The sequence below is a fragment of the Antechinus flavipes genome, chromosome 2 (genome assembly GCF_016432865.1).
Source record: "Antechinus flavipes isolate AdamAnt ecotype Samford, QLD, Australia chromosome 2, AdamAnt_v2, whole genome shotgun sequence".
In the NCBI taxonomy this organism is placed as follows: Eukaryota; Metazoa; Chordata; class Mammalia; order Dasyuromorphia; family Dasyuridae; genus Antechinus; species Antechinus flavipes.
Genome location: NC_067399.1, coordinates 43,854,436 through 43,992,809, shown reverse-complemented (window position 1 = coordinate 43,992,809; position 138,374 = coordinate 43,854,436). Strand labels below are relative to the sequence as shown.

The 138,374-nt window shown below is 47.6% G+C and overlaps 1 protein-coding gene across 2 annotated transcripts; it reads left to right on the top strand.

Moving 5' to 3' along the window:
* The first annotated feature begins 28,766 nt into the window (after positions 1 to 28,766).
* On the top strand, positions 28,767 to 123,648 carry BCAR1 (BCAR1 scaffold protein, Cas family member). 2 transcript variants are annotated; one of them, XM_051974662.1, is made up of 7 exons: positions 28,767 to 29,045; positions 107,777 to 108,442; positions 120,289 to 120,450; positions 120,540 to 120,656; positions 120,748 to 121,947; positions 122,221 to 122,310; positions 122,809 to 123,648. In XM_051974662.1, exons 1-7 carry the CDS (start codon positions 29,034 to 29,036, stop codon positions 123,319 to 123,321), a joined length of 2,760 nt encoding a protein of 919 aa, XP_051830622.1. In that variant the 5' UTR covers positions 28,767 to 29,033; the 3' UTR covers positions 123,322 to 123,648. The 2 variants fall into 2 exon arrangements, with proteins under 2 accessions (XP_051830622.1, XP_051830621.1); XM_051974661.1 differs by lacking the exon at positions 28,767 to 29,045 and adding an exon at positions 95,618 to 96,315.
* The last annotated feature ends 14,726 nt before the right edge of the window (positions 123,649 to 138,374 follow it).

The following is a 138,374-nucleotide window of genomic DNA, read 5'->3' as shown; positions in this document are numbered from 1 at the left end:
CCTATTCTCCCTTTTACTTCTTCCCTTCCTCTTCCTCAAGAGAGTTTACACTCATTGTGGTATATGAACGTTATGGAATATTATTGTTCTGTAAGGAATGACCAGCAGGATGAATACAAAGAGGACTGGCGAGACTTACATGAACTGATGCTAAGTGAAATGAGCAGAACCAGGAGATCATTATATACTTCAACAATGATACTGTTTGAGGATGTATTCTGATGGAAGTGGATCTCTTCGATAAAGAGAGCTAACTCAGTTTCAATTGATCAAGGATGGACAGAAGCAGCTACACCCAAAGAAAGAACACTGGGAAACGAATGTGAACCATCTGCATTTTTGTTTTTCTTCCCGGGTTATTTCTACCTTCTGAATCCAATTCTCCCTGTGCAACCAAAGAACTGTTCAGTTCTGCACACATATATTGTATCTAGGATATACTGTAACCTATTCAACATGTAAAGGACTGCTTGCCATCTGGAGGAGGGGGTGGAGGGAGGGAGGGGAAAAATCGGAACAGAAGTGAGTGCAAGGGATAATGTTGTAAAAAATTACCCTGGCATGGGTTCTGTCAATAAAAAATTATTTAAAAAAAATAAAGGATATACTCAAAAAAGAGAGAGAGAGAGAGGGAGTTAGTTTACACTCCTTGGGAGCAAATAATGGTTTTCCTTTTGTCTTTGTATGTCTGGTACTTAGCATAAAGTCTTGCACTCATGAAATTTAAATAAATGCCTGTTAGATTGGATTTGGATCCTGTTAACCTCAGACGTTGTATATTCCGAAATCTTTGTGTTCCAAGAGGAAAAGTGGTGAATGACAACACTGGACTTGGAGTCAGAGAACCTGCATATCAGTTCTGTAATCATCAGCTATGTGATTGTGTGCAAGTCATTTAACCTTCTAAGCCTCAGTTTCCTCATCTGTAAAATGGAAATAATAATATTTCAACTACAGGCCTCATAGGGTTATTAGAGTAAACCACGTTAAACAATACAAAAATGTGACATATCATTAATGATAACAGCAAGACACAATTGATAAAAATAGAAAAAAAGAAAAAATGTTTTTACATATAATCGGGGAAAAGTAAAACATATAAACACACGTGTATATATTATATATATGTATGCACATGTATATGAGTGTGTCTGTGTATGTGAAAACTGGTCTAGAAACCAGAAAAATCTGGGTTCTAGTCTCATCTCTTGACACATACTGATTGTGTGACTGTGCTTCAGTCACCTTCTTGATGCCTTAGACTGGAAAACCCCCTAATACTCATAAGTTTTAGAAAAGGTATTGACCTATATTGGTAAGGATGTTTTCCTTATCCAAAGAGTTTCCTATAACAATGAAATTCACCTATTAACAATAAGAACAATGAAGAAACTTCCCCATGACTGTGACTTGTACATTATCTAATTTTTTAAAAACAGACTTCTATTTTCACCTTGTATATACTATTTCTAGAGATGGTAGATTCTCTTTCTCTTTCTTTCTTTCTTTCCTTCTTGACCTCATATGGGCTTCCATAACTGAATGGGGGAGGTCACAAAAAATTTGGCAACAGCAAAAGATACCAAATATTTCACCAAGACTTAATTTTTTATGTAAAAATAAATAATGATATCCATCTCATTAGTATGCATAATGTTCTCTGTTCGGTTTTTCTGGAGGTCTCTGGGAGCAGTCTTCTTTCAGTTCAGTAATCACCACAGGAACAGCCGGTGTAAAAGTCCAAATCCTTTGTTATCTCTTTCAAAGTCCTATCTCCTTCACTTGGGGATCAACTAGTTTTCTTAAAGACCTTCCGAAGTCTTGGTCTCAGTGGAGAAACTAAAGAAGAGAGCCTGCCACCAACGTAGTGTGATATGGGATGAATGAATCTGAGTCCAAAGGTTCGCCTCCAGTTCTCTTGTCTTCTCTGCCTCTGAATCTGATTCTAGCTGAGACTTCTAGCTTATATGCTCTACACCGAGTATAAACCAATCATTATATCATTAGGAAACCATTATTTGTTGTAAGATTAAATCAATTATACTGAATTTAGAGAACTATTAAGCACCATGCTCTTGTTGTCTCCTTAATTCCACTTAGTACTTTGTAAGCATCCTTGTTTCAAGTTCAGAATTCTGGCCCATAACAAGTATGCAAATTTGTTTTCGTCTTTAATAAATAGTAAAATTATATGTAAACCAAAGAATTGTCTTAAAATAATTTGATTTGATTTATTATTGGTAAATGTTTGATTTGTATACCTATTTTATATACCTATATATCCAGGGTCACATAAAAATTTCTCGGGATGACTAGTGGAAAAAGTTTAAGAAACCTTGCTCCATTCAGTAGAGTTGCCCAAAGTCATATAGCAAATATGAGTGTGTATTAGACCACTGATTATACCAACAATGAAAAACCCAAATACAAACAAATAGAACCATAACGATTCCTGCTATTTATAGAAAACCACTTCTTTATGTTATCTGTATTCTATTGTAATTTTATTTATTGTTACTTATTTATATATTGTTACATATTTCCCAATTACATTTTAATCTTGTTCAGTTTGCTCTTGGGAGCAGACTGGTAATATAGCTGCTAAGAAGTTGACACTGTTGCACAATTACTACCTTGCCTCTCCTTTATCATGTCATTTATTCATCTTCCCTTTATCCTTCCAGACTTTAGAATCCTAACTTTTTAGCCATATATGACTACCACATTGGTCCCCATTTTGCCTTTCTCTTTGTTTGCTTTAGGTTCTTGAGTGATCAGAATTCCCTACAGTGAAGATCTCACAGCTCAGAAATCTAATGATAATTCTACCACTATTGCTGTTTGAGTATTGTTCCATTCATACTGCATCACCGTATGTGAAGTGGGGATAGCCGGCTGAGCTGCTTCACAGAGTGGAAACATAGGAGCCATTGTTACCACATTATCTTAGCATTTGGGAACTAGAGAGAGTGGTAGATAAATAGTCTGGTCCTCTCCCTTTACAGGAGCCTGAAGCTTGGGAAATTGATTTGTCCCAAATTACCTAACTTGTATGACAGGGCTGGGATTAAACTCTGGGATTCTTGACTAATTTGAGGATCTTTCTACTATAGATAGATATAGTGATCTCTTTCTACTGCCCCCTGATAAATAGGAATCCTCATCAATAATGATAGACTAAGAATAGCTGTTGTTTGGAGATTGGCTGGATTTCTAAGCAGTAACAAACCCATGCTTATAAAAGAAAAGCCATTTGGATGCTTCTGGTAACTCAGGAGGTATAGATTTCCCAGGAGAATCTGAGCTTCAGACTCTTGGAGACTTTTCATTCCCCAAAGGTGTTGAGGGGATTATCTGTGAGAGAAAATATCAATATCCACTGTCACACTCATTGAAAGATGCTGAGACTAAAGCAGTTTACAGCGGCATCTAGGAATCACATAACACCTCTTCTACCCTCCAGCATCTGCCTGCCTGCCTTGGCCCATTTCCAATGTAGGTAATTGCATTTTGTCTTCACTGGGCTTCCTGTTGTCTATGTTGGATGCTCTGCTGCTCACTTCCCAACTGACTGGAGAACCTCCATCATTCTGCAACTAACAATCTCTCTCTTCTCTCTTCATGCCTTAGTTTCCTCACCTATAAAAAAGTGAGGTAGGACACAAGATTCTCAAGATCCCTTCTAGCTTTAAAATACTTATAATACTAACACTAGCTAGCTTTTACATAGTACTTTAATGTTAGCTCTTCCCAAATATCTCATTTTATCCTCACAACAATCCTGGGAGGTGGGTACTATTAGTATCCTGTTTTACAGATAAGTAAACTGAGGCAAGAAAGTTTAAGTGATTTGCCCACTTTGAGACCGAATTGGAACTTAGGTCTTCAGGATTCCCAAGTTCTTTTTTTTTTTTTTTAATGTACTTCTGAGTTATAATTACCTAATTACCTGCTATCTCCAGTACCCCTTATCATCTAATTTTTAATTTTTCCCCATCACCTCATTGAAACAGTTTTTTCACCGATTTGTTTGCCAATCCTCTTTTTTTTTTAATTTTTTATTTAATAATTACATTATATTGACACTCATTTCTGTTCCGATTTTTTTTTCCCCTCCCTCCCTCCACCCCCTCCCCTAGATGGCAAGCAGTCCTTTATATGTTGGATATGTTGCAGTATATCCTAGATGCAATATATGTTTGCAGAACCGAACAGTTCTCTTGTTGCGTAGGGAGAATTGGATTCAGAAGGTATAAATAATCCGGGAAGAAAAACAAAAATGCAGATAGTTCACATTCGTTTCCCAGTGTTCTTTCTTTGGGTGTAGCTGCTTTTGTCCGTCATTTATCAATTGAAACTCAGGTCTCTTTGTCAAAGAAATCCACTTCCATCAAAATATGTCCTCATACAATATCGTTGTCGAAGTGTATAATGATCTCCTGGTTCTGCTCATTTCACTTAGCATCAGTTCATGTAGGTCTCTCCAAGCCTCTCTGTATTCATCCTGCTGGTCATTTCTTACAGAACAATAATATTCCATAACATTCATATACCACAATTTACCCAGCCATTCTCCAATTGATGGGCATCCATTCATTTTCCAGTTTCTAGCCACTACAAACAGGGCTGCTACAAACATTTTGCCAATCCTCTTTAACATCACTATGAGTTTTAATAAGAATAATTACCTCTACCCATGGAGGGATCACGCCTCTCTTGGAGAGATATCTCCTTTCCTTGGACAGGGAACTGTCCTTGTCTCTATTTTTTTTTTCTTATTCTATATCCATTCCTAAATCAATGTCATTCATCACAATAGTCAGTTTTCAAATTGACTGAAGCTTACTCCCTTACTAATAAATCTCTGTCTGGGATCACCCTTTCTAGAGGATCCCCAGCCATGCTTCTCATTTCATTCCAGACTGTTGCAGCTCCCCAACAGAAGACACCCAGGCAGGAACACTCATTTCCTCTGGTTTGCAGCCCCGTTTCAAGGAAGTAGATGATATAGTATATACAGTCAGAGAGATTCACATTCAAATCTGAGCTCTGCTATGTATTAGCTGTGTGACCCTGGAAGAGTCATTTAACCCCTCTGTGCTTCAGTTTCCTTATTTGTAAAATAAAAATAAATAAAAGCACCTACCTCCCAGGGTTATTGTGAGGACGAGATAATATTTGTAAAGTGCTTATCACAGTGCCTGGCACTATATAAATGCTAGCTATCATTATTAAAAGCAAAATGACATAATATTTGGAAGGTGTTTTGTAAACCTTAAAGTGCTACAAAAATATTTGCTATTAATATTATTATTATGTTTTGGTTTAACTTATTAGAATGTGGGCTCTCTGAAAGTAAAGACCATTTTATTTTCTGCAGTTTTCTTAGGATTTAGCACAGTGGCTAGCACACAGCAAGTACTTAATAAATGCTCTATCTACTGACTTTGACTTGTGCCTTTTTAATTCTAGATCCTCATTGCTGGCTTCTAGAGGATGCTACCCTTGGCACCTCAAAGTGAATGTGTACAAAATTTAGCTCATTATGTCTCTCTAAAACCTGTTCTTCCTGACCACTAATTTTTTTTTCATTTTGGGGGGCAACTGGGGGTAAGTGATTTGCCCAGAGTCACACAGCTAATAATTGTCTGAGGTCACATTTGAATTCATAGTCTCCAAACTTCAGGTACAGTTCTCTATCCATTGCACCATCTAGCTACTCCCACTATTTCTATTTTTGACATCCCCCTTCATCCAGACTTTCAAGTTCAAAACTTTAGATTTATCTTTGGCTCTTTCCATCACCTGTAATATGCAATAAAAGTCTTCAACCAATTCAAACTCGGTCCAGTACACAAGTCCCTTTGATTTCATTTCCAGAACATGTCTCATTCTCATCCCCTCATCTGTATTCCTACCATCATTACTCTAGAACTGATTCTCATTCTACCACTATCACAACAACACCCTTTCCCTAAGAGTTCTTTGAGTTTTCAGTCAATTAACAAGCATTTGTTAACAAGCACCTACTGTGTGCCAAGTACAGGGACTAGAAAGGCAAAAATTGCCTTTGATCCCGAGGAGCTCACATTCTAATGGGAGAGGCCTACTTGAAAACAACCAGGTATATGCAAGACAGGATCATTGTAAGATTATTCTAGAGTGGGAGGTATTGGGGGCTAAAGAGAACAAGAAAAATATCTTGTAGCAGGTGATTTAAGCTGAGTCTTGGAGGCAGCTAGGAAAGCTAAGAGGAAAAGGTAAAAGGAAGAATTACAGGAATAAGAATGACAGAAGATGGAGTGTTGATGCAAGGAATAGCAAGTAGATGGGTATCACCTGTGATGACCGCATTAGCACCCTGGATACTTTAGAATCAGCCAGAGTCAGGATAAGCAAAAGTTCTTGGTATTTATTCTTGGTCTTTAGAGGTAGGATTGAATTGGATGGACGCAGGATCTCCTCAACCTTCCTTCTTTGTCTCCCACCCAGAAGTGACCCTGGCTAGTCTTACTCCATCCCCTAGTCCCTCCTACAATTCTCTGTATATACCAATTATCGAGTCAGCACAGAATAGTGGGAAGGGCCATTTTCCAAGCATATGCTTATGGAGTCTTGTCCAATCGGTAATTAGTCTTAAGTGCTCAGTTGTCTGACCTCAGTGCATCGACTCAAGAGTTTCAACCCTTTACGATCACCAATCACATGATAAGGTCATAGTCCATGATTTAGTGTTTAAAAAAACCAAACTGGAAAGCTAGGAAAGGATCAGATTGCTTTAAAAGTCAAATGGAAGCTTTGTATATGGCCCAGGCAATAAAAGGCACCACTGGAACTCAGTGAATAGTGGGGAGAGGGTTGACATGGTCAGACCTAAGTTTTGAAAGAATGACTTGGGCAACTGAGTGGTGAAAGGAATGGAGGAGATTGAAGTAAAAAGCAAGGAGATGAATTAGAAAGTTATTGTAATAATATGATTGAGAGGTGAAGAGCCAAGGTAGTAATGACATGAATGGAGAGGAGATACTACCAGAGATGTGAATGTAGAAATGACAAGATTTGGCAGCAGAGTAGATAAAAGGGAAGAATGGAGAATCGATGATGGTGTTGGTAAAATGATGAGTTTGATTTAGACTTATTATAGAGTTAGATTTATCTATGGGATAGCCAGTTCAGGATATTTGAAATGGAGTTGGTGGTGTGGGACTAGAATTTGGGAAAGAAGTTAGAGCTAGATCTGAGAATCAGCTGCATAAAGATGATAATTGAACCCATGGGAGCTGATGAGATCACCAAGGGAGCTACTAGAAAAGAAAGGAAGAAAGTAAAGAAAGAAGGAAGAGAAGGGAGGAGAAAAGAGACAAGGAGGGAGGGAGGAAAGGAGGGGAAAAAGGGAAGAAGGAAGAAAGAGAAGGAGGGAGGGAGGAAGAAGACAAGCAGAGAGGGAGTAAAGGAGGAAGGAAAAAAGCAAGGAAGGAGGGAAGAAAGGAAGGAAGGAAAAGTGGGAGAGAGATAGGAGATAAGAAAGGATAGAGGAAGGAAGGAAAAAGGAAGGAAGAAATAAAAAAAAGGAGGGAGGGAGGAAAGAGACATAGAGGAAGGGAGGGAAGAAGGAAGGAAGGAAACTTGCCTTTATTAAGCACCAACTATGTGTCAGCTACTATATCTAAGAGGTAGATGCTATTACCCCATTATCCAGTTGAGGCAGACAGAGATTGTTCCGGGTCACACTGAGACCAGATTTGACCACAGGTGTTCCTGACTCCAGACCCAGCATTCCATCTACTATGCTCCCTAGCTAGAAGAGGGCCCAGAACTGAACCTTGGGAGACACCTACAGTGAGTGGGCATGACATGAATGAAGAAAATAAATAAAGATAAGGAGGAGGAGAAGCTGGAAAGAGCAATGTCATGAAAACCCAAAGAAGAAAGAATATCAAGGATAAACTAGTCAGAGTCTCCAGTGTTTTCCTGAGGCCAAGAAGGATTGGGATTAAGAAAAGGCCATTAGACCCAACCGTTATAAGATCCCCTGTGACTTTGGAGAGAGAGTTTCAGTTGAATTGTGAGGTGAGAATCCAGATTACAGAAGAATGGAAGGAGAAGTGGAGGCACCTAGTGTAGACAGATTTCTTAAGGAATTTAGCTAAGAAAAATAAAAGAGGTTCCCTTCTACTCCCAGTCATCATTCTACTGTCAAAATAATCTTTCTTATGCATAGATATTATCATGTAAATCTGCAAAAAAATTTTTTTTTCAGTGGCTCCCTATTGCTTTTCAGCTTCCTTTGCCTGACATTCAAGGACCCTTGGTGTCCCTCTATCTTTTCAGCTTTAAGCCTTATTACTCCTCTAGTCACTTAAACATTCAAGACTTGCACTAAATTCAATTATTCTCATCCTTCCCCTCAAATATGCCCTGTGCTTTTTCTCCCTTCTCCCTTTGTTCTGTTCCCTGTGCCTTTCTTTACTTCTTAAACTCCTACCTGTCCTTCAAAGCACAACTAAAATGCCACCGTCATCCTGTGAGTAATTACCTTTCTGCTCAGATCTCCTTTCCACACGACTTGTATTTTTCATTTCTTTTATGCCCTTAATGGATAGATTATCTTATACTCACCGCTTCTGTTCAGCTTCCTTTATAATTCTGTTCTCTGAACTTTGTATCTTTCCCAATACTGAGGAGGGACTTAATAAATGCTTATGGCTTTGATTAAACGCTCATCGAATGCATGTGTGGCCTCCTAAAGACCATGAAAGGCTGAATCATGAGATCGCAGATGTGGTTAGGAGGCCTTCAAAGGACAGATGAGCCGAGATGTAGAGTTGGAAGAGACCTTTCATGCCATCTGGTGCAATTCCCTGATTTTACAGATGAGAAAACTGCCTTTAAAAGGTCAAGTTATTTGCCTCAAGTCAAATGAATATAAATGGCCCACCTAGGACGTTGCCCCAGGCCTCCAGGTGCTAAGGTCTGATCTTTGCTCTGTCCATGGTACTACTCCCCAGGTCTGTAGGCTATTATATACTTGGATTTCCTTCTACCTCTCTGACTGCTCCTTCTCGGTCTCCTTTGGGCTCACCACTCTTCTCCTTAATTGGGAGTATGGTTCAGGGCTCTGGACTGGATCCTCTTATCTTCCCTCTTTACCTTTTCATAAAGAGTTTAATGCAAATAACTCCCATATCTATTTATCCAGCAGCCTTTGCCCTTAATAACACCAATTTTCTCTGGACCATTTCCATCTGAATTCCCCATGGGCATCTCAAACTCTGTGTCCAAAAGAAAATTCTTCATCTTTTTCTTTTCTTTTTTTTCTTTTGCTGAGGCAATTGGGATTAAGTGACTTGCCCAGGGTCACACAGTCAGGAAGTATTAAGTGCCTGAGACCATATTTGAACTCAGGTCCTCCTCACTTCAGGGCTGGTGCTCTAACCACTACATCACCTAGCTATCCCTTCCATCATCTTTTCTACCAAACCCAGACCTCTTCCTATATTTCTTGTTTCTATCATGGTCACCACCATCCTTCCAGTAGCCTGGGTTCAAAATCCCAGAGTCATCCTCTAATCCTCACTCTTGTTTACTCCCCACATTCAATCAACTGTTAACTCTCCACCCACAACGTCCCTCATGTTTGTCCCCTAATCTTTGCTCACATTACCACCAACTGATTTGAGGCCCTCATCACTTTGTACTATTTCATTGCTATCCCTGCTTTAATTCTTTCCCTTCTCCTATATGTGGCTGATTGGTTGATTGATTACTACACTGCCTTCAGGTGAGATGTTGGCTCCTTGAGGACAGGGTCCTAATCGTGTATGTCTGTGTTTCTTAATGCTGTAGGTATAGTAGGTCCTCAGTAAATAATTTTTACTTACATCATTTACTTAAAACATCCCTGTTGAATGAATGAGTAAATGAATACATTTCTCCTTTTTTTGAGGTAAACCAAAGCACAAGTATCACAGAGACATGGAAAAGAAGAAACCAAAACTCAGGTTTTTCCATTAGCAGTTGCAGGGACCCACCTTATTAAGAACCCACCTGTGTTCCTAGCTCAGCTATGTCTCATTTATTCCTAAATAAACGGTGAGATGATCCTGCCTCTGAGGAAGGTCTCCAGCTCATAATCCCCATGATTGGCAGATCCCCAGAGTGCCTCAGAGAGCAAGTATTCCAACGTGAGAAGGAGTTCCTGAGGCATCAGGAAACCGAGAAGCTACATTAGGGGAATATGGAACAAACAAGTAAGAGATAACGTTAGACAAAGGACCAGGGCCAGAGCATGAAAGGCCTTGAATGCCAGGCTAAGGAGCCCATAATCAATTGCTAGGAAATGGGGCACCACACCGATCAGACGGAAATCTTTCTCCTGGCTGGCCAATGCATTTTCCCCCCAGGATGGATGGAAATCTACTTAGGAAAGTGAATTAGATTGCCAGGTTGTTTGAAGAATCCAGCATAAGGAAAGTGGACACCCTCGGAGCTATCTCATTAAATCGGTAGCGTAATGTGAGCTAATCTCCTCCTGCAGGAGGGCGTTACCTTGGCAGGGGAAGATGCCCGGATCATTGAAAGCTTGGCCAGCCAAGGACAGCTCTGCAGTTCCTGAGGAGGGTTCGTCCCTGAGCTCTCATGTTTTGGTATTCTAAACCAACCTTCCAAGTTGGTCTGCTTTTCTCTTTCCTTCCCATGCCTCCAGTCTTCCTTTTTTCACACATATTCCCGACACCTCAGTGCTGACAAAATGTTCCTTTTACAGCTCTCGCATTTCAAAGAGCAGACCCAGTTTCCTTTCAGTAAATGTTCCCCTTAAGAAGCTGTTAAAGCCTTCCATCTCCAGTTGAATAGGGTGTCCCTACTCTGACTTCAGCCAGCCTATTTTCCTTTGGACATTTAGGAGATCTTCCAAGTCCTGGATGGGGGGGAACCTTTGAGGGAATTGCAGAGACACAGCTCTCCCTCCCTCCAAAAGGGAAGCAGCAGCCTCAGGGTAATTTCTCAGGCCTTTTCCAATCTCGACTCATCTGGTTACGAGTTATAGTTGTTGTTGTTTGTTGTTGTGAAGAGCTTCACTGGGAAAAACCAAGCTTGGCAGGTAAACTCTTGGGAGGATGGAGAAAGAAACTGTTTCAAAAGAGAGAAAGGGAAGGGGTTGCCTTGTGTGGATTCCAATGGGCCGGGAATCTGGTCCTGTTTACATGAAGCATCTTCCATCACACACATACACACACACACACACACACACTCTCTTTCTTTTCCCTTTTATGATGTGAGGACCCAGACAGTTTCTCAATGTCTGCTTCCTGACCAAAAAAAAAGTGCTCTGGAGAGCCAGGGGAAAGCAGCCGATTTCATTTTGGGGTGTTCCAGAAGGGCCAATTCCCTTCCAAGATTCCTGAGCTCCGTGTTTGCTTGGGGAGTCATTAACAGCACTTGAAAAAGTGGAAAGGAATTTATGGAAAATAAATGCAGAACTAACATAGAAACCCTTACTCTTTTTTTTTTTTTTTTTTTGGATGTTGGCTTTTTGTGAAAATGGGCTATTTTAAAGGAGAAGAAGAATTTTCAAAAATTAGTCTGTTGTCCAGCCAAATAGCCAAGAGTGAGAACAGGACCCAAGCCATTTGAGTCTCAGAAATGTGCCAGATCACTGACTAATCTATGGCCCTAAAATAAAAGGCAGATCTCAGCTCCTAGGAAAAGGGATATGAATAAATTCTTCCTCTGGACTGGGCACAAAAAGTCCCTTCTCCTTGGTCCCGGCAGCTTGCTTGGAAGTTTCCCATTTGGAGGGCTAGCTATTCCAGATTTCTGTGCCTCAGGGGTGCTAGGTTCAGTCCCAGTAATACCAGGGGCTCCGACAATCAACAATATTAAATAAGTAAGCCACCATAGTATTAAATCATAAGAGTAATGGTAAATTCCCGGAAATCAAGGACCTTGCCTTATTCATCTTTGAGACTTTCCAGTACCCCAAAGCACAGAGTACATAGCAGGGGCTGAATGAATGTTTATTGAATTCCTTGAAACCTTGGCACATTCACAACTAGCCAAGGACATCCTTCCCCAAAACAAAGTATGTTTATCCAGGAGGGTAGCCTTGAATTGGAGAAAGGAGTCATAATGTGGAAAGTGGGGGGGGAGAAGGCTGGAAAGGTCACCTTGTACTTTGATGACGACAGGAAATTCCCGGATAACTATATGAGACACTCAGGTCTTTTTTTTTTTTTTTTTTTTAAACATCATCAGGTGGAAGTCCTTCTTCCATCCCTCTCCCTCCTCCTCCCTCCCCCCCCCCCCCATCATCTACCTCCCAGTCCTTAATGGAGAAGTTAGAGAAGTACTAGATCTGTGCCCCAGGGAAATCCTGGAATCAGACAGCTGTGACTGGGAGCCGGGTTGCATCCTCTGTGCCTGAAATAGTCTTCCTCCTCAGCTTTGCTTTTCAGAATCTTTATTGTTCTTCAAGGCTCTGCTCTAAGTAACCTCTTCTTACTCCCCTCTTTCTCCTAGTAGCTCTTTCTCGTCAAATATCCCTAGTATTTGTCCCTCTTCATTTTCCATTTTGTGAAGTAAAAATGCCCAGGAATGCCTTAGGAGGAGTTTCTCCCCCCTCTCAGGTCTCCTCTCTACCCAACTGAAAAGACCTTTGTTCAGGTGGAGACTCAAGTTCAGAACTAGTTCACATACCTGAGCAACATCTTTGCAGAGAAGAGGGGGGTTCAACTACCCAAAAATATGCACTTGGTTCCCTGGAGAGATGTTTGCACAACTATCGCAGCTCCTCCAGGGAGCTACACAGAAATTTTAGTAAATAAAGGGAGCAGCAAACTGGAGAAGAATTCACAAGCCTCATCAAAGACATGGGGCAAGGCAGGAAGTTTGGGAATCAGAATGGAAAGTGAATGAGGAGGGGAAGTCATGTTGTTAAGATGCAAACCCGGATTTGACCCTTTACTGGTAAGGTGAGTCCTGTGAGCTCTACAGGTCCAGAGAATTGAGAAGCGAGAAGGGGATCTGGTCTGTTAGCCCAAAGTTACACCCATAGTACATGTTTATTTTATCCTGTACCCCTGTTAGAATATAAATTCCTAGATGTCAGAGAATGTTTCTAGTTTGGATTTTGTATTTCTAGCGCCTAGTAGTAGGGAAGGAAAAGGAAAGGACTAAATGCGTTAAGCTGTTAGTTCACTGGATCCTTACAAAAACTCTGGGGGGTAAGTGCTATTATGATACTCAATTTACAATTGAGAAATTTGAGGCAGATTGAGGTTGAGAGACTTGTACAGTATCACACAGCAAGTTAAGTGTCCGAGACTGAATTTGAACTCAGATCCTGCTGATTTCAGGCCTGTGCCCTATCCATCACACCACCTAGCTACCTCTACACCATAGAATACTTTATACTTACTCTCTGTGGCTCTACTGGGGGTTTTCTTGGCAAAGATACTGCAGTAGCCTGCCATTTTCTTCTCCAGCTCATTTTACAGATGAGGAAACTGAGGCAATTAGGATTAACGGTTGCCCGGGATTGAACAGCTAGTGTTTGGATTTGAACTCAGGACTTCCAGACTCCAGTCCCACTCTATCCACTATACCAACCAGCTGCCAATTTTACACATAGTAGTTGCTTTTTTTAAAAAGCTTAAATTAAATTAAATGGAGGCTTTATTTGTAATAGTAAGGAGCTAGAAACAAACCATATGCCCTACAATTTGGAATGGCTGAAGAAATTATTGTATAAGAATGTAATGTAATATTATTGTGTCTAACCATTAACCAAAAAAAGATGTATGTTCAAGAAAAAGCAGTGTTTGAAGCCTCCCTACAAAGAAAACCAGATCTGAACAAATTATTTGCTTTTCAGACACCCCAGACAACAGAAATACAAAAAAATGTAAATAGATACAGCAACCAAGGACAGCAGCCACAAAAACACGGAGAAACCACTCAGAGATTTCTTTTTAAAGTATACAAGGAGACAAGGGTGAACGCAAAAGGCAAAGAGAAAGGATGGTAGAGAAAGAGACCTGAGTCATGGACTGAGTCTCCTAAGTTTCCAGCTAGGGGGGAGTGATGTTTTTCATGGGATTATTCAGAATGAAAGATTATGTATTAGGGGAGAGGGAAGGAAAAGATGGAGGGGAATGTGGGATATGTTTCAATCGAGTCAAAGGTGAGCAAAAAGGGGGAAATAGTTCCTGGGTCTACTGAAGCTTGAGCAAAGAGGCAAAGGGAGAAATTGAAAAAAGGAGCAGGGAAAGGAGGGAATCTTGTCTCAGTGATAGGAGAAATTCCCACTGGAAAAAAATGCTACCAGAGGTTCTATAAAGGAGATGGGAATTTGATGCTTTTGAGATATTATTCATCCTGTCTTAGGAGAAAGGGAAAGAGCTGACCTCCAGAACAGTGGGAAGACGTGGACCTAGAAAGATTTCATGGCAAAGGAGAGTGGGGAGGGCAAAAGTTAAATGCATGATTAGGAACATAGGATGAATCCTACCATGGAGCAATACTTTTTTTCTTTTACCACCTGCAGGAGTTGGTATTTCTAAGAGTGAAGCACAACAGGAAAAGAGTAGCAGGGGGCAAGATATACAAGGCAATAACATAGAAACTGTTTAAAAGAAGGAATCCAAAATGTAAGCTTTAATTCTTCAGGAATACAGAGACAAAATAACTGTAAGGACTAAGGGTCAAGAACCAAATAATTATAAAGAATTAAATAAATAAAAGACCATGAATCAAAAAAATAAGAAGTATAAAATGGGCAAAAAAGGAAGGAAAAAATGAACAAAATAAGGGAAAGACTCACTTGTGGCTCCTTGATGGTTTTTTTTTTTTTTTTTTTAAGAAAAAGGCACAGAAAATAAAATTTTAAAAACTAACAAATTAGTTGAGAAGGAGGAAAGGTAAGTGTATTTTACTCACTACTTAACTGAAAGAGAAAAAAGAGGGGAAGAATTAGATAGCTAGACCAAAGGAGGAAAGAAAAGGAACTAATAAGTTAATTAAATCTAGGGAAAGAGTAACAACCAGGAAGTCCTGCAGGGTGAAAATGGAGTTGCCTTAAAGTAGATTAAGCGAAATCACTGAAAAGAAAAAAAAATATTATGTTTACAAAGGAAGAGGGGGAAAACCTAATTTGGAAAAACACCAATGTTAGAAACAAATCCAAAAAAACCATGAACCTAACTCTTAATTCTGAAACTGAATGGATTACACAACCCCATAAAACAAAAAAGAGTGACAGATTGGATTAAAAAAACAAAAGCAAAAATTCCATAATCTGTTGCTTACAAGAAACACACCTAAAAACAAAGACATTTATAGGATAAAAATGAAAGGCTGGAACAAAATTTACTATGCAGCAGGTGAATTTAAAAGAAGAGAATCTAGGTGTTAAAATTCAAAGGCCATCTGAAGAGCTCCCAAATTACAAAGACTCCTGTATTGGAATCATAATGCACTGAGAAGAGTTTGCTCATTTTTCATGAAAAGGTACTTTATCTCTAGATAGCTCATAAACAACCAATTCATTGAAAACTCTTCTGAAATGAAAAAAAAAAAAAACCCACAGGAAAACAACTAAATAACAAAAGAAACCATTTGAGTTAGTGTTGCTATGAGAAAGTGAACTTCTGATCTTGTAGGTTTAAATTTGTGACCTGAATGTGGCAATGACTGAGTTTGAGCTATTTAATAATTCAGAGAATGTATACTATTTGACCCAGCTGTTTCATTCCCCAAATACAGTATTTATAAATTCAATCACAATCCCCTGGAGATTATTTCCAGTGAAGAGTGATGTTCCATTTGTTAGCATGGAAGAGGATGAAAGCCCTTTGCTGGAACAAACCTTGTGTCATTAGTTATTTACAAACATCTAACTTACCCTTTAAGGCAGCTGACAATCTACAGAGAGGAGCAAAACTCACTGCAGATCCATATTTATGGGCAAAATCCAGGACTGGAGAGCAGGTCCTGGGCAGAATAGTAAAGTCAAAAGAGTTTCCTTTATCACTCATCAAACAGTCAAAAACCATTTAAAACTACTTGTTATGTACCAGGCACTAAATTGCTAAATACTGGGGATACAAAGAAAGACAAAGAGTATGGTTCATGCTTTTGGGGAATTCACACTCTAAGGGAAGCTGGGAATATACAAATAACTAAATACATTTAAGGTATCTGCAGAGTAGATGAAAGTAGATGGAAGGTAACCTCAGCGGGAAAATCCTGGAGCTTTTATGAGTGGAAAATATTTTTGGAGTGGGGATAGACCAACCAAAAGACTTACTAGATTTGAGGTGTGGAGAGCTTGAATCAAGATGGTGGCTGTATTAGGAAAGATAAAAAGACAAAAAAGAATGATGTGAAAGTAAGGATTACAAAATTTGGCAACAGATTAGACATGTGAAATGAATCAATAGTCAATCAACATTTCTTAAGTGCCTACTGTGTGCCCGACACTGGGAAAGAGAAAGAAGGGAAGGAAACAACCATTTATGAAGTGCCTACTATGTTAAGTACTACTGCTTTACAAACGTGATCACATTTGAGTTATGGTATATGAATGGAATATTATTGTTCTATAATAAATGATGAACAGCCTGATTTCGGAAGAGTCTGGAAAAACTTATATGAACTGATACTGAGTAAAGTGAGTAGAACCAAGAGAACATTGTGTGTAGCAACGAAAAGATTATGTGATGATCAACTGTGATGGATTTGGCTCTTTTCAACAGTGAGATGATTCAAGACAATTCCTATATACTTGGGATGGAGAGAGCCATCTGCATCCAGAGAAAGAACTGTGGAGACTGAATTGGATAATATTCTTACCTTTTTTGTTTTTGTTATTATTTGTTTTTTTCTTGTGTTTTTTCTCCTTTTGATCTAATTTTTCTTCTACAGCATGACAAATATGGAAATAGATTTAGAGAAAATCACACATGTTTAACTTATATTGGATTACTTGATGTCTAGGGGAAGAGGCAGGAAGGGGAGAAGGGAGAAAAATTTGGAACACAAGGTTTTGCAAAGGTGAATGTTGAAAACTATCTTTGCATGTATTTGGAAAAATAAAAAATATTATTATAAAAGCAACAAACAAATATGATCACATCTGACTCTCCTATCAAGTCTAGGAGGTAGTTTCTATTATTACCCTCATTTTACAGATGAGGACACTGAGATACAGAGAAGTTACCCAAGTAGTGTCCGATGTTGGATTTGACTTGGGGCCTCCTGACTCAAGCCCAACAATTAGAACTAATACTTATTGCTCTTGGCTGGACTTTCAGGATGTCCAGGAGTTAGGATGTTAGATCGAAGAGATTTAGAAGCATGTTGAAATTTGGTATCTAGAGAGTTGGGAAGAACTCCACTGGGAAAAGATCCTTTCCATCACTGACAAAGAAAGGCTACAAGAGGTGGGTGGAAAGGCTGGAGGCATTAGCAGCCTACACCATAGGAAACAGCTGCCTGCCCACCCCTTCGATCTTTTTTGTCTGCCTTTGACTCCCTTGGGTCCTGGCACCAGCTTATTCAATAGTGGGAGCAGAAGGGATCAGAATACAGTAGCCCTGAGCATGAAGGGATAATTCTTCTCCCCTCCCCACCCCACCCCACCCCCAGCTTGTTCCTTCCTAAGGGCCCATTGTCTGCGGCTGCCACTGGGCAAGGCAAACAATCCTTTCCCTCTGCCCTCAAGCAACCTCTGCCATTTAAGCAGCCCTTTATCCACAGGGCTGAGGCAGGAGGGCTCTGCAAAGACTGGCAGCTAGCTCTAGGTGGGAGAGCGTCTTAGACAGAGCCTGGCCTTGGGCAACTTATAAAATGGGTGAAATTTATCCTCAGTGTCCCACCGTCCTGCTTTGATGCCTTTTCCCTGCTGGACACTCCCACTCCTCCCCTCTAGCCTCCTTTCCTTTGCCTCCAACACAACCTGGACTGGGAAGGATTTAGGAGACTCATTTTCAGATGTTAATAACTGAACTGGGGCAAATCCTTGAGAAGGAAAGGTAGGGTTTAAGGCAGCTGGGGAAGGGGATGTCACCATCTCTTTATGAATCCATAAGGCTGTCACTAATTTACTTGTCAAGTCGTTTCCACTCACTTTCTTCCCCTGTACAAGAAAGGGGTTGAAATAAGGTCTCTTGCAGTTCTAATGTTCCGTGATCCAAAGCTGATTACATCTGTAAGTGACATGTAGAGAGTCACCAGAAGAAGGGCAGATTTCCCACATTCCAATGCAATGAGGAAGGATACAGTGATAGGAAAAGAATCCCTGGAGAAGGAGGAGGATAAAAATAGATTTCCAGAAGACCTCACTTAAATTCATTGAGCAATTCCTGGAGGTTCACTTCTTGGAGGGCAATTTCCCAACTCCTAGGATGTCCCCTGACAACTTTTCTCATGAGTATGTACCATTATAACCCAAGACATCTACTGCCAGCTCTCAAGGCCATTTCTATTGATCTGCATTGTTGATTTAGAGGTACCAATTGCTGTGTACTTTATGGGAAATGAAGCAATTTGTGTTTCTAAGTTTTTCAAATTCTTGGGGTCATCCTCTCAAAAATCTATGTATTCCCTATAGATTTAGATATAGATATATATCTATCTATAGCTATCCATATTCTCTCTATATAAATTTAATATTCTATAATGAAATATGTAATCTAATTAGGATTCCCTAATATATTGACTCTGCCCTAACAAAAAAATTATGTTTCACCTCCATCTGTAAGGGAGAAAGAAACAGAATTAAGGAAACTGAATAAATTTGGGCCGTGGGATTAGTTTGCCCTTCTGCTTTATTTAAACTTTATAAACACATTGTGGGGTGAGGAACATGACCATTATCACATTGGCTTAGAGAGGAGACTAGCTCTGAAATCTACATTCCTGTTGCCATTCCATAACCCTAAGATCACAGATTTAGAGCTCAAAGGAACCTTAGAGACCAACCCTCTCATTTTACCACTCAGATAACTGAGGCCCCAAAGAGTGAAATGATTTCCTTAGGATTATATAGCTAGAAAGTGTCTGAGGTAGGATTTGAAAGATGGGTCTTCCTCCTCCAAGACCAGTATACTGTCCACTACACCATGGAATTAGGAAAACAGAACAAAATCATTCTTTCCTAAGAATTCCAGAGGCAAAAAAGATTTAGATAACGCCATGCTTCCTCTCAGATCCTAGTAGCAGAATATAAACACTTATATTTTCCCTTTGCAGGGAGAAAGAAACCTTAGCCACTCATAGTATCACAGTTGTCAAGCATTTCTGGGTCTTCACTAGCTCCTAATACATCACTGATTTTTCTCTTATATCTCTCTCCTATCAAGTTTGGTAGATGCTGGAAACCATATACCATGAGCAGCCTAGGAAGGGACCTTATTCAGTGGCCAAGGGGAATCATGTACAGATGCCCCAACACTATTACTCTTTATACAATATCCTCCATCTTTCTTTCCCCAAGGTTGCATATTGCCCCCAGTCTCTGTCATTTCTACTTTGGACTCCTCCACGTATTAGCTTTCTGTCCTCCATAGGCAGTCAATGCTTGATAAGATACATCCATCTTTGCTTTTTCTAAACTTTTATAGGCAGGGCCAACCAAAGACTCGGGAGCAGCAGCTGTCAGCTGAGGGCATGGATACAGTTCTTATACATAAGTGAATTCATAGACGTTGTCTGTGTTGTCAGGGTTTGCTGAGGTTGTAAGTCCTGAGAGAGCCTTCTTAACTCTTTCAACAACTCCCAACACAGTACTGGGCTCTCTGGACCATGAATAAATGCTTTTTGATGAAAGTAGAAGTGATAGCGATAGAGGTGGTAGCAGTAGCTAGACTATAGCCCCAGGCCAGAAGAGTATGCTCCTGGATTCCTCCAAGAGAGAGAACACAACAAGCTGCAACTGGGAGGAGACTGTTTGGAGATTAGAGTAGGGGAGGAATTGTTTACAGATCCCAGCTGCAGGAATCCCCTTCTTTTAGCTGGTTTCAGATTGCCTGCTCTAGGAAGGATCCCTTGTCTCTCCCAAACCTGGATGAGTGATACCTCTCTAGCTCCTGGGCTAGAGTTTCAGGAGCACCACAAGAGGAAGGGAAAAGGAAGAAGACTCAGAAAATCAGGAGACACTGAGGGAGCAAAGAAGAGAGAGACAGACTGAGCAAGTGCAGAGCAGGCGCCAAGTGGACTTAGTGGAGCCAGCCCAGAGGGCCACAACGGAGGTTCCACAGAGACCTTCTCACGCCAGCTGGACAGAAGCATGGGGGGAGTACAGGCAGGGCCATGTGCCAGGAGCGGACAGAGATTCCTTTGAGGAGAGGACAGATGTCAAAATATATTAATACTCACACCACTGTGGCTCTTTCACTCTCTAAACCCTTGGTGAGTACTAAGGCAAACTTGGCAGTTGAGGAAACTGAGGCATAAAGAAGTGAGTCAGCTTCCAGGTTTAGAAGCCTTGCTCAGACCTCCAGTTTCTAATTAAACTGACATGTCTTTAGCCTTTTAAGGTTTGCTATTTATATATTTTATATATAATATACATATGTTTAATTTTGTGTGGTATGTATATATATATACATATACCATCTAAGCACATACATATTTTACATGTATGCACATATACATACACATACATACATACATATATTTAAAATTTTTCATTTTCAGAACAACCTGGTAAGATAAATGCTATTCATTTGTTCATCTATTCAAAAAGCATTTATTAAATATTTAATAAGGCTCTGTCCTAGGTCCTGAGGATACAAAGACAAAATGAAAATCTGAAGTGCTTGCCCGCAGGGAGCTTTTATTCTACATGCAGGAAAATATCAAAAAGGAAAAAAAAAAGCTCAGAGGAGTTGCTCAGTTAATTAGATTTCACATCTATTAAATGTTTGAAATAGACTTTGAATCCAGATTTTTCTGAATCAAAGTCCAGTGTGCTATCCTCTACAAAGTCTATATTATATTTGCTTACATTCGATTTGAGGGCAACAACTATCTTTTACTTCTCTTTGTATCTCCAAGACTTAGCATAGTTCTTGGTATATAATTGGTGCTTAATAAATGTTCTTTGGGGGCAGCTGAATGGTGCAATGGATAGAGCACCAGCTCTGGAGTCGGGAGGACCTGAGTTCAAATGCAGCCTTAGACACAACATATGGGGGGGAAATGTTCATTGACTGACTATTGCAGGAACTGCCCTGAGTAAGAGTAACTGTGCACCCAGAATTCTCTGGGGCAACTCTAGTTTCAAGGACAGAAAATGCACTTTCTTTTTTTTTAAGCTTTTTATTTTCAAAACATATGCATGGATGATTTTTCAACATTGACCCTTGCATAGCCTTGTGTTTCAGATTTTCTCCTCCTTTCCCCCACCTCCTCTTCTAGATGGCAAGCAATCTAATATATGTTAGACATGTTAAAATATATGTTAAATCTAACATGTGTATACATATTTATACAATTCTCTTGCTACACAAGAAAAATCAGATCAAAAAGAAAAGTAAATGAGTAAGAGAACCAAATGCAAGCGAACAACAACAAAAAGAGTTGAGAATGCTATGTTGTGGTCCTCACTTAGTTCCCATAGTTCTCTCTCTAGATGTAGATGACTCTCTTTATCACAAGACCATTGGAACTGCCTGAATCATCTCATTGTTGGAAAGAGTCACGTCCATCAGAATTGATCACTATATAATATTGATATTGCCGTGTACAATGAGCTCCTGCTTCTGCTCATTTCACTTGGCTTCAGTTCATGTTAGTCTAGGTCTCTCTAAAATTATCCTCCTGATTGATTGTTTCTTGTAGAACAATAATATTCCATAACATTCATATACCACAATTTATCCAGCCATTCCCCAATTGATGGGCATCCACTCAGTTTCCAGTTTTTTGCCACTACAAAAAGGGCTGCCACAAACATTTTTGCATATGTGGGTCCCTTTCTTTGGGATATAATAGAGTAGTAACACTGCTGGATCAAAGGGCATGCACAGTTTGATAACTTTTTGAGCAAAGTTCCAAACTGCTCTCCAGAATGGCTGGATCCGTTCACAGTTCCCCCAACAATGCATCAGTGTCGCAGTTTTCCCACATCCCCACCAACATTCCACATTATCTTTCCCTGTCATTCTAGCCAATCTGAGAGGTGTGTAATGGTATCTCTTGTCTTAATTTGCTTTTCTCTGACCAACAGTGATTCAGGGCATCTTTTCATGATTAGAGATGTTTTTAATTTCTTCATCTGAAAATTGTCTCTTTATATCTTTTGATCAGAGAAAATGCACTTTCAACAAGACTTAGAAAATGGAAGAGCCTTTCTCAGCCCATGTATCCGATTTCTGGTGCAGAGATTATGGTCATCACACTACTATGGCCAGGGGCTTTGCGTGCAAAAGTAAAATTCTAAGGCAGAATTATCTGCTCTCCTTTGGTCCTTTGCTGCCTTTCTTTCAGCTTTTCTCTCTCTCCTTATGCTAGCTGTTAACTAATCCTCCCTGAAGTGTTAAGATAACTAAGGTGTTTTCCCTACCACAGTATTGGCATTTGCTCTGCTTTTCTGGGATGAGGGATGCATTTTAATGGGAAACTCACTTAGACAGGAAGCCCTTCAAAATTCAATATATGTGTGTGGGAAACATTTATATGTGCCTACTATGCATCAGACATTTTGCTTTTTTACAAATGTTATCTCATTTGATCCACTGTAAAAGTAGGTGCTATTATTATTCCCACTTTACAGTTGAGGAAACCAGAAGTTAATAATTTTAAAATAATAATAGCTAATGTTATATGTATGCTATATAAATGTATGCTATGTATTATAGCATTTATACTATAATAATAGCATTATATGTCAGTTACTTTTATATCTCATTATCTCTTTTTATCATCACAGAAGCTCTGGGGGGTAGGTATTACTATGATCCTCATTTTACAGGCAAGGAAACTGAGGCAGATAACACTTACATTGCTTGGACTTGGTGACCTAAGTAGTAAGTATCTGAGGCAGGAGTTGAATTCAGGTCCACATGACTCCAGGCTTAGCACTTAAGGCTTAAGATTTATGGGGTATTTTCTTTTCTTTTTCAATTTTTAATAGCATTTTGTTTTTCCAAATACATGCAAAGACAGTTTTCAACATTCACTGTAAAACCTGGTGCTTCAATTTTTTCCCTCTCTCCTTCCCATCTCCAAGACAGCAAGCAATTGGATATAAGTTTAAACGTGTGCAATTCTTCTAAACATAATTCAATATTTGCCAGCTGCACAAAAATATCAGATCAAAAGGGGGGAAAAACAAGAAAAAAAAAAGCCAAGCGAACAAACAACAACAGGAAAAAAATGGTAAAAGTGCTATGTTGTGATCCACACTCACTCCCCCTGGTCCTCTCTCTGGGTGCAGATGGCTCTCTCCATCACAAGACCATTGGAATTGGCCTGAATCATCGCATTGTGGAAAGAGTCACATCCATCAGAATTGATCATCATATAATTGTATAAACATATATACATACATTGTATTTAACATATACTTTAACATATTTAACATGTATTGGTCTACCTGCCATCTGGGGGAATAGGTGGAGGGAAGGAGGGAAAAAGTCAGAACAGAAGTTTTTGCAAGAGTCAATGTTGAAAAATTACCCATGCATATGTTTTGTATATAAAAAGCTATAATAATAATAATAATAAAGAGAATTGATCATCATATAATCTTGCTGTTGCCGTGTACAATGATCTCCTGGTTCTGTTCATTTCACTCAACATCAGTTCATGTAAGTCTCTCCAGGACTTTCTGAAACCATCCTGCTGGTTGTTTCTTTTTCCCTTCTTTTTTAAAAAAAATTATAACTTTTTATTTACAAGACATATGCATGGGTAATTTTTCAACATTGACCCTTGCAAAAACTTCTGTTCCAAATTTCTCCTCCTTCCCCCACCTTCTCCCCCAGATGGCAGGTAGACCAATACATGTTAAATATGTTAAAGTATATATTAAATACAATATATGGATACATGTCCATACAGTTATTTTGCTGCACAAGAAGAATTGGACTTTGAAATATTGTACGATTAGTCTGTGAAGGAAATCAAAAATGTAGGCGGACAAGAATAGAGGGATTGGAAATTCTATGTAGTGGTTCACACTCATTTCTCAAAGTTCTTTCTCTGTGTGTAGCTGGTTCTATTCATTATTGAACAAATGGAATTGATTTGGATCCTCTCATTGTCGAAGAAAGCCCCGTCCATCAGAATTGATCCTCATACAGTATTGTTGTTGCTGTGTATAATGATCTCCTGGTTCTGCTCATTTCACTCAGCATCAGTTCATGTAAGTCTCTCCAGGTCTCTCTGAAATCCTCCTGCTGGTCATTTCTTACAGAACAATAATATTCCATAATATTCATATACCACAACTTATTCAGCCATTCTCCAATTGATGGGCATCTACTCAGTTTCCAGTTCCTTGTCACCACAAAAAGAACTGCTACAGACATTTCTTGGGACCTTTTCCCTTTTTTATGATCTCTTTGGAATACAGATCCAGTAGTGACATTGCTAGATCAGAGTATGCATAGTTTGATAGCCCTTTGGGCATAAATATAAGGAAAAAAATTTTTTTTTGCAACTGGGGTTCAATGACTTGCCCACGGTCACACAACTAGTAAGTGTTAAGTGTCTGAAGTTGGATTTGAACTCTAATTCTCCTCATTTTACATCTGTTGCTCTATCTTCTGCACCATCCAATTGCCCCAGGACAAGATAGCTCCAGCAGGGAAGGGAAGGGAAGTGTTTGGTGGTTTTGACTTTCAATCCAACTGCTTACTGTTTTCTTGGGAGGGTCTCTGTTATTCCTCAAATGAGAGGTGCTCTTAGCTATACCCATTTGGGAAGGGAGAGAAGGGGAGAGACAGACAGAAACAGAGGTGGAGAGACAGACAGACAGACACAAGAAAGAGAGGGAGGAAGGGAGGAAAGGAAGAAGAGAGGGAGGAAGGGAGGGAGAGAGACAGAGAGGGAGGGACAGAGAGAGAGAGACAGAGACACCGAGACACTGAGACACAGAGAGAAAGAGAGAAAGAAAGCGAAAGGGAGGAAGGGAGATAAAGACAGAGACAGAGAAAGAGAGAGAGAGACAAAGAGTGTGTGTGAACGAGGGGAGAGAGACAGAGACAGAGAGAGACAGAGAGAGACAGAGAGAGACAGAGAGGGAGAGAGTGCCAACCAGTGCCTGTAGTGAGAGGTCAGAGAACAAGCTTAGTTGAGTCAGTCCATATTATAATAATTGAAATTCTCTCTAGGGGGTAACTTCTTTGCAGTTTGCCCGAGGGTAAAGGACATAGTGAGTCAGAGTAGGACCAGAGTTCCCAAGCAATTTGAAACGTGCAGTTTGTAATCAATCTTGGCCCCAGCTGCATCCAGAGTCCTAATTCCCTAAAGCTTTGCCCATTCTCTTCAAAATAATTTCTCCTTTTCTCCTTCCTCCCAGCACCCAGCAGGGTTCCCAGAAGCTTTTAGCAGCTTTCCTGAGCCCTTGCTCTGAAATAAACACGACCAATTTCAAGCTGATTCTCTGCAGATTTCTCACTTAGCCAGGGGGTACCGTCCTGGACCTGGAGAAGAGGAAGAGGAGCTGAAAATCGGTTGTTATGTCTCCGGTCTAGCAGTTTAAAGCATCCTTCTCAGACTTCTAGAATTGGAGGGAAAAGATCTTGTAAACTCCTGAAATCCATCCCGGCACCTCTAGGCAGTGGGGTACTTGATTCCTGACAAACAGGTACCTAGCCTATTAAAACCAGGGCCCAGTGCATTGTGGGGGCTCAGTGACTCTTCACATTAATTGATGATAGTGCAATGACGGTTTTTTTCAGGGAGAAATTCTCAAATTTCCTTTCCCCGGGAAAGTATGTGGGACTAGCAGAGAGGAGGTTTGGAAACGGGAGAAATGGCTATTACTCACAGCCCCAGTGACATCAGAACATTTCAAAGGGCTCTTAGGCCTCAGGAGGGGATGATCAGCAGCTGTGGCCAGGAAGGCAATTTCCCCTCTGGGACTGTGGAGTACAATTAGGGGCAGGGCTCTGCCTCTCCCATTGGCCGAGACTCGGGCCATAATTATTGGACCAGGTGAAGCAGGACGTCCTGCCTGCAAATGGTGGTTAACAACACACAGTGGCTACATTTCATTTCTCCTAATCCTCTCTGAAGAAAAACAGAAAGGCAGCGCTTCCTTTTCTCTCCTTCCCCATTAAATGGGACATTAGAAGGATTTGGACACCGGGGTGGGCTCCCAGCAATTACTGGAGCCCCCCACGGGGTCTCCTGCTCAGTTTTCTGAAGATAAATATAGGAACACAAGAGCTTCCGGGTGGCCCAGGTAATGTCTCTCCCCAGGAACCAGCCCTGTGATGTGCCCCATCACCTGGGAGGAGCGATTTTACAATTCAATGACTCTACAAAATAAAGGCTGAAAGGGGCTGGATTAAGAGATCAGAGAAGACTTCCCGGCTTGCAAGAGACAGCAGGTCAAAAATGATAATACCTTCCTCCATTGCATATGTAGAGAGCTGATTAAAAATTTATCTCTGAAGCAGGAGGAGGATTGTGGCCAAGAAAGAACATTGGCTTTGGAACCAAGTGACCTGGGCTTAATTATTTTGTTTTATTTTGGGTCAGTCATCTCGACTGCCTCAGTTTCTCTACCTATAAAATGAGCAGTTCCACTATAATTTCTCTGATTTCTGTCCACGAATTCTGTGTCCACCTTTCTGTCCTGTATCACGCAGGGATACACAGAGAAAATCCTAGAAGCTGCTGTTGGCATAATGGATGGATGACGGACTGAATTAGAACCTAGAATTAGAAATACCTACGTTCAAATCTGTCCTGTTACTGCTGTGTGACCTTGGGCAAGTCCCTTAGTCTGCCTCCCGGTCCTCCTATGAGTCCCATTTTACAGATGAAGAAACTGAGGCAGACAGAGTGAAGAGATTTGCCCAGGGATTACAGAGGTAGTAATCGTTGAAGGTCTCCAAGTCTAGTCACTGTCCATTATGCCATGATTACGGTTCCCAGAGCAAGAAGGAGGAAAGAGGATAGTTGGGTGAGGGAGGGAGCTGCAGGATGGGCGGCCAGATCTTTTTTTCTCAACAGCTCATAAATCCTGTCTATCAAGCTAGGGAGCAATTGAGATCTCCAGGTGTGGAAGGAGTTCTCGAAAAGGGGAAATCGGAATGCTCGATGTATTTGACAAAACGGAACCTCAGAGAGGTTAAGATGAGCTTGACGCAGTGGAAAGAGCGTTGACTGTGTGGCCAGATGATTTATGTTTAAATCCTCCTTCCTTTCCCACAAATGTCCCGGATGATTCTTCCCTCTCCCTCTCCATGATCTGGTAACAACCAATGCAACTTTTGCATTTTGGATCTACTGTCCAGTGGAACCTAGTAACATTCTGGACCAAAATGGCCCTCCCAGAGACCCTCACTCTTCTAGGGGGTTGTTTACTCTATTATAACGTAAACTCCTTGAGGACAGGGACTATTTTTGTATTTGTAATTCAATTTTTAGCTCAGTTCTGGGCAAATGGAAAAACAATGCTCTCTTCAATACTGGCTCTACTTACTCCTGTGACTTTGGTCCTCCCCGGGCCTATTCTTCCGGATGGGTGAAATGAGGCAGTGGGACCAAGTGGTCTCCTTTAGCTATAGCCCAGGACTCCCCGATCTGATGTAGCCTGAGCATAGACTACCGGAGCAATCTTAGGTCTTCCCAGTTTTCCACACTTGCCTCTCCAGCGTGTCTTTAATCTCAAAAAAATGTATTAAGAATTTACTCTGTCACCAGCCCTGAAGTCAGGAGAACCTGAGTTCAAATATGACCTCAGACACTTAATACTTCCTAGCTGTGTGACCCTGGGCGTAACCCCACTTAACCCCAATTGCTTCAGCCAAAATTAATAATATTAATGTTTTAAAAAAATGTTTACCAGATAGGATGGTAAGCGTTGGGGGTACAAAAAAAGCCCCTCTCCCCCCTTCTCTCTCTTGTGTTGAGAATGGTATAGGACTATCAGCATTGATAAAATCTCTGGGGTGTATTATTCAAGACTTACCAGGCCTTTAAACCGGTCTGAGAACAAAAATATAAAGAAAAGCCCAAGCACAGCCCCTGCCCTCAAGGAGCTTACGTTCTAACAGAGAGACATGCTAATAATTGGCACATACAGGATACGTGCAAGACACTAAGCGGGAGGTAATACCAGAGCTTAGGGCAGCTGCTCCGAGAGCCCCACAGTGTCAGAAAAGCTAGTGGGGGCGGGGGTGTGAAGCAGCCCCCTTGGAACTACGCCTTAGGCCGACAGAAAAAAGAAATGGGGCCGGGGTCCTTCCCTTTAACGCAGCCCTGAGCTCTAAGGAGAGAGGAGGGGAGGGAAAAAGAAGAGAAGGAGGAGGAGAAGAAGGAGGAGGAGGAGGAGGAGGAAAAAAGGAGGAGGAGGCCGAGCAGGAGCGCCTGCGCACGGGGGTAGCGAGAGCCGAGTTGCACTGACCGGCTTGGGCTGCATGCGCCCCCGGCCACCCCGATCTAGCGGCCCGGACCCGAGCTCGGGCTACTCTGCCCTCGCCGCACCCCGAAGTCCCGGCCCCCCCGCGGGACGGGGTGGGGCGGGTGGCCCCGGCCCCCGAAGGAGTGAAGGGGGCGGGTGGAGAGCGCGCGCACCCTAGCCCCAGCCCCCGCCTCCGGGGAGGAGAGCCTGGGGATGCGCCCCTGTGCCGCCGCGGGGCTCTAAGCGCGGGGGCCCGCCCGGGGTGCCCCGAGCCGAGAGGCCACCGCCGCCCCCGCCCGCAGCCTCCGCGGCAGCCCCGCCACGCGCCCCGCTGCTTCCCCGGGCGGGAGCCGCGCCTGGACCGGGGAGCCGGGCCCCCGCCGCGCGCCCCCCAGAGCCGGCGGGAGGAGTGGAGGAGCATCCCCAGCCCCCGGCGACGGCCGCCAAGATGTCTGTGCCGGTGAGTACCGCGCCCGCCGCCGCCGCCGCCGCCTTTGTGCCAGGCTCGCCAGAGGGGCGGAGCGGGGAGCTAGGGGACCCCAGGAGTCGGGCTGCCGGCGCGTGCCGCTCCCTGGGGACCTGGCAGCTGGCCTGGGAGGAGTGCGCGGGGCCCACCGGCGCGAGCCGGGGAGTAGGGCTGCACCACACCGGCCTCATTCGTGCGCAACGACTTTGGGGGGTGCTGCTGGGGAGGGGGGAGCAGGGAGCAATGTCCCTGGGCCGGCCTCTCACCCCTACCGAGACGATCGGAGGAGGGGGACTTCCCCCGTTTCCTCTCCCAGTCAGGGCTTTGCTTTTTTGGCTCCCGAGACTGCAAGGATGGAGAGGTGGGGAGAGATCTCCGAGTCACCTATTTTGTGCCGTCGCTTGACAGCAAAATGGACAGCTCAGAGAGGCAGGGAAAACTCTCCCGGCCGTGCCAGATGGCTCTCCTTTCAAACTTTTCCTCCTGCTGGATAAAATCCCCCGGAAACTTTTGTTAAACTTCTCCGAACTCCTTACCATTTTCCCCTGCTCTCTCGGGCCCTCCCTCCCTCCTTCCTCTGCTCTCCTCCTTCCAGCTGCACGGCCCCTTCTGGGTTTCCAGCTCTAGGCCGGGGTCTGGTTTGGCTAATGTCTGGGGTGTCTGCCCAGTCGGTGCTGATGGTGCCAGCCGCTCTGGGCCATGAGCAACTCTCTCTTCCAAGGCTGGGCCCCAGCAGGGGAGTACTAGGGAGACACCAGCTCAGCAGGTTCCTGGCCTGAGCGCTTCCCCCCACTCTTGGCTTCTGTTTACTACAATGAGTGATTCTTCCCACCTTTGCCACCTGGGACCCAGGCTGAGTGAGCTGAAGGAGGGGGGAGGGAGGTGCCTACTTCAGAATAATCTGGAAAGGAAAATCTTGGCAAGGTGGGAATCTCTGCGTGAGTTAGAGCTTTATGGTGGGGAGGTTGCTGGGGAAGGTTTTAATCCCAGCCAAGGTTGAGGTTTTTATTTCCCTCCTCCCCCAGGGGAGGATTGGGGTGGGGAAGGAGTTTTCTCCATGGAAAGAGATCGACATCATCAGAGGCAGATATTGAAAATGAAGCGTTTGGGGAAAAAGAAATGGGGAGGGAAAAAAGAAACAAATCAAGTGAAAAGTGATTACATCTATTTCACAGTTCAAGGCACATCACCAAGGGACTTTAGTATTGTGTTTCTTTCCACCAGCAGGTAGGAAACACATTTCTCTGTTGGCCCAGGGCTCTTTGACCGACTCCTGTGACAAACTTAGCTTCTCTGTAGTCTTACTTATGGAAAATCGACGCTCAGTTTCCCCTAATCCATGATCCTTTTTGTCCCCCTGCCTTGGGAACATGGCTACTGTTATTAGGCCTCATCACTAGTTTGGGGAATAATTTCTCTCTCCAAGATCCAAATCCTGCCATGTTAGATTGTTTTTGTGTGGCTTCTTCCAAGGCTCAGGTCATAGGACCTTAAAGATACTGTTGTGGTGCCTTGGGCCATGTTATTAGTTGCCCTGTGAGGCTTCCCATTGCCAGACAGCATCCCGTTTTGCAGATAGATAAACTGATAAGGGAAATTCTCACAATATTGCTTTCGGAGGAGGGGTTGTCCTGTGTGTTAGAGTGGAAAGGACACTGAAATCTAGACCTGAAGCATCCTTCCTATGTGATCTTGAACAAAATCTCTTTACCTTAATGGGGCCTCAGTTTCCTCATCCTTACCTTCATGACTGAGCTCAGGTACTGATACCTCTAGGAAGCTTTCCCTTTTCCCTCCAATTGTTAATGCTTTCTCTTTCTTTTCTTTCTTCTTTCCCTTTTTTTTTTCTATTTCTTCCTTCCTTCTTTCTTCCCCCCTCTCCTTTCCTTTCTTCCTTCTTTCCTTTCTTTTTTGTTGTATATTACCCTAAGAGAATGTAAGCCCCTTGAAGACAAGGATTTATTTTTCCTATTCTCAGTATCTAGCAAGAAATAGGCTCTTAATTAAAGTTTGTTGACTTCAATCCATGGAATAGAGGGAAGAAGGAAAGAAAGAGATAAGGATTGGACTAAGTCATCTCTTTAATATTTCTGAGTCCCTAGACTCTCTTGTCCCATATTTAGTCAAGAAGCACATGGACCTCCAGTTTTACCAACTGATTTCTGGGTCCTTGATTTCCCCATCTTGACCACTGTTCCCTCCCCTCCCTCCCCCGCCATTTTCTTATCTCTTTGCTATGAAGCAATCGTATTGTATCTTCTTCACGGGGGGTAGATTGAGTCTTAATTAATTACTGTAAAGTGTTTGGAGATTATTGGATGAAAGATGCTATGTAAGTACTGTGCCTTGTTATTATGGAATTAGAGGCTGGCTCCCGCCCACAGTAGAAGCAGGGTAATTCAGAGTTACAGAAGAAAAAATTAGGGCTTTCATTGGGTGTTGTGATTCTCTTCCCCCTTGCTTCACAATTCTGTTTAAAAGTGTTTCCAGCCTAGTTATTATAGAATCATCTAATCTTTAAAACAGAAACAAACAATTCTTGCCAATTCCCATCTCTCTGCCCTTTTCTTGAAGAAGCTGCCCAGGGTCCCAGTGTTTTCACGCCCAGTTTTAGGGAACTTGGTTAAGTTAGAAAGAACGCTGTTCTGCCCCGGGAATACCAGAAATTCAGCTAGGTTGGCTGTCATATTCCTGAGTGAGACACTGCTACTATTCAAAGAGGTTTCCATATGCAGCAAGCGAGGATGAAAGTTGCATAAAACTGCAATGTGCATGACCCGCTGCAGAAGATTTGGAAGATAGGGACATCATTTTAAAAGATCATTTGGTTCAGCCAATACTTAAGAGCCTATTAAAGACTAGACACTAAGGCACCTGGTCAGGAATCAGGAGGATCTGAATTCAAATCCAGCTTCAGACACTTATTAGCTGTGAGATCCTGGGCAAGCCACTTCACCTTGCTTGCCTCAGTTTTCTTGTCTGTCAAATGAGCTGGAGAAGGAAATGGCAAACCATTCCAGTCTCTGCCAAGAAAACCCCAAAGGGGGTCATCAAGAGTGACATGAGTGAAATGACTGAATGACGACATAAGTACCAGAAACTGGGGATATAAAGAATAATAAAGAATATAGAAGAATAATATAAAGAATAAAGAAAAAATAAAGAGCATTTATTAAGCTCTTTAATGCCATCTTACTTGATTCTTGCAACAACTAAGTTAGATAGGTGCTAGTATTATCTCCATTTTACAGATGAGAAAACTGAGGCTGAGACAAGCTAAGTGACTTGCCTAGGGTCACACAGTGTTTGAGGCTCATTTGCCACTCTGGCTCTTCTTGATTTTCCAAGCCCAGCACGCTACAAAGAAATCATAGCAGTCCCTATCCTTGAGGGGATTTTATTCTACTGATGTAAACCAGAAAGCAGTTAAAGGCTGAGGAAGAGTTAATTTGGGAGAATTAGGAAAGCCTCTTGCAGAGGGCTGAATCTCCAGCGGAGCCTTGCCCAGAGCTGGAGGTAGAAGCGGGGAAGAATCGGTTGGATCATGTCTTGATTGCCCCCTGGGTCCCTGATTGTACTCGGGGGCAGAGGGCTGGGCAGGGAGGTGCTGGGCTTGGGACAATGAGGATGCTGTATATTAATCAGCTTGGTGAGTTCCCCAAGTGACCTCATTTCCCCCCTCTGTGGGCACTGTTATTGTTACCAGGTGGCTGGGCCTCCATCTGGCTCGGCCTCCCTGTCACATTTGGTGAGATCAGCCTGTGAGCCTCCCTGGGAGCAGCCAAGGGGGTGGGGCAGATGGGGGATCGGGAGAAGGTGAAGGAGGGACACCCTGATGGGCTGGCTGGCCATCATCTCATCAGGCGCCCTTCCATCAGCAACCAAATGTGGACAAAACAGGGAAGCCCATTTAACGGCTGACTTCTAATTAGCTGGAAACCTTCTGGCAGAGACAGCTAAGCATGGATTTGTTTTGGGGTGGAAACGTGGCTATTTTATAAATTTGTCTTCCAAGAAGCTTTATTCCTCACATCAGAGCAGTGATATCCTGGGCCCTCGGGCAAGAGCTGTGGGTGGGTGGTTACGGGGGAGAGTTGGAGTGGGTTTTCCCCCCCCTTTCATTTTTGGACTGGAAGAGAAAGTCTGAAATTGCTTTCATGTGCTGAGGGATGGCCACAGGGAAGTTTCCAGGCAGAGCTGTCTGTCTTTTTTACTGCCTGAAACACACTGAGCTCAAAATAGCTGTGGATCATGTCTGTGCCCACGGCCACGTTTGGATTTTCGGCTCAAGCATTCATTGCGGCTCTCGTTATCCAAAATAATGCTGAGACAGGACATTTAGCCCCAAAGAAATGACAAGATGCTCTGGGAACCGAAGCTAGCGCTGAGCTCCTCAGGAGGGAAAGAGTAAGAGGAGGCGACGTTGGGTCCGCTTCTTTATTGGTGGATTTTGGGGCATTGGGGTGAATGTAGACGGGCCTGGGTTGAGTGACCGATTGAATGGTTGATTTTCCCAGACATCTAGGTGAAGAAAAACATGGCTTTGAAGGGTCACGTAGAGGCCTGCTGAATTTTAGGCAGAATTCCAGAAGGGTGGGCAGCGGGATCCATCTATTGTACTGAAGAGCTGGGGCAGCTGGGTCCTTTCACTCAGCCTCTCTCCCTTTACCTCGGGATTGAGTTCAGTAGGGAGGAGGAACTTCGGTCCCTAGACATTTTGTAGACAGTCTCCCTATTGATGCTTCCTGCGGTGACGTCCCTGGGGCTGGAAATGTGTTTGCAGATAAGGTGGGAAGAAGCTTTGAAGGCCTATCAAATTTGGACAGCGGAAAGATGGGGTCGAGGATGGGGGAAAGTCTTCCCTCAGCAAATAGATGCATCATAAAGTCACTCCTGCTCTGTGGAGGATTCGGCAGAGTCCAGGGGACTCCACTTTGCTCTGGGCCTTGGTTTCTCAGTGTGAATGTCTGGGTGGCCCAGCGGAGCTTGCCTTGGCGTTTATTATCTATGTGACCTTGAAAAAGTCATGACCTCTTAAATTTAGTTTCCTCATCTGTAAGATGGGGCTAAAGAGAGAACCCAAGTAATAGAGTTGTTGTGAAGATCAAAGGTGTAAAGCATTAAAAGAATCTTCAAATACTTTAGAAATGTTAGTTACATTTATTTCTACCTTGTTTAACATATATTGGATTACATGCCATCTAGGGGAAGGAATGAAGAGAAGGGGGAGGTAATTGGACCACAAAGTTTTTCAAGGGTCAGTGTTGAAAAAATTATCCTTGCATATGTTTTGAAAATAAAAAACTTAAATAAATTTTTTTTCAAAAAAAAAAAAGAAATGTTGGTTATTATTATCATAGTATCTGAAATGGGCAGCTCAACCTTTTTCAGAGTAAAAGGGAAGAATGGCAGTCTTTAGAGGCAACTTTGCTATCAGGGATAGAGGCGCTAAGCAAATATGGCATGTCACTGGAAGCCAGTGTTTTCTTAGCTTTTCCCATCCCCATTGGTCATTGTGCTGCATCCTGGGATGCTGAACTTTCCAGTGTGAGTCCAGCCTGCCCTTCCACCCTACCTCCCACCACTCTCCCACATGCATCTGTGCTCCAGCCGAACTCCCTGTTTGTGGGACTCATCTGGCCCTTTCCTTCCCTTGCTCATGGAATGTCTCTTCTTCTCTGCCCTCTCTTGTCACTCTTGAACCCTCAAAATCTTCCTGAATTCCAAGGATGAGCCGCCATCTCTTCCTTAAAATTGTCTCTCATCCTTTCTGACTGGAAGTAACCTTTCCCCACTCTGCAGATCTCCCAGAATTGATTGATCATGCTTTTCTTTTAAACTTTTTATTTTAACCTAGTGTCTATCTCATCCTTCTCTCTTAGCTGGGAAAGCTTCCTGAGGGAAAGGGGGGTGACATATTTTGCTTTTTGTATTATCTGAGAGGTACTGAGCTATCATGGATAAAGAGGTACTGAGGTATCACAGAGAGAAAGGTACTGGGGTATCATGCGTACAGAGGAACTGGGGTATCATGGATAAAGAGGTACTGAAGTATCACAGAGAGAAAGGTACTGGGGTATCATGGGTACAGAGGAACTGGGGTATCATGGATAAAGAGGTAGAGAAGTACTGGGGTATCACAGATAGAGAAGTATTGGGGTATCATGGATAGAGAAGTTCTGGGGTATCATGGATAGAGAAGTTCTGGGGTATCACGGATAGAGAAGTTCTGGGGTATCACGGATAGAGAAATTCTGGGGTATCAGATAGAGAAGTATTGGGGTATCATGGATAGAGAAGTTCTGGGGTATCATGGATAGAGAGCTCATCAAACCAGGAAGGCCTGAGTTCCAGGGCTTCCTCTGACCCTGGCTGGGTGGCCTCCAACAAGTCTCTCCCTGCTGCAGTCAACTCTCCTACTTAGAGGCTGCCCCCCTGAATCACTAATGAAGTCTCAGCCCTTTCCTGACCTGTCTAGTTTGGAGTAGAATTCCTGTACACAATGACTTATTCAGTTGTTCGTCTCACTCTTTGTGACGGGTCCATCCTGGCAAAGATACTGGCGTGTCTGCTATTTCCTTCTCCAGCTCCTTTAACAGATGAGGAAACTGAGGCAAGCAGAATGAAGTGTCTTACCCAAGATCACAAGCTAGTAAGTTGTCTGAGGCTGCATTTTAACTCAGATCTTCCCACTCTAAGCCCAATTCACTGTACCACTAACTCCCCTATAGCTGGGGTTAGTAAAACTGAATTAGTTAGGCTTTTTTTTTTTTTTTTATAAGTCTTGCTTCTCTGTGCATTTTCTTCTGTCCTTTTAGGAATATCCAGGCAGAACGGGAACATTAACATCATCATGGCTGAATCTCAGTTTCCCCTTAATGACCCTATAGCAGGTCTGAGCTGCTCCTAGCAAATCCCTTTTTTTGAGGGGGGAGTTCTTATTCTGACCTAGGGTGATGCCGGGGCCCCTGTGTAAATTAGCGGCAGAGGCCTCCAGAGTTACTCATGTTAATGCCCTGGCTGCTAAAAACTAGTGTAATCTTAATTAAGAGCTCGTGCTTTTGTGAGCACAGACATGCTAAGAAGTGGCTACGACCGACCGAGGGATGTGAGGGAGCCCGAGGGCTGGGGATGGACAGAGAAGCAGGATATCAAACGTGTGTGTAGGGGATGATAGCACTGGCACCAGTGGGATTTCAATCAAGGAGACTTATTAACTTTTTATTATTATTATAATAGGATTTTATTATTTATAGGATTTGGGGCTGTCTGAGAGAAGGGCTAACATGGAAGAAAAGAGCGTAAAAAATTGGGGGAACCGCATTGGACGCGAGAGAGGGGACTATGATTTTATAGTTCTGGCTCTGCTGTGAATTCACTTCATCACCTTGATTTTCCATTTTTCCTCTTAGATCTCAGTTTTTCCATCTGTTCAATGAGGGAATTTGAAATAAGATCACAGATCCTACAGCTGAAAGGAGCTTCCTATTTCAAAGGCAGTTGATTCCAGATTTTAGAAACGGAATCACGAAGGGTCAGACATGTGGGAAGAACAAAATCTTGATCATTCCTAAGGTTTCCACCTTCTTAGATAAAGCATCCATTACTTTATGTCACACTCAGTCACCTCAGTCAAATCAGAAAGACCCAAGTTCAAATATTATCTCAATTAGCTGTGTGACCTTAATGTATTCTGCCTCAGTTTCCTCATCTGTAAAAATAGGGATAATAATAGCTATGAGTATCAAATGGGCTGACGTAGGTGAAGAGCTCTGCAGACCTCAAAGCACAATAACGTATGCATTCTAGTTGTCTTTTTTTCAGTCACAGCCAGGTGTTGTTTTCTGAGTTTTTCTTCCGATGAAACATTTATTTTAATCTCCATCTACTGGTTTGGCAATACGGTGAAAGTTCTAAAATTTTAAATAGCACTGCACTAAGTCTGATGGGTTAAAACTCACAATCAGGTAAACACACCCAACTGGGACAGCTCGGTGACTCCACTGGCATTCTGAAAAGAGGAAAAGATAAAAGTATCACGATCTGTTATAAAACAGGTTTTTCCCTGGGCGGACATATCCCAGGATTCATTTATTATGTAGGATAAACCATCCAGAATTGTTGCTTGGCTAAGAAGGTATCTCCAGAGGGTCCCCAACAGGGGCAAGGAACTCATTTTGTTCCAGAGAGTGGAAACCAAGCAGAGCAGCAGCTGCTGCAAGTTCAGTTTCTGCCTTCTATAAAGGAAGGCATTGGGAAGAGTTTGGTACTCCACTGTCCAGCCCTCCAATCAGAGGGGAAAGGAGATGGTGACAATCAGAGGAGCGTGGAGGTGATGAAATAATCTCGTTCTATGGAGCTGAAACCAGGGAGAGCAGCAGATACACAGTTCTCTTTAATACGGTGATCCTGGCTACTTTGGTCTCGCACAAGCAAGACGCTCCATCTCTGGGCATTTTCTCTGGGTCTTCCTCATGCTTGGAGTGTTCTATCTCCTCCTCCTCTGGCTCCTGGCTTCCTTCAGATCCCAACTAAAATCCTGTCTTCTGCCAGAAAGCTTTTCCCACCTATTTTTAATTCTGTTTTCTTCCCTCCATTAATTTCCCACGTATCTAGTTTGTTTGTGGGCAATTTTTGTTTGTAATTTCCTACTTTAGATTGTGAGCTTTTTGTGACTCCCTGTGTGTGTTTGTGTGTGTATCTGTGTGTATATATCCCCAGTGCTTAACATAGTGCCTGGTAAGCACTTAATAAATTTTTATTGACTAACTGCTATCTCTACGTCAAAGGGAATTTTATTTGCATAATTTGAAATTACTTTCCAGAATAATTATACCAACGGTTTGAGGCATTTTTAATATGATTATTCATAGTTTGCAATTTAAAATTTGTTAAATTTTTTCCTTAATTACATACAATGATAATTTTTACTATTCATTTAAACATTTTTTAAAGTTATTTTCTCTCTTTTTCTTTTCCTTCCTTTTCCACCCCAAGACAGTAAGTAATTTAATATAGATTATACATGTTGCAGTATTTTTTCATATCTTTTGACCACTTATCTATTGGTGAGAAATGCCTTTTGGTGTAAGGTTTCTATTAACTGTCTATATATTTTGGAAATCAAACTCTTTGTTAAAGATATTTGATACAAAGGTTTTTTTTTTCCTTCCATGGTCCGTCTAGACTCTCCTTTTTTCTCCCACGTGTTAATTTTGTTTGTGAACAAGCTTTTCAGGTTTATCTCATCAGCTAAGGAAGCTTTCATAACTGACTGTGGTGGTTTATTATGATATTATGGTATGCTGTTAGTGATGGGAGCTGGCAGGAGCTGGGGAGGGGGGAGTGTCTGAGGGATAAGCCAGATGCCAGTACCGTATAGGTACAGGATTGCTTGCTGTACCAGTGCTTCTGTTTGGCATTCAAAACCCTTAGTCAGACTTAAATATTTCTCCTTTTCTTGTTTTCTATTATCCAGTTTTCCTGGATTTCTTATTATTTCTCTGTCTCCTGAGCACTTCTATTGGCTGTTCCAGATGCATGGAATGTGTTCCATCCTTCTGATTGCCTGCTTTTCTTCAAAGCTCAGCTCAGAAATCATTCCCTATAGGGAAATGGAAAAAGGAAAAGCCTTTCCCCACTAGGGCTTCCTCACCAAATTACCTTGTGTTTATTTTGTATATAACATGTCTGTACTTTTATGTGATCCCCTCTAGAATGTAAGCTTCTTGAGGGTAGGGACGGTCTCTCCAGGTGCCCAAGCAGAGTGCCCAGAAATATCATCCCTTCTCTCTTAAACCTATCCCAGTCCTATGTCTTTAAAACTTAGTTGGAATTCTTTCTCTTCCAGGAAACCTTCCTCTTTTCTCAGCTCTCCCTTTTTAAAACTCTGAGGGTCCCTGATTTCTACCCCATGGTCACATAGATACAGCAAGGGCCATGTTTTACATCCGTTGTCTTCCCCATAGCTTGGACCAGTGTTTGGAGAGTCTGAACTGGAAGAGATCTTCGTAGAAGCTGTCTGGTCCCAACTGCACAAGAATACCCACCTTGGTATCCCCAGCGGGACCTGTTCAGAAAGTGCTTCCTTGCAATTCCCACCCACTGCTTCTAGATCATCCTCTTGGGGTCCCAAAGAATAAGCCTCATTCCTCTTCTGTTCAACCAAAAATAGCAAGAAATTATATTTCTCCAGCCTAAGACCCTTTCCAGACTTTTCCCTTTAGGAAAGGACATATAAAGCCAAGAATAAACAATAATAACAAACCAAAGTCTCTAAATGAATTAAGTGCAGAGATCTCATTCTTTTCCCCAATTCTTGAAGTGATTATCATTGTGGCTCATCTCCAGACAGGACCTTCTTCTTGATTATAGGAAGGCTTCTCAATCCATTGGGGGATTGGTATAGGAAAGACCTAAATAGTTCTTGACACCCCTCCCCCAACCAAAAAGTTATATTTTAACTTTTTTGATCTTTTTTTACTTCAGGATTCTTTTACATGTTGCTTCAGAGTGTCTTGGAGTAGAGAGATGTTTTGGAGTATCAGTATAGCTTCTGCCAGTTTTGACATTTCTCTTTTTAGGCTAGAAATGCTTGGATTTAAGATGTTAAATGATTTTTAAAAAATCATTTCTGGCAGACTTGGGCCTACCACACAAAGTGGTCATATATATTTTTTTTTTGGACACCATCCTGGCGGGTCTTTATCTTTCACGTCTGCCTCCTCTGGACAATCTTGATTTACTCAACATCCCTTTAAAGGGGGGTGTCCAGAACTGAGTCCAGGACTCCAGATATGGACCAACACAAGTCTGCCAACCAAAGCTAATAGCATTCTGTGATTGTCTGAACCCACTGGGGACCTGTTTCAGAAGTTCACATTGCCCCCTCCTCAGCTTTTCGGTGGTAGCTTCCTTCTCAATGAATCACCCTCCCACCGTCTACCATCCCTGAAAATTTGGATTAAGCTTTATCAGGTTTGAGAGGCTTTTCTTTGCTGCTGTTTTCCCTTTATTATTCAATATGTCAAGGTGAAATAGGTTGCTTATTAAAGCTTCTGCGGGTTGGTGTATTTATCTCTGCCCAGCCTGTTCACTCCACCCAGAAGTGGGATGTGGCAAGTGCTTTGATAAAAGGGTTGAGACTTTGACTCTGGTCATCAGATAAATTTTATTCCCAGTTCGTCACTGGGAGGAGCATCTGTTTCCTCTTACGGACATCCTCTTTGGCCCAACATAGGCCCCTGGCATCAGTCCCACAAAAGGCTAACACGGTATCTTCTCTTCTTGCTTTGAATAGACTAGGGTACCTTCTCTCTGTTGATAACCCACAATTTAGCCTGTCCATATTTTGCTCCAGCTTAATTGTTTACATGTTCTCTACCCTATTAGGACTGTGAGTTTCTTGAAATGGGGGACTTTTTTTTGTTTGTTGTTGACTTTATTATTAATTTTTTTTTTTGCCTTTCTTTGCATCCCCAGCTTTAGCATAGTGTCTAGCCTTAGTGAATACTTATTGACTTTTGGGGCGTTAGTAACAGTAGGGGAGGAAAGAGTTTATTCATAGTTCCACCTAGTCATCCCTTTACTAACATATGTTGGTGGTCAAGTACTTCCCTTTCCATCCTGCTTTCTTATTTCCTTAGGCCTTGCTGCTGCTGATCCATGGCTAAAACCAGCATAGTAGTAGTAGTAATAATAATAATAATAAAACAACTGGCAGTCATATCGTGCTTTCCAGTTAGCAAAGTAAAGTGCGAAATGTTCCATGCCTTACTCCATTGCTCCGCTTGCGCCCAGCACGGCCCCTCATGCAGGCAGGGATTTGGGGACAATCACCACTATTCTTTTGAGCTAAAGCTCTGGCTGGGATCCTGTATGTGGGTTTGAGGCACCTTGACCCAGCTTCCCTTCCTACAAAGGCTCCTGTTGTTTGGACCCTGCAGAAGAATTGGGATCTTAATCCTAGGTGGAATTCAGCTAGTGTGTGGGATTAGTGGCTGATTATTCTCCCTCAATAGAAGCAGGAACTTCCAGGACCTTTCTAGGGATTTTCTGGAACCCCAGAGCAGGAACTATCTAAATAAAATCACTAAAACTTAATGATCCTTTTGATAAATATAAACAAAAAAAAGGAAGCCGGAAGAAATGATAGATACTTATTTCATCAAGGATTTGTGAGTTCAATTCTTCTAGTCTTAGCAATAGATAATCTAATAAATCAGACCAGTTTTCTGATGGTGAATTTATCCAAATTGAACTGAGCTGGTCCTCCAAAGGTCCATCGCTGTGCCTGTTCTGGAAGTTTTTCTCATCTTGGCTCCTTAGCTTGCAAATTACTGCAGTCATCTCAACATTGCAGCTGGACAACAGAGTAAGAAAAATTTCAGTAGAGAAATAAAATCATAGTCTTAATAATATCTTTACTATTTATCCCTTTCTAAATGGCCTTTTTGTTCATTTACTTATACTTTACTATCTCTTTGTGTAGATCTGGACATGTTAGCTCTCTGCTTGAATGTTCCAAATGCTAGGCTTCCAATTGCCTGTCAAATAAAATCAGTACTCCTTTGCTAAGTATCAATACCAATATTTAACAATAAATTGATACTCTGCCTTTCTTAGATTTATTTCCTATTACTTAGACTCAGAATATTTGATGGGACTTCAAAGGCCACCTAGCTTCAGCTCATATCTGAACAGGAATCCTCTTTAAACATCTCTGACAAGTAAATATCATTGTATCCAGTATTTGTCCCCAATTGGGACAAATTGTAGTACTGTTACTTCCCTTGTTCTGTAAAGTAAGCTTTTTAAAAATCCAGCCTAAAATCATATGAAAGTTTTTTTTTTTTGCTTAATATTTCTCTTTTATTTTTGAATTCTTCATATCTTAGCATATGATCATTTTTTTTTTTTGGTAAAGTTGTATTTGATCCAGAAGAGTAAGTATACTCCCTAAGATTCCCATCAGTAAATTATCTTCTACCTTAGGCCAGTACTGTCTCTTCAGTTTATAGTCCGAGAGCATTGCCCTAGGACAGCTAGGTGGTTTAGTGGATAGAGACAGCTCTGGGCTTGGAGTTTGGAAGACTCATCTTCCTGAGTTCAGATCAGGATTCAGACACTAGCTTTGTGACCCTGGGCAGACCATTTAACCCTATCTGTCTCAGTTTCCTCATCTATAAAATGGGCTGGAGAAGGAAATGGCAAACCACCTCAGTATCTTTGTTTGCCAAGAAAACCCCAAATTGGGTCATAAAGAATCAGGCATGGCTAAAACAACTAAATAACGACAAGATCGAGAGGTTAAGTAGGTTTGCTCAGGGTTACTAGATAATATGTGTCTGAGATGGAATTTGAAAGCTGTTTTTTTTTGGCTCCAAGGCCAGCTTCCTATTTCGAATGCTATGGTTCTAATGCTTAGGCTTCTCTGCTAAGCTGTCCAAGAAGGAGAATGAGAGGAACATTCAAGTAGGATTGGAAGGGAATTTAGAGATTTTCTAGTCTAATGGTCTCAGGACTTCTTTAACTTAAAAAAGATTACTTATGACTCTAAAGAATTTTTGTTTGTATGCATTAAATCTATTAATATTTACCACATTGGAAATTATTACTGATATATTTATTATATTCATTTAAAAATAACAACACTATTTTATGTTAAAGTAAATGCCATTTTTTAGAGGGGAAAGGGCCCACCTGTGCAAAAATGCAGCAGCTCTTTTTGTAGTGGAAAGAAATTAGAAGTTGATTGAGATGCCCATCAATTGGAGAATGGCTGAATAAGTTATGGATGTGATGGAATATTGTTGTTCTATAAAAAATGATAAACAGGTGGATTTCAGAAAAGCCTGAAAAGACTCATATGAATTGATGCTAAGTGAAGTGAGCAGAACCAGGAGCATATAGTAATGTTACTATTACTAATAGTTACTAATAGTAACATCAGCTATGATAGACTTAGCTCTTCTCAGCAATACAGAGATCCAAGACAATTCCAGTAGACTTGGGATGGAAAATACCATCCCATCTAGAGAGAGAACTATGGAGACTAAATAAGGATCAAAACTATTTTTACCTTCTTTTTTTGTTTACTTTTTCTTTCTCGTGGTTTTTCTCTTTTGTTATTTTTCTTTCATAATGTGACTAATATGTTTGAAATGATTGTACATAAGTAACCTATATCAAACTGTTTGCTGTCTTTGCGAGAGGGGATGTAAGGGAAGGGGGAAAATTTTTTGAAATTCAAAATCTTAGAAAAATGAATGTTGAAAACTATCTTTTCATGTAATTGGAAAAAATATTATTGTGAAAAATGGCATTTTTATTTTAAACATTTTCCCCGAATAAAAAACATTATTTAATATATTTTTGCAAATCCCTTTAATGTCTGTCTTAATAGAAGATCACTGAATTCTCCTATCTGTTTCTGATTTCAGTCTTTTGCAATATGCAATTTTGGTTGAAGAAGATGCAGAGAATCCGGCCTCTCACATATGTAGTTGGAAAATGGAAGAGTATTTTAGTAGGCAAATAGCATTTTAGGATTATTATGAAAATAATTTTCTTCTGGCAGAAGGAGGAGAAGGGAATGGGCATTAATCTAGCACTTGCTATGCCCCAAGCATATGAAAAAAAAAAAAGGGAAACAGGTTGTTGGAGAGTCCAGAATTCTAGAATTGGTGATTTATCCAAACGGTGAGGTGTGGAGCTCCTGAAGGAGGCCAGGGAATGACTCCATGTGCAAAGAGCTAAGAAGCTTCATCTTCCTTGGGCAGAACAGAGCTTGGGGGGCAAGGGCAGAAGTAGCTGAGTTCATGGGGAGTTTGCAGTGCAGGTGCCCCTCCCTCTTTGATCTTCAGGACATCTCAGGCTCCCTCAGAGCTGATTGGATTGGAGACTCAGTCTTTGCAATCTGGCACACTATCTCTTACAATTAGCCTTTTCACTGCTCATCAGAGCTCCCAGAACTCCTGACACTCCTTTTGCTGCAATAGCTATTTATTATTTTTGACTTGGTGGTGACTTCATTCTCGAGAAGGATCAAGACATCAGGGAGGTGAGGAGCAAGTGAATTGGATTTCATGTTTTGAATCGATCCTCGTTCATGGATTCAGGGAGGACTGGGCAAGGTCACCTGCTGCCTCACTTTCCCCTCTGGAGCCATCGGGGCCCAGTGGTCAAATATAGATCAGGATGTGGAGGGAGCCCTTGATCTTTTGACTGCATCCTTGTAGAAACTACATTGTTTCTTAGGGAATCGCACTCTTTTTCTTTCTCTCCATGAGGTCCTCTCTCTTTCTGCTATAGTCTTCCTTTTCTCTCTTTTTTATTCTCTTCCTCAAAGGAAAAAGTAATCATGGCTAAAGAAAGAGGGGATCCTCACGAGTGGTTTATTTTTTCTTGTGTTCTCTTCCTTCGTGACCCCATTTGGGTTTTTTGGGGAAGATATGGGAGCAGTCCGCCATTTCCTTCTCTAGCGTGCATTACAGATAAGGAAACCGAGGCATCATAGCTACTAAGTATCTGAGGATAGATTTGAACTCAGGAAAATGAATCTTTCCAACTCCAAGTCCAGCCCTCTATGTTCTAGGGTGCCTGCTAACTCCCCATGTTCTTGCTCATACAAAGGTTTAAAAAACTGACTCTCAAATGGAAAGCTATTTAAAGAGTGCCTTGTTTTAAGTCTGACTTTGTTAAGTTCTTGGAGAAGCATATAAAAGAGAGTATTTAGGAGCAAAAAGAGCAGGAGTGGAAGAAGGCTATTAGGAGTCATGGAATTTGGGTTCAAATCCAGCCTCTTCTGCTTCTGTTCAATTTAATTCAATAAAAGAAATTTCTATCCCACTGGGAGGAAATACCATGTACACAAACAAGTAAATATCAAATACGTGCAGAATAAAGACAGCACAATTTCGGCCACATTAGGGCAGTGAGGGTAGGTAAAAGGAAACACTAATGCCTGGAAAATTAGTAAAGGTTTCTTTTAGGAAAAGGGACTGGAGCTGATCATTGGAGAGAAATAAAGAGAATTCGGGCAGCTGGATGGCCCCATGGGTAGAATGCCAGTCCTGGAGGTAGGAAGACCTGAATTCAAATCTGGTCTCAGACACTAGCTGTGTGACTTTGGGCAGATCATTTAACCATGTTTGCCTCAGTTTCCACATTTGTGAAATAAGCTGGAAAAGCAAACAGCAAACCAATGCCAGTATCTCTGCCAAGAAAATCCTAAATGGGGTCACGAAAAGTCAGACATGAATGAATAATTACCCAACAACAGCCACAAAGACAAATTGTCTTCTCTTTTCAGGGCTTCAGTTCCCTCATCTAATAAAATGAGTAGTTTGAACTAGGATCATACTGAAGGGTAGAGGTGGAAGGGACATCAGTATCAACTGTTTTCAACTCCCTTGTTTTTTCAGATAAAGTTATAGAAGTCATTCACGTGAGAGTAAATGGCAGAGATGGGGTTTGAACTCAGCTCTTCTGGCTCTTAGTACAGCAGTCTTCCCATTGCACCATGCTGACTAGATGAGCTCTAAATTTGGGGGTTTCTAACTCACATGAATTTTGGAAGACTATGAAAGTGAAATACCCTTCTCAGAGACGGCTGGCAATGGACCCAATCACTCCTCCACAGCTCAGCGGGCAGAGGAAGGGGATAATCATTCATGTAGCACCTACTATGTGCCAGGCACGGTGCTAAGCACTTAGATCAGGGACTTAAGGAAATCCTGCCCTTCATCCCCGCCCCAAGTCCAAGTTTCCTGCCAGTAATTACTATCATTAGGGTTTAAAAAGAAAGATGAAAGTTTACAAGGCCGTGTATGAATTCCAGTCAGCCTTATGCTTCTCATTGTTAATAATTTGCCATTATAGATCACACCCTCCTGTCCTCTGAACCCCAAAGGTGACGAAACTGTTTAGTCTCAAGGGGCCAGGAACAAATGAAGGCTGTGTTTGGCTCCGGCTCAGGAGCAGCAATCCGTGGGCAGGTTCAGCTTTGGCCCTGTCCCCTGGGGGATGCGGGGGGCCCGGGGCCCAGGCTTCAGCACCATCCCCATCCCGGCTTTGGTTTCCTTCCCTGCCCCAGACAGGACACTTAAGCAGAGATAACTCTGTGATCATTTCTAAGGTGACGGTTTGGATTTCCCAGCCTCCTGGTGGCTGCACAAAGGTCTCCTTGTGATGGTGGGAGGGATTTCCCTTAATGGCTCTCGGAATGGAGGCAGTTTGGCTTTCCACTTTTCCCTGGGGTTCTCCGCAGAGTAAGGGGGGGGGTGCTCTGATGTCACTTCTTTCCTCGAACAACCTTCAGCTCCTAATGCTATTTCCCAGCTGCTCTGTGATTTCCTGCGCCCACCAGCAGCTCCGGAGGGTCCATCCAAGCTTTGGCTCTTCCCTTTTTCTCCCACTTCCCATGTGCAATCAATTCTTAAATCCCACCATTGCACCTCAGGAACATCGCTTCCTTTCTCTGCCCTGGATTTCCTCCAGCTCTAAATCTTCCTCCCCCCCAGTCTGGACCAGTGAGGCAGTTCCCCTTACAGGCCTTCCTGCCTTTCCTCCTTCCTTCCTCCAGTCCATCCTTTGTTGCCACTGCAATCAAAAGCTGCCTAGGGATTCAGCTGCCAGTGGAGTAGAATGCAGACTTTTCTACCTGGCATTCAACCAATAAACATTTATTAAGCACCTACTATGTACCAGGCACTGTGCTAAGCAATGGGGATACAAAAAGAGGCCAAAGATAGTTCCTGCCCTCAATGAGCTTATAATCTAATGGGGAGAAAACATGCAAATAAATACATACAAATTAAGTTATATATAGGATAAATGAGAACACGGAAATTGGAATTAACAAAAGTTGGGAAAGGCTTTGTGTAAAAGATGGGATTTTAATTGGGACTGAAAAGAAGGCATTCAAGGCCTTGTGTGATCTAGAGTGTCCCCATTTCATGTTATCTCCCCCTACCATGAATGATGTATTACTGCTAACTGGGCTCCTCTCCCCCAGCACAGTGGGTAGTTTGGTTCTCCCATGCTTATCTGCCTTTCTTGCACTCTTGGGGTCCTACCTAGCTTTAAAACTCAACTCAGCTTCCTCCAGGAAACCTTTTGTGGACCCCTCCTGACCCACTGTCCCTTAGGGTTCACAAAGCACTTGATTTCATAATGTTCAAAAGCATTCATCATATGATACTGAGTACTAACCAACCAAGCAAGCATTATAGCTATTTCTATTGGCATCTTATCCCCGGACTAAACTGTACGTTTTGTCCTCTGAACTCTGGTCCCAAAGCTGTGTTCTGCACACAGTAGGCTCTTTTTGTTCTATTGTAGCTCAGATGCAAATAATCTGCAAAGGACTGGTGACCATGAAGCGAGAGCTAGAGGTGATCCTGCTTGCCCAGGATGGCCGATCCTAAGACCTCTAAATGCCAGGGATGAATGTACCATTGTGAAACTTGGTTCTCATCAGGCTTATTCCATTTTCCAGCTTGTCCTTAATGGCCCATCAAAACCTCAGAGGGGTCTCTTTCTGCCTCCTCCAGGAGACCAGCCCGGATCCATTCTACCTCCTCTCTCAACTATCCAAAACAAGCCTCCTCCTCCCCCAGCCCAAGCTTCAGTAGGACTTCTCAGAGGAGACCTTTTTTATTTGCTTGGATTTGCATTATCAGTACTTAGCACAGTGTTTGGGACATCAGCAGACAGACTTACCAACTGCTGGAGCTAAGAACTAGAGAGAGAAATCCAAGCACACAAGATTGCCAATGCAAATACTCCATAAATGTTGAAAAAAAGACGTTCAGTCCTGAATGCTGTGCTTTCGTCTGGTGTGTGTGCCTGAGTGCACGTGTGTGTGTGTACACTTGTGTGTGTGTTTGTGTGTCTGTCTGTCCGTCTGTCTCTTCCCCCTCCTGGTAATTTCCATGAGACACCAATGCCTTGTATAAACTTTGTCTCCCCTACCCCTACCGCTCTGTTCGGCTCACAGGTGTTAAATTAATGTTTATTGCAGGAATGGATGAATCTGGGAAAGGGGAAATTTAGAATTTTCCACCTGGGCTCGGTGCTTGTCTAGAGATTTGATGACAAGCCATAAAGAATAGAAAATTTCAGGAAAAGAGAGGTTTAAGTATGTTTTTACTTACACCCCAGTCTGTGTATGTGTCCATGTAAATGTTCACCTTTAGAAAAACAAAGTGTTCTTTCCCCTGAGCTTTAGTGTCTCTACATTCATTCTTCAGACAGTTGTGAAGCAAACCGGCCACTGGGGAAGGCAGCAGCTGCGTGGGTAGCCTTTTATTCCCCTACCCTCAGAGGGCATTTTCCCCGGAACTTAAAATCCCTTCACTGTGCCCACTTGTGTTTCCATCTGCTTTATTCTCAGTGTGAGAGAGGGACAGGCACAGGGCTGCTCTAATATCTCCTTAAGTTGCTTTCCTACAAAGCTGGGGTTGTCACCCATGCAGAACAGGGACAGCTCTAGCTGACAAAGCCATTTGAGGGTCCATGGGCACGTGGATGGACTTTGCAAAGCAGCTGGTTGGGGGTGATGGGTGGGACAATTCAGTTCTGTGGACAAGAAGAGATTTACCAGATAGCATGGACGTGAGTCAGAGTTGTTCAGTTGTTTTACAGTTATTTATGACTCTTTGGGTCACATTTGGGGTTTTCTTGACAAAGATACTAGAGTTGTTTGTTATCATCTTCTCCAACTCATTTTAAGTTGAGGAAACTGAGACAAACAGGTTTAAGTGGCTTGCCCAGAGTTGCACAGCTGAGAAGAGTCTAAGACCAGATTTGAACTCAGGAAGATGAGTTTTCCTGACTCCCCACCCAGCACTCTATACCATGGGTGCTACCTGCTCTACTCTTCCAAATTAGAGTACCTGCTTCAAATTCTAGTCATTGTACTTCCTGAAACTTCAGATTACTCATCTCTAGACGGAAGGGGCTTGAATAGAAAATCACTAAAATAAAATCACTAAATTTTAGATGTAAGCTTTAAAGCCTTATAAGCATTCCACAATGGATTGTATTTTTAGTTTGTACTAGTATTCTTATTGGCTTAGAATGTAAATTCCTTGAGGCAGGGATTTTTATCTTTATATCTATCCCCAGGACCTACCACTATTGTAGGTGCTTCTCTTGAGTAATGCCATCTTTTCAGACCGATATCTTTTCTTTTTTCAAAAAATTGTTTGTGAACTTTTTTTTGAAGCATCAATGAAACTTCCCCAAACCCTATACCACTAAAATCCTCCCTTGTAATAAAAAAACAAATGGAAGCACTCTATCTAACAAAGTATGCATCCTCTCACACTTTTAGTCCTTTCAGCCACTTCTTTATCAAGAGAAGGGGAGGTATCCTTCCAAATAAAAATTGGTTTTACATTGACTTGAATTCTGAAGTCCTTTGGCATTTTCCTATATTCATTATATTATTGTGTTGTTTTCATACCATTTTGATTTATTATCATTTAAAACTAATTTCCTTGCATTTCTTATATTCTTGAAAATGCAATTGTTTGCCTATGTTTCTTCAGTTGTAAAATCGTACCTCTGTCACCCAGTTGTTGTAAGGATCAAGTGAAATAATATTTATAAAAAGCTTTTAGCACTGTGCCTCGAGCATAAAGTATATCAGTACTATATAAAGATGTTTATTCTCTTCCCTTGTCTCCCACATTCATGTTTCACAATTGGGCAAACTATTCCTCCATCTATGAACTCTTACTTTGCCCCTAGTTTTTTGCTATTACCAAAAATTTTCTATCTTTTGGTATTTTAAATCTTTAACCACTTTACAATAAATTATTAGCAGTTATGTTGTTAGATCAAAGGATATGAAAAATTGAGTCACTTTAAACATATATTTTTAAATTTAATTTTTATTTAGTATTTTAAAAAATTTCCGATTCCCATAGTCTATCTTCATGACCCTTTCATCACATAGCTGATATTTGATTGAAATCTGGGATTTTTCAGTGAGAAACAACATTTCCATCTTTCTATTTTAGTGGGCTTGGATATAAATGAACTCTCATAAGGTGTGGGAAATAGTTATAAAATTCATCAAATGAGAACAGAAAATGATTTTAAGTGAAATGAATTTATTTGTGGATTAAAAAGCCTTTCCCTGGTGTATTCCAAATGACAGTACCGTGTCTGAGGACTAGAGATAAACTTTAACCTTTTGGGGTCTCATTTGAGTGACAGATCCAGGGCAATGTGGTGGCTTAGGACTTAGAAGTTCCTTGAGTCCTCTACAGTTCCTGATAAGGTATCTTGTATAGAGCAGGCCTTCTTAAACTTTTTCCACTACACTTTCCCTTTTCCCCCCCAAGAAATTTTTACACATCTCCATGTATATAGATATGTAAAATAAATACACAAATCAAACATTTATTGATAAATCATACTTTTGTAGTTCTCACATACAGTTACATGAGCCAATATGGGTCGTGGCTCATAGTTTAAGAAGCTTTGGCATAGAGTAAGGTATTCCCGGTCAATATTTGTGGATTGATTGATATGCTGACCAGGAAGTCATGGGATAAACATGGGATGGACTTAGCAGGTGGTGACCAACCAGGAACAACCTTGACATGAGCTGATTGTGGCAAAGCTTAGACATTTGTTTAACTAAAGCCCTACCTTTACTTGGGATGGGGATTTAAGGTTAGTATGATAACCCTTAGGACTCGAGTGAATTGTGGTTTGTGAGTTAGAAGCCTAATAATGTTGGGAGGATTGGTGATATTTTAACTCAAAAATGACAGTGTTTATCTCATAGTTGGAAGAAGATGACTGATTTCACTCATGATCATATTGCTTTATTTGGTTGATTTCCAAATAATTTAAAAGCTCTTTTTTGGCTTAAGAGTGATGGGCCGAATTTGGCCCGATTTGGACCGAAAATACCATTTGCATCTAGAAAAAGAACTAAGGAGACCGAATGTAAATCAACACATGTATGTTCACTTTTTTTCTCTTCTGTGGTTTTTCCCTTTTCCTCTGATTTTTCTCTCCCAACATAATTCAAAAAGCAGTGTATATTAAAAATAAGCTAAAAAAAAGAAAATAAAAATGATAAAACATTTCAGTGAAATTTGGCCTGTAGAATTCAAAGGAAAAGTTACAATGTGTGAGAAACTGTAAAAAAATAAAATATTAAGTTGATGACAAAAAAAAAAGTCATTGGCAAAAAAAAAAGTAGAGTTAACAACTCTGTTCATTCCAGTGATGTAACCATCTGCCCTGGTTCTGAGCCCTGCACTCTCCATACTGACATATTGACCTCACCTAAGGCCTGGACCTTGCCATCTGCCCCTCCACCGTACCTTTTATACTTCCTAACCTAAGGCCTGGACCTTGCCATCTGCTTCTCCACTGGACCTTTTAGACTAATGGGATTTGACATCCCAACTGAACTTCCTCTTCTGTGTTATTTTCTTCTCTCAGAATGTGAACTACTTGCAAGAAGGGTCTAGTTTGGCCATTTCTATTCCTATCCTCTCAATGGCACATAGCACTTAACAAATGCTTTTTCATTCATTCATTAATCCATAGGCAAAACCTATGGATTAAATTAGTCTTTAGTTACCCAGAGACTGTAAAGACATGATTTAAGGGTCTGACTCTGTTGGTACACTCCCTTTACCAATCTCCTTTCCTAATTTACAGGGTAGTCTTCATGAGTAACTCTCTGTGGTTGAGAAAAAGTAATTATCCTGTAGCCAAACAGATGATGAACTTCTAATAACTCAGCTAGGCAGCCCCCTGAGATTCTCTCAATTACTCTGCATATACTGTTTCTACATAGTTATATACGTATTTTGTTCCCTTTTAATATAGAAGCTGAATAGAAGCGACCATGTTTTTGCCTTTGTGTAATAAATGCTGGTTGACCGCTAGATTAGTTTTGGGACAACAGACCAATCTATAGTTTATATCTATAGTCAGGCCATGTACTCAAGGCCTTTCCAGCACAGTTGTGCCCCTCAGGACAATGATATATGCAAAGTAGAGGCAACAAAATGGTGGAATGGGTTGAGCACCAGACTTGGAGAAGGAACACCCGAATTCAAACCCCAAATCAAAATACTAGCTGAGCAAGTCACTTTGCCTCCCTCCTCAGTTTCTTCATCTGTAATACACTTTATAGGGTTGTTGTGAAGTTGAAACGTGACATGTAAAGGGATCTGCTCACCCTAAAGTACTCTGTAAATTTTAGTTTTTGTTATTATTCTTACTAACCTGTCAACTTTGAGATAAGGAAGGTCTTAAGGCTGGGGGTGGGGCGGGAATTGAAGGATGGCAGATTTCAGGGGGGCCACTATCGTAAATTAGGTTAAACATGATTGATGATGATGATGGCTGAGTCTCCCTACCTCCTCCATCATAGAAGTGCAGTGACCACTCTTGGCCCTATCCCAATACTAATGATCAGCGTGGAGACCATCAGAGCCCTGTTTTTCCCATCTGAACTGGTTCACCCCTCTTTGGCGGCCACATGGATGCCAGACTTAGTGTGTATACCTCATCCTGTCGTATCTCAGAACTCCCAAACTCAGTCCATTGGCCAGCCTCTACCTCCCCAGTAGCAGGGAGAACGAGAATCTTGTCTTTGGTATTTCCAACAGCCTTCAGGCTTGGAGCTTTGCAATAAAGGTTTATTGAATGATCAGAGCATCAGCCAGGACTGTTGATCCTTTTTCTCAACTGTTTATTTTGCTTAAGGAGGAGAATGTGTGGCTCTAGGAATTCCAAAGTCCAGAGAAATCTGCACGGGGCCTTAAGTGTCATAGGTGCTTGATAAATGTTTGTTGAATTGAGTCAAATTGCCACCAAAGGAGCAGCTCTGTTTCTTCTGTATGGCTGAATTTCATTAAGCTTTGGTTTAGGTTTACTGCTCATTTCAGGATGGATGAGACTTTCTTGATAAATCAGAATATACTTTATTGTTATTATTAGTATTGCAGAGTGCTTTAAAGTAATTAAAAACTATTCTAACTTGTTATCGTTCACCTCCCAAGGATTCCTGGCATGTCTGGTAGATGAGGGATGGAATTTTCCTCTCTTTAGCTTGTCTCTCGGTGGGCTGCCACCTTGAGTTTATGTATTTTAAAAGGGAGAAGGAAATTGGGGATTGTTTTTATATGCTCCATCAGAGATTTGTCAGAGGCTAATGTAGTAGGGAAGAGGGAGAAAGAAGAGGAATTAAATTAGTCTCTGAACTCACCGTATTGGCAGGGCTGGATTGTGTGACCCTTCTTGAGGTGGTCTGAACCCAGTAGACAGTGAGCTGAAACTGTCTACACTTACCCCAGGCCTGTGAATAGATAATCTCATAGGTTCCTCCTTCCTATTTAAATCCTCTCTGAGCTCACTTAGTCACCAGCTATTTTGTTCAGAAGCAGTTCTGACTGACTTTGAATTAATAAATAGCTTCCCTTTCTCTGTGTCTCAGTTTCCCCACCTAGAAGATGAGCGGGTTGAATTAATGCATATTTAAAGCCTTGTCCCAACTCTTTAAAAATCCGTGAATAAATGGAAGGCTTCTTCTCCATAGATTGCCACATCATCTACACTTGAATCAGGATGCATGCACGTTTTTCAATCAATCAATCAACATCCATTATCAAGGACTCAACTATAGAGAGCACTGGGGCACAAAGAAATGGGGGAGAGTCAACCAGTATGTATTGAAATTTCTATGAAGTATTATTATACAGAATAAATAGACAATAATTTCAGAGCCATTAGGGAGGGCTTTAGCCAAAGAATTGCTACCCAAAAAGGAATCTTCCTCCATCACTGGATGAATAGATAGTTGGAGGATAGATATGGAGATTGTAATTAAGTTAATAACTTTTATTCACCTCACTCTTTGCTGTATCCCCTAGAAAGTGGTAGGTCTCTACAGATAGTTGAGGAAGATGAGGGAGTTGTCCCAGCTAGATTACTATTACTACCTGGCAGAGCAAGCACAATTTACAATTCTGTCGCCTAGGGTCAGACCAGGATCACTGCTAGAGCAAAAATTAAGGGACCTCACTTTCCTATGTGAAATATTCCCAATGTCCCCTACAAGCATGGAAATGATCGTTAAATCCATGAAAGCTAATGAGGTTAACAAGAGAGAGGCCCTTGAGGGATGCTCACAGTTACTTAGTGCCTGTGATAATAGGTGAAGATGCAGCAGAGGAAACTGAGAAAGAGCAGTTTGCAAGGAAAGGAACCAAGAGAAGGCAATTTTACAAAATCGTAGCGAGGAGAAAGTATTCAGGAAGGAAAGATACTCAACATCAAATATCTCAGAGAGTCACTAAAATGTCCCTACCTTTGATTCAGAAATTCTACTGCTAAACATACGTGTATAACTCAAAGAGATTCATGACAAAAAGAAAGGCCTCCTAGCCTTTAAAATATTTATAGCAACTTTTTTTTTTTTTGGTAGCAAAGAACTAGAAACAAAAGTAGATACCCACTAATTGAGAAATAAATAAGTTATGCTGCGTGAATAGAATAGAATATTGTTGCACTTATAAAAAGATGATTTAAAAACACAGAGAAGCATGAAATGGCTTAGATGAACTAAAACAAAATGAGATCTGTAGGATGGGGAAACAACGTAAATAGTGACTACAACAACAGAAAAAGAAAGAACACAACATTTGAACCTGAGTGTCTTGAAATTATACTAAGCAAACCTGGTCCCAGAGATGAGGTGAGAGGGGCTATCTTCCTCCTTTCTTTGCAGAAGTGGGAAACATGCATAAAAATCAGTCTCTTTTGGATGTGGGTTAACTTTTCTGAATTTTTTTCCTTATTCATTCTTTTTTTTTTTTTAAATAAAGAATAGCTTTATGAGAGATGGTGGGCAGAGAGATGCAATGGGAAATACAGGTCAGTCCACAAGCATTTATGAAGCACTTACCATGTGCCCAGCACATTTGAATACAAGTTCCCCTTTTCAGAGCTCGCAGTCTAAGGAAGGAGAAAACATGCAAACAACTAGATACAAACAAGATATGGACGGAATGCATTTAGAGATAATCCCTAGGGAGAATGCAGCCCCATTGAAGTAGATTAAGCTTCCTGTAGAAAGTGGGACTTCTGCTGAGATTGGGAGGGAGCTAAAAGATGGAGAATTGCCAGTATGGGGGACATGCTCAAGTGTAATATGCCCAGAATTGAGAGACAAGTTTGTTTTGTAAGGGATAGCAAAGGAATCAGTGTTCCTGTGTTGCTGAGTGTGTGGGGGATTGGGAATAAGGAAACCCTGGCTTCCCCTCTCTCCCATCCCATCTCTCATGTTCCTTTTCTCCCTTAAACATACATACCAGCTTCTTCAGAGGCTGTGGTCATTGTTATTGTAACTTTAAGAGGGGGAGGTTTCAGGGGAAAGATAATGAGTTCAGTTTGGTACATGTTGAATTTAAGAAGCATATGGAACATCCAGTTCAACATGTCCAGTAGGTATTTGGAGATTGAAGTATGGAGGTCAGAGAGAGGTTAGAGCTGGGTAAATAGATTTGAGAACTGTCAGCATAGAATAATTGAATGCATGGGAGCTGATGAGATCTCTGACTGAAATAGTATTAAAGGAAAAGAGGGCCCAGGACAGAGCCATGGGGAGATCCCTTATTAATGAGCATGATTTGGATGAAGATCCAGTAAAAGGTGACTGAGAAGGAGTGGACAGATGGGTATGAGAAGAATCAGCAGAGAGCAGGATCACCGAATACCAAGTAGAGGGTGATGGATGAATAGTGTCAGAGACTGTGGAGAGGTCAAAAAGGATGAGGACTGAGAAAAAGCCATTGGATTTGGCAATTAAGAGGTCATTAAGTACCTTCCCAGAGAGAGGTTTCAGTTGAATGATGAAGTGGGAAGGTGGATTGTTGAAAATGAGAAAGAGAGTGAGAGGAAAGGAAGTGAAACCCTCATTTCTAGGTCACTCTCTCCCAGAATTTAGCCTCCTCAGGGAGAAGTATAGGATGATAGCTAATGGGGATGAGTGAATCAAATGAGAAATTTGGAGGATGGGAGAGTCTTTATACAGTAGACAGGGAGAGATGGAAGATAAGGGAAAGAGTAACAATGATAGTAGAGGCAATGTGCTGGAGAAGACAGGATAGAAGAGGTGATTCTTGCACGCAAAGGGGCTTTGCTTTGGCAAAGAGGGGCCAAGGAGGAATTATTACAGTGATCACGGGAAGTGAAGAGGGAGCTCTCAGTGAATGACCTCTATTTTTTCAGTATAATAATGAGGCAAAGTGATAGAGTGACAGAAAAGCAAAACTATCAACAAAATGTATTTATTTATTTTCTCAATAGTATTTTATTTTTCCAAATATATGTTTAGACAGTTTTCACCATTCCTTTTTGTAAAACTTTGTGTTCCAAATTTTCCTCCCTCCTTCCCTTATTTCTCTCTTCCCCAAGACAGCAAGCAATCTGATTGATATGTGCAGTCCTTTTGAACATATTTCCATATTTGTTATGTTGTATGAGAAAAATCAGACCAAAAGGGAAAAAACTGTGAGAAAGAAAAGCAGGCAAACAACAACAACAACAACAAAACTTGGTGAAAATACTATGCTTTGATCCACATTGTCTGCATAGTTCTCTGGATGCAGGTGGCATTTTCCATCCCAAGTCTATTGGAATTGATTATCCTGGATCATTAAATTGCTGAGAAGAGCCAAGTCCATCACAGTTGATCATCACATAATCTTGCTGTTACTATGTATTCTTCTGGCTCTGCTCATTTCACTCAGCACCAATTCATGTAAGTCTTTCTTTTTGCTGTTTTGAAATCAGCCTGCTCATCATTTCTTATAGAAAAATAATATTCCATTACATTCACATACTATTGCCTGTTCAGCCATTCCCCAGGTGATGAGCATCCCTTCAGTTTTCCAGTTCCTTGCCACTCCCCCCCACCAAAATAAAATTTATCCAAAAAAAAATCATTAGTAACTTTGGCATGAAGCCAAATGGCATAGAACTGAGAAGAGAGTAAGAGGAAAAGGCCTTGGAGGTACCTAGTGGAGAGGTAGGTATTTTCAAATGTCCACATCCCTTTATTATTTTTGTTTATGTTTTGTTTATTATTTTGTTATTACTTTTTTGTTAATATTTTGCATTTCCTTATCTCTGTATACATTGTTTCCCTCTCTTGCCTCTAGAGGAAAATGTAAACTCCTGTGTTATTGTTGCCCTTCAGAACTGGGCTACTTGTCCAAATTTTATATATATTACTGTCCTTCTTGAGCCATAGAGCCCAGCCAAACTTTTTCCTCCTTTTCCTTACCTACTCCATCTCCTTTGAGCAGCTTCTGCTTCTGCCTGGGTTGTACTCCCTCCTTATCTCTGTCTTATTCCTTGTTTTTTTTTTTTTTTTAAGTACTCTGCTCTGGACTTTTTAACCAGAAACCTCTCCTGATCTCTTGTCCTCCCTTTCCTTCCAGGCCAGTGGTGTTTAAGCTTGTTTATGTAGACATTGTCTCCCCTGTTGGACACTAGTTTTCTGAGAGAAGAGATTGTTTCCTTTTTGCCTTTCTGTTCTCCAATGGCTAGCACCCTACGGACCCTCGGTGGGCACTTAATAAATGACCATGGATCGCCTTTGTCCTCCCGCCGTCCTTCAGGGTCACCTTCTGTGGTCTATTCTCTTTCTCATTGGTGGCTTAGTAGGATGTGGTTTTGTTTATTGTATCCTATTGTCTTGTCTTTGCTGACTGGCATTTCGGAAGCCCTACTCTGACAAATCCTAAAGTTGTTGGCGTGTTAAAAAGTCTAATTTGCACATGATTTTGCATTAATTTGCATGTTATTTGCCTATTATTTGCTTTGTCAAAATGCCTAGAAATGCCACCTCCACCCCTCCTCACTTCCAGCTCCTCCTCTCAGCTGTTGTGCTTCAGAAATCAGGGAAATGTGACTTTGGCAATATTTTGACTCCCTTCCCCCATCCCAAGGACTCAGTTCTTTTGTGACTTGGTGATGAGTCCCAAATCTTCAAGACCCCATTTGGGATTTTCTTAACAAAGATACTGAAGTGCCATTTCCTGCCCAGTTTGTTTTACACTTGAGGAAACTGAGGGAAAAAGACTCACCCAGCTAATAAAAGTCTGAGGCTGGATTTGAATCCAGGTTTTCTGAATTCCAAGCCTAGGACTCTATCCACTGTCACCGACTTCATATTTATTTTGTGTGTATCTTGGATTTACTTGGCTGTGTATCCCCTGGGGAGAATGTAAACTCTTTAAAGTGAGGGACTATCTCATTTTTTGCCTTTGAATTCCTAGCTTCTAGGACAGGGCAGCCCAACTCACTGGTGTTTAATGAGAGCTTGCTGAGTTGAACTAAATTTGACTCAACTTGAACTACCCCTGCCCTTTTTACCAGCTGCTCTGCTTTCCTGAGCTCTCAAACTACTTATTCCCTAGGCTGGCCCCTTTCAGATAGTGGAGCTGTCATATATTTATATCTATAAGATATCTCATCAATAGGAGATAAATATAATTATCTCAGAACTGAGTCAGAGTGACTGTTGCTTTCAGAAGAAGCTAAGGGGGACTGATTAACTCTACAACAAGTTACTCCATTATTAAAGCACAGTATCTTAAAGCTACAATACTTTATATATTTGTATGTGTTTTTGTTTTGTTTTAGTTATTTTCCGTATGTGTGTGTATAAACATATATATGTGTATATAGATTTACATATATTTACATATATGTTTAACTATATATATGTATGTGTAGATATACACATATATACATATATTTAAATGTATGTATGTATACACACACACACACACACACACACACACATATTTAAATTCTCTCTGGGTTCTAGGGATAACCCTGTTATAAGAGAATTGGCTTTCCTTAATCACTACTTTAGCTCCCAATTGAATCTCCACTGATGTATTTCCATTTAACATAAATTCACAATGATGTGATTTTAATTTGAAACTGAACTATTTATTTAGCAATAAAACAAAACAATATCACAATTCATGTATTGAAGCAAATGGGTGAATAATAAATACATCACAATCCACACATAAACCTAGGTCACACTCTCCCATCAATGCATTCAGTGTTTGTAGGGGAGAATGCCTCCATACTTAGTGAAATCTGCTCGTGAAATACATGAGTGAGAAAAACCTGTGTGTTCAGGCTAAGTGACAACTCTGGAACGGAAAACTTGGGTGGCCTCTTTCTGTCCCAGGACTGATTCAGGAAAGTTCCTTGATTTTTCTTTTCTTAATAAGAAGAGACGCCTTTATTTCCAAGCTGACCTAATCCACTTCATCTCGAACTAGTCATTCAGCCCTCTGGATAACTTCTCTGCTTACTGCATCCAAACTGTTTCTCTGCAAAGCTGGACTTACTCTTCCACAAAAGCCGTAGTAGCTGTCATTTTCAGTTTCGAACTTAGCTGACGATGCACTTCGGAAATCTGTCCTTTCACCGACCTGGATTCCGATGATGAGTCTGCTCTGGGAATAAAACCGTCCTAGCTTATGTCTAGTAACCAAATTCCCACCCTCTGACAATATTCAGATAAACTACCTTTGTCCCATCAGAAAACAGTTCTTTTATCCTTTTGCCATTATAAGATATCTCATCAATATGAGATAAGTAGTGATTATCTCAGAACTGAGTCAGAGTGACTGTTGCTTTCAGAAGAAGCTAAGGGGGACTGATTAACTCAACAACAAATTACTCCATTATTAAAGGACAGTACCTTAAAGGAACAGTACTTTATATATTTGTACGTATTTTTCTTTTGTTTTAATCATTTTCTGTCATCTCCCACTCATCTTGACTCCATTTAGGATTTTCTTGGCAAAGGTACTGGAGTGGTTTGCCGTTTCCTTCTCTGGCTCATTTTATAGATGAGGAAACTGAGGCAAATAGGGTTAAGTGACTTACCTAGGGTCACATAGCTAGTAAGTGGCTAGGTTTATTTGAACCCGGGTATTCCTGATTCCAGCCTTTGAAGATCTATCCACTGCTCCACATAGCTGCCCCAAGCATTTATTAAGTACTTTTCATGAGCCAACACTGAGATAAGTACTAGAGAAGCAAAGAAAGGCAAAATACCTGCTCTTAATATCTGCTCACATTTTAATAGGAGAGAAGGAAAGAAATAGGCATTTCTATAGTGCTTTCTATGGGCTGAATACTTTTTGTTGTTGTTGTTGACTTGTCCAAGATCTAAAATCAGATTTGAATTCAGTTCCTCCTGATTTCTGGGCCAGTTCTCTATCCACGGAGCTAACTGTGTTTGAGTACAATTTTTTAAAAAACAAATATTATCTCATTGATTCTTACAAGAGCTCTGGGAGGTAAGTGCTATGATTATTTCTCTCCAATTTACAGGCTAGGAAACTGAGGCAAACAAAGGTGAAGTGATTTTTGCCCCAAGTCACCCAGCCAGAAAATTTCTGAAGTCATATTTCCAATTCCAAGCCCAGCGCGCTCTATCCACTGCATCACCTAGCTGCCCTCATTATTGAATTTTAGAAAAGATAGAAAGGTATAAACTAAGAACCCTGGGAAGGTGGAAGGGACTAGGTAGTAAAAGGGCTTTCCAAGCCAACAAAAGATATTATTCTAGAAGCCACAGCTAGAGGAGTAAGCCAGAATTGCTCTCCTGAATCAGCCCATCAGTTGTCTGACCTCAGATAACTTGTTGATAGTGCATGGGGAAGGGAAAGGAAGGGAAGGGTGGGGGATATTTGAGGGCAGGGTATTTTGTTTTTCCTTTCTTCCTTTTAGCAGTGTTTTTCCAGGCCCATTGAACGCTTAGTAAGCAGCCAAGACATTGTACAGAGCTTAGACTTGCCTCCTGATTCCAATGTGACAGACAAATTGCAGGCAGTGCAGAATCCCCTGGGATGGGGAGCGGGTAGATTTGGGGTGGGGTGCAGGCACTGAACACTGTTCCCCGAGTACCCTCACTCGTTCCTGGAAGCTGTGGACTGCGTTCCCTCCAGCCTGTGCTGAGAGAGCCAGGTAACCGAGAGCAGTGAGAACTGGGACTTTTCCATCCCCTAGCTCTCATGCATTCGCATTCTAGCAGCTTAGCTGCGTGGACTGAACAAGACCCATACTGCCCATCCCTTCCTGCCCTTGTTAACGTTCCTTCTAGCCAGGGACCCCACTCCTTTGAGACCCATTAAGACCAAATACAAATAAATCTCTCTCTTTGGCATTTAAAGACCTTTGTGACCAGATCCCAGTTTACCTTGCCATTAATTATTCCTCTTCCTGCATTCCTTAGCCGGTCAGACTGACTTCTTGTTGTTCTCCATCCCATCATCCTCCCCTTCCACCCTTTATGTGGCTCCCTCTTGCCTCGAATGTGCTTCCTGTCTACCCCATCCTTCTGGAATTTCTCATTTCCTTCCCCCGGCTCAAGCTACATGTCTCTATGAGCCCTTTCTGCATCCCCTCAGCCATCGCTACCTCCCTTTTCCCCTTCCTTCCCCAAATTATCATGTATGTGTTCTGTATCTGAAAGATGGCGTGACTTAGTGTATAGGGTCCTGCCTCCTAGGGAATTTCTCAAAATTCTAGCTGGGAGATGGTCCTCAGCACTCCCGAGAACCAGGTTAAAGTGTAATTGGAAATACTTAAAATAGATACAAATACAATAAAACAGATTATGTTGCATTTTAAATTAAGTCACTATGTAACCAGCAGAGCTCTTTATGTACAGATTAGTGACCCCCAACTCCTTTTGAGCTTGATCACAGCTCTCTGGAGACTACTTTTATTGGTGGAGGAATTATTCCCTATTCCCAGTAGAATCCTAAATCCACTCCCCAGCCTCTATATTTTCTGTATGTTTGGCTGTCTCCTTTTTGAGGAGTAACGACATTTTCATTTTTGTCTTTATAACTGCAGCACCTAGTAGGTGCTTAATAAATGCTTGATTCATTGAATGGAGTTGGGAATTCAAATCTAGCCTTAGATACTTGTAGTTGTGTGATCCTGGGCAAATCACCTGTTTGCCTCAATTTCCTCATTTGAACTAGAGGAGGAAATGGCCCACTGTTCCATGTCTTTGCCAAGAAAACCCCACATGGGGTCACCAGGAGTCGGGTATAGCTGAAAAGTGACTGAACGACAGTTGTGCTCTCTCTCTCTCTCTCTCTCTCTCTCTCTTTCTCTCTCTCTGTCATTCTCTCTCTCTCTCTCTCTCTCTCTCTCTGTCATTCTCTCTCTCTCTCTCTCTCTCTCTCTCTCTCTCTCTCTCTCTCTCTCTCTCTCTCTCTCTCTCTTTCTCTCTCTCTCTCTGTCTCTCTTTCTTACTCTCTCTCTCTCTCCCCCCAGTCATTAATCTCAGCAGAATGCAGGCTTCTGAAGGCCAGGGGTTGCTGCTTCTGCCTTTTTGTTCCAAAGCCGGGTACACAGTTGATGGTGAATGTCTGTTCCGTGCAATGTAGAGAGAGGAGTTACATAGACTTGTTCCCTACACCCCACCTCCGGCCCGGACTTAAATGCCTCCGTGCTCCCTGGAAGCTCAAGGGTGAGGTTAGGATAAATTTTTTTAAGTCACACATGGTGGGGAGTAAACCATTCGTTCCCCTCCCAGATGAAAAACATAAACAGCCGCAAGAAGGCCTTAGGAAAATTCACAGATGACAGACCCGTAATGAGTTGTTAAGTGAAGTTGGGGATGTTTGGGCCACGTCCCTAACCTCTAGCAAGAGATCGGTAAATATTTATTCAGGGAATGAATGAATGGGTGATGTCACAGGGCCAACTGGGCCTTCTGTCCACGATGCTGTCCCGGCTGGGCTGCTCCTGGGAAAGCCGTGTGTGTGTGTGTGTGTGTGTGTGTGTGTGTGTGTGTGTGTGTGTGTGTGTGTAAGAGAGAGAGACAGAGAAAAAGAGAGAGTAAGAGAGAGAGAGAGAGAGAAAGAGAGAGAGAAAGTAAGAGAGAGAGAGAGAGAAAGTAAGAAAGAGAAAGAGAGAGAGAGAGAAAGAAAAAGAGTAAGAGAGAGAGAGAGAGAGAGAGAGAGAGAGAGAGAGAGAGAGAGAGAGGAGAGAGAGAGAGAGATTGGTTGCCTCTGGCTGCCAGGAAATGCTAGGTTGCACAGGATTGCTCTGGGCCCTTGTGCACATTTTCCCTCCTTCCCCTCAAGCCTTTTGGATCTGGGTTCTGGTCAGGCTGGTCCTCCAAGCCCGCTTTGTTGGGAGAGATCCAGTCCCTGCACTCTCCCCCTTCAGTGACCCTATCCCTTTGTTCCCATAACCCCGTCCCTTCCTTTTTGCCTCTTCCCTCCCCCCTTTGGGCAGATTCCCACTGCCTTCTATCCAGGGAGATGTCAGAATGCATTGGATCGGTGCAATGGCCAGGGGTCAGTTTGAAGGAAAGATTGATTTAAAAATTGACCGAGGCCCTCTCGCGGACAGGCAGTGTGCTGAGTGCTGAGGGTGCCAGAGGAGAGCGGGCCCGGCGAGCTCTGGGGAAGCTCGGGCTCCAATGGGGGACATGGCCCAAATCAGGTGGAAATGGCCCCTGGTCTCCAAGGTGCCTCGCCAAGACAGATGGCAAGGCCTGCTCTTCCTGCCAGGCCTTTGAGATGAGGGCCCATTCCTCTGCTCTGGGCAGGGGAGCCCCTCTGCTGGACCATGTCCGGTGTGTAGGGAGACAGGCAGGAGCCTCACGGGAGGCAGCCCTGGAGGGGACTCTTGGCCCGGGCAGGCGAGGACTCGGTGGGGGGGCCTGGAGCTCTGGGTTGTCATCCCAGATTCCTCTGGACTGGCTGGCGGAGGGGGAAGGGGAAGAAAAGACTCTTTCAGGAGCTCAGCAGGGAGCCGGGGCTGGTGTCTGCTGCAGGATGGGGAGGGAGCCCAGGGAGGGGAGGCTGCAGGATGATCTGTTACCTAGTAACAGCAGAGGTAGCCAAGGAAGAAGGCCTGGGGAGCACGAGGAGGGCCGGACCAGGTGGGCAGAGGCTGGGCTTTTCGGGGACGCCGCGGTCTCTCGGTCTCTGCCCCCCGCGTCTCTCTGTGTCTCCTGCTTCGTCTGTCGGTCTCTGGGCCAGCAGGGAAAGCCAGGCGCCTTTACCTCGGGTCCATTCAGAAGGTCAGTCAGCTGACGGGGCTTTGGTGTGTTCATCACCAGCGGCAAGAGAGAGTCGCTCGACATAAAATCACATGTGAGAAGGAGTCCCAGCCCTGGGGCCGCCTGCAGCCAAATTGGGCTCAAGGCCGGCGCCCGTGACAGAGCAGGAGCGGCTCAGACGCAGAGGGCCGCTCTGCCCCTTAATTAACTAAGCCCACGTCACCCGGGAGCCTTGGTTTCCTCATCTGTAAAATGGGCTGAACTTACCATACACCTCAAAGCTTTGGGGAGGAGCCAAGGGATGGGGGTAAATGCCAAGTAAAGATATGTTGAGTGGGAGAGTAGGGAGCAGATGGTGAAGACCTGAACCTATAGCAAGAACCATCATACACTGAACACCAACTGGATTCACCATGCTAGGTACCAAAGGGGAGGCAGTAAGTGGCACTGAAAAGTGTCCTTGGAATCGGCAAGCTATCCAGGCTCCCGTTCTTTTTGTGAGCTCTATTTGAAGTCATTTAATACTGTGTGCCTCAGTTTCCTCATCTGTAAAATGGTGACAGTATCCACAGTACCTAGCCCTCGGGTTTGTTGGGAGGATTATGTGAGATTATGTATATGTAGTTATCATAAATGATGTTATATGAATATTGCGTATGCATGTATTATATGTATTTGTATATATGCATATATAAAATTTGTGTGTATATTAGATAATATATTATGTGTGTGTGTTATGCATGTAAAATATATAATATATGTATAAAAGATATGTGCATACCCACATATGTGTATACATGTACAGACATGTGTGTCTGTGTCTGTGTATGTATATATATAATACATATATGTACAACACAAACACACACATATATCAATATACTATCTGGGAATCAGTAAAGAACTGAGTTCAAAATCCTGCCTCAGACCTTTGCTAGCTGTGTATCAACCTCAGTTTCCTCACGTGCAAAATGGGAATAACAATTACACCTGCAGGATCGCTGTGAGAATCAAATGATTTGCAAATGTGAAAGGCAGACTTCAGGTGGCACAGCAAATAGAGCACCAGGCCTGGAGTCAGGGAGACTCGTCTTCCTGAGTTCAAACCTGACCTCAGACACTTACTAACCCTGGACAAGTTGCCTCAGTTTCCCCATCTGTCAAATGAGCTGAAGAAAGAAATGGCCAGCCGCTCCAGCATCCCTGCAAAAAACAAAAACAAAACAAACCTGACAAATCGGGTCCCTGTTCGACGCCACTGAATGGCTGAACAGCGACATCAATGTTAGCTATTACATACGTGTGATGTCTGCTATCTTTGCTGTTATTAAAGTTAGACCATGAAAACTTTGGAGGTTAAGGTCTGTTTCATTTTTGTCTTGGTTTCCCCAGTGATTGGTGCACAATAGGTGCTTAATCAGTGCTCTTTTTTGGGAGGAGGCAAGGCGGTTAGGGTAAGTGACTTGCCCAGGTTTACACAGCTAGTATTAATGAATGCTTGTTGACTGATTAAGGAGAAACAAAATTTAGATCAAACTCACCCCTGCCTTTATGGAGCTTACAATTAGAATTGTAGGAAAAAATATAAGGATAAATTTAGAAAGGTGGGAAATAACGTTGTGTGTGAGCTCTGAGGAGGAAAGTCATTTCCCACATCAGGATTTGAGGGTCAAGAGGAGACTGGGGTGGGTGATCCAGAAAGGCTTCATGCAAGAGGGAGCCTTAATTTATACTCCAGTTTTCTGACCCTCCTGATTGTGGTCTGGCTATTTGGAGCTGGGCCTGAAGGCCATTTGAATCAGGGTCAGAACTCCTCTGTGTCCAGGCCTCCCTTTGGGAGGGGAGGGGAGCCCCCAGAAGCTTTTAGGTGTGAGCCATCGGTAGCTCACAGCTGCTCTGGGCTGACTCACCCAGCCTGGAAAGATGCCTCTGGCCACTCTAGCCTCCCAGTTCTCACTGGGCGGCATTGACTGAACGGGAAGATTCTGGGCTGCTGACCTCAGCTCGGGGAATCAGGATTTGAGAGAGAAATGAACTGTTGTTATTACAACATGGGCATTATAGCCCCCAGACCCACAGAAAGAGGGAGAGCAGAATGCTCTAGTTCTGATCTCATTCTCCAATGAATGGAGATGGCTCCGCGCTCCGGCTGCCTGTAGGGCCAGTTCTCTCCTTGGAAAGATACAGCCTGAACAGAGTCTGGGGCCTGATTCCCCATGGGAGGTTTGCCATAGAAGGTGGGAATTCCTGCCCCCTGCCCATCACTGCCTTCTATTAACAATAAAAGCCCCAGGCCTGTCTTTTCCACTAATGGTAAGAGACAAGGTGGTCCCAGCGTCCCCACTGGAGTTGCTCTTGCCCTAGGCCAGCCCTACTGATTATGGGTGATCAAGGATGGAGTTAAGTCTTGGGAGTATGTTATCTAGCAACCGTTACCCGGGTAACCTGCATCTGGAGAAATAGTTTCTGAAACTTTCAATCGGGTCTGGTGCCTCCAAGCAGCTGAGAAGGTGGCTTCCATGCTCAGCACCTTGAGAAAAGTCCCCTACCCCAGAATCAGGAAAACCTGTTTGAATCCCGCCTCAGGGACTTGGAAGGACTCAGATCCTCCCAGTCAGGGACTTCTGAGATAGGTGCTCCGGCCTCCCTATTCCCTCCTGCAGGTAGAGGCAGTGTGGGCTCACATAATGAATACAGTCCTCCACATGGCCTCTGCTTGGGGCACAGATTATCATCCTCCTTGTTCTGGATGCTTGGCTTTTATTAGCGGAGCCCAAGAGTGCATTAGCTTTTGTTGGCATCTATCTCCCCCTTGGCTCATGCTGACCCAGGGGAACCAGCTTGGAGGCTGCTGCACTAGTCCCAGAGCTGGGTAATGAGGGCAGGAACTAGGCTGGTAGCAAACCCAGACTGGGTGCAGGGCTTGTGTCCCATTCTGGAGTGAGCCCATTGTGGTGCCCTCCTGACTCCAGGACCCCTACTCTCTTCACTGTATCACCTAGCAACTCCTGGTTGATGTCCTTCTAAGGGCTTGTGGAGGGCAGAATGGGGGACAGGTTGTTGTCCAAGGTGGGGGAAATATTAATGAAAGTAGGAGACAATTTCTGAGTGTTGCCTACTAGAAAAGGAGACAGATTTCTCTTGGTCTGATGTCAAGGAGTGTTTGTAGATGGTACCTGTGCTTCCCTGATCCAAGGACACTAATGGCTCAGGAAACTGGGGGTCTGGGTGGGAGGGAAGGGCAAAGAGTGGGTAAGGACCGGTACTGGAGGAGAAAGGAAGGAAACAAGCACTTGTTTCAAATACATTTTTTTGTAATTACATTACAAATAATTGGTTTATTTTTTCCAGCTCGTGCTGCCTTATTGTTAAAAACCAAAAACAACTCCCTAAAGTTTTATATATAGTTGCAGAGTTTCCAATGTATGTTTTTAAAAAGTTTCTCCTTGAAAGAAATTTGTGACCAAAGATGAACTAGAGACCATTACTGATCACAGAATAGAAAATTTCGATTACATCAAATTAAAAAGCCTTTGTACAAATAAAACTAATGCAAACAAGATTAGAAGGGAAGCAACAAACTGGGAAAACATTTTCACAGTTAAAGGTTCTGATAAAGGCCTCATTTCCAAAATATATAGAGAACTGACTCAAATTTATAAGAAATCAAGCCATTCTCCAATTGATAAATGGTCAAAGGATATGAACAGACAATTTTCAGAGGATGAGATTGAAACTATTACCACTCATATGAAAGAGTGTTCCAAATCATTATTGATCAGAGAAATGCAAATTAAGACAACTCTCAGATACCACTACACACCTGTCAGATTGGCTAAGATGACAGGAAAAAATAATGATGAATGTTGGAGGGGATGCGGGAAAACTGGGACACTAATGCATTGTTGGTGGAGTTGTAAAAAGTTTCTCCTTACCACCAAAATAATATCTCTTCAAAATCCCAAAGATGCATAGATATAACAGCAAGCTGTGTTCTGCAAAATTTCAGGCATATTCAATGAGAAATTCTAATATTATCTTGTAAAGTATAATAACTGTGCGATGGAATAGAAAGATTACAGTGCTGTAGGTACATACAGTAAGTAAACAATCTTTCCTGTACTAAAGAAAGTCAATTTAATATATAGAATATGACGGGTGAGATCTTCGGTATTGGAGCTTTCTAATCTAATGTCAGATTGTTCTGTCTTACAGAGAAGAGTTGATCAATTAAAAACAGATTCAATGGCTGAATAAGTTGTGGTATATGAATGTTATGGAATATTATTTGTTTGTAAGAAATGACCAATAGAATGATTTCAGAGAGGCCTGGAGAGACTGACATGAACTGATGCTGAGTGAAATGAGCAGGACCAGGAGATCATTATACATGGCAATAACCATGCTGTATATAATGATCAATTCTGATAGACATGGCTGTCTTCAACAATGAGATGATTGAGTCCAGTTCCAACGATCTTGTGATGAAGAGAGCCAACCATACCCAGAGAGAGAACTATGGGAACCAAGTATGGACTACAACATAGCATTCTCACTCTTTTTGTTGTTGTTTGCTGGCATTTTATTTTATTTCTCTTTTTTAAAATTTCGATTTGATTTTTCTTCTGCAGCAAGATAACTGTATAAATATTTATGCATATATTGGATCTAACATATATTGCTACTGTGTTTAACACATATTAGATTACTTGCCATTTAGAGAAGGGATTGGGAAGAAGGAGGGAAAAATTGGAACACAAGGTTTTGCAAGAGTTAATCTTGAAAAATTATCCATGCATGTCTCAAAAATAAAAAGCTTTAATTAAAAATAAAAGCAGATTCAAGAATAGTACAGTTATGGAAGATTACTATACATTACTCCAGTTTCTTTTATTTATTTTGGGTACTTTTCCCCACTGATGGAAAAAACCAGGCAACCTAATGTCTCCACAATGGCATGGCACATCAACGCCTTGAAACAAGCACTTATTAAGGGCCTATCTTGTGCCAACCACTGCATGCCAAGTAAGCGCCTTATAAATATTATCTCATTTGATCTTTGCAACAACCATGGGAAGTGGATGCTGTCATCATCAGTTGAGGAAACTGAGAAGTAAATTGCCTTGCCCAGCATCATATACAGCTAGTAGGTGTCTAAGGCTACATTTGAACTCAGATCTTCCTCCCTGTGGGTCCAGAGTTCTACCCAGTGAGTCAACTCACTGCCCCTACTCAGATGCTAGCAAGGGAAGAGCCATTTCCTTGGCTGGGGATGGGGAGTGCTCTCTGCCTTTCTTCCCTTCTAAGATCCATGAAGCAGCCAGCTCCCCCCACTCCTCCATTCCCCTCATTTGTGACAATTTGTCTCCTTATGATTTACTCCAATTCCTTCAATTTCTTTTTTTTCTCTTATTGCCAAGGATAACCTTTCTAATACAATACTGACTAGTAATGTGATAGTGGACAGCCTTGTTGCACCCCTGATCTTATTGGGAATGGTTCCAGTTTGTCTCTGACATTCCCCTCATTAGTAAAATGGAGATAGCCGCCTCCTTCCCTAGTTTGCTCAGCAGAGTTGTAGAGATAATAATAATGATAATGAGTTTGTTAAAGGATCACAGCCCACATTTATAATAGATGAAGCTCTTTCTTCCCAATCTGGCTATGATACACACACACACACACACACACACACACACACACACACATATAGGCACATACACACATATATACACATATACATATGTGGGGTGTGTGTGTGTGTGTGTGTGTGTGTGTGTGTACATACATATGGCAAATATTATCCCCATTTTGCAGATGAGAGAACTGAGGAAGATGTGTAAGTGAGGCTGACTTGAGCCGTGTCCTGTTGAGAAAGCTCTTACATTAACCAAGCCTGGGGCTATTATTGTTCATAAAAAGGCTGCACTGGGATCACTTAGTGTCAGAGCTGGAGTATGAGCTCTGACCTAAAATCTATAGCATTCTTTTCTCTTATATGTCTCTTCTGGGGAAATTTTTAAGAATTATCACCATCCTAGTTTTCCTTGAGACAGAATTTGTTTTTTGTTAATCATCATAATAATGCCTTAATATTTGTATTCTGCTTTCCAGAGAAGTTTCATGTACATGATCTCATTTAGTCCTTATTACAACCCTTCAAGGCACGATTCCCATTTGACAGATGAGACAAATGAGACCCAAGAGATGATACAGTAATAGAACTGGAATGGGGGTCTCCTGATTTCTTGTTCATGAGGGATGAAAGTCTGGCTTTGACCAGCTCCTTAAGGGGCACCCAGAGCCATGAGGAGAGAGTAATCTGGGCAGGGAGGGAGGAAACAGAGAAATAAATCAATGTAATAGGATTCAGTTCAATTCAGTCAACATTTATTAAACACCTAGTATGTGCCAGGCACTGTGCTAAGTGCCGGGCACTCAAAATACCACTTAGATCCAAAAGAAGGGCGGAGAAGAATGAGGGAGAACAGGAAAGAAATAACCCATATATCAGTGTCCAGAACCCTCTGCCCCGCTGGCCTGGTGATAGCCCCACCGAGTGCCATCCGTGCCCTTGCAAGAGATGTCATCTGGCCAGAAGGAATGTGTCCTTGGCGCCTACCCTGTCTGCTTGCTGGGGGAGGGCTTCTCCACGGAGGGTTGCCTGGAGGTGACAGCCTCCATCAGCACCTCTAGTGTGGAGACTCCAATCTTGGGTACTGGGAGGAAAAAAAAAAAACATTGATGGCCTTCCAAAACATTGGGCTGGAGGAGGGGCTGGCAGCGGCCCCGCGCCAAGGGAGGCTCCCAGCCATGTGTGGAGATAGGGGTCTGGCAGGGATGCTTTGTCTCGGGTGTGTGTACATGGGCTCGGTGTGCTGCTCAAGTTGGAACAGATGTCTCGGAGCCTGGCGGAGCCCTGCTCTGGCCCCAGAGGGTCCATCTTGGAGCAGCCATCCTCTGCCAGCAGGATTGGGGGAGATGGCCCCCACATGGGGCAGAGCTAGAAGGCTCATGCTGGGGGGCTGGGCCTGGGTCTTCTCCTCCAGTTTATTTACCCGGCTATTGACCATCTCCCCATCTCCCACCAGCACACACTTGTGGCAGTCTCCAGGAAAACAGGGCAAGATTAGTCCTTAAAATTTCCACGTGAGACAGAGTGAAAAAAAGCCACGAGGCTCACGAAGCCTGAGCTTATCTCCCAGCTCCGACAATAATAACTGTTTGGCTCTGGAAATATCACTTATTGCCTCTTTCCTCAGTTTCCACAAAGTGGCAATAATACTTGCACTTCCAATAATACTTGTACTACCAATAATATTTGTACTTCCAATAATACTAGTACTGTCACTAATACTTGTACTATCAGTAATACTTGCACTACCAATATTGCCTCAGAATTATAGAGAAAATAGTCAGTTTTACATATGAACTCTTATTATCCATTAACAAATTTCTTTGTCATCCACTGGGACAAACTCATTTGATCATTTATCTCATGAGACAACAATATACAGAGAGCTCCAGGCAAACCTTCAAGCATGCTATAAGTTCTGGCTGTTATTATTATTGTTATTATTACTATTATCTTTGTAAATCTCTTGGGTAGACAGAGGCAAGGGGTTGTCTCCATTTTCCAGATAGAAAAATTGAGTCCTCTGAAATGGTGATTTTTAGTTAGTAAGTGGAAGAGACAATGGACAACTCAGTGGACAGCAAATAAAGGACTTAGTTCCAGAGATCTGGGTGAGAATCCTGAGTAAGCCAAAACTTCTCTCTGAGCTTTGATGTGATGGTGGGTCAGTCAGTTAACAGTTTGTGCCTCAGTTTCTTCATCTGTAAAATGGGAAGCAGTATGGTATAATGGCTAGACAACCAGCCATAGATTAGTTCTTTCTCACTTAATGGCTCTGTGACGCTGGACCATTTGTTTAATTTCTCAATGCCCCAGGGAACTCTCTCAGGCTTTGAAGGGGGAGTTTCCTTCATCAATGAAATCACAGGCTGGGACCAAAAAATAAAATGGAAATGGGACCATAGTCTACATGTCTCTGCTGGAGAAAACAGCTTTGTAAACCCTCTGAGGGCAGAGGAAGCCACAGGAACGCCAGGAGGCCAGCCCCAGGGAGAGCCGCTCTGGGCAAGGGGGTGTCAGACATGATATCCCCTGGCATTCTGGCCTCCCTGCCCATGGGCACGGGGGCCTGAACAGTTCCTCTCTTCGTGATGGAGTGGAGGGAACATTAAGCGTTAGGTGGCCGGGGCTCAAACACTGGCTCTTCCCCTCACTGCGAATTGGGCCGGGCCCTACAGCATTCACCGAACGAGGGGTTCAGAGTAGATACCCCTCCCCTAAGTCCCTTCCAGCTTGAAATCCTGGGGTGTTTTGGCAGCCCCATTTACAGCTACTTCCTTTGTCACCCCAAAGAGCCCCAGAGCCCCACACAGCTGGGACCGGATGGCTGGGGGGAACAATCTCAGGGCTACAGGCTTTTCCTGCTCAGGCCAGTGCCTGAGGCTCCTGCCAGCTTCCCAGAAGACCCGGCCCTTCAGCTGCTTCCCTCTGCTTCTCAGCTCCCCCCTTCCCTGTTTCCAGAGGAAGCTTCCACACCCACTAGGCGGTCCTGGCAGGGAGGGATGGAAAGGAGCTTCTTTCTCCATTCATTGATTGGGTATTGTTGGGGTGGTGGGGGGCCGGCTGAGTCACTGAGTTATGGGGCAAAACCACCAACATGGCCGGGTGTGTGCTCTATTTTATATGTATGTGTGTGTGTATGTATGTATGTATATATATGTGCATATATATATATATATTCTCTATTTTATATGTGTATTATCTGTGTGTTCTCATATATATATATACATATATTCATTTTCTATTTTATATGTGTATTATCTGTGTGTTCTCATATATATATACATATATTCATTTTCTATTTTATATGTGTATTATCTGTGTGTTCTCATATATATATATATATAAAAGCTCAAACTCTCTCTTTTACATGTTTATATATATATATATTTTTAGTGTCTAATTCTAACTCAGGTCTCCAACTTTTTCAGTAAGACCTTTTTTCCCTCTTCTACACTGCTTTAATCCCTCTGAGCCTCAGTTTCTCCATCTGTAAAATGAGGTTTTAAGTCTTGAGAATATAGGAAATGTATATATTGGATAATCTGACATATTGGATTATACACAACATTATATTTATGTAGATTATATGTGTATTCTTATTTTGGGAGCTTCCTGTCCCTCATCCAGGTAGTTTCGGGGACCATTTGAGTGTGGTATCAGAGACCCTCGGACGTGGCAGGAGAGAATCTGTGTGGCATTGCGGGGAGGGGATGGTGGGCTCTGTTTTAGAGTTTGAGATGTCCAGTGGCAGTGTGGGACTGTAATTCAGAAGGGTTAGCTATATATAGATCTGGAGTATCTGCACAGAGATGATAATTGAACCCATGGGAATGGATGAGATCACCGAGTAAAATAACATAAGGGGAGGAGAGAAGACACAGTACAGAGCCGTGAGAGCAGGAGGGATGGCGAGGGTTTAACACCTGATGGGGGAGAGGGAAGAAGGATTATACGTATGGTATACTTTTGGGGGGAAAGAAGGAAATAAACATGTACATAGCACCTCTTAGGTACTGTGTGGACTGAGAACTTTTTAGAACTTTAACCTGAATTATTGAGGTTTTTCTTCATCATTTCATTGAAGATGATCAATAAAACCATAGCTCGAGCTCTCATTTGTAACATTTGCCAGTTTCCAACTTGTCATCTAGCAATTGGTTCTAAAAAAGTACCCTCTGGCACAACCTGCTGCAATGCCCGGGGTCAGCGGGTGGCGAGGACGTAGCAGAAGAGAAAGTCCATCTCGTTGGCGCTCCATATTATGGGAACTCGTGTCTCCCACCAAGTTCTCTTCCTGCAAGACATCAAAGTCAGACCTTCCCAGTCCCAAACCTCCCGTCCCCGTCGTCCATCCTTCTCTCCTTCCCCACTTTCTCGGGACTCGGGGCCGTGTCACAGGTGTTGCTGACCATGTGTTCTCACATTTTCACCATCATATTAGTGGAGGTCCACGTGTTTGTGTTTATTATGGTGATGTTCCTATGGGTCCGACCCATTTCAGCAAGTCCTTCCCAAGAGCATCGTGTGCGTTTTGATGCTGTGCTAGAAGCATCATCCTCAGCCCTAAGAGAACAGCCTGCCTGGAGGAATTGGCGAAGGGGGGAGTGCTGAGAGAAATGAGGAAAGGAGATCTCGTGAACTAGGGTTTGAAGGGGCAGAGACGAGGTGGGAGGAACGTCCTGGATGCAGAAGCCCGGAGATGGAATCTAGAATTTCATCGGCAAGCAGACAACTGCAGCTTGCATGAAGGGAATTGTATGTAGTCAGCTGGAAAGATGAGCCCCGGGCGGAGCGAGAAGGCTTAGATGTCAGAGAGAAGGGTTTGTATTTATTGCAGAGGCAATAGGGAGCCAGTGAAACTTCTCATCAGAGGAGTGAGAGGGTCAGACTTGTTCTTTCATAACGAATCTGAGAACCGGGCTCAAAAAACTACTGAACTGTGCATCCCCAGGGATGTTGATACGACATTTGGGGTCTTTGGGTCCTCTCTCCCAAAGAAATCAAACATAGGATCCATATATAGCAAAAAGTTCTGTGATGGTAAAGAACTGGAGACTGAGAGGAAGGGAAGCCCATCCCCTGGGGAAAGGCTGAAGCTATCGTATGTGAATATGCTGCAGTAATAATAGGCTGGAATAAACAGTGAAGGGGAGGGTTTCAGAGAAACCTGGGAAGGTTTGTATGAACTGATGGAGAGTCAAGTCAAGAGTCAATCTACACAATAATAACAATATTATAAAAACAAACAAACTGTGAACAACTTGGGAACTTTGGGCAACACAATGACCAACCACAGTTCCAGAGGACCCACGATGAGTCTTCCCCACCTCCAGAGAGAGGCCTCAGAGTACAGATTGAGGCTTTTGGGGTGGTTTTTTTTTTTTTTTTTTGACATAGACAATGCAGACTTTTTTTTTTGCATGATTATCCATGTTTGAAACAAAGGGTTTTGTTTTTCTTATGTGATTAATTAGTGAGAAGAGGAGAAATAGGAGAGGAAAAGGGCAACTTTTCATGAAAATGAAATAATTATTTTGAAAAGGAACAAATCAGTGTTTGTCCCATTTACCTCATTAAACTCCTTCAGGGTATGAATCCTTTCTACTTTCTCTCTCTCTCTCTCTCTCTCTCTCTCTCTCTCTCTCTCTCTCTCTCCCCTTCCCCCTCCCTCCTTCCCTCGTTACCTTTTAGAAAGTAGAAAGTGAAATGTTGGGGTGTGTGGAACAGAAACCATTTGTCTCCCAATTAAGCCCTGTTCCTCTTTAGTCCTGGTTGAGTCCTGTGAAAGTTATCCTGTCCTGTGATGGATTATCCCCCTCAGACTCTTGGAAACAAATGCTGAGGGCTAAGGGAAAAGGAAAAGGGCTTTGAATGGCATTGAAGGCCCCATTGGGGAGGAGGGCTACGGTTTCTTTCTTGATGTTACTGCGTTGACCCTCGGTAAAGTGGAAGGTGGGAGGTGGCAGTCATCCTGTGGCAGCCAAGCTCACGGTCTGATTTTCCTTCTTCCTCTTCTGACATTAGGAAGCCGTGACCAGCCCTCAGAAGCCTAGTTCTGGGGTAATTGTTCTTCTCTCCAGGCTCCTTCTTTGCTGTTTAATTTCCAAATTAGAAAAGCAATTAAAATAATTAGGGGAGTTTTACTTCTGCTCTTTATGGTTCATGGTCCTTGAGAGAGAAAATAAAGGAAAATCTCTTTGAAAGGGGGCCGGGCTGGCAGTGAGTCAGCAGTGAGTGATGAGCACTGAAGGTTAGAGTGTGTGGCAAGAGTTCAGGAGCCAGTGCAGATCCTGGGCCTCGTGGGGAGATCGGAGACGGGAGCCTGAAGAGCTGAGGGGTCCCTGTACCCCAGAGAGGACATACTCTCCAGCCATGGAGACTTTCCCTTTTCCTGTTCTTTGTCTCTCCATCATAAGGAACTTCAACTGACTTCCCAGGGTCATTAATGTCAGTGAATTCCCTATGGGTCACTTCTCTTTGGGTCTCAGTTTCCTCATCTGTAGAATGAGGTCGGCCCAGATGGTCTCCCAGAGCCCTCCCACTCATCGATAATTCTGTGGCCAGTGCTAGTCCCTGACTGCCGCAGCAGGGATTTATGCCTGGCTGTCAGCCCCTCGCCACCCCCAGGCTACCAGGGAGTCAGCCTTTGGGTTGGGGGGGCCTTGCCCTATTATCAGCTCTCAGTTGACAGCTGATGTCATTTTAGACTCAGGGGAGTACGGGGGGAGGGAAGAGGGGGGAGCAACAATCAAGCCGCTGGCTGCTGATTACAGCAGCGGGTTGATGAGTGCCAGGCTCATTTGCTGTGGCGGGCGTTGATTATAATTATTTTGCCACACAAAGGAATCTGTGCAGCACCATTTCCTGAGCCTTTCACACAAACACAGCTGGAGCCTTGAGATGACCCCCTCCCCCTCTTCTTCTCCCCTCCCCTCCCTCCCAGTCACCCAGGTGGAGCAGGTTAAAGTTTTGGGGGCTGCCAGGGAACGGTGACTATGGACCCAAAGTGGCCCTTGGGCGATCCCCGTCCCCTTCCAGTCCTCAGGAAGAGAGAAGCAGCCCCGAGAAACTGAAAGGACTTTGTTGAGAGTCTGGAGACCTGGGGGGGGGCAACCACCTCTGCCAGGGGGACGGCTTCTGAGCAGTGGGCAGAGTCATTTTACTTCTGGGAGCTCAGCTTCCTCATCTGTACCAGGATCAACTTCCTGCTCAGAAACTTTGCTATTCTACCAATTGCCCGTTGGATGCTTATCGGAGGCAGCCTCCCAGTGAGTGACTCAGGCTTCTGATTCAGCAGGCCCCAGGGGTCGTGTCAGGGAAGGCCAAGGGACCTCACGACCACCTGCCCACCCTGTAGGAAGGCCGGAATGGCGGGCGGTTCCCCCCAACTACCTCGGCTAAAGCCTCTCTGAAAGCAGTCAGTTCATTCGGAAAAAGGACCATTTTGGAAAGGCAGTGATATCTATCCAGACAGCCGTGGGCTTGTTCTGACACAGGAAGTGGGAAATTAATGTCTCCCTCCCTGACCCCCCTTCTTCACAGCCCGGAGAAGTTCTGATCATCGGAATCTTTTTTTCTAACCTTTCCCCCAGTTCATTTATTCGCTTACTCACTTAGTACCCAACAAAGTGACGACTAGCAGCCGCCTCAAACGTCTGTAATGTTCCACGCTCTCGTTCTGCCGGCTCGTCGTCCGAGGGATTTAGCTGATCAATACTTGGGGGCTGCAGAGGGGGCAGCAGCTGGAGGATTGAAACGGCCACTGTCTGGCGCTCCCCACCCCCCAATTTCTTTTCATCATTGAAGCTCTTCAGTGGAATAATCATTATTATGGGAGTTCACATTTGGACAGCTTGCCTTTGTACAGCGACTTATGCTTTCAAAGGCATCTTTATGCTCATCTTAGAACTTGGTGAGGTCATAGAGCAGATCTCCCTCTCCCTCTTTGACAGATGAAGAAACTGAGGTGCAGTGAAATGTAGCAGAGTCTTGCGGATGTATGTTCGGTAAACCCCAGCGGATCCAGGAGGAGCCAGCTGATCTTTCCCCAGAATGACCCCCGTGCCCCTGCTAACGTTCCTGGCTAACCTGGAGTCCCCGGGGCCTTTTCTCCCATGGTGTCCGGCCTTGGGTGCTCAGGCCCTGCTAACATTCCTGGCTGCCCCGGAGTCCCCGGGGCCTTTTCTCCCATAGTTTCCAGCCTTGGAGCAGGGCTCTGCCTTGGATGCTCAGGCCCTGCTAACGTTCCTGGCTGCCCCGGAGTCCCCGGGGCCTTTTCTCCCATGGTTTCCGGCCTTGGGTGCTCAGGCCCTGCTAACGTTCCTGGCTGCTCCGGAGTCCCCGGGGCCTTTTCTCCCATGGTGTCCGGCCTTGGATGCTCAGGCCCTGCTAACGTTCCTGGCTGCCCCGGGGTCCCCGGGGCCTTTTCTCCCATGGTGTCCGGCCTTGGATGCTCAGGCCCTGCTAACGTTCCTGGCTGCCCCGGAGTCCCCGGGGCCTTTTCTCCCATGGTGTCCGGCCTTGGATGCTCAGGCCCTGCTAACGTTCCTGGCTGCCCCTGAGTCCCCGGGGCCTTTTCTCCCATGGTTTCCGGCTTTGGGTGCTCAGGCCCTGCTAACATTCCTGGCTGCCCCGGAGTCCCCGGGGCCTTTTCTCCCATGGTGTCCGGCCTTGGAGCAGGGCTCTGCCTTGGATGCTCAGGCCCTGCTAACGTTCCTGGCTGCCCCGGAGTCCCCGGGGCCTTTTCTCCCATGGTGTCCGGCCTTGGGTGCTCAGGCCCTGCTAACGTTCCTGGCTGCCCCGGAGTCCCCGGGGCCTTTTCTCCCATGGTGTCCGGCCTTGGAGTGGGGCTCTGCCTTGGATGCTCAGGCCCTGCTTGGACTTGTCCAAGTATCCGAGCCTGGTCACGGGGACGGAGAAGGCAAGCCGAGGCAGGACTTGGCAGAATCCCCCTTCTCTGCCAGCAAAGGTGACGGCCCCTCCGGGCTCCCTCCTCAGCTCTTCGAGACAAAGTCAAATGAGATAACGCATATAAAGTGCTTTGTAAACCTTAAACTGCCACGTAAATGCCAGCCGTTATCATTGGAGTGGCCCCAGGGCCGGACCCTTCCCGTTGAGGAGGGATTGCGTCAGCGTTAGCGGCCGTCCCCAGGTCTGGCTGCTGGTTCCCAGCTCCTGCCAGCTCCTTCTGGGTTTCTAGGTCAGGGTCATCTTTTCCCTTCTCATCTCTCTCTGGGACTGACAGCTCCCTCCCGCTTCCTCTCATTCTGATAGCCTGCGGCCGAGCTCGGAAGAATGTCAGAACCGGGAATGGCCTGAGACCGAGGCCCAGGGGGCCCAGGTGGTGAGACAGACCTGCCCCTCTGACTCCATCCTTTGCTTTGGGTCCCCCCGCAGGGCTGCAGGCTGCTGGAGGGCAAGCTCGGAGAGCTCGGATGGAAGGCCTGCAAAGCTCATCTGTTCACCTAGGCCAGTCGTTTTAGGAAGTTTGTGAACCTGGATTGCAAGGGGCTGTGTCAAGGCTGGTGGGATCTTCATCCAAGATGGAAGTCTTCGGGTGCCCAAAGGCTGGGGAATGGTCCCTTCCCTCCACAGAGGGTCCTACTGTCTGCGCCCCTCCCTGGGCACTCGCCATCAGGGGATGTGGGAGAAAAGGGCTCAAGGTCTTGGGAGCTGGCTTTGACTTTTACTTTAGTAAGATTCATGGGCTGGATCATGGAAGGCTTCCTCCCTGTCCCTTCCTCTCATCTCTCTCTTCCTCATGTATTTATTTGTGAATTCCCATCTTCCCTGGGAAGTCAAGAAGGCTCATCTGCCTGAGTCCAAATCCAGCCTCAAACACTTACCAAGTGGGTGATCCCGGCCAAGTCACCTAACCTTGTTCGCCTCGGTTTCCTCATCTGCCAGATGAGCTGAAGAGAGAAATGGTCAATCACTCCAGTATCTTTGCCATGAAAACCTCAAATGGGGACAAGATTGAAAATGACTGAACGTCAACAGTACCTGTGAGCATCATAGAGTAGCAGAGCTAGGAAGAACTTTTGATATTACTTAATTCAGTTTGGCTGAAGTCACTCTGTAAGCAGACCCTTAGCACCCAAGGTTTACAGGATCATAGAATTCTAGAGTCCATGGTGAGAGAGACCGAGAAACCATCTAGTCCAGCCCCCTGGGGATCCTTACAGATAGGAAATAGAGTCAAATCCAGCGTTAGTTATTCATCAACTGTGTGACTCTGGGTAAGTCAACTTCTCTCTGCCTCAATTTCCTCATCTGTAAAATGAGGATAATAATAGCACACTCTCCCCCTCTCCTTTCCCCTCCCCTTGGTCTTGTAAGAACCAAAGGAGTTAGCATATGTAAAGTATTTTGCAAACCTTAAAAGATATTATTTTGTAAATGATGATGATGATGATAGCTTTAAAGATTGCAAAGCACTTTAAGAAAATGATCTTATTTGATCCAAATAACAGTCCTGGGAAATGGGTGCTAATTTTTATTTTATTTTATTTTTTTGGCTGAGGCAATTGGGGTTAAGTGACTTGTCCAGGGTCACACAGTTAGGAAGTGTTAAGTATCTGAGATCACATTTGAACTCAGGTCCTGCTGATTTCAGGGCTGGTGCTCTCTCCACTGCACCAACTAGCTGCCCCTAATGGATGAGGAAATCGAGGTTGAGAGAATTTTAGCCTAGGGCCTAGAGAGAAAACTGCCTGAGGCAGGATTCAATCCAGGCCTTCCAGATTCCAAATCCAGCCCTCTCTTTACTACACTAGATAGCTAAGGAATGATAAATATCAGAGGAAGAATTTGAATCCAGACTCCAGTGACTTAGGAGGGGTTCCTTTTTCTGCCTTACATTCCAAGGGATTTATGAAGAGAAACAGGATCCTGGAGGGTCCCGGTTGGAAAGGACCTTAGAATTCATATACTCAAACCCTTTTATTTGACAGAGGGGGAAATTGGGGTCAGGAAATAGGAAGTGACTTGGTTGAGCCCCCCCCTTTTACTCCTGCTCCCCACTCACATTAAGACTATATAAGTCCCTGGACTTTATCAGAGGCTGGCACTATCTTCCCAGGACCGTGGGGGCCCCTGCTCTGGAATTCTGGGATTAGTAAAACCAGAGCTGGGACTTAAATGAAAGCAGCCCTCCTCCAACCACACTATGGCAGAAGGAGATCTCGTGAATGGGGCAGAGGTCTTCAGATTCCGAAACCGGTGTTTCTTCCATTCTCGTATCAGAAACTAGCTCTTGCCTGAGTTTTTATCCTCTGTGGGGAAGAGGACATTTTCCCATTTCCCCACTGAAATCCCTCTCCTTCCAAATGCTTTCCGGCTACAAATACTTGCTCAGCTGTACTCTTATCAAAGAAGCCCCCAACTGGTGGACTGCTCAGCCCCGTGACCCTTAGCTCCTTCCTGCCCGCCCTGTCCAGGGGGCCACCCCCAGGACCTTCCCCAGGCTTGGTCCCTCCTCTCATCCTGGATACAACTTCCTACAATTGTTTGGGAAGTTCAGAAACTGGACTCACAGAAACAGAGGAAAGGCCAGAACCTCCTAGGATGGAGAGCCGATGACTGGACGCTGGGCTGTTCCAACCTGATTTCCCTTCGGTCCTAGTCAGCTGGGCTTACTTAGTTCCCTTCCCCCCCACCGATGACCACTTCGGTCATGTTCTCTCCACCCTACCCACTTTCTAGCTAGTTCCCGCTCTCTGAATCCCAGAAGCCTTAAGAAATGTGTTCATGTAGTGTAATAATGTCATACTCAAATAGAAATGGGACCCACTAACCCATTCATTGTGAAATGGAAAAACAACCCATTGTTAAATATTTCCCCTTATAATTTTAATCTGGTCTGACTGGCCTATTGTTTGACACCTGTGAAGAAGAGTGTTGCAGAATGGGAGGGATCTTAGACATTAGCTAGTCCAACCCCCTCGTTTGTACAGATGGGGAAATTGAGGCTCAAAGGTAAAGTGATTTACTGAAGGTCACAAAGCAAGTTAGTGGCAGAGCCAGGTTCAAATCTAGATCTTGGTCCTTTTTACTTTTAGTTTATTAAGATATTTTATATAACATTTTACCTATATGAGATCGCTTGCTGTCTTGGGGAAGGGAAGAGGGAGAAAATTTTGGAACATGAGGTTTTGTGAAGATGAATGCCGAAAACTATCTTTGCACGTATTTGGAAAATTTTTTAAAAAGAAATTTAGCATAAACACAACAGATACTTCCCAATGGGTGCCCAAACTCCATTACAAAGGGCTTCTTCCATAGTTCGTTGGGTCTATGATGTCTCATGGGTATAGATATATGCTCCAGTGATGCAGTTCAAAACCTCTCCAGGCCTTTTCATGTTGTATAACTCTTGTCTTGAGGCAGCGTGGAGTAGTGGAGAGCAAATTGGATTTGGAGTTAGGACTTGAGTTCAAATTCTGCCTTGTATTCTTAGTAGCTTGGATAAGTCAGTTAACTTCCTAAGCCTCTTTTTCCTCATCTATAAAACAAGGGGGTTAGAACTGGTGGCTTCTGCTTCCTTTTCAGGTTTAAGTCTTATAATCCCTATAAAATGTAAACGCCAGTAGATACAAGAGCTGTCCATCCATCAATTATCTATCACTGCAGAACATGTAGTTCATGCCCTGCTTAGTTCCTTTTTTAGTCGTCCTTCTCTCCGATGCCATCTTTTATGCCCTTTTTGTGTTGGAGTATTTCCCCTATTAGCTCTTATTAACCATCCACCTCTCTGTAATCTTCAGAGAACCTAGTATTTTCTGCATCATAGCCATATAGCAGGAGCTGAAGAATGTTGTTTTACATATGTCTTTGTTTCAGGAAGAAACTTAGGTCATTAAAAAGTACACACAGTTTCTCCACCTTGGGGGGAAGTGACCGTTCCACTGTAGAATTTGTGATAGAGAAGGAAAGGAAATATGGGCATAGTTTATCTAACAAGTCTCCTAGATTTACGGAAAATAGAGTTCAGAAAGTTCAGAGGAAAGAGAGAGAGGATTCCATGGAGTAAAATGTTTCATTTTTTTTTTTAAATGGAGTAAATTTTAATTTTAAAATGGAGTAAAAAGTTATAAGAGAAACAGTTCTAATGAAAAGGAAAATGGAATTGGTCTGAAGAGATCCCTGAGGGGAACTCTGGGAGCTCACCAACTACCGTGGATTCAGAAGGAAAATGGAATCCCAGTCAGATAAGAGACGATAAGTATTATGGTCCTTCAAAAATGCTAGGAATTTTAGCTTAGAATGAACTGAGGCTGGCAGGGGAAGTTAAACACAACAAAAAGGGTAGGATTTAAAACCCCACCTGTGTGACCTTGGGTGGGGGGGAAGGATCAAAGAAGGGGCTGCAATCTTGGCTTGGAATGGATAGGACAGTGGATAACCGACAACCAAAAAGACATATGTGTTCAATTTCCCATCCCCATTTTCTCTGGGAAAAAAATGTTCTTTACGTTGAAAATGAAAGCTCTAACTAACATTCCCATTGAAGTCTTGTCTGCAAAGGCCGGGGGCCTTTTGTTTTCCCTAACAACTTAGAGTGTGGAGAAAGACATTCTTTAAGACCCTTGACCTCTTCCAGGAATGACTTCATTGCTTAGGACGCCTGGCCATCCAGCGTTATGTTGCTCACGATAAGCATTTGCGGAGAAGTCCGTCATGAAAATAATTGCAGTTTATGCACCAGCGTATTTTGCAGGAAGAGATGAATTCCGGGAAGAATTTCATAAGAACGTCCAAAGTAAAACAACATTTAATACTTAGTGAATTCCACATAAAGGTGGACGCAAGAGGGGATAGGGGAAAAAAAATCCTCCATATCATGAGCACTTCAAGAAGAGAGGCAGGAGGTGCTGGACGTGGTATGAAATTCATAGTAAATGAAATTGTACTTTAATAGAAAGGAAATGGTTAGTTACTGATGTGGGAGTTGTGTTTAAATCAATCGTCTATGGTGAGTAGGCTTCTTACTTGTTGGAACAAGGATTAGAGTGAATACTGGGGGAAAAAAAAAACCCGAACAACTAAGCGTCATCACACCCAACTGAGTCAGCCCTAGCTGACTTATTTTTAAATTTATTAATTTTTTTTTTAACATTTAAAAAAATCTCTTGGGTTTCAAGTTCTCTCCCTCCCCCAACCCTTCCCTCGCTCCCTGAGAAGGCAAGCTGTAGATATCAATTATACATGTGAAGTCATGTAAAATATTTCCATGTCACAAAAAAAAAACCAACCCAAGAAAAATAAAGAAAATGAGAAAATTATACTTTACTTTGCACTCACTTTTCATCAGTTCTCTCTCAGAAGGTGGGTAGCATTTTTCATCGTGACTCCTTTGGAATTGTCTTGGATTGTTATACTGTTCAGAATTGGCTGGTCTATTTTTTTAACAAGCTTCTGATGCTGAAAAATAGGAGATGGATAAAGGAATAGATATTAGCAAAGACTGTTGAGAGGTGTAAAGAGCCTGGAAATCACCTGAAAATATTTGATTGATTTTTTTATCAAGGAGAAAGGAGGGAAGGAGGAAAAGGAGGGAGGGAACACTACTAGCTGTGTGATCTTGGGCAAGTCAACTAACGTTTACCTGCCTCAGTTTCCTGACCTGTAAAAGAGATTAAACAGTGCTGCTTTAGTTGCACTAGCACATGTGGCTCTTTTCTTGCTGTCAATATAATCCCTCAGGTGTGAAAGTGTCCTCTCTGAGCTGGTTAGTTCCCTTTCCATTATTTCATCCTTCTTCCTGGTCCAGGTGAGCTATTTTATTATCTTTATCTTTACCTTCATCTGAATGTCAGTGCGCCTATTAGGGCTTAGGGAACATGAGGTCATCTGTGCTTTTAAAAGCAGTGGTGGGGTGGGAAGGGCATTGCAAAAGCACACACCTGGCTCCAAATTTGCTTTTAGATGCTAACTGTGGGACCGTGGTCAAAGCATCTAACCATGTTTGCCTCAATTTTCTCAACTGTGAAATGTGATAATAACAGAGCTACCTTGTAGGGTTGTTGTGAGGATCAGATGAGGAAATATTTGTAAAAAGAGATTAGCATAGTGTCTGGCACATGGTAGGTGCTTCCCCTTCCCACTTTATTGAGCAAGTATGTCCAGGAAGATGATGACAATGTGATATTTTATATTCTAATGGTACAGTCCATCTTCCAAAAGGTGAGGGAGGCTCACTCACTATTCTGTTGCACTAAAAATGGAGAGAGGCAACAGGCAGGGAGCCAAGGAGGAGCTTCTTGGCTACTGGACTTGGAATCCCGGAATATCAAATGAGTTAATACTTGGTTATGCTTTGGAAAATATACAAAAAGGGAGAAACTGTAATAGTGATGGGAAGGGAGAGAGAATCGGGAAGTGGAAATTCTCTAGAAGGATCATCTTTTGTTTTGTAGATAAGCAAATTAAGATCCAGAAAAGGAAATAATTCTGCCTAATGTCTCAGAGCTGGTAAATTTCAAAGTTGGGATTTGAATCCACCTTCTTGACTCAAATCAAAATTTAAATTTCCAGAAAAGGAAATAATTCTGCTTAATGTCTCAAGAGCTAATAAATGTCAAAATGGGGATTTGAATCCATTTTCTTGACACGAATCAAAATTTAAACTTTTTTTTCTTTTTACTAATTAATTGTAACAACATACAAAGAACAAAAAAGAGGATCATATAAGAAACTATGAACTTCTGTCATATAGTTTTTAAAGTACAAGTTTAACAAGAGAGTAATAAAATTGCTATTATTTGTATCCTCTTATATGTATATGTGTGTGTGTGTATATATATATATATATTTTTTTTTTTTTTTTTTTTTTTTGCTGAGGCAATTGGGATTAAGTGACTTGCCCAGGGTCACACAGCTAGGACGTGCTTAGCGTCTGAGCTCAGATTTGAACTCAGGTCCTCCTGACTTCAAGTCTGGTATTCTATCCACTGCACCACCTAGCTGCCTCCCTCTTATTATATTCTTTAAAAATGTTTAATCAATGTGCTTTTTTGCATTTTTAATTTTTAATTTTATTTATTTATCCCTAATCTCCCCATGTAAGTTTTCTCTTGTAAGGTTTTTGTATGGTCAAACAAACAAAACCCCGCCATACTGATCACATCTAAAAATGGACGTCTCAAGAAGCACGTCGCCTTTTCTTCGCCTTTTCTCCCTCTAATCCATCACCTTCTGACCAAGAGATAAGAGCTATGTTTCAGCCTGAGTCACTTCTTTGATCACTTCTAAAGTCTTTCTGAATTGGTTGGGTTCTGAAAACACCAGCTTGTAAAAGTGGGAGAGGGGAAATCCCTCCCCATATTGAGTAAGCATGCGGGTATCTCTTTTCCCATCAGTCCTGACTGTCCTAAAGTAGCATGTCATCCCGTTCTTCCTAAGGTCTTCCATTCCCATCTTCCCAGTGTCCCTCCATTCATTTACTGACCTAAAAAGTTTCCTCCTCTCGCAATATACGAGAGCCTTTGGGGCCGGGGGGATGCGTGGGACATTGGGCAAAGCAGCCCATGTGGTAATAATTTTCGACGTTGCGAGCTGAGTGGCTCTCCCTAGCTCAGTGGCCCATTGCAAAGGTAACCCCTGAAGGGCAGTATTTCCGAAGAGGAAATGCCATTCTGGGAAGCGAATAGGGTGGGAAGGGGGGAGGCGGAGATGAGGGGAATGTTTAAGTGGAAAAGGAACAAATTCTTGGAATGCCTCTGTAAGTGTTTCCCCAATTTCTCACACTCAGAACAAGACGGAGAGCTACAGGGGCCAGTAGGGAGACACAGAGGGATCTAGACTGAAATACAAAGTTCAGAGACACACATCCCATCAGTGCACCGGTGCTTCCCCAAAGCTCCCTCTCTTTCTGGGGATACTGTGGGCTGGGGTGGCTATTATCAAAGAGAAAGCAAATATCTTCTCCCTCTACTCTGGATTTGTAATGGAAGCCACTCATCCGTCTTGTTCGGGCTGCAGAAGGAGCTTGGGATTTCAGTTTTCTCCATAGAAAATGTGACTTCAGGGAATCAGGTCAAGAATCTGTCATTGAGCAATTACTGATTCTGAAACTTCCCTTAAAGCCAAAGAAATCCTCACTGATCTCTTCCCTCCCCATTCTCTGGACTCTTGGCTTATCTTCTTGGTTTTCTGGGTCTCAGATCTCCCAGAATCGGGTCCTGTGGGTGGGGAAGAGAAAAGGAAGGGTGAGTTTCCTTCAGCTCCCACTTGATGCCAAAGGCCAACATGGCGGTGGGCAAGGGTCTGATACTCCCCCAGGTGGGGGTTACCTATAAAGTAGAGGTCTGCTTTTCCGAACCAGACTTGAAGATGATCTCTCAGTCTCTCCCTATATTACAGCAGAGAATCCCAATCTGGAGCCTGGTAGTTGGTGGGGGAAGCTGGGGCTGCCATGGAGACATCACAAGGGATCCTCGGTTCCACATGGGCACCTGGCATCTAACCAGATCTGCTACATGGTTTGGCGTCTACCACAAAGAGAAGCAGCCTTGAAGGCTCCCCTACAAGGCCTGGGTTTGGAATAGGGAAACCTAGAGTTCAGATCCCTTCTTAATAGCTTCAGGCCCATGAGCAAATCACTAACCCTAATTCTGACTTCACCTCCCAGAGGCTCAGCTTTGTTATCTCTGAAATGAGCTACCTGTGACTCAGGAGCTCTTAACTTTTAGAGTTGTCCTGGGCAGTCTAGAATATTTTTAAATGCACAACAAGATAATGTATAGGATGACAAAGGAAAGCAGTTATATTGAAATAAAGATGACATTCCCCCCCGCCCCCATCCTAGTTCATAGATAGACTTCCAACAGTCCCCCCGTGGGCCCCAAGTTAAAACCTCCCCTTTTAGGTACCACCTACCTCATGGGGTCATTGTAAGGATCAAATGAAATCATATCTATAAAGTAGTTTGCAGAGTTTCAAATACTATTTAAATTTCAGTTCTTATAGTTTTATGTATTATCAAATTTATAGCAAGTATTACCAAAGAAATACTAAATTTATAGCAGTTTTAAAAATCATACTGTATTCATTTTTCATTTTCTTTTTATTGTAGATTTAATAATTTATCACGTATATGAATGAATGAATAGTATAGCTGTGACTTGATGGCGGGGAGTGGTGTCTAAGACATAATTCTGCCTTAAAAGGGGAGTCTCTTACGAGGGAAGGCTAAGAACCACTCTGGATGTGTGTGTTATCTCTGATACAACCAGGAAAAGGAGAAGCCTTAATTGTTTTCTTTTCCGTGTGTCTTGGATCTAATTGGTACTCTGGGGAAGAGAGTCCACAGGGACTCCCTCTCAGTCTGATATTTTTAAATGAATGAAATAGAGTATGTAGAAGTATTCAGGAAACAGATTATGTTGAAAGAGTTATCAAAATATCTATTTTAATAGTATTTTTTCCCAAATACGTGCAAAGATAGTTTTTGACATTTACCTCTGCAAAACTTTGTGTTCCAGATTTTTCTCCCTTTCTTCTCCCTTCTCCCCTCCCCAAGGCAGCAAGCAATCTGATGTAAGTTCAACTTGTACAACCTTCTAAATATACAAAATATATATTTTGAAAATTTAGGTTTAAGTACCTTAGATGTTGTCTTCTCTGCTAAAATGTAAACTCGTTGAGGGGGGCGGAGGGAGGGGCTGTGTCCATAGTAAGAATTCAAGGATGGATGGAATTCTTCCCTTCCTCTTCTGGGACCCGGAGACAGAGACATCTCCTCAGGTCAGGCCGTAGCATCAGCAAAGGGATGATGGTAGAGCAGGACATTGGCAGAAAATTGCTATGAAATGAATGTGGAGCATCAGAAATAAAAGGGAGTGTCCCTTTGGGGTCTCCGATTGAGAGGAGGCCTTGTACATCAGTTTTAGGAGAGATCCTGCCCATCCCATCCCATCCCATTCTCCCCTTCTCCCCTGCCCCGTGGTGTCCTTCTTAGTAAGTTTGTGCTCTGGGGGCTGGTGAGAGGAAATAATAGGGCAAAGAACTGGGACTGTGTCAATTATTTTGAAATCTGATTTCTTCTAAATGAGGTTATGTCCCAGGACAGGATATTTGTTCCTTAAAAAAACCCCAGCCCTCCACAGCCTAATTCTTCACTTCCTTTCTGAAAGTCCTCAATTGAATTGAGTGAGTTCTTTGTCCCAATTACCAGCCTTACCTTTATATCTCTTTTTTACTTTAAAAAAAAAAAGGTAGGGAGGATGTGAGGGGCTCCTGTGAGGAAGCCCGGTTTGGAAGGCAGGGAGTCCAGGATTCCAGCTCACCCAGTAATCATTTGGGTGATACAGGACATGGAGTCTAATTTTTTTTTTTTTTTTTTGCTGAGGCAATTGGATTAAGTGACTTGCCCAGGGTCACACAGCCAAGAAGTGTTAAGTGTGTAAGACCAGGTCCTCCTGACTTGAGTTTAATTCTTTATATTATAACCAGGAGAACAGGCCCAGAGGGGTCAATGATTTTTGCTCCCGATTTTACAGCTAGTTGTAGTTTGAAGATTAGAATCTAAATATCCTGGTGCCCGGTCCAGTGTACTGTCTAATGCGGCATCTTCTCTCCCATCCTTAACTTTTCTGGACCTCAGATAACTCACAGGTAAAATGGTGATATGTTTCCCAGCCCATGTCTGCGTTTCAGCGTAGGAGCAGATGGAGAAACCTGATTGTGCTTTGGAAAGGAGGTTCATGTCTCCACTCTGCCATATATTTATTTATTTATTTATTTTATTTTATTTTATTTTTTTTATTTAATAATAACTTTGTATTGACAGAATCCATGCCAGGATAATTTTTACACAGCATTATCCCTTGCAATCACCTATGTTTCGTTTTTTCCCCTCCCTCCCTCCTCCCCCCCCCCCCAGATCTCTGCCATATATTTAATTGTGTGATTCTGAGCAAATTAATTTACTTCCCAGGTCCTTCTTCATCTTAAAAACTAGGGACTTGGATGATAATCTCAGAAACCCCCTCTCCCCTAAATCTGTCATCCCACATAAGAAGGTAGTACCGTGGCTCCTAGAGTGAGGAAAATTTGGTATTGGCGTTCCTCACCACACAAGCCTTCATATTTCCATTTCCCCATTGTTCTTCCATTTCATTTGATAAATATTTGTGAAGCATCTGGGCCGGGGCCCGGGGACATGAAGATAAAAAGGAACCAAATCCTGCCTTCATGCAGCTTACATTCTTTTGGGGAATAACCTGTATCGATAAATAAATCCAAGGTTATACAAAGGAATGGTGTGGGTGAAAAGGATGAATTACCCCCTGGAAGGATCCACAGAGACCTCTAATAAAAGTGAAAATCTTTGCTGAGCCTTGAAGGAAGCTAGGAGTTCTAAGAGCTGGAAGTGAGGAGGGGAATATAGCCCAGATGTGGGAAAGAGCCTGTCGAAAGGCATGGATGGAGATGGGAGATAGAGCCTTATGTACAGGGCACAGCGTGTGAGCCCACACTTTCAGTGTTGTGGCCAGTAGCTCTAAGTCAGTCTTTAAATAATTTTCAAATTTTCAGAAAGAAAAGAAAGAAAGAAAGAAGGGAGGGAGAAAGGAAAGAGAAAAGGAATGAAGGAAAGAAGTAAAAAAGAAAGGAAGGAAAGAAGGTAGATAGGAAAGAAAGGAAAGAAAGAAGGAAGGAAGGGAGGGAGAAAGGAAAGAGAAAAGGAATGAAGGGAAGAAGTAAAGAAGAAAGGAAGGAAAGAAATAGATAAGAAAGAAAAGAAAGAAAGAAGGAAGGAAGGGAGGGAGAAAGGAAAGAGAAAAGGAATGAAGGAAAGAAGTAAAGAAAAAGGAAGGAAAGAAGGTAGATAGGAAAGAAAGGAAAGAAAGAAGGAAGGAAGGGAGGGAGAAAGGAAAGAGAAAAGGAATGAAGGAAAGAAGTAAAGAAGAAAGGAAGGAAAGAAGGTAGCTAGGAAAGAAAGGAAAGAAAGAAGGAAGGAAGGGAGGGAGAAAGGAAAGAGAAAAGGAATGAAGGAAAGAAGAAGTAAAGAAGAAAGAAGGAAAGAAAGAAGGAAGATAGGAAAGAAAGAAAGAGAACAGGAATGAAGCAAAGAAGTAAAGAAGAAAGGAAGGAAGAAGGTAGATAGGAAAGAAAGAAGGAAGGTAGAAAAAAAGAATCATTAAGTGCCTACTATGTGCCAGAACCAGCTAAATGCTAAGATCCTAGCCAGCGTCTGACCAGAACTTGAACAAATTGGACTGTTCAGAGACTCAGAGACAACCAGATCTTGAGGTTGGCACTGTATCAGGTAAGAACACTCTGATTCACAGATAGAACTCTGACTCAAAACTGGCACTGTGTTTGGAGCTTGTCCGGCAGAGTGCAGCCCCCTGGCACCTTGCCCATGTTCCTGGGAAGGGGCCAGAGGCAGGGCTGAGCAGAGAAAGCAGTCTGGTCCCCACATGGCACACTGCTTCCCCGGTCCTCCCGCCCCCCATATTTATCTTGGAAACAGGGAAGGTTGAGTCAGTTCTGCCCGGTTTCAAACCTGTGGTGCCGAGGAGTCTGGGTATTTCCCCCCGGGGACTGAGCGGCTAGGTGGTGACAGTGACGTCAGATCAGATGTCTGCAGTGGGTTTAAGATGCAGGGCTCTCCAAAGCTTCCTGTCCTGGCAGTTTGGGGATGCTGTTGGAGAAACTGAGGGGAAATGGCCAGGGTCCTGGAGAAGCTGGCCGCTGAGAGGGGGCTGCTGTAGGTAAAAGCCAGTGGCAGCTTAGTGCCCAGGGCTCTGCATGAGGGACTAATTGTAAAGAGAGCACTAGTTTCCTTATAGCAACCCTGTGAGGTAGGTGGGCAAAGGAACCCTTTTACAGATGAAGAAACTGAGGCTTCAAGAAGTCAAATGGCTTGCCTAGAGCCTTATAATAATAGCTTTTATTCATATTATATTTATTAATAAATAGTATTAAATATGGAAATAGATTTTCATTATTGCAATATATAATCTATATCAAATTGCTTACCTTCTCAGGGAGAGGGGAGGAAGGGAGAAAATTTGGAACTCAATAAAAAAAAAGAATATTAAACATTGTTTTTACATGAAATATTGTTTAAAAATCATAGCTAGCACTTACATAGCACTTAGTACTTTACAGATATCATCTCATTTGATCCTCACTCCAACTTTGGGATCTGGGTTCTATTGTTATTGTCTTCTCCCATTCATTTTTCAAGCTTCTTGAGCTCAGGGGCTGCTTCCTTTCTGTTGTACGTTGTCAACAGCAAGCACAGTGCCAGGCGCCGTCGTGTAAGGAACTCCTACGATCATTAGAGTTAGGAATTAGAGACATTTAGAAAATTGTTCTCGTTTATGATTTTCTTATTTGCATCCCCAGAGCTTGGCACAATGTCTGGCACATAGTAGGCACTTAGGAAATGTTTAACTTATGTCTATTTTATAGTTGAGGAAACTGAAGGAAATAGAAGTTAAAATGACCTGTCCATATCATTATCTGTATTTTATAGTTGAGGAAACTGAGGCAGGTAGAGATTAAAATGACTTGTCCGTATCATTATCCCTATTTTACGTTTGGGGAAACTGAGGCAGGTAGAGGTTAAAATGACTTGTCTGTATCGTTACCTCTATTTTACAGTTGAGGAAACTGAGGCAGGTAGAGGTTAAAATGACTTGTCTATAATCATTATCCCTATTTTACAGTGGGGAAAACTGAGGCAGGCAGAGGTTAAAATGATTTGTCTATCTTTCATAAGTATCTCAGCCTGACTGCAGGAGGGACAGTGAGGTGGTCCAGTGGATAGGGTGCAGGTCCTGCAGTCAGAAGACTCTGAGTTCAAATCTTGCCACTCATAAGCTGTGTGACCCATATCACCTTTAGTCTCTTCAGTTTCCTCATCTGTAAAATGAACTGGAGAAGGAAATGGGAATCTCTACCCCTGGGATCACAAAGACTCAGACACCACTGAAAACAACTGAATAATTACAACAATGTAGCAAGAATGTAGCATGCAAGGAGAAGAAAAGTAAAAAGACTAAAAAGACAGGTAAGATTGTGAAGGGCTTTAAAGGCAAAACAGGGTTTTATATTTAATACTGGAGGCAATAGGGAGCCATTGAAGATTACTAAGGAGGAGAGTGACATGCACTTTCTGCGCTCCTTTGGCAGCTGAGTGGAGGATGGACTGGAGGTAGGGGAAGGATCAGCAGCTCTTGCGGTAGCCCAGGTGTGAGGTGAGAGGGGGTGACTTTGTGAGGGAAGATGCATCAGGGGAGATGTTGGGAAAGGGGAAATGGTGACAAATGGGTTGTGTGGGGCGCTGAGTTTGGCTGAGAAACTGAGGATATGACGTGTGGTTGTCGGTGGGAGGATAGTGGTGATCTTGACAGTCACCCGGAGGTTTGATGGTGAGATGGGGTGATGGTGGAAGCAGGCTGATCCTCAGGGTCCAGGGCTCTAACCCCGTCCCCACATCTGCTCCCTAATCTCTCTCATCGTCAAACTGTCCCTTGAAGAATCTTCTGAACCGCTGCCTGTGTTCCTGGCCGTGGCTCTCCCAGCTTTAAAAAATACAACCTGCGCAGGTCTCTCCTCCATTTCACAGCCACGCTCCTGGAAAAAGCTACCTTGACTCAGTGACACCATTTGTTCTCACTCTTTGCAAGCTGGCTTTTGACCTCAATGCCCCCATGAGAGCCTCCGGGGTCACCAGTAAGCTGTAACTCCCATGGCCTTTTTCCAGGTTCCATCTTTCTAGAGAAGTGGACCAGAACCTGGCGGACTGTGTCTGCTCCAAGGGCTATTTTAGCCTTTTGACTAAAATAACCAAATCCTCTGGGACTGGGAGGATCTCGCTGGGCCTCCCAGCCTGCCTTTCCAGGTTTGTTGAGCATGATTCTTCCTCACCTACTCTGCGCTTAAAGGCCGGCCCTTTTCCTTCTAGGGTCCGCTCCCTGGTCACCCGCTGCCTTCTCACCCATCCCTACTCCCATGCCTCCTTCCCCCTCCCCTCCGTTGTCACTTTATACAGGTCCATGTTTTCCTCCCGTAGCCAGGGCAGGGACTGTTTGCTTTCTGGCTTTGCGTGCCCTGCCCTGAGCCGGGCACTGCCGTGTGTTGAGTCTCATCATTTCATGAGAATCAGAGAAAAACCAGAGAAATTTCCTCTGCCACCTGTTCTGGCCCAGATGGTCTCAGCGTCTCCCGGACCTCTCAGGCAGCGGCGGCTCTCGGGGTCATCACGCATGTCAGGAGCCCTCGCTGAACTGATGTGGTCCCGTTCTTCCTTCGCCAAGACCCGCAGATCCCCCCGCACCCCGTCCCTCCCCCGCGATCATTATAGCGAGGGAGTCTGTCCTGTTTTCTGAGTCTCTGCCTTCTGTTTGCTCTCCATGGGGCAGAGCCTCAGACCTGTTCCCATTACTCTCCAGGCAACCCAAGACGTCACTTATGACATTTGCACAGTTAATGAAGTCAACATCCCGTGATGTTGATTCTCCGCAGCCGCCTGGGGCAGGGAGGCTGGAGGGAGGGGCTTATCCCGACCTCCGGACTGGGACTGAAGGTGGCCAATTACATTCCTTTTGCCAGATGGGTTCTTTGGCATAAAGCACCGGGGACGGGTCGGGAGGGTCGGGTTCAAATCTCCCCGGACACGCTTGCTCTAGACGGGCTATTAGTCTCTGAAACTCAGTTCATTCATTTGCAAAATGTGTCCGGGGCTTCTAGACCTCTGATCCCATGATGTTATGAAATTGATTTAGGGGTCAAAATTTATAACTGAGCTGCGGGTTCCCTTGTGAAATCTTTGGCTCTTAGGGGAATGTAACACCACCATCACCACCTATAGGCATTATTAAGCACTTTCTGTGTGCCAGGGGCAGCTGGGTGGGCAGCGCCCCCCACCTGGGTCAGGAGGACCATGAGCTCAGTCACCGGGCAAGTCAAGTCATTGGTTCAGTTTCTCCTCCTCCTAATGAGCTGGAGACGGAAATTTCAAGCCATTTCTGTATCTTTGCCAAGAAAACCCCAACTGGGCTCATGGAGAGTTGATTAAATTGGATTTTAACTCAGTTTTCTTGACTTTGTAACTTTCTCCTCTCTTCCATGTTGGTTCCCGTGAACTCTAGGCTGATAGCTTAAGAATGGTTCTGTGGCTGACTGATAAAACGTTCCCTTTTTTAGAGTTAGGTGACTTGCCCAGGGTCACACAGCTGGTAAGTGTCGGAGGACAGGTTTGATCGCAGGCCTCCCGGAGGCCAAAGCTGGGGCTCTGCCCGTTACAGCAGCCCCCTAGTCGCCCCAGAGCACTGAAAGTCTGTGACCTTCCAGATCCCCTGCTCCAAATCTGGTTTGTCTAGCTGGGGAGAGCTGAGGCTAGCAGGTTGTTGATTTGCCAGAGGTGGGAGACCTGGATTCCAATCCTGGCTGTGGTACTAGCTGTTTGATTAGTCCCACTGCACAGAGGAGAAAACTGAGGTTCCTCCTCACCACCAATGCAAAAAGGTCATTTTACGCTTAAGATAAACATGCAAATTGGTATCATCTAGTCCCCTTCTACCTCCCTCCCCCGATCCAGGAGCCATTCCTTGGGGTCTCTGCACAGGGCCATCACTTCCTGACCTGGGCTTGGATAGGACGAAACTGACTTTAAAGTCAACAAACATTTAAGGACTTAGTAGTAATTGTTACTATTTATGGGGCTCTTGCGATGTGCTTACCGCGCAAGGCCAGCCCGGCCCACCAAGAGTTCCCATTTATTCCCGGGTTTAGCCTGGCATACAGCAGGCACTTAATAAATGTGCATTGCGTTTTAATGCCGCACATCTCTCCAGGGAGAGAACAGCAAACACCTTTTGCACACGGTGAGCCTGGAGCTGGGGCTGGAGGAGACGGGAACCCAGACTTATCCCGAGGCTGCCGAGGCGGGAGCAGGCGTGGGCAGCAAAGGCTCGGAGGGGGGACACCTTGGTTATTGTAGGTCAGGGATCTCTAGGATCGCGCGCCAGGGGCCGCCGTGTGGCGAGAAGGGCTCGCGGACTGGAAGCTTCGGGCCGCAGTGCGAAAGGCCGGCGGCAGAGCGCCGGTCACGTGACCTCAGCCGGCTCTCTCGAGGCCCCCGGGGCCGGCACGTGCTCCGAGGCCCGCCCTTCAAACAGCCCCCAGCGCGCAAGCGCTCCTTCCAGTCCCGAGCTGGAGAGCGTGCTCCAGGGAGCCTGGCGGGCGCTCGGACAGCCTGCGCCGCGGCGGCGGCTCATTTGCATGAGCAGCCCGGGAGAGCCAATGGGGAAGCGGGCCGGGCATGCCGGGAGCCGGGCTGGGCAGTGAAGGCAGAAGGTTCGCCGGCCCCCGGGCGGCCCCGGCCAGTGTGCGAGCGCAGCGCTGCGCGTCGGAAGCCGGGAGGCCGGGGCGGCGGCGGCGGCTGCGATGCGCTAGAAGCGGGGCCCTGGAGCCGGGGCCGCCCAGACCGAGCAGCCTTTCCCTGCTCCCCGGCCAGGCCGGGGCTCGGGCCCGAAAAAATGAATTACCTGGTGAGTGCGGGCGCGATCGGGGCCGGGCCGGGCCGGGCCGGGGTGGGGGTCAGAGTCAGAGCCGGGCCCGGCTCGGAGCTGGGAGGACAGTGACTTCGGAGGACGCCCCTCCTTGGAGGCACACACCCCCTTTCTGGTTCGGGGAAGGGCGCACACCCCCTGCCATCCCTTTCTCCCGGACATCTCCTCTCTGTTTTGGGGAAGGGGGTGCGCCCCCTCCTAGGCGACCCCCGCCCCGAACGCATCCCCCTTTTCTAAAGGCGGGGCGCACATCCTCCTATGACCCCCTCCTCATCACACACCCCATTTCTCCCAGTGCCCATTCCCCTTTGCTTCGGAGGAGGGCGTACGCCCCCTCCCCTGCACCCCTTCCTGCACACACCCCCTTTCCTTCCCTTACACACCCCCCTCTCCTGCACGCACACCCCCTTCCCTGTGAGGCGGGGTGCGCGCACACATACCCACTCGCACACACCCATTTGCTCTTAGTCGGCATTCGGGCGAGAAGGGGTTAAGCTTGTGGCATTTCCTGCCCGGAATGTTTTTGGGGGAAGCCGCAGCTAGGTGGGCGCTGGCCCAGGTGATCGCTCCTTCTGGCCCGGCCCACCCCACTCCGCACCTGGAGGCCCCGCTCCAGCACACCCCTCCCCCGGGCCGGGGCGGAGGCCGTCCGAAGTGGGGTTCGGGGCTAAATGCCCCGCCCCCAATGAGGTCACAGCCCTGACCTGCCCTGCCTTTAAGCTGTCCCGGGGATCGCCCCGCCCCGAAAGGTAGAAAAGTTGTCCGCTGTGGGTGGGGGAGGAGAAGCTGGAGTCCTCCCTTAGCGGTCGATTTTTCTGGGTGGACCCGGCTGCCTTTGACTCTGCTCTGGGAGGCGGCGGCGGCGGCGGCTTGGGACAAAACCTCCTGCCCATCTGGGGGGAGGGGTCGCTCCGGGGCCGGCAACGCAGAGGAGAGGGATTGACCCCGGGCGGGTCCACGGTGCCTGGGCACGTCGCGGGCTCGGGAGGGTGTTAATGATTCACTCGGGGAGCGGAGCCCTGCTCACGCTGCCGGGGAGGCCGTCGGAGGCGGCCAGCTCGCAGCCCCAATCCCTGCCCCTTTTACCTGCTGTTGCAAAACGCTGGTATGGGCCTGACCCCGCGGACCAGACAGGACCCGCTCCGCCCCGCCCCTGCTGCGACCTCGCGTTGGCTACTGTCGCCTCCCAAAGGCTTTCTTTTCCTCCCTAGGGTCAGCCTGCTCTCAGGCCCAGAGTAATCCTAGAGACGCCAGAAATCTGTGGGGGTCCAGCGGCTCCCCAACTTTGGGCCGAGTTCCTGATGCTTTGGGGGCTGGGTTATGACGCAAGACCAAGGCTCTCCCCACCCCACCCCATTCTTCTTTCAGTATTACTATTGTAATTTACTGTTGTAAAAACCTTCCCTTTCCCTCCCCCCAACCTGAGGTAGGCTGGAGTGTGGGCAGTGCCATGCTCCGCCGGGAGCAGCAGGTGTGCCCTGTGTTCTTATCAGGGTGCTCTGGCAGGGTGAAGGAAGCTGGGGCTGTCAGAGCAGGTGGAGGGAGGCAGGCTGGGCCAGCTCCCAGGAACAGGGTGTGGGAGAGGGAGCTGCCCCTCCCCTGGGCACCCCCTGCCCGCAGGGGTGAGCAGGAGCCGCCGCGGTTGCCTTGCTGGGTACTTTTTTTCCATGCCCCGAGGGTACGTAGAGCCTTTGCTGCTCAAGAACCTGAAAGTCAGTGCTGGAGCAGGAGGCAAGTCTGGGCTGGAGAGGGCTGCTGACTTGCCAGAGCCAGGGTGAGCCAACACAAGCATCTCACTTGCTGGCTTTAGGCCCTGCTGGGGGCACAGCCAGGCCACCGAACAGGTTAAATAAGGGTGGAAGGGTGAGGAGCTGGTGCTCTCGGCTAGAATGAGCTTTCGGAGCTTGCCCGGAGTCGCCGGGGCCCCTGTGAGATGCTGTGCCCTGTGCTCTGAGGGTGCTTCCGGGGTCTGGAGAAAGCAGGGCAGGAATTTGGGAACTCCCTGGTCTAGTAACACACAGAGGGGGAAACAGAGGCAGGTCACCCCTCGTGGGTGACAGAGGCCCTCTGACTGCATACCAGCTGATTGACCCTGAAGGTCCCTGGGGGTTCTGGAATAAAAATGACCCTGCCTGATAAAGGGCACATGAGAGAGAAAAGGGGGGCAGACGGGGGGAGGCCCTGGCTCTGGAGTTCACACCTGGCTTCAGAGCTTCACCTGAGCATGACCACTTAGTTCTGTTTGTCTCCCTCCTCACAGTCCCCTAGGACTGAAGGGCTGCCCAGGAACCCTTTGGTCCCAGACCGCCCTTGTCCTCTTAACCTTACGGGGAGCGGGGTAAGGACCAGCACGAACACAGGTGCAGAAAATAGATACCTGCAGTCTCAGAGGTTCTTCATGATTTCTAATATGGTGCTTATCGAGAGCTATATAACCACATGAACAAAAACTCCTTGGGGGGGCGGAGGCTGTGGTTTTGAGATGATTAAAGAGGGTTAGGCCATAGAGTTTGAGAACCACAGAATTAGAAGAGCTCAAGGTGGTATGTCTTCTGTAGACCTCTCTGCCCCTCGCCATCCTCCCAGGTAATGATGGGCAGCCTCAGCGTTAACGAGAAAATAGTGTGTTAGTGGTACCTGAAAACCCCCTTTTCTCTAGGTACTTCTGTGGTGTCTCTCAAACTGACAAAACCAAAATACCCGCGTAGGAAAGAGGGAGGGAGCAGAGTATGGGCATCTTTTTTTTTTTTTTTAAATTAATAAGACTTAAAGTCAGAGGTGGGGAGAAGTCCCCAGTTTGCCATCAGCCTGAAAATCTGAGGCCAGGCAGCTTCCTCTGTTCCATCATTTGGTTTGAGTCCAGCTCTTTGTGACTCCATTTGGGGTTTTCTTGGCAAATGTACTACAGTGGTTTGCCATTTCCTTCTCCAGTTCATTTAACAGACGAGGAAACTGAGGCAAATAGAGTTAAGTGACTTGCCCAGCTGACTGTCTGAAGGCAGATTTGAACTTGGGTCCTCCTGATTCTCCTCATTGTATCTGTTGTGCCACTAGCTGCCTCTTGGTGTCCTTAGAAGTCCCAGAGGGAGGGGCTGTGGGGAAGGAAGCTGAAAGTTGATGAGCCCCAGTTCCTTCTCTAGGCCGCCATGTCCGTCAGCTCCTTGCATATCCTTACTGGAAGTAGGAGGGGGGCGTTTGCCTCTGATACCCACTGTGGTCAGCTCAGGTATTCTTTCCTCCCTCCACAAATCCCCCGGACCTGTTAGCACAGGCTGTGACTGAGGAAAACTGACGAGAAAGAGTTCCTGTCTGCCAGCTTCAGGCCAGCGCAGGAGAGCACCCATCTTGTCTGGCCGCCCCTCTGGGGTCAGCAGAGGGTTTACCTTGTTGCCTCTTCTTGCCCGGGACAGATTGTTGACTCAGGCTGCCTGCCAGCTGCTCAGTCTGGCTCTCATGCCCCCTCATCCGTGTGTGCTCCCGAATGCCATCCTCTCCCTGGTTGGAGAAACTGAGAACGGAAGTTCTTTCTGGGCTCTGCTAACAGGGTCTACATGGGACATTCATTGAGCCTCTGAGACTGGTGGTAGAAAGAGAAAGCAGCGGATGTGGGGTCAGAAGGCCCAGGTTGGAATCCTGGCCCTGCCCCACTAGCCTGTGACCTTGGTGAAGTCACCCTAATCTGTGAAACGAGACAGGTGGCCGGCCCCCCTTGAGTGCTGTGTGCCCACTGCCACTGCCCCAGGCCTGTGGGAGAGGGGACCCCCTCACCCAGGGCCCTTCCAGGCTCACCCCAGCTGAGGTCAGAGAGCGCTGGTCTGGCGGAGGCGTCTCTGCTCTCCCTCAGACAAAGGGCTCCTCTGTGTGCCCCTCACTGGCGGCCTGGGCTTCTCCCAGACACAGAGTCCTTGTTGATCTTAGCCAAGAACAGGACCCGAGGGCTGCCAGGTCCCTTTAGGAAAGGGTTCCACCCTGTGGCCTGAGAACTGGCCTCTTGCAGGATGGTGCACCCATGCCTTGCCCAGCCTAGCCGGAGGAGGCGGGAACGGGTTTAATGGTCACTTGGAGGGGGGCCTTGGCCCTCGAAGGGCTGGGGAAGTGAGTAGGCTCCAGCCTTTCAGATGCTTGGTGCAAAGGATGGAAGCGGCTCACTGTCCCTCGTCTCGGTCCCGGAGAGCTTGATTCTCCCAAGTTGGCACTGGTCGGAAGCTCGGGGTGCCGGGTTTCTGGGCAGTGAGCCCCCCAGCTGGGGAGGTAAATCTGGCCTCTGCGGAGCTGCTGCCCCCAACTCCCGCCCCAGAGCCGCACTCGTCTGCGGACAAGCAGATTCTCGCCAGAACCTTCCTGGTTTGGAGGTCGACTCTTCCTGGATCCGGCCGGGGAGGCTGACCGGGGCCGCAGCCGCTTCTGGACCTTGTTCCAGGACCTTGTTCCAACTCCTCCGACTGGCTTTCCTCCCTAGGAGACTAGGGGAGCGTGTGTGTCTCAGAGATAACACTTAGCTCTGGGAGGGCACAGGCTCTCATTCATTAGCACATTCCGGAAGTGGTTATTTAATACCTACTATGCGCAGGTCTCCCTGGAGACCTGAGGAACCAACTTCTCTCTTCCTAGAGTTTTGGCGGGCCGCGACGCTGGTGGGCCCGGCTTTGGGCGTCCATCTCCTCCGTCCTTTCCCGTCGGTGCCTCGGTGAATGCTCTCCTAATTTAGAATCCCCCACTCCCACAGAGAGCCGCCTCCCGGACTCCCAGGGCCGCCTTCGGGGCACGATTTCTGGCCGGGCTCCATAGGTGTCCCCCCGCACCCGTCGGCCAAGGGACCTCTCGGCCCTTAGAAGTCGGGAGCCCGTGGCGGGGGGAGAAGGGGCTGGGAGACGGAGTCTCTGTCCTTGGGTCCGGCAGCAGGTTACAAACCCCTGGAAGAGGAAAAACCAGAAGATTGTGTGGGCTCGGTCCTGAGGCGTTGAGGTTCTGAGTCCACCGCTGTTTGTGGGGCCTCCGTGCTCCATGGAGCGAGGAGAGGGACGGGGCGGAGGTTCCCGCTCGCTGGCGGCCTGTTTTCTCCCCCAATTGTAACATCCCCGTGTCCTGGGATGCTCTGATTGCAGCCGATGCTCACAAGCGCCAGCCCTTGCCAGGTAGGCTGGGGGTGGATGGGCGAGAAGCTTAAGGCCTGTGAGAGGGGGCGGCTTGTGTGGGGACTTGGCCCTCCCGCCCCCAGCCAGTCGCTCCCTTCTCTGGGACCTCGGGCCTGGCTCTGTTTCCGGCAGTTCCCGGGCTCGTCCCTCGGACTACGGCCTGAGGCCCCAGTGGCAGCCGGAGCGAGGGCCGAGCGGGGACCCCTCCCCGCGGTGCTGAGGAGGCTGGGGCTGCGTGCCTGCCGCGCCGGGCATGGCTGGGGAAAGCCGGGACGGGCAGGGCCCACGGAGCCGCGTTATCCCAAGTGGAGAGCCCCCCCACCCAGCCCCGCCAACACCCAGTGCTCACAGCTGGCTGCTGGTGGCAGGTGAAGCAGGCTGGGGGAGGGTCTGTGCCTGTGGTGACTTGGCGCTGGTGCCCGGGGGGCCGTTCTGGCCGTGGGGGCGCGGCCTGCTCTGCTGGGCTCGGGGGGGCTCACCCCCTGCCAGGCCGAAGCCGGAGCTCTGCGCCTTGTCTGAGGCAGGTTTTCTGGCAGGCAGCGGGGTGAGGACGTTCTCGTTCGCCCTCCCAGTGCCCAGGGCACAGAACTTCCCCGCTTACTAAGGAATTCTTGGTTGATTCTCCAGGGGTCAGCTCTAGGGCAAGCGGGAGGGATGCCAGGAGGGCCGGGTACTGGGGCCAGGGAGCTCCCCCCACTCCGGCTGCAGCCCTTCTGGCGGAGGTCACTGTGTTTCCTAGGACGGCCGCGGCCTGGGCGGTTTCCATACTCTCTGAAGGTGCTGCCTTTGGTCTCTCCCCCTTCTCTCCCCCCCGCCCCGCAGTGATCCCCATGGGGGATAGGGCCTCAGGACAGATGGCACGGCCCAGATCTGACCAGAGGAGTCTCTCCTTCCCCAGGCCCCCCCATCACCACCAGCCGTGTTCGAACCAGGACTGTACCAGGGATCAGACCTACGTAGGCCTGCGTAGGACCTGCCGGTATTGTTGGAGCATCTGTGGGACACACACAGAGAGTGAGCAGGACAAGGCAGCTCAGGTGGAGCCAGTGGCCAAGCTGGGCCCCTGAAGCTGGGCCGCCCCCAAGGCTGGGCCCCCAAAGCCTGCCCCCCAAAGCTGGGCCCCCAAAGCCTGTCCCCCCAAAGCTGGGCCCCCAAAGCCTGCCCCCCAAAGCTGGGCCCCCAAAGCCTGTCCCCCCAAAGCTGGGCCCCCAAAGCCTGCCCCCCCAAGGCTGGGCCCCCAAAGCCTGCCCCCCAAAGCTGGGCCCCCAAAGCCTGTCCCCCCAAGGCTGGGCCCCCAAAGCCTGCCCCCCAAAGCTGGGCCCCCAAAGCCTGCCCCCCCAAGGCTGGGCCCCCAAAGCCTGCCCCCCAAAGCTGGGCCCCCAAAGCCTGCCCCCCAAAGCTGGACCCTCAAAGGCTGCTCCCCCCCAAGGCTGGGCCCCCAAAGCCTGCCCCCCAAAGCTGGGCCCCCAAAGCCTGCCCCCCCAAAGCTGGGCCCTCAAAGGCTGGCCCCCCCTGAGGCTGGGTCCTCTGAGGCTGGCCCTGGGGGGGAAGTAGAAATTAAGTGGCTGGGGGTGGGGTGCTTCTCTGGAGGCAGGGTCCCAGCATTGCTTTGCCTGCAAGGCCAGAGACCATAGAAGCCCTTGATGGGGGGGACCCCACACCGCTCACTTTCTCTCCCTGTGGCCCTGAGACTCTGGAGGGCCCCTGCCCCAGCCTCAGGGGGCTCCCAGGGGAGCCTGGAGGAGGCTGGGAGGGTAAGGTGTGATTAGCCCGGCTTTCAGACCTTGAGGTGCCTTAGAGGGCTTTTTGGTCCGGACCTTGTTTGGGGATGGAGCCCAGGCCCACGGGGGCGCGATCACGTGGCACATCCATGAGTAATAAATCCCGCTGGTGCGGCCCTCAAACGCCCGCCGGGAGCCCTGGGGGCCAGGGACCCGGTTCCCATCACGCCCCAGGGCCTCGGGGGAAGAGCCGAGGCTCCTGGGGATGGGGAGCCAGCTGCGGGTCGGGGAGAGCCGAGTTCAGAGTCAGCCCTGGACGCTTCCTAGCTGGGTGACGAGGGGAGTCCCAGGGCCCCCGAGGAAGCTGTGTGGCGGAGGTTTCGTCGGGTAGATCCCTCAGTCCCGGCCTCTGCTTTATTTTCTTTGGCTCCGTGTGCCGGAGCCTTTCCTTTCATTTCTCAGTATTTGCACCCTCCCTTCTAAGAAAGGAAAACTAGCAAACTTAGCAAGAAGGTTACCCCTTGGAGAGCTGGGCAGCCTTCTGAACCCGGAGTCCTGCCGGAGACGCCTCCCCTCGCACGGAATCACCTCCCCGCCCGAGGTAGCTGCAGCCTGGGCTCAGGGAGGAATAGACTATACAATTAGCCGCCTCCTGAGCCAGGACCTGCACAGACATTACAATGAGCTCATGGGTTGGGGGGGGGGAGGACCCGGCAGCCAGCCCGCAGAGGGGCCTGTCCGGGATTAACTCCTTAGGGCCTTGGGCCTTCCCACCTGGAGTCCCGGGCAGGTCACCTGAGGACAGCTTGCCCAGAGCTCACTCCCCAGCCCAGTGCGAGGGGTGGCGTCTGCCCCAGGAGCCCAGGGGGCGGCCGGGGGAATGGTCCTCCCGAGGCAGGGTTGAGCCTTGCTGGGAGCAGGAGGCTGCTGCTAGTGCCCACCGTTCCCTGGGCCCGAGGAGAGGGAGGAGGCCTTTGCTGAAGGGGAATTCCCTCTCGTCTCCGGGTGGGCTGGATTGGGTGGCAGCCCCCACCCCCAGGCCTTGGGACTGACAGCCTCTGACTGGGCTAGAGGGGAAATTCTCCCTCTGACTCACTTTCCAGGCACTTCCTGTCCATGGGGAAGGTGTAGGGGGAGGGGTGGGAGTTAGGCACCCAAAATGGAAATGGAGCCTGGGGGGGGGCGCGAGCTCCTCTGTTCTGGGGTCACCGCCGTAGGCGGGCCCTCCCCCTCCCCCCAGCAGCCGGCTTTTGGCCAGGATGTAATTCCAGAGGGGAGGCCGCCTGGAGACCATATTTGGGAAGTCTGCTCCCGGGCATCTCGGCTCGCTCCCCAGCCGGCTCCGACTCATTCATAGCTTTCCCTCTGAGTCCCGGGGAGGAAGGAAGTGAGCCTGGGTGGGGTGGGAGCACGGGCTGGGAGAGAGGGAAGGGTTAAGTCCCCCCCTGCCTCCCCCACTCTCCCCCTGCCTCCCCCACCCTCCCCCTGCCTCCCCCACCCCCCACCCTTAGATGATTATCTGGCCTAGCTGTGTCAGCCCCGGGACATTCAGAATTCTGGAATCCCGCTAGGACCCAGATCCGGCTTGGCCGGGAGGGGAAAGGCCTTGGCCAAGGTTACACGGTAGCCGAAGAGCCGAGCTTGCCGCCAGGGGCCCACCCTCCGCCCTGCCCAGGCATGGGTCAGCTGGGGGGCCGGGCAGGACCCTCCCCCTCCTCTCCTTCCCCCTGCTTTCTTTCCAGCCCCCTCCCCCCTCCAGACCCCCTGAGTCCCCACAGAAGGGCCATCCTGTTTTTCTGTTTACATTCCCAGTGATTCTGTTTCCTCTTGGCTTCCAGCCACCCCAGGTCTGGCCCTCCCTGGGGCCTAGAACAGCTGGACTGGCCTTGTAGCAGTTTTCCTGGGAACTGCCAGCAGGGAGCCAGCCTGGCTGCCCGATCTTGGAGAACGGCAGCTGCTTGGGGCCCCCAGCCCTTCCCCCTCCCCCCCTCATTGTTTTGGGGAAAGGAGAGACAAAACTCACGCCTGGGCTGCTTTTGGGGTTCTGGGGCCTGCCTTCAAATCCCAGGGACTTTGGGTAGATCATTCTTGATTTCTCCGGGCCTCAGTTTCCCCTCTGTAACTTCTGAGCTTTCCTCATCTCCCCGTTTGTGAGCATGGGCCCAGAGCCCTAAGGCAGAGCAGAGGGTGGGCTTCCTGGGGAGGAAAGCGATTTTTTTGCCCCTGATCATCTGGAAGTGGTTCATCAGCTCTGCTCAGATCCCTCCGGTGCCGGAGATCTGCTCCTATGGGCTTCGACGTCACTGGAAGCCTGTCCGTTGAGTTTTCTCGTAGACATCGTGGATTGTCTGGAAAGGGCTGGGTTTGCCTCGTTCCCCCACCCCCACTGCTTCCCATTCTGAATCGGGCAGAAATGGGAGAGTCATTTACGTAGCTCCTCTGTGTGCCCCAAGATGTGCTAAGTACTAAAAAACCCAACTAGTTGGTCCTCATAAAAACCCTGCAAGATGTTCCCATCTAACCTTCGAGGAAACTGAGGCTGCCGGCGGTTGTGACTTTCCCTGCTCTCCTGGCTCCGGGCCCCGCCGAACACTTGTCTCGGGCCGCCCACCTTGCTAGTTGTCCCCATCAGCTGTGGGTCCGTTCCACAAATCGGGGTTTGTTAGGTGGCTCCCGGGAGGGATGGGAGACAAGTGCTCCCGGGCAGGGGGGCCGGTGGCCCGCCCAGGGAAGGTGAGCAGGACCTGGCCAGCATCCTCAGGGGGGCCTGGAAGGCCTAGGGCCGGCGGCTTGTGCAGCGCCCCAGTGCCGGGGCAGCGCCATCCGGCCCCTCAGCCTGGAGCTCCTGTGCCTTCTGGGGGAGGGGGCCGCAGCCCAGGCCGGCCTCCCGCCGATGAGCGGAAACCGCTCCAGCCACGACTGGCCTTCCGCAGTCTGACCCTCAGGGAAGTGAGTGTGTGGGACCCAGGACTGCTTAGTCCCAGCCCTGAGGCTGTGGCTCAGGGGCCGCCGTGGTCTGGGCCCAGCTGCCTCGGGCGCCGGGATGGGTCAGGTGGGGCTGGTAAGTGAGCCCTCCCCCACCTGGGCCTTGCTGTTGGGGAGAGCTTGGGGGGGGGACTGGTCCCCCTTAGTGCCCGCCGTGGGCGTCCGGAGCGGAACCAGTGTCCGCAGTCACGGCTTCCCACGGGACTCTGCAGCAGGACCTCGGCCACTGCACTTGGAAGGAGGCCGTGGGGCGCCGGCCCTTCCCTGCAGCTGGGGAATTGAGGAAGACACCCCAAAAGGTTGGGGTCCCCTGGCCGTGAGTTTGGCGGAAGAATTTGCCCTCAGTCCCCAAATGAAGGGGCGGAGATCCGACAGCAGGCCCCTTTCCCGGGGAGTTTAGCAGTCGGAACCCGGGGGAGAGTTTTGTGGGGAAGGAGACGAGGACTGGGGGACGAGCCAGAGCGGTGGCTTCTGCCCCGACTGACCAGCAGAATCAGGATGGGGCCCTGTCGGTGCTGCCCCCCAGGCCGCCTCGCCCTGGGACTTCCGCCTCTGCCAGGTGGAGTCACCGAGGGCAGGCCGGGCAGCTGGCCAAGCAGCTCGCCCGGCCTTGCTCGGGTCCCACCCTGCCCCGCTGGCTGCGGGGTCCGAGGAGTGGCTGCCGGAGCGCTGCCCCCCAGAGGGCTTCCGAGGCGGTGTGGGGAGGGGTGGCTGCCGGGTCCTGAGCTCCCCCTGCCGTGCTCCCCCTGCCGAGCTCCCCCTGCCGTGCTCCCCCTGCCGAGCTCCCCCTGCCGTGCTCCCCCTGCCGTGCTCCCCCTGCCGAGCTCCCCCTGCCGTGCTCCCCCTGCCGTGCTCCCCTCACCTTCCTGCCCCCGGCTCCCCCAGGCTCTGGGCCCCAGAGAAGGAAGTGCTTCGGGTCCCGGGGCCTCCGAGCCCACTCGGGTTGAGTTTAGAAGGGAGGTGAGGGCCCGTCTCCGGGCTGGGGCGCCGCAGGAGTTCCTGACCACTCTCTGGTAACGCACCTGCTGGGCGTCCTTGGCCGAGACTTGGATTGTGATCCCCGGCCCTGCCCCTCTGCTGCCGGCCTGGCGAGGGCCTCCTGTGCGGCGGGAGCCGGGCCCTCGGAGGGAGCCGGGACCCTCTCCCCGCGAATCCCGGGCTGCTCAGGGGCCCCCAGCAGCTGCCCATGTCCCTCCTCGGCCGGGGGAGGGAGGCGCAGGTGGGGAAGGGGGGCTGGCCCTGTGATGGCACAAGAGACCCCAGCCCTGGGGGTCCCCCGGAAATGTAAAGGAGGGAGATTTAGGGAAGCGGAATTCTATTCAACCCAGCAAAGAGACCAAAATGTAATGGCCTTCATTGAACTTGGCTGGTGGTCCAGGCCAGTGGGATCCACAGCTTCAGGAAGGGGGCAGAGGAATGAGGGGATGACGGGTCCTGGCTGGGTAAAAAAGCTGCGGGGGAAGCCCCCGGTGCTGGCGTCGGGGGGCGGGGGCTGTGCCTGACTCGGGGCCTCCCCCGGAGCCTGCGCTGGGGGGGGGGGGTTAGGCCGGGGGAGACCCTCCCTCGTTCAGTCGGTAACCCCCCTCTCTCTCTCCCCAGAACGTGTTGGCCAAAGCGCTCTATGACAACGTGGCCGAGTCCCCCGACGAGCTGTCCTTCCGCAAGGGCGACATCATGACCGTCTTGGAGCGCAACACTCAGGGGCTGGATGGCTGGTGGCTCTGCTCCCTGCATGGACGCCAGGGCATCGTGCCGGGCAACCGGCTCAAGATCCTGGTGGGCATGTACGACAAGAAGCAGGGCGCGCCGGGCCCGGGGCAGCCGCAGCCGCAGCCGGCCCTGCCCTGCCACCCCCAGGGGCTCTACAACGTGCTCTCCCCCGCCTCCCAGTACGCCCCCATGCACCCCGCCTATCAGCCCCAAGGAGAGGGCGTCTACCTGATCCCGGGCCCCAACAAGGCGCAGCAGGGGGTCTACCAGGTGCCCCCTGCGGGGGGGCAGTTCCAGTCTCCCCCGGCCAAGCAGCCCCTGATGTACCAGAAGCAGACCCCCCATCACCAGTTCCAGAGCCCAGCCCAGGAAATCTACCAAGTCCCCCCTTCGCTAAACCCCACACTGGACGTATACCAGGTGCCCCCCGGGCCCGGGAGCCCCCCTCAGGACATCTACCAAGTGCCCCCCTCGGCCGGGATGGGCCAGGACATCTACCAGGTGCCCCCCTCCATGGACGTGCGGAACTGGGAAGCGACCAAGCCACCCACCAAGGTAGAGTTGCTGGAGGGCGCCGCCCGCCCCGTCCTGCCCTTTGTGTCCAGGGTCCCACGGGTCTGTGGTGCTCTGGTCATTGTGTGGCTGTCCGGTGCGCTCGGGGCAGGGAGGGGGGCGGGGCAGTGTGTGGTCAGCCCACCTGGAAGGGGCAAGGAGCATTTATTAAGTGCCTCCTGTGTGCCGGGCAAGGTCCTACGGGCTTTACTGGGGACGCTGGGAGGGAGCTTTACGGCTGAAGGACCTACGGCAGTTATGGTCACTCAGCTGGGAAGTGTCTGAGGCCGGTTTGAGCTCAGGGCCAGCCGAGTCCAAGCCCAGCCCTCTCTCCCCCGAGCTAGCCCCTGCCTCAGCACCGCGGACCTTACTGGGGCCAGAAACCAGGTGGGAGCAGGATGGAGGGGGCTCGGATGGGGACAGAGGCGTCCTGAGAATCCTGGGGCCAGATGGCACGGGCAGGGGGCAAAGGGACAGAGACGTCTCGAGTCTGGGCCAAAGAAACTATGCAGGCTGGGGCGGGGGGTGTATGCTGTGTGTGTGCCCGGTGGGACGGGTGCCACAGTGTGCCAGCTGCAGCACCCCCACACGTGGGCCCCCCGGAGCAGGCAGCCCCTCCAGGCCCGGGCCACTTCCTCCTCTGCCAGCCGGGCCAAGCGCGCCCCTCCCCTCGCTCGGCGCTTGGATCTCCTGGAAGGGGCCCAGCTTGTCGGACACGGGCCCGGGCCGGGGGTCTCCAGCTCTGCGACCCGCGGGTCTGCACACGAGCTCCCGACAGCGCCTCGCGTCATTTCAGGCTTGTGCTGGTCCGGCCTCCTCGGTCGGGCCGTAGAGCACCTGCCGGTCCCGGCTCTGGGGGAGGAGGCCCGGCCCCTGCCTCCAGGGCATTTAGAACCCCCGGGGAAGGTGACGGACTCCTGCTGGGCTGGCAGTGGGAGGGCGCCAGAGGGGCTCTAGCCCCGGCCTCCTCGGCCAGAACTGGAGGCGAAGGCGTCCATGGGGACCGGACAGGACGGTTTGTGCGTCCTTCCCGCCCACCAGGCCTTCTGGTCCTTTGTGGCCTGAGGCTCCGGAGCCTCGCCCCTGCCCCAGACGTCCTCCTCCCTGTCACGTTCTGGTGGGAAGGAGCAGGGGAGGCGCCTGGAGGGAGAGGCCTGGGGCCGCAGGCGGCAGTCCCTGAGAGGGGCCCGCCCAGCGTTGCTCAGGCTCAGGGGCGTCGGTCGGTTCCGAGATGCCGAGTCCTCCTCTGAGGGAACAGGCCCCATGTTGGGGGCTGCAGGCGCCTTGGGGGTCTGGGGGGCAGAGGAAGCCATGTTCTGTGTCATAGAATGAGGTAAAGGGCTAGTGAGCAACAAGGGAGAAAAGGAAGGTGGGAGGGGGTGGAGGGGCGCACAGACACGCCCCAAGCGGGAAGGGGCTGCGCTGGAAAGCTGCTCTTGCCCGCGCTGCAACCACCCCGTCCTGGGGGCAGGGTCCGCCTGGCAGTGCCCGCGCCCTCTTCCCTGACAGTTTAAAGTCTCCCTCTGCTCTCATAAGGGCTTCCTCTGTCTGGGCTGGGCCGTGGGAGGAGAGTGGTCAGCCTAGAAGGCCTGGGCCTGGGCCCTCGTGAAGGCCCCGAGGAGGAGACGTCCCCTGGCACCTGTTGGCAGGGCCCATTTCCCTTGGCCCTGGGGGAGGGTGCTGCAGAGAGGGAGATTGCGGCTTGGGTCGGGAGAGTGGTCTCTGAGACTTAGAGGCTGGAGGGCCATTTGTCAGGAGGGGTCGTGAGCAGGGATTCTGTGCAGCTTGGGATGGCTCAGGGGCTTGGGCCCCCGGCTGGTGCTGTCCCTGACCAGCTGGTGCCAGGGGGAAGAAGGGCACAAGAAGGGCGCTGCTCCACCAACCTGGTCCTGGGGACCTCGTGGCTTCATAAGCTGAGTCAGGTCGGCCTTCGCAGTTGCCTCATCCCTTCTCTCTCTCTTTTTTTTTTTTAATAACTTTTTATTGACAGAACCCATGCCAGGGTAATTTTTTACAGCATTATCCCTTGCACTCACTTCTGTTCCAACTTTTCCCCTCCCTCCCTCCACCCCCTCCCCCAGATGGCAAGCAGTTCTATACATGTTAAATATGTCATAGTATATCCTAGATACAATATGTGTTTGCAGAACCGAACAGTTCTCTTGTTGCACAGGGAGAATTGGATTCAGAAGGTAAAAATAACTCGGAAAGAAAAACAAAAATGCAGATAGTTCACATTCGTTTCCCAGTTTTCTTTCTCTGGGTGTAGCTGCTTCTGTCCATCTTTGATCAATTAAGGCTCTCTTTATCAAAGAGATCCACTCCCATCAGAATACATCCTCAGACAGTATCGTTGTTGAGGTATATAATGATCTCCTGGTTCTGCTCATTTCACTCAGCATCAGTTCATGTAAGTCTCACCAGTCCTCTCTGTATTCATCCTGCTGGTCATTTCTTACAGAACAATAATATTCCGTAACATTCATATACCACAATTTACCCAGCCATTCTCCAATTGATGGGCATCCATCCAATTTCCAGTTTCTGGCCACTACAAACAGGGCTGCCACAAACATTTTGACACATACAGGTCCCTTTCCTTTCTTTAGTATCTCTTTGGGGTATAAGCCCAGTAGAAACACTGCTGGATCAAAGGGTATGCACAGTTTGATAACTTTTTGAGCATGGTTCCAAATCACTCTCCAGAATGGCTGGATGTATTCACAATTCCACCAACAATGTATTAGTGTCCCTGTTTTCCCGCATCCCCTCCAACATTCCACATTATCTTTCCCTGTCACTCTAGCCAATCTGACAGGTGTGTAGAGGTATCTCAGAGTCGTCTTAATTTGCATTTCTCTGATTAATAATGATTTGGAGCATATTTTCATATGTCTATAGTTTCAATTTCCTCGTCTGAGAATTGTCTGTTCACATCCTTTGACCATTTATCAGTTGGAGAATGGCTTGATTTCTTATAAATTAGAGTCAGTTCTCTGTATATTTTGGAAATGTGCCTCATCCCTTCTCGCTGCTTCTTGGGCTCCTTAAAGAGCCTGCCGGAGCAGCCCTTTTCCGGGTCCCTCCCCTGTTCCTGTCCGCGAAACATGACCTTGTAATTCCCACGTTTTCTCTGATCAGGTGTGAGCCGCCCAGGGGCAGTAACAGCCCCTCTCTGCTGGGCTCACGGGGCGCAGCCGGGGACATGCCACGTGGGCTGGAGTGAGCCGGGCATTCCTGTGGGTGGGAGGGGGGAGGAGCAGAGCCCAGGGTCCTTTGGGGGACAGCCAGTGCCACGGGGGTAGGGCAGGAGAGGGTCAGGCAGTTGGAGTCATGCGGTAAAGGCTTTTCTGGGTCAGGTGAGGGGCTCAGCCCTTTAGCAGGTGGAAACCTAACAGGCTCCTGAGCTTGGGGTCCTGCTGTGGCCTCAGACACTCCTGGCCGAGCGCCCTGGCTCAGGAACCGTGCCTCCTCCCCAGGGGGCACGGGGAAGCTTGGTCATTGCTATTCTCCCTGTGAGGAGAGGTGAGGTGGGGGGCTTCGGAGCCTGTGTTCTTGTGGAATGGGGGGAATGGGGGGAAACTGCAAAAATATGGGGAGAAGCTTCAGTGCTTGTGGGTAGCCAGGGGTGACTGGACTTGGATTTGACCTTGAAAAACGGGACTGCACTTGGGGCTTGACGAAAGAGGGGGAAGGGCTTTCCGAATCAGCTGTTCCCTGTGACCGGCCCTCCTGGCAGATGGGTGTCTGCAGACAACCATCAGCCTCACGACGCGGGCGGTCTGTTCCTCCCTGACAGACCTCCTCCTCTGGGGGAGTTGTCTGGGTCTGCCTTCCCATCCACCCCCGCTCCGGGGAGGGTCCAGGCTACCAAAGGGTTCCCTTCCCGCTTTCCCTGATTAAATGGAGCCGTCAAGGGCTCGTCCAGTTCTTTGGGACCTCATTTGGGGCTCTCTTGGCCATTCCCTTCTCCAGCTCATTTTACAGATGAGGAAACTGAGGTAGTGGAGGGGAAGGGACTTGGCCAAGTCACATATTTTATGCTTATGGACTTTCTTGCTATATCTGGTAACAGAATAAAAGGGGGACACGTGGCCCCCCACCCCTACAGAGAAGGGAAGTCACTTTGAGTTGCGCTCCGTCACTTCCTACTGGTTCTCCCTTCCACCATGGCCTGTACCAAGCAGGCCAGAGCCAGGCCCTGTCGGCCCCCTCCCCCGCAGACATGGCTGGGCGTGGGTACTTGCCTCTCCCCTCCCCCATCAGCAAAACCAGGATAATTCCCAAATTCCCAGCCCCCCACTGCAGGCTCCTCCCAGGTATAACAGAGAACAAACCCTTTCTGCCCCCACCTACGGTGGCACGGTGCCTCGGACAGAGGGCTGAGGTACACAGTGTACAAAGGAAACAGAGCCCGCCTCTCACCACCCCGGGCTAGCACCTGCTGCCCCAGCAGGAAGAACTGCTCGGTGCCCATCGGCTCACCCGCCCCCTTCCCCACGCCCCGCAGACATCCTGTCACTGGAAGGAGCTCCAGGACACGCGGGCAGGAGCCAAGTCTTCCAGCGGTTGCCAGGACACCCGGGGTCTTGCGTCAGCCTCCCCTCCGCCCACTCCCCCGCCAGGATGCCGCGGGGCTGCTAGACACACGCGGGTCGCACTGTTTGCTTCCTGGGGGCTGGGGGCAGAGACACCCCTGAACCCATCTGACAGTGGGTACTGGGGCTTGCTGTGGCCGGAGGCAGGAATTCCACAGGGCAGGGGATTTCCTGCTTAGGGATGAGTCACTGGGTCCAAGTCCAGCCTTCCCAAAGTCCCCGTGGCTTCCTCAACGTGGGGGCTCAGGCTCCGAGTGTGGAAGGGGCCGAGGCTCCCCGGCTTCCCAGCAGTGACCCCAAGTCTAGGACGATGAAGGATGAGGGAAGCTCAGAAAGGCTCCAGTGAGCTCTCGTGCCCGCGGCCCAGCCTTCCAAAGCCAGAGGTCGCTGGTACTTTGCCTCCTGGAAGGATTTACACGAGGGAAAGGATGTGGTTTTTTTCCTGCCGGGCGGGCGGCTCCCGGGGCCAGCACACCTGGCCTGCCCTTCGCTCCCTCGCCGCTTCCCTCTGGCACAGAGGGCGCTCCCGCCCTGGCGGAAGCTCTGCGAGGAGTCCTGCCATGGTTTTATCCCCTGGAGCACCCTTCTGGTTCCTTGAACTTGGCATTCATCAGTTTTTAAGCCCTGGCCAGTTCTGATAAACCGCGGCCCCTTCCCCAGGAAGGCGGGCACAGCCCGGTGTGGAGGGGGGTCCCCGCCACCCCCGGGGCACAGTCCTCCCCTGCAGAAAGCAGCAGAGAGGCCCTGGGTCCCAGGCTTAGCCCCATAGTGTTGGTCCCACTCTGGTTCTTGGACTCCCTCCAGTCCCTTAGGGGCAGAGGGACCCCCCCAAAAACCCTTCAGTGATCCCTGAGACGGCCCTAATGGCAGGAAGGGGCTACTTGGCTCCCGGCTTCAGGCCCCGGGTCATTGAAAACCTCGGGGGCCTTGGACAAATGGGCTTCCCGGACCTCGGCTTATTCATCTGTGTAATGACAGATTGGTCGTCCAGAGGCCCTTCCTGGGCTATCACGGTCTCCACCGCCAGTGCTGGCTGGGCCAGCCCCTGCGTGTGCCGGGAGCGAGAGGCTGAGGATGCGGAAGGCCAGGGAGATACAGGAGAGAAACATTGTAAACATGGGGGCGGAGTGCACCTGGAGGCGGGGCTTGCAAGGGCAGGTGCAGCAGACAGCTGAGGGGGTGGGCGGGACAAGGGGCCGCGTGGGTGGGACAAGGGGCCGTGTGGGTGGGACAAGGGGCCGCGTGGGTGGGACAATGGGCCGCGTGGGCGGGACAAGGGGCCGTGTGGGCGGGACAAGGGGCCGCGTGGGTGGGACAAGGGGCCGTGTGGGCGTGGACAAGGTTGGTGGGCAGGGCAATGGGGCTGGGTGGGCGTGGACATGGCCTAATGGGCGGGACAAGGGATTGGGTGGGTGGGGCAAGGCCTAGTGGGCAGGACAATGGGGCGGGCTGGGTGGGTGGGACAAGGCCAGGTGGGCGGGATAATGGGGGTGGGCCGGGGACAAGGGACCGGGTGGGCGGGACAGGGGACTGGGTGGGCGTGGACATGGCCTAGTGGGCGGGACAAGGGGCCGGGTGGGCGTGGACAAGGCTGGGTGGCCCGGGACTAGGAGCCGGATGGGCGTGGACAAGGCTGGGTGGCCCGGGACTAGGAGCTAGGTGCATCAGGGCCTGTGTAGGCGGGGACGAGGGATGACCTGGCCTCCAGCTCTGCCTTCCTCAGCCTCAGCCAGAGATCCTCCTCCTCTGGGAAACGTTCCAGCCTTCCTCTAACACAGTCTTCCTTCTCTGTCTGCATGTCCTTCTCCCTTGGGCCGCCATCTCTTGGAGCATAGGGCCTGGTTCTGCACTTCCTTGTCTCCCTCACCCTTAGCCTGGCACACAGTAGGCACTTAATAAATGCTTGCTGGTTTTGCTTGACTTGCCCCTGCTGTTTGGGGGGAGGGGGGAGCAGGCCCATGTAACTTGCCAATAGGGTGTAAAGGAGAAAGAGCTAGGAGGCCAACCAAGGGAGGCGCTGAGGGGGAGCGCCCGAGAAGGGAGGGTCCCCTGGGGTCCAGGATGTCAGCTGCGCCCTGCAGGGAGGGCTGGGGCGGGGGCCGGCCTCCAGCTCGGAGAGCCCCCCTCCCCTGGCTCCACAGCCAAGGTCACAGTTCGTGGTATCAGACAAGGTGACGGATTTCCTGGGATGCTGCAGGAGTGTCGGCTCAGGCCATTTTGGTGGCTCTCGGCATCTTCTGTGTGCCGGGCGCTGAGGGTGGAGACGGGGCCTCCTGCCACGGGATCCCACGGACCTGAGGGACGAGTGGGACGGGCAGAAGGAGTCAGAAGCAGGGTGGTCCATTTGGGCCAAGAATTAGAATCTGGAGAGAATGGAGACCTCCATGTCCCAGCCAGAACTGTGCCCCGGGACCCCCGCTGCCTGGGCTTGGCACCCCCCCTTTCCTCTGCTGGGCTCTGCACCCGTTTCTTAGGACCTTGGAACCAGGCCCTCCCTCCCTAATTTTTGTTTGACTCTCCCTCCAGCTAAGTGAGGAGCTGCTTGTCCCCCAGACTGAGCCCTGATGAGGCACCTCTCCTAACTTGTGGACAGAGGCTGGCCCTGTGGAGGCGGGGAGGCCCCCGGCATCTGCGTGTGGGGAGGGCCCGGCTCCGGCTTCTGTCTCTCACCCAGCCTTGCTTCAGAGGGTCCCGAGCTCTGGGGCACAGAGGGGGCTGCCTGTGGATCCCCTCCCCGGCTCCTTTGGGGCTTTCTTGTCTCTCTCCACCTCTGCCTGTTGGAGGCCACTCCGGCTCCCCTTAGGGATCCTGCCCCCCTTCCCTTTTCTCTGAGGATGAGACCACGGGTCAATTAAAAACATCAGACGTAGAGTTTTGGCTTGACCTGCAATTAGCCGAACGGTCTATTTCTGTGGCGAAACATGGCTCTGCTGAGCTTTACTCGAATCTGCCGTTCTCTGTCCTTTCTGGAGAGTAATTTGTAAGCGGCCGCCTGCAGGGGCAAGCTGGGACCCCCCTGCGCCTTTCTTGGCCTGCCCTCGGGCTTCCGGTCCCCCAGTCTCCATCAGGAGCCGAGGGACTGAGGGGGAGAGGAGCGAGAGCCAAGGGGAAGGGCTTGGGGACCGTCCCCACAGACCCACCCGGAGGGAGGCCCTCCCTGCCTCAGTGCCCCTTCTCCTTTCCCAGCCCTTACTCTGGAGGGAGACTGGCTCCCTTATAGCGCCGGAGCTCCCAGCTGCAGACCCCTCCTCCCGGTCCTCTCTTGCTCTTTGTCTTTTGGAGGGTTGGTTGCGTGGCCATAACTGCAGCCTCAGACGTGCTGGGAGAGTCGGGGAGCAGGTTCCCCGCAGTGATGCCGGCCAGGACTCAACCCCGGGCCCCCCCTCAGGCCAGCGCCCCTTTCCTCCCCTGCTGGGCCCGACCCCTTAGATCCTGAACAGGAAGGGGCTGCACGGGGCCCTGTGAGAGGCCTGGGGAGGGGCCTCCTTCCCTCGGAGAGCTCGAGCCACCCCGTACCCGGCGCCTCGGGCCGTCCTTGGCCAGAGTCTGTCACAGCCGTCTGTGTCTGGCTGTGGTCAGCCTCGGGACCGACTCCGGCCCTACTGCGGAGCCCGTGGGGCCCTGCCGGCTCCCTGGGCCGCTGCTCCCGGCTCTGGAGTGAGCCCACGGGCCGAGCCCTCTCGGGGCCGCCCCTCCACCTCTGGGGTCCGCTGTTCCCCTGGCTCTCCCTGGGGGCTCCGAGAAGCTGCCGCACCCGGCGATCCCTTCAGCAGGCGGGGGAGGCCAGGCTGAGGGTAACTGGCGGCCGCAGACCCCTCAGTGCCCCAAGCACGTGGAGCCCTTCCCGGGCAGAAGGGAACAGTTTGTGCGGGAGCCGTGAGGGGGCCAGGGGGGCGCCGGGAGTGCCTCCAGGCCGTGGCCGGTCACCCCACGCCGGCCCTGCCGCCGGCTCTCTGCGTCCGGTCCCCGCTCGGATCCAGACCCCCTCCCGGAGGCCACAGGCCCTCTTTGAGACGCACGCACAGATAGCCCCTGCTCCCCGCCGCCGATGGCACTGACGCGGGGGCCCTCCCGCAGCTCCGGCCTCAGCCAGACCCTGGTGCCGGGGTGTCTCCCTCTGTGCCGCGGGGCTGGCGCCCGCTCGAGAGCAATGTGTCGAGGAGTGAGGGTGAGAGCAGCCAAAAGTCCTTCCGTACGGAGCGCGCCGGGTCGGCCAGGAAGGAACATGGCGGCGACGTATCAGGGCCTGAGGAAGGGCCTGGGGAGCGGGTGCCGTGCTCTGGTGGGGGCCCGAGGGGGACCCTCCCGCCTCCGAGGCCACGGCTCGCTGCCGCAGCGCACTTTGGCCGGCACGTGCTCTAGGCCCTGAGACGCAGGGAGCTCCGGCGCGCGCGAGGGCTCTAAAGGGGCGTCCTGGCTGGCCGGGCCGTCGGTGTGAGAGCCGGCGCGGACGCTGCTGCTGCTCAGTGTCGGAGCTGGAGGAGCCCCGGCCCGTGTCCGGGCTACGCCTGCGCATCCGTCCTCGGGGGGGGGGGGGGCTTGGGCTGAGGGTGGCCGGCCCAAGCCCCTCGCACACTCCTCTCCCCGCGCTCCCCCATTCCTGGCTCAGCTCTGGGAGAGCTGCCTCCCGGGTCTCTGGGAGACTCTGGCTGGGAGGCTGCCGGCAGCTGGCCGGGCTTGAGGCCTGCGGCCCTCTGGCTGCCCGGGGCTCCCTCCCCCCCCTCTCCCCGCCACGCAGGCGCTCCCGGGCGCAGGGGCCTCCGCAGGTTTTGGCTGGGGTGGAGGTGGGCCTAAAAATAGCTCTGCAGGGGAATCGGAGCTCTGCAGTCTGCGAGCAGCGGCGTGGGGCCTCCTCTCCCTCACTGCGGGCCCTGGGCCGGGCCCTCCTGCTGCCCGCTCTGGCCGCCGCCCTCCGTAGAACGTTAGCCCCCTGAGGGCAGGGACTTCCTTTTTGCCGGGATTTGTGCCCCTGACGCCTGGCACCGTGCCCGCCGCAAGCAGGCCCTCCATAAGTCTCTCCTTCCCGCCCCCGCCCCGTTTGGGCAGAGGTCTGTCCGATGTAGGTCGGACTCGCGGACCTCTGAGGTCGCCCAGTGGAAGGTCCAGGGCCTGGGGCGGCCGGCCTCCGGCCTCTGCTCCCTCCCCATGGGGAGCCCAGCCCGACCTGGGCCGGGGCCTCTCGGGGAAGGAGCCGTCCGGGCCTGGCCGCCTGTCCCAGCCCGCGGGGGAGAGGTGTGTGACCCTGGCAGTGCTTCTGGGGGGGGGGTCGGCCGGGCCCTCGGCCCTCCTCCCTGGGACGGCTCCTCCAGCTGGGCCCGCGCAGCCTGCCTGACTCCCCTTCCCCGGGCTTGGGGCCCCAGCCAGGCTAGGGGCGGCTCTTGGCAGGAAAGCAGGAGGGGAGCGGGGAGGCCGAGCGCGTCATCGAGCGCTGCCCTGCCAGCCGCCGGCTCTGCTTAATGGGCGATGACGTGGCTGCCAGGCCCGGGGCCAGTCTGTGCTGGGGGCAGCCGGGGGACGGGCCGGCTCCGCGGTGGGGAGCTGCGGCCCGGGCCCTGACAGCAGTCTTTACACGGGGCCCCCCCAGACCAGAGCGTTTGTCTCTGCGGGGCCCAGGGCCATCCCGGGAAGGGGAAGGGGACGGGCCGGGGGGGCTGTTGTCTCCCAGCCCAGAATTCCAGCCCTCGGCCCTTCGGGGCCACTTGGGTCTGTAGCGTGGGGGGGGGTCCCTGCAGAGGGGCCCACGCTAGGGCTGCCCTCCCCCTGCCCTCCAGCCCCGGCAGGGTCTGCTCCCACAGCCGGGCCGCCCTGTTCAGCCCCAGCCCCAGCCTCTCCTCCCCCCGAGGGGGCCCGGCCCAGTCCCCGGCGCCCCCCTGTGGGTCCAGGCCCCTCTTCCCAGCAGAGGGGTCCCTCCGGGTGTGCTGACTCTGCCCCTCCCCCGGTGGTCTCCTGCGCCCCAGGCCCGCCACTGGCCCAGAAGCTCCTCCTCTTGCCGGGGCCCCCTCTCCCCTCACTCCCTCATCCGCGAAAGTTGGCATTCCGGCTCTGGGCGCGCTCCCTGCGGGTCTCGTACACAGAAAGCGGTTAATTAATGCTGCCCAAAGTAGGCGACTAATAAGCAGTTCTTAGCTCCGGGGGAGCCACTTTTGCTCAGAGAGCCTCTGGCCCCGACGAGGCGGTCCGTGCTTAGAGCCCCCTTCTCCCGGCCGGGGCGCGGGCAGTGGAACCTTTACGGAGGGCCCCAGGAGGATGCCCCGAGGAAGCCCGACTGCCCAGAGCAGGGCCTGGCCCAGGGCGCTCCCGAGCGCGGGCCCCGCCACAGGCAGGAGGGAGAGAGCCCGGCCACGAGCTGCAGGTCAGGTGGTCCCAGGGGGCCTCCCCCCCGTCCCCCCTCCCCGCAGTGCTCAGGGCCGGGCAGAGGCTCCCGGGGCACCGGCCTGCGTCCTTCCAGCCCTTCCTCCCTGGCTCTGGGGTGGGGAGCTTGCACTGGGACTAGAACGGGGAGAAAGACCCCTCCACAGAGGAGCTGAGGCTGCCACAAACTGGGGGCCAGCCCAGGGCTCCCTGGGCCGGAAGGAAGTGCCCGAATCCTGTTGTCCAGCCTCCGTTTCCTCCCAGGGTCGGCCGAGTGACCGGGAGCTTCAAGGTCCCTGGGAGGGTGGGAGCCCAGGGGCAGGACCCCGGGGCTCCCTCCTGCTTCGGGTGGGGGCGGCCCAGTCAGTGGGGGCGGCGGGTGGGGGGGTGGGAGAGGGCACCCCCCTCGCCTCCCCCCCCTTTTGTATCTTTTGGATGCAGAGGGTGACTGGCCCCCCCAGGCAGGGGCTCCTCCCTGATGCTGCTTGGGGCACAGTGGGAAGAACTCTATGCTTGAGTTCTGCCCCTTCCCTTGACTGGGTGGGTGGTCCTCGGGCCAAGCTCCTCCCCCATCCCAGGCCCTGGACCCCACCCATCCAGAAGATAACCCTCTCCCAGAGGGGCCTGCTCCCTGCGGCCCCGAGACTGGGAGATGGGGGGCTCAGTGCCCGCTCCCTGCGGCCCCGAGCCTGGGAGACGGGGGGCTCAGTGCCCCCTCCCTGCGGCCCCGAGCCTGGGAGACGGGGGGCTCAGTGCCCGCTCCCTGCGGCCCCGAGACTGGGAGAGGGGGGGCTCAGTGCCGCTCCCGCGGCCGCCCGACTCCGGGAAGGGGCTCTGTGGGCAGGGGTTTTGTGGGGCCTCCGTCCCCCTCCTCCGCTGATGGGCCGTTTGCTTCCTCAGGTGGTGGTGCCCACGCGGGTCGGGCAGGCCTACATCTACGAGCCCCCCAAGCCGGAGCAGGACGAGTACGACATCCCGAGGCACCTCCTGTCTGCGGGGACCCAGGAGATCTACGACGTCCCCCCCGTCAGGGGGCTGCTCCCCAGCCAGTACAGCCAGGAGGTGAGCGCACCCTCCCCCGGGGTCCCCGCCCTGACCCAGCCGGGCGTGTTCGGCGGGAGCCCCCCCTAACCCGGGCGTTCTCCTGGCAGGTGTACGACACGCCCCCCATGGCTGTCAAGGGCCCCACCAGCCGAGACCCCTCCCTGGACATCTACGACGTGCCCCCCAGCGTGGAGAAGGGCCTGCAGCCGCCCAGCCACCACCTGGTGAGAGCCCCCCGGGCGGGGGAGGGGGGCAGCCCCCGGGGCGGGGTCTCCCTCGCAGGGGCCGGGGCTGACAGGCTCTCTCCCCTTCCAGGTGTATGACATCCCCCCCTCAGTCAGCAAGGACGTGCCCGACGGGCCCCTGAGGGAAGAGACCTACGACGTGCCCCCCGCCTTCCTGAAGCCCAAGCCCTTCGACCCCGCCCGGCACCCGCTGATCCTGGCGCCCTCGCCCGTCCCCGCCGCGGACCCCTACCCGGCCGACGACGTCTACGACGTCCCCCCGCCCGCCGGCAAGGGGGCGCCCGCCGCCCCCCAGGAGATCTACGACGTGCCCCCCGGCCTGCGCAAGCTGGGCCCCGGCCCCCCGGGCTCCGTGTACGACGTGCCCCGGGACCTGGCCCCGGCCGGCAGCCGGGCCGCCTCCCTGGAGGCCGACGGGGAGAGCGTGTACGACGTCCCCCCGCAGGCCGACCGCGAGCCCCGGGCCGACGGCAAGCGCCTGTCGGCCTCGAGCACGGGCAGCACCCGCAGCAACCTGTCCTGCTCCTCCCTGGACGTGGTGCCCGTGAAGGAGGCGGCGGCCGGCCGCGAGCCGCTGCCCATGGACCTGGACGCCGCCATGGAGGCGCTGGCCGGGCTGCAGCAGGGCGTGGGCGCGGCCGTGGCCCACCTCATGTCCTTCGTCAGCGGCAGCGGCTGGCGCGACCCCGCCCTGCTGGAGCCGCAGATCCCCGGCCTGCGGGCCGCCGTGGGCGAGGTGAAGGGCGCCGTGCGCGAGCTCCTGGAGTTCGCCCGCGGGGCCGTGGGCAACGCCGCCCACTCCACGGACCGGGCCCTTCACGCCAAGCTCAGCAAGCAGCTCCAGAAGATGGAGGACGTCTACCAGACGCTGCTGGCCCACAGCCAGGCCCTGGACGGCTGCCAGTGGGCCCCGGGGGCCTTGGCGGCGGGGGGGCAGCCCCCGGGGGCGCCCGACAACCTGGACCGCTTCGTCTCGTGCTCCCGGGGCGTCCCCGACGACACCAAGCAGCTGGCCTCCTTCCTGCACGGCAACGCCTCGCTGCTCTTTAAAAGGACCAGGCCGGCCGGCCCCGAGGGGGGGGCGCCGCCCGGCCCCGCCCCCCCGCCCGCCCCGCCCCCCGGCTCGGGCCCCCCCGCCGACAAGGCCAGCAGCATCCAGTCGCGGCCGCTGCCCTCGCCCCCCAAGTTCACCTCCCAGGACTCCCCGGACGGGCCCTACGAGAACAGCGAGGGCGGCTGGATGGAGGACTACGACTACGTCCACCTGCAGGTGGGTGCGGGGGAGGCTGCGGCTCCGAGCCCCTCGGAGCCTCTCGCCGGGAGCCGGCCCTTCCCCCCCCCTCTGCGGGCCCCCCAGTGGGGACCCGAGGCTGGGCCCCGGGCAGGAGCCGCACCAGAAAACCCCAGTGCAGACTCGCTGCCCCCTCGCGCCGGGCACACGCTGGGCTGCAGCCTTGGGGGTGACCCTGCTGCGCTCCGGACAGGGGCCTGGCCCCCCGGACGGGCCCCCTCCTCACCGTCTCCCTCTGCCCCTCTCCCCCAGGGAAAGGAAGAGTTTGAGAAAACCCAGAAGGAGTTGTTAGAGAAAGGGAACATCATTCGGCAGGGGAAGGGGCAGCTGGAGCAGCAGCAGGTGAGTGGCCGGACCCTGCCCCCTGCCCTGTGCCCCCTGCCCTGTGCCCCCTGCCCCCTGCCCTGTGCCCCCTGCCCTGTGCCCCCTGCCCAGCCTCCAGCTCTCAGCCGGGGGACAGCGGGGACGACATCCTGGGGCTGGCTAAAGGGAGCCAAGCCCTTCCTCCCAGCAGCCCTCACCCCACCGCACAGAGGCCAGGAGGCCGGCCCCGGGGGTCAGAGCCACCCGTGACCCCGAGCCCCCTCCTTTCTGCGAGGTTGGGAATCGGGAGGCAGGCGGCCTGGCCGGGGCCCTCTCGGTACCTCGGCAGCAGGGGGACGTGGGGGGGGTGGGGGAGGGGTGAGGGGGGGCGTGGGGGACGTGGCCGCCTGCCCTGACGGTGTGAGAGGTCTTTGCAAACAGAGGGGTGTGCATCTGGGGCGGGGGCCTGCCGGGGCGGCCCCCGGAGGCCTCTCCACAGCCCAGCCAACCAGCTCCCGGTGCCTTCTCCCCCTGCAGCTGAAGCAGTTTGAGCGGCTGGAGCAGGAGGTGTCCAGGCCCATCGACCACGACCTCTCCGGCTGGACCCCCTCCCAGCCCCTGGCCCCCGGGCGGCCGGGGGGGCTGGGCCCCTCGGACCGGCAGCTGCTGCTTTTCTACCTGGAGCAGTGCGAGTCCAACCTCACCACCCTCACCAACGCCGTGGACGCCTTCTTCACCGCCGTGGCCACCAACCAGCCCCCCAAGATCTTTGTGGCCCACAGCAAGTTCGTCATCCTCAGCGCCCACAAGCTGGTGTTCATTGGGGACACCCTGTCCCGCCAAGCCAAGGCCCCGGACGTCCGGAGCCAGGTGACCCACTACAGCAACCTCCTGTGCGACATGCTCAAGGAGATCGTGGTGACCACCAAGACGGCGGCCCTGCAGTACCCCTCCCCCACGGCCGCCCAGGACATGGTGGACCGTGTGAAGGAGCTGGGCCAGAGCACTCAGCAGTTCAGGCGGGTCCTGGGCCAGCTGGCCGCCGCCTGAGGGGCCCGGTCCGGCCTGTCGGGGACCAAGGGGGTGGGGGGCTCTAGCTGGGTAGTGACTCGGTCCGCAGGGCGTGGGAAGGGCCCCCCTCCCTGTGGTGCCGGATTGTAAATGCATTGTACATATTTAAAAGAAACAAACCCCAGGAATCAGGAGGCCTCCCGGAGGAGGCTGAAGAGGCTGAATCTGCTGCTCCTCCCCCTGCCCCCCAGTGCCAGAGGCTGGGAAGAAGCAGAGCGCAAACACTAAAGAACTATTTTTCATTATTGATTTTCCAATCATTTGACTAATGGCCTACATTTAAATAAAAAAAAAAACAAACTAAAAGGACCCAAACCTTGTCTGTAAGAGGGGTGTGTAAGAGAAGCATTAATGAGGGGGGTGAGACGGAGGCCCCACCTGATCCCCGGAGTGTGGGGGGGACCTTAATAACCTGCCTCTGTAAGGGTCACTCGGGTAGATGTAACAGGACTGGGGTCCGGGCCCCCTTATTTCCCACATCACTCTCCTACCTGGCCAGAGCCCCGGGGAAGCAAAGGGAGCAGAAATTCCCAAAGGGAAAACGCCACCATCAGCAGCCCCGCGGGCTTTATGAAACACGAGTTGGGTAAAGCTGGCAGTTTGTCCCGCTCTCCTGCCAGCATCTCCCCCGGCATGGGCGCCACATGCAGGCCCTCCTGGAGGGGAGGAAGGAGTGAGAGGGAGGGAGCGAGGGAGCCGGCCCACCAAATGCCAGCTGGGCTTTGGGTTCATTTGAGCCTCAGGGGGGACCACGTCAGCCGCGGGGGGGGTGGGGCTGGAAAGCGGAGCCCCCTCATCTCTGAATCCGGGCCAGGAGACCCTCAGGAACGCTCAGGGTGTCCAGGGTGTGTGTCCCTGAGTGGCTAGCGAGCTGGAGGGGGGAGCTGGGTACACACGTGGGTCGTGTGGCATAAGTCGCCCACATGTGGCCTAGAAGTGTCGGGACTGAGAAAGGCCCCTTCCACCAGCTCCCCTTCCCCCCGTCTGTAAACACGAACATCCATGTACCAGGCGCTCCGGGTGCCGGGCACCCAGAGACAGAAGCCGGCCCTCAAGGAGCTCATGACATACGGCGTTTGCAAAGGCCATATTTAGGGGAACTGGAAAAGTCTTGAATGTAGAAAAATGGTTCTGGGTTCCCAAGAAACAGGATTATGGGCAGGGTGGTGACATTGCCCACGGCCCCCAGCGGGTCCAGAACCTGCCATTTAAGTCCCTGCCTGGCACTGGCTCACCCCTTCTCCTCTGGGGGCCAGACTCTGCTGCCTCGGCTGAGCCAGGCCCTCAGGGCAGGGGAGAAGGTAACGCAGCCAGCTTTGGGGCCTTTGGGGGTGCGGGGGTCCGGGGACAACAGCTGTCATCAACCATGGTTGGCAAGCTCCAGGCAGGGACCGTGTGTGGGACCCTCCCTCGGCTCCCTGGGTGCCCGCTGACCACAAGGCCTTCTCACAGTTCTCTCCCACCTCGAGCCCCGGATGCGGTCCGGGAGCCTCATGGCCTCCCGCAGCAGCTGGCCCGGCAGCTGTTAGCACTAGCTGGAGAGGGCAGGGCACGGCAGCGAATGCAGTGGGCACCTGCGCCCTCCACAGAGACACCCCGGCGCCAGCTGCCGCCCCCCAAACAATGTTCTCAGAGCCCGGGCCAAGGATGCAGCTGATCCGGGCTAAGTGCAGAGGGGCTGAGGGGGGCGGAGAAAGAATCTGTCTGGGTGGGGGGCGTACTTGGGGACCACATGTATTACACATGTACCCATCGTTTCTGCTTATTGTTTTAAGGAGTGTGTGTGTGTGTGTATGTGTGTGGTCTGTATGTACTTTTGTACCATCTATATTTCACATACATGTGCATCCATTTCCACTTATTTTTTATTATTTTAAGCAGTGTGTGTATAGTATGTGTGTATACCTTTTTGTAGCATGTACTTTTACATACATTTTATAGGCTATGTTTTTACATATGTATGCATGGTTTTTTCCTTATTATTTTAGTGTGTATAGTATGTGTATATGTACTTTTATAGTATATATTTTTACACACATTATAGTAACATGCATGATGCACACCTTTTTACTTATTAACTTGTTTTAAGCAGCGTATGTGTGTATAGCATATTATGTAAACACTTTTAACATTTTTATATACATGTGCATACATTTTTCTTTATTTTAAGCAGTATGTGTATAGTATGTGTGTGAATATACTTTTATAGTATATATTTTCACATTATAGTCCTATTTTTACATATGTGTGCGCACCTTTTTTACTTGTTTTAAACAGTGTATGTGTATGTATACAATATGTATGTACTTTTATACCATGTATTTTTTACATACATAGGCATTCATTTTTTACTTTTTTACTTTTTTAAAGCAGTGTATATAGTACGTGTGCGTATATACTTTTACAGTATATATTTTTGCTCTACATTTTGTAGTTACATCTTTTTACATGGGTACGCACTCCTTATTTACTTGTTTTAAGCATTGCATGTATGGGCTTAGTGTATGTGTATATACTTTTATACATTTTTCGCATACATAGACACGCATTATTTATTTTAAGCAGTGTGAGTATATGTGTGTATGAGGGTGTGTGTGTGTGAGTGTATTTGTGTATTTGTATGTGTGTATGAGGGTGTGTGTGTATGTGTGTGTGAGTGTATTTGTGTATCTGTGTGTGTGTATGAGGGTGTGTGCACGTGTATGTGTGTGTGTGTGTACTGTGTGTATATGAAGGTGTGTATGTGTGTGTATATGTGTGTGAATGTATAAGTGTGTATGTGTATCTGTGTGTTTGTGTCTGTGTATCTGTGTGTATGAGTTTGTGTGTGTGAGTGTGTGCGTGTATGTGTGCGTTTGTGTGCACGTGTGTGTGCGCATGTATGAGTGTATAGTGTGTGTGCATGTGTGCACATGTGTATATGAGTGTGTGCGTGTATGTGAGTGTGTGGGTGTGTGTGCACATGTGTGTGAGTGTGTATGCGTGTATGAGTGTGTATGAGTGTGTGCGTGTATGAGTGTGTGTGCGTGTGAGTGTGTGGGTGTGTGTGCACATGTGTGTGAGTGTGTATGCGTGTATGAGTGTGTATGAGTGTGTGCGTGTATGAGTGTGTGTGCGCGTATGTAAGTGTGTGTGCACATGTGTGAGTGTGTATGCGTGTATGAGTGTGTATGAGTGTGTGCGTGTATGAGTGTGTGTGCGTGTGAGTGTGTGGGTGTGTGTGCACATGTGTGTGAGTGTGTATGCGTGTATGAGTGTGTATGAGTGTGTGCGTGTATGAGTGTGTGTGCGCGTATGTAAGTGTGTGTGCACATGTGTGAGTGTGTATGCGTGTATGAGTGTGTATGAGTGTGTGCGTGTATGAGTGTGTGTGCGCGTATGTGAGTGTGTGCGCATATGTGAGTGTGTGGGTGTGTGCACATGTGTGTGTGTGCACATGTGTGTGAGTGTGTGTGCGTGTATGAGTGTGTGCGTGTATGAGTGTGTATGTGTGTATGAGTGTGCGTGTGCGTGCACATGTATGTGAGTGTGTGTGCGTGTATGAGTGTGTGCGTGTATGAGTGTGTATGTGTGTATGAGTGTGCGTGTGCGTGCACATGTATGTGAGTGTGTGTGCGTGTATGAGTGTGTATGTGTGTATGAGTGTGCGTGTGCGTGCACATGTATGTGAGTGTGTTTGCGTGTATGAGTGTGTATGTGTGTATGAGTGTGCGTGTGCGTGCACATGTGTGTGAGTGTGTATGCGTGTATGAGTGTGTATGTGTGTATGATGTGCGTGTGCGTGCACATGTACGCACTCTCCCTGGAGTGCAGCCCAAAGGGCATTGGGTTGATTCTGTGAAGCTGGGTCCGAATGGTTTCCTCATGGAGACAAGGGGCGCTTTTGGGAGGGAGGGAGCGAAGCCACGGAAGGCGCCCAGAGTCGCCGCGGAGGGCCGGCGGCCACGGAGAACCTTCCCAGAAACCCTTCATTGGCCCCCGGGGAACTCTCAGCCGGCACTGGGTGGGGGCCGGGGGGAAGGGCAGGACCATCTGCGGTGGGGGACCCATGCGTTTGTGACCCTGCCGCGTTCTTGGGTGGGTGGGCCCAGGGGCAGCGGTGAGCGGCCGCTGCATAAAGTGGCCCGAGAGAGTTAGGGGAGAAATCTCCGGAGAGGAGCCTGGAGCCGACGCTCCCGCCCCGAGTCGCGGATTTCAGGAAGCCTGAAGCTGGGAGAGCGCGGCTTTCGCGGCATCCCCGGGCGCTTTATCTTGCGCCCGTGCGAACGGTTCTGGGAAGGGGGAGGGGGCGTCACCAGCCGGCGGAGGGGCCGGGAGGCGAGGAGGCTGAAGGAGGCCTGCTCCGGGCCGGGTCAGGAAGCCCTCGCCGCGCCGGCGTCCGGCTGCCGGCCGCGAGTCGGCCGGGAGGAGCTCGGCCGGCTGCTGCCCCCCAGTGGGCTGGAGGGAGATTTCGGGAGGAGGGCCCCGGGGCGCAGGTCAGGAGGACACAGCGTTAGGATGGGCGCAGGGGGCGCCGCCCGGGCACTGTGCCGGCCCGGGTGCCCGGCGCCCGCAGACCGGGGCCCGCCGCAGCAAACCGGCCGAAGGAGCTGAGTCCGCCGGCGCTTTTCTCCAGTGTCTGCTGTGGGATGCGCCCCGGGGTCACCGACTCCTGTGCCATGATTTACTTTGTATAGTTTTTATGCAGTGCTACCTAATAACTGCTGCTTTTAATAGCTACTTAATAACTATTACATTCGTAGGAGATCAGATTTGCAAAGCCCTTTCTATCTCCCTCCTCTCTCTTTTAAAAATTTAATTTAATTAAATTTATTTTTTATTATGATTATAACTTTTTATTGACAGAATCCATGCCAGGGTAATTTTTTACAACATTATCCCTTGCACTCACTTCTGTGCCGATTTTTTTTCCCCTCCCTCCCCCCACCCCCTCCCCTAGATGGCAAGCAGTCCTTTATATGTTGGATATGTTGCAGTATATCCTAGATACAATACATGTTTGCAGAACTGAACAGTTTTCTTGTTGCACAGGGAGAATTGAATTCAGAAGGTATAAATAACCTGGGAAGAAAATCAAAAATGCAAATAGTTTATATTCATTTCCCAGTGTTCTTTCTCTGCCCTTCTCTCTTAAAAGAGAAAGATAGGAAGGAAGGAGGGAGGGAAAGAAGGGAGGAAGGAAGGAAGGGAGGGAGGGAGGGAGGGAGGGGAAGAGGGAGGAAGGAAGGAATGGATGAAAGATAAGGGGAGTGCTGGACACGAAGGAAGGAGAACTGGCCCCTTTAGGAGAGGAGGCTGTGAGGAAAGAGGCCTGGATGTGGAGGCAGAGGACCGGTTTTCCCATCCTGCCTCCTGCCAGCTGGACGACCCTGGACGGACGCGTAACTGCTCCCAGCTTCAGTTCCCTGCTCGGTACCAGTACCGGAGGACTTCCGATGGCCCTCTGATCCGTGAGGGCTGTGGAGGCCGTTGAGGGCGGAGGAGGTGATGGGCAGGGGAAGGAGGGGAGATTCTGGGGAGGGCATTAAGAATTACCCCCACTGGTGTGCCATCCCGAGGTTTGCAGAGTGCCTTCTAGAAGCCAGCTGTGTGAGGTGACCCAGGCGAGTATTTCCATCTTGAGACAGCCGGATGACACAGGGGATAGAGTCTGAAGCTGAATTCAAATCTAGCTTCAGATGCATCCTAGCTGTACAGCTCTGGGCTGGTCTTAGTTTCCTTAACTGTGAAATGGGGAGAATAATAACACCTACCTCCCAGGGAATCTAAATATAGAGTTCTTAGCATAGAGCCTGGCATACAGAAAGCGCTTAATAAATGCTTGCTTCCTTTCCCCTCCATTTAACAGATGCGAATAGGGGAGAAGTGTTGATGAGTTGCGAGAGGGTTCAGAGAAAGAGTTCAGAGAGATGCAGAAGCCCTTACCCCGCAGGAGGAAGCCCCCCCCCCATGCCATGTCTGGGCTGGTACAGCTGCCCTCGGCCTTTGGGCATTGGGCACTGGACTGCCTGCTGAAGCCTCTTGGGCCCTTTGTAGTCTAGAGTGAGACAAAGGGGGTGCTCTCAAGGACAAGCCTGCCACAGGGTCACTGATTTCAAGTTGGAAAGGGCCTGGGGCTCACCACGGCTGCCCAGAGGCCCAGAGACCTTGTCCAAGATCACGGAGGTGGCCCCGACCTCACCCTGCCCTTGGCCCTGGTCCTGCCCCTTCCACACAAGGGGAGTCTTCGGGGAAGCTCACCAGCTCTGGGCATGCAGCCAGAGGCCCCGGCATCTGAGAATCGGGTGGGCACGGGCAGCGGTCATTACTGCAGGGGGCCTTCAGGTCTTGGGGGTGATTGAAGTGCCAAGGGGAGAAGGGGAGGGCCAGGATCCGGGAGGAGCTTCTGTTTGGAGCCCCCATTGGGCCTCTCAGAGGGACAGCCCTGGGCCCCCTTCCAGAAGGCTGGAGCCTCGTGGGCCTGGAGGGAGACCAGGATTCTGACCACAATTGTGATCCAGCCATTCCCTCTTGTCCAAGGCAGGGGATAGCTCACGCTGAGTGTCTGAATCCTCAGTCCCAGAGAACCAAACAGATCACAGAAGCAGCCACTGGGGAACAGAGTGCCCCCCCAAAGGGCATGGGCTCCCATAAGGTTGTGAGGTCCCCATTGCCTTGGAAATGCCCAGCAGGGGATTCGTGAGCAGACAGTAGTCGGCTTAATCCACTTCTGAAGTGTTCCCAACTCTGGAATCTGGGCCGCTTGTGCTGGTAGCTGCTGCCCCCTTGGGCATCCGGGGCCTCTGCCTGACAGTTAAGCTCCCCCTCTCCCCCACCAAACCCAGGCTATATCTGGTCAGCCTTCAGGACCCGAAGTATCAGAGCCCTGATACCCAAATGTCCAGCTACCCCCCTGTGCCTTCTCCTGGTGTGGGGGGAGGGAGAGGAAGTTCTTGATGAGAGCTAGTCGGGCAGTTACTGGGGTTCCACCAAACCCAGCTCACCCTCGCTCCCAGAGAAGGAAGTCTCCCTCTGCTTCTTAATGTGGAGTTTATGATCTTGAAACTTTTGATATTTTGATAATTATATTTTTATATAATTATTTTCTTTTGTAATCTTCTGTATTTTATTTTATGCTTTAAAAAACTTTCTTTTAAAAAATGAGTCAGTAGGTTTCGCCAGGTTGCCTGAGAGTTGATATACCCCCAAATAACTCTTGGACTAGACTCTCAGAACTGTCCCATAATTAACTTGGTGATCATCTAATCTTGGCTGATGAGGGACACTCCACAAAAATGGAAGCCATCAATAAGCTGGGGAGAGAAAGATAGGAAGGGGCTTCGCTCCCATCACAGAGATGCCCTCTCCTCAGGACCCACCCAGTGAGAGGAGAAGGGGACATCCTAAAGAGAGACATCCTGGCCTTGTCTGCTATTTCCTCAGCCTGTTCCCAGCCCCTTGGAAGCTGGGCTGATGGGAACTGGACTCGGGGAGAAGGTGGTGTCAAATCCTAATTATCTTACAACCTGTGACTCTGGCCACCTAACCTGTTTTGGGTTATTCCTCTGTAAAATTGTCATATCTGTGAGGGATGTAGAAGACCCTTACTCAAAATGACTACTCAGAGATCACTCAGTAGAAGGCAGAAAAGTTGTTTATTGAAAACCTCTGGAGGATGAGCCATCCCATCATGAGATAAGAAAGAAAAAGTTTGTGGTAAGAGGGCTAAAGAAGTAGTAAAGAAACAACAAAACCCAACAGCAAGAGATACAAAGAGAAATTCCATTCAGAATAACTGTTGATACCATAAAATATTTGGGAATCTATCTACCAAAGGAAAGTCAGGAATTATATGAGCAAAATTATAAAAAAGTCTCCACACAAATAAAGTCAGACTTAAATAATTGGAAAAATATTAAGTGCTCTTGGATCGGTCGAGCGAACATAATAAAGATGACAATACTCCCTAAACTAATCTATTTATTTAGTGCTATACCAATCAGACTTCCAAGAAAATATTTTAAGGATCTAGAAAAAATAACAACAAAATTCATATGGAACAATAAAAAGTCGAGAATCTCAAGGGAATTAATGAAAAAAAATCAAATGAAGGTGGCCTAGCTGTACCTGATCTAAAATTATATTATAAAGCAGCAGTCACCAAAACCATTTGGTATTGGCTAAGAAATAGATTAGTGGATCAGTGGAAAAGGTTAGGTTCACAAGACAGAATAGTCAACTCTAGCAATCTAGTGTTTGACAAACCCAAAGACCCTAACTTCTGGGATAAGAATTCATTATTTGATAAAAACTGCTGGGATAACTGGAAATTAGTATGGTAGAAATTAGGCATGGACCCACACTTAACACCATATACCAAGATAAGATCAAAATGGGTCCATGACCGAGGCATAAAGAACGAGATTATAAATAAATTAGAGGAACATAGGATAGTTTATCTCTCAGACTTGTGGAGGAGAAAGAAATTTGTGACCAAAGATGAACTAGAGACCATTACTGATCACAAAATAGAAAATTTTGATTACATCAAATTAAAAAGCCTTTGTACAAACAAAACTAATGCAAACAAGATTAGAAGGGAAGCAACAAACTGGGAAAACATCTTCACAGTTAAAGGTTCTGATAAAGGCCTCATTTCCAAAATATATAGAGAACTGACTCAAATTTATAAGAAATCAAGCCATTCTCCAATTGATAAATGGTCAAAGGATATGAACAGACAATTTTTAGAGGATGAAATTGAAACTATTACCATTCATATGAAAGAGTGTTCCAAATCATTATTGATCAGAGAAATGCAAATTAAGATAACTCTGAGATACCACTACACACCTGTCAGATTGGCTAAGATGACAGGAAAAAATAATGATGAATGTTGGAGGGGATGCGGGAAAACTGGGAACCTAATGCATTGTTGGTGGAGTTGTGAATGAAGCCAACCATTCTGGAGAGCAATCTGGAATTATGCCCAAAAAGTTATCAAATTGTGCATACCCTTTGATCCAGCAGTGTTTCTATTGGACTTATATCCCAAAGAAATACTAAAGAAGGGAAAGGGATCTGTATGTGCTAAAATGTTTGTAGCAGCCCTATTTATAGTGGCTAGAATCTGGAAAATGAATGGATGCCCATCAATTGGAGAATGGCTGGGTAAATTGTGGTATATGAATGTTATGGAATATTATTGTTCTGTAAGAAATGACCAGCAGGATGAATACAGAGAGGACTGGCGAGACTTACATGAACTGATGCTAAGTGAAATGAGCAGATTCAAGAGATCATTATACACTTCGACAACGATATTGTATGAGGACATATTTTGATGGAAGTGGATTTCTTTGACAAAGAGACCTAACTGAGTTTCAATTGATAAATGACAGACAGAAACAGCTACACCCAAAGAAAGAACACTGGGAAACGAATGTGAACTATCTGCATTTTTGTTTTTCTTCTTATATATTGTATCTAGGATATACTGCAACATATCCAACATATATAGGACTGCTTGCCATCTAGGGGAGGGGGTGGAGGGAGAGAGGGGAAAAATCGGAACAGAAACGAGTGCAAGGGATAATGTTGTAAAAAAAAATTACCCTGGCATGGATTCTGTCAATATAAAGTAATTATTAAATAAAAATTAAAAAAGAAAAGAAAAGAAAAGAAAAAACCGAAGTAGTAAAGATACACAGCTTTTATATAAGAGATTACATCACAAATAAGAGAGCATTGAGAAGGGGAGGGGGAGGCATCTAATTGGTTGTTGCTATTCTGAGAGATTGGAATGGAAGGTTTCTGTTTCCCTGAAATCACATGATTTCTAGGAAACAGAAAATCAGGCCTTCAGGCTTTTAGATAATTAAACAGACAGTGATCAAGCTAATAGACGAAATATCAATAAATATCAAATACTGATAAATGCCATCAGCTCAGGTTAAGTAAATATGTTTATAGCTGGCCAAAGCTCAAGTAAATATGGGCCTGCACATATTATACAGGTCATAGGGGAAACACAGAAATAATGAAAATAAAATACAGAAAAAGAATTCACACATTTCTGTAAGTTCTTCATCTTATCTCTCCATTCCACACAATTCCCCCTTGTGATATGTAAATAATTTTTCAACATATTACTGTGATGAACTTACATACTATTCAAAATCAGTTAACACATTTTATTTCATTTTCTGAATATTTGAATATTGAATTACCTCCCCATGACATCTGGGAGGTCTCAGCACCATAATTTTGGCCAACCCAATATGAAGCAAATAAATCAAAATAAAACTAGAAAATGCAAGGACTTATGGCAAGGGCAAATCTCTTCCTGACAACCTCAGAGTTATCAGCAGTACAAAGGCCCTCATCTCAGCCAGAGAATCCAGTTTGAGATGGACAGTTCCCTGTGTTAGATGGTCTGCAGTCATTTGTGCACTGAACTCAGCTTCTGCTTATATAGGGAGTAGCAGTGCTCAAGATAGTCACGCTGCCCATGCTAGGAGGGGCACCCCAAGTCTCTCAGGGATTCCAAAGGAGGGAAAGAGTGAGGCCTGGAGTAGCTCCACCTGTCCCCTCTGATAGAACAGGAGCTGCTACTAGGATCCAGAAAGGATTTCTGAGCAGAATATGTACAGTTAGACCATGAAGGCAGGCAAACCTTGAACTTTAGAAGCTTGATCTCAAAACTGCAGTGTCCTCTGAGAATGCTGAGATATCAATTAAGAAACTGGGGTTACAGAGTTGGAGACGGCCAGTCTTAAGACAGATGTCTATATCTTGGAGATTTTCTTAAAACAGGCAATCAGAGAATAGTCTGCCAGAGTAATTCCAATAGAATAAGGGGTTTCAAAGCTAAAGCATAGTAAAAACAACAAAGGACTGCTTAAGGACTTCCAATTCAATCTGAACTGGTGAGATAGGGGGTGGGGCAGAAGTACCTAAGGAAAAGTGAACAGAAAACTAAGGGTTCCCACTCTTAGCTATTTTGAAAAAAATACACCAGTTTCCCTAGTTCCCTATCTCTTCCTCTCCTTTTTTTTCTTCATAGAAAGGAATCATTTAAAAAAAGTAAATAGTGAAATAACTGCCCCACATATAAATCCCAAGAGTGAATTAAAGTTACTATACATAACAGACTAGTACAGGAGGAGTTTCCTAAAAAAAAAAAAAAATCCCTCAAACAATTACATATTCTCAACCTTTTGTTCTTCTATATGAATTTGTTATTTTTTTTAGATCATTAAATAGTTTGTTGGGAGTCTGATTGACATAACACTAAATAAATAGATTAGTTTAGGGAGTATTGCCTTCTTTATTATATTCACTCGGCCTATCCAAGAGCACTTAATATTTTTCCAATTATTTAAATCTGACTTTATTTGTGTGGAAAGTGTTTTGTAATTTTGCTCATATAATTCCTGACTTTCCTTTGGTAGATAGATTCCCAAATATTTTATGCTATCGACAGTTATTTTGAATGGAATTTCTCTTTGTATCTGTTGCTATTGGATTTTGTTGGTGATGTATAAAAATGCTGAGGATTATGTGGACTTATTTTGTATCCTTCTACTTTGCTAAAGGTGTGAGTTATTTTTAATAGCTTTTTAGTAGAATCTCTGGGGTTCTCTAAGTATACCATCATATCATCTGCAAATAATGATAATTTGGTTTCCTCATTACCTACTCTAATTCCTTTAATCTGTTTCTTAACTCTTATTGCCGAGGCTAGCGTTTCTAATAAATATTGAATAATAATGGTGATAGTGGGCAACTTTGTTTCACTCCCGATCTTACTGGGAAAGATTCCAGTTTATCCTCATTACATATGATGCTTACTGATGATTTTAAATACATGCTCCTGACTATTTTAAGGAAAAGTCCATTTATTCCTATACTCTCAAATGTTTTTATTAGGAATGGATGTTGGATTTTATCAAATGCTTTTTCTGCATCTATTGAGATGATCATATGGTTTTTGTTAGTTTGGTTATTGATATGGACAATTATGCTAATAATTTTCCTAATATTGAACCAGCCCTGCATTCCTGGTATAAATCCTACTTGGTCATAGTGTATTATCCTGGGGATGATTTTCTCTAATCTTTTTGCTAATATTTTATTTAAGATTTTAGCATCAATATTCATTAGGGAAATTGGTCTATAATTTTCTTTCTCTGTTTTCAACCTACCTGGTTTAGGTACAATTGGATTTAGAATTGGATTCAGAAGGTAAAAATAACCCAGGAAAAACAAAAATGCAAACAGTTTAAATTCATTTCCCAATGTTCCTTCTCTGGGTGTAGCTGCTTCTGTCCATCACTGATCAATTGAAACTGAGTTAGATATTCTCTTTGTTTAAGAAATCCACTTCCATCAGAATACATTCTCATACAGTATTGTTGTTGAAGTGTATAATGATCTCCTGGTTCTGCTCATTTCACTTAGCATCAGTTCATCTAAGTCTCTCCAAGCCTCTCTGTATTCATCCTGCTGGTCATTTCTTACAGAACAATAATATTCCATAATATTCATATACCACAATTTACCCAACCATTCTCCAATTGATGGTTAGCTACTATATTTCTTGGAGTTTTGATTTTAGGATTCCTTTCAGTAGGTGATCAATGAATTCTTTCAATATCTAGTTTACCCTCTGTTTCTATAACTTCTGGGCAGTTTTCTTTGATAATTTCCTGGAAAATAGTGTCCAGGATCTTTTTTTCATCATGTTTTTCAGCGAGTCCAATAATTCTCAGATTACTCTTCTAGAGCTATTTTCCAGGTCTGTTGTTTTCCCAAAAAAGTATTTGACATTTTTTCCATTGTTTCACCTTGAGTCATTCAATTCCATTTGTTTAATTCTGATTTTCAATGAATTATTTTCTTCACTCACTTTTTTATATATTTTTTTCTAATTATTCAATTGAGTTTTTAAGTGAGTTGTTTTGTTCTATGGAATTTTTTCCCACTTCACCAATTTTATTTTTTAGAGAGCTATTTTCTTTTTCCAATTCACTAATTCCATTTTTCGAGGATTTGATTTCTTTATCCACTCTATCTTTAAATGAGTGCAACGACTTATCCAGATTCTCTTGCCAAGCTTCCTTTCCTTTTCCAATTTTTCTTCTAGCTCTCTTGTGAGAGTATTTTTAATTTCTTCTATGAGAGTCTTGTGTGTTGAGGATGAGATCATATCCTCCTTTGGGGATTCATCTGGAGACAGTCTGTTTTTAGTCTCCTCAGGGTTTAAAATCTGCTCTCTATCTATATAGAAGCTATTGATAGAGTCTGTTTTAAATTTTTGCTCATTTTGTCAAAGAAGAATCAAAGAAAACAAACTAGCCAAAAAAAATGTAGTTTCCTTTTTGTTTATTTTTTTTTTTTTTTGGGGGGGGGCTGGTTGATATTACCGAACTTCCTCTACAGAATGCGGGAGGCAGCAGTGAGGCACTAGCAGGAAGCAATGGCTTCTCTGCATTTGTGCTCTGAGACTTTGAGAGCCTGCTGAGACAACTAGGTGGGTGTGGTCAAGTCCCAAGAGACCCTAGCTTTTCAGGGTTGTAGTCTTTACCTCCTGTGTTTACAGCTCCTCTGATGATCTATTGGCTTGCTGCCAGGGCAAAGTCTCCACACTGTGGTAAAGGTCTTTCCACAGAAACGGCTCAGATCACACCCCACTACCCTCAGTCATCTCCATACTCTGTCTGCTGTGCTGCCACTGCCTGCCTTCAGTCTGTGCCCAATCTAACTGTCCCCACACATGAGCAAAACCAAGCCTTTTCTGGCAAATTTCAAGGATATCTTCTGTTGGCAATTATTGTGTTTTTTTTTTTTTCAGTCCAGCACTAATTCTGAGGCCTTGTCATGAAATAAATTCTGAGAGCAAAGATGGAGATTAAATATCCATCATCTTGGTTGGAAGTTCAATAACCTATATTTTTAATTTGAAGTCCAATCAAATAATAAAAAAAGAAAAGTTTTTCTCTTCAGTTGTAAAGGCCACAATATTCAAATAATTCTTAAAATTTCATACTGAGAATAAATTTAATATGTGCCAGGCAACAGTAAAATTATTTCCCCCAATTTCAAAATTATAGTACCTCTTTAAAATATAGTAAGTTTCCCAAACTCTTAATCAAATGTTGCAGACAAACAATTACCTAATCTAGACTTCTTAAACTTTCTGTTCTCTAATTTATGAAAGCAAACTTGCTAATAATGATTTTTCTTTCTCCTGGAACAATTTTTATAATAACTTTTTATTGATAGAACTCATGCCAGGGTAATTTTTTACAGCATTATCCCTTGCATTCACTTCTGTTCTGATTTTTCCCCTCCCTCCCTCCACCCCCTCCCTCAGATGGCAAGCAGTCCTTTACATGTTGAATAGGTTACAGTATATCCTGGATACAATATATGTGTGCAGAACCGAACAGTTTTCTTGTTGCACAGGGAGAATTAAATTCAGATAAATAACCTGGGAAGAAAAACAAAAATGCAAGCAGTTTATATTCATCTCCCAGTGTTCTTTCTTTGGGTGTAGCTGCTTCTGCCCATCTTTGATCAATTGAAACTGAATTAACTCTCTTTATCGAAGAGATCCGCTTCCATCAGAATACATCCTCAAACAGTATCATTGTTGAGGTATATAATGATCTCCTGGTTCTGCTCATTTCACTTTGCATCAGTTCATGTAAGTCTCGCCAGTCCTCTCTGTATTCATCCTACCGGTCATTCCTTACAGAGCAATAATATTCCATAACGTTCATGTACCACAATTTACTCAACCATTCTCCAATTGATGGGCATCCATTCATTTTCCAGCTTCTAGCCACTAGAAACAGGGCTGCCACAAACATTTTGGCACATACAGGTCCCTTTTCCTTCTTTACTATCTCTTTGGGGTATAAGCCTCCTGGAACAATTTTTAGAAACATGCCTAGTTTTCCCACAGGTCCAATAGGTCAGAGAGCCTCCGTGTTCAGCTATTTACCTCTCTTACTGTATTTTTATTCCTCCCTTCCAATATCTGCAAT

What these genes read in the sequence shown, in the direction of transcription:
- BCAR1 (XM_051974662.1), top strand. An exon ending in CCAGCCAGTACAGCCAGGAG is followed by an intron (nt 120,451 to 120,539) that starts GTGAGCGCACCC and finishes TTCTCCTGGCAG; the next exon opens with GTGTACGACACGCCCCCCAT. An exon ending in GGCAGCTGGAGCAGCAGCAG is followed by an intron (nt 122,311 to 122,808) that starts GTGAGTGGCCGG and finishes CTCCCCCTGCAG; the next exon opens with CTGAAGCAGTTTGAGCGGCT.